Source organism: Crinia signifera, chromosome 2 (genome assembly GCF_055691185.1).
Source record: "Crinia signifera chromosome 2, ASM5569118v1, whole genome shotgun sequence".
Lineage (NCBI taxonomy): Eukaryota > Metazoa > Chordata > Amphibia > Anura > Myobatrachidae > Crinia > Crinia signifera.
Window position 1 is genome coordinate 399,975,746 of NC_139218.1, and position 134,024 is coordinate 400,109,769.

The window sequence follows — 134,024 nt, forward strand, 5'->3', positions numbered from 1 at the left end:
TATTAGGAGCTGATTGGCTGGATGTTTATCTCTCCTTATCACCCTTGCATTTATCTCTTGTTAAGGTTTAATACATCTGCCCCATTGAGCCAGTGCAGCAATGCCATCCACATGCACTGGCATCATAGTGGGTGCGGGCAGTGGTGCGGACAGGGGGCGTCAGCTACTGGTCTGAGTTCTCCCCCCCCCCCCAGGTCCAGTAGCCACTGCGTCTTCTACATAAGTCATAGGAGAAAAAAACAACACTGTTTGGGGTTAACCCCTTGTGATAGACGCTAATTAAAGGAAAAAAGGTTGTTTTGAATTAATGGTACTTGTTTCCTAGCACGGCGCCCAACGTATGCCATCGCATACCACTAATTAAGGGATGAGATGGGACCCGATTTTCGGGTGTTAAGAGCCGCACTGTACAATTTTAATATCGGGTCGCATCGCATGCCATTACAATGGCATGCGATGCCACGAGATCAGACCCGATTTTTAATTGTACAGGCACCCTGATGGGTGATTACTATGTTAAATGCACCCCCATTGTTACCGCCACCCCCACGATCAACGCCAACCCGAAGCGTAGGGCCCTGATTCTGGTTGACTCTGTAAGCTACGAAGATTGCAGCTTACCAAGCGCCAGATAGCCCGCCCCGCCTCCCCGCCGCCACCCATTCCCCCTGCTACCATATGAGGGGATGTGTAATGAAGACACCCCCCCCCCCCCCCCCCCTGCATGTCTCCGCTGTAGCAGAAATCATTCGATGTCACCATCGGCTTCACAAATAAATGTCAGCGGAAACTGATTTTTATTTGCGTGTGCCCGTCCTGTGATGTCCGCTGCCCGCCGCCGGAACACATCGGAGCGCCCGCGTAGCCATGGGAACTGCCCAGCGGTTTCATGGGACACCCAGAAAACGATGGGCGTTCCCGCGTCCGACCACGGTCCCCACCACCTTCCGACCCCTGTTCCCTGCATGGAAGGAAGAATATGGGGGAAGTGATGTGAATTTGGGGGGATGATTGGCATAGAGGGTACACACAGTGAGATTTCCACTATCTTCCTATTGGATTTTTCTTAAAGAAGCAAAATTGAATCGGAATCGTTAGAAAATCAGATGAACATCGAATGGTTTTTCCTTATTCGATGCAGATTCGATCCAGATGCGCGCTCCAGCGTAGTGTAAATCTAATGGCGGACAGCGCAGATCGAACGTGTTCTCTGCCGCACGCGATGCCATCACTATTACGCCGAGTACACAACCATCCATTTACTTTCCAGTCGATTTTGATTCAATTCCACCCCCGTTCCACTTGGCCTCTGCTTTCTATTAATATCACATTCCAGCTGTACTTTTGCATTCAATATAGATTTCGATTTACATTCAAGGGATATGGATCATTGTGTCACCAGCATTATGGTCGACAAGCATTTAGGTTGACATGCATTTAGGTCGACATGCAAGACGGTCGACAGGGTCATTAGGTCGACATTGATCAGGTCGACAGGTAATTGGGTTGACATGGGTAAGGTCAACATTGAAAAAGTCGACATAAACGCTAAAAGATAGCACCGCTGCGTTCACCGTGCTTCGGGCACGGTGCCTCGCTGCACTTGCCACACTATTTTATTCTCTTGTCGCACCCGAGTGGATGGGAGGGCATGAATTACCGCCTGTCGGCATATGTCAGCTCAAAAAACAGGAAAAAACCCATGTCGACCTAATGACCCATGTCAACCTAAACCATGTCGAGTCACATCGACCTTCCTGCATGTCAACCTTAAGTCATGTCGACCTAAATGCATGTGGACCATCATGCTGGTTACCCAATGACCGTATCCCACATTCAAGGCACAGTATACATATTCACTGGATCGAATTCGATATTTCCTCGCCTGCAAAGTCTATTTTTCTTCAAATGTGGATCGTAAGCGTCTTAAAAACCTTTCGATTGGATTTGTGCACCCATTAGGATTCAGATCTCCTTCCTAAACTCTAGAATCAAAACCATAACAAAATCTCACGGTGAGTACCCATGAGAGCCAGGATTTGTAGGAGACATGTAGGGGTTGGGGGACTCATGGTGAAGGTCACTGGTCTTTTCTAGCTGGTGGTACCGTTGTTTCTGCTACAGAAGAGATAATTTGCCTGTATTCTGTATACAGCGGAACGCGCTATACCCCAGGGGAGCGACTGCGGTTATTCACCTTTCTGCGGCCCGATGTTGCGCAGGAATTCACAGTGGTAACAGTATTGGTCGAAGGTGTTGAGGACATGCTGGGGATCTCCTGGGATGGAGTGGGTGAGGACGTACTGAAAGGCCCTCTCCTCCCGTGGGATACCGGTCAGGTAGTCCTGGAACCGCCGCACTATCACCGCCCGGTAGAACAGCAGGAAATAATGGCGGTAACGGATGATCACTGTGATTACAAACGGAATGAAGGCCAAGGCGATCGCTGGAGAGACCATTATCCAACCTTCAGGGCGGGAGAGAGAGAGATACAGTCACAGGAGGCATGTGACACATTCTATAGACCGCAGGTTCTCAAAGCCGGTCTCATCACGGAAGCACAAGTGAAGTAATTAGCTCCACCTGTGGATCTTTTAAAATGTATCAGTCAGTAGGAGTGCACCTGTGCACCTGCCGGGTGACCTGGAAAACGTGAACTGTGTGGGGTCCTGAGGACCGAGGTTGAGAACCACTGCTATAGGCCAAATCTACACCCCATAACCTGGGGTCTAATATCCTGAGCCTGGGAGAGAGATAAAGCGAAGAGCCAATCAGCTCCTACCTGCCATGTTACAGACTATGCGTGAAGAATAAGAGCTACATGCTGATTGGTTGGTACTTTATCTCTCTCTAGGTCTTAGTACATAGACCCCACAGGGTGAAAGCTCACAATGCAGAGTATTGGGAACCTTGTACCTCTGCTGATAGCACTGGACACGAGGAAGCACCTGGCTCATCCAAATGTGCCACATATGTAATAAAGTCCAGATAAAGCTCATTAATAACTTATCATTATTCTGATTACCATAACTCAGGAGACCCAGGCTAAGGGCAGCACAGACCCGGGCTAAGGGCAGCACAGACCCCGGCTAAGGGCAGCACAGACCCGGGCTAAGGGCAGCACGGACCCGGGCTAAGGGCAGCACGGACCCGGGCTAAGGGCAGCACGGACCCGGGCTAAGGGCAGCACGGACCCGGGCTAAGGGCAGCACGGACCCCGGCTAAGGGCAGCACGGACCCCGGCTAAGGGCAGCACGGACCCCGGCTAAGGGCAGCACGGACCCGGGCTAAGGGCAGCACGGACCCCGGCTAAGGGCAGCACGGACCCGGGCTAAGGGCAGCACGGACCCCGGCTAAGGGCAGCACGGACCCCGGCTAAGGGCAGCACGGACCCGGACCAAGGGCAGCACGGACCCGGGCCAAGGGCAGCACGGACCCCGGCTAAGGGTAGCACGGACCCGGGCTAAGGGCAGCACGGACCCGGGCTAAGGGCAGCACGGACCCCGGCTAAGGGCAGCACGGACCCGGGCTAAGGGCAGCAGACCCGGGCTAAGGGCAGCACGGACTCGGGCTAAGGGCAGCACTGACCCGGGCTAAGGGCAGCACAGACCCGGGCTAAGGGCAGCACAGACCTGGACTAAGTGCAGCACGGACCCGGACTAAGTGCAGCACGGACCCGGACTAAGTGCAGCACATGGCATAGGACAGTAATTTCCAACCTCGAGCCTCAAGGCACTCTATAGCTGCAGTCCCCGGAGACTGGTACAGGTATATGTGCCCAATAGTGAGAATTATCCAAGTATAAAGCCCTGTGTATAAGGGGTCTTACCGTCCCACAGGCTCCGGCATATACTACCCCCCCCCCCCCCCCTCCTATATACCCTCCGGAGACTGGTAGGTATATGTGCCCAATAATGAGAATGATCCGTGTATAAAGCCCTGTGTATATGGGGTCTTACCATCCCACAGGCTCCGGCATATACTACCCTCCCCCTCCTATATACCCTCCGGAGACTGGTAGGTATATGTGCCCAATAATGAGAATGATCCGTGTATAAGGGGTCTTACCGTGATGCCGCTCGCTCGCTCCTCTCTCCTCTCAGGTATGTGCCACGCAGACATAGAACAGGTTACATTATTAATGAGGGCATCCGGGCCGTCAGAGGATGTTACCTGAGAAGCAGATATTGGGTTACCTGGATGACAGGTGTCGCTGGAGGGGGGGTTCCGGTCAGTGCCTGATCCCACACTCACGTATTCTGAATGATTAATACCCGAGGGGCTTATTGTCTGCAGCGCTGTAAGGCTCTCTCTTCCCTCATTATAATGGTGCTGGGAATCTCCTGTGGGAGGACTGTGAGTCTCTGGCGTGTGCCATAGGTGAGTCAGAGGGGGTGGGGTGATGTGGCGGAAGGGGCTGATCCCGGTGTCTACTCCAATACCTGCGCAGCTGCGATTCTCCAGGCCACTGACACGCGGAACCAAGTCGGAGGGGGTGGGGTGATGTGGCGGAAGGGGCTGATCCCGGTGTCTACTCCAGTACCTGCGCAGCTGCGATTCTCCACGCCACTGACGCGGAACCAGGTCGGAGGGGGCGGGGTGATGTGGCGGAAGGGGCTGATCCCGGGGTGTCTACGCTAATGCCTGCGCAGCTGCGATTCTCCGGGCCACTGACACGCGGAAACAGGTCGGAGGGGGCGGGGTGATGTGGCGGAAGGGGCTGATCCCGGGGTGTCTACGCTAATGCCTGCGCAGCTGCGATTCTCCGGGCCACTGACACGCGGAACCAGGTCGGAGGGGGTGGGGTGATGTGGCGGAAGGGGCTGATCCCGGGGTGTCTACGCTAATGCCTGCGCAGCTGCGATTCTCCGGGCCACTGACACGCGGAACCAGGTCGGAGGGGGCGGGGTGATGTGGCGGAAGGGGCTGATCCCGGTGTCTACTCCAATACCTGCGCAGCTGCGATTCTCCACGCCACTGACGCGGAACCAGGTCGGAGGGGGCGGGGTGATGTAGCGGAAGGGGCTGATCCCGGGGTGTCTACGCTAATGCCTGCGCAGCTGCGATTCTCCGGGCCACTGACACGCGGAAACAGGTCGGAGGGGGCGGGGTGATGTGGCGGAAGGGGCTGATCCCGGGGTGTCTACGCTAATGCCTGCGCAGCTGCGATTCTCCGGGCCACTGACACGCGGAACCAGGTCGGAGGGGGTGGGGTGATGTGGCGGAAGGGGCTGATCCCGGGGTGTCTACGCTAATGCCTGCGCAGCTGCGATTCTCCGGGCCACTGACACGCGGAACCAGGTCGGAGGGGGTGGGGTGATGTGGCGGAAGGGGCTGATCCCGGGGTGTCTACGCTAATGCCTGCGCAGCTGCGATTCTCCAGGCCACTGACACGCGGAACCAGGTCAGAGGGGGTGGGGTGATGTGGCGGAAGGGGCTGATCCCGGTGTCTACTCCAATACCTGCACAGCTGCGATTCTCCAGGCCACTGACACGCGGAACCAGGTCGGAGGGGGTGGGGTGATGTGGCGGAAGGGGCTGATCCCGGTGTCTACTCTAATGCCTGCGCAGCTGCGATTCTCCAGGCCACTGACACGCGGAACCAGGTCGGAGGGGGCGGGGTGATGTGTCGGAAGGGGCTGATCCCGGGGTGTCTAAGCTAATGCCTGCGCAGCTGCGATTCTCCGGGCCACTGACACGCGGAACCAGGTCGGAGGGCGTGGGGTGATGTGGCGGAAGGGGCTGATCCCGGTGTCTACTCCAATACCTGCGCAGCTGCGATTCTCCAGGCCACTGACACGCGGAACCAGGTCGGAGGGGGTGGGGTGATGTGGCGGAAGGGGCTGATCCCGGATGTCTACGCTAATGCCTGCGCAGCTGCGATTCTCCGGGCCACTGACACGCGGAACCAGGGTTATGCTGAGCGGAGGGAGGTTTATGCCCTATACAGACTAGAAGTTACACACAGAATGGTCCTTCTGAGCGATATGTTTAACAAAATTAGAGTGTACGCTCAATGGCATTAATGTAAAACAGTCCCACACATCATTAACGACCCCCCTATATAACCGATATATGAGATGTATCACCAGCGGCACCACCGATAAAGTGTCTACAAGACGTTAGGATTAGGCACTTAGGGATAAATTTATCATTTCATATTTTTTGGCTAAATCCCTGAAAACACCGCAAATATTAAGTATCACCCCAATCTATGTAGGAGGGACCGCAGCAGGAATCTCCGGTCCCTGCTGGGATCCCTCCCGCACCCCCGCCGGCCGCGTCCCCCATAGGTTACTACATGCTTGCTGTCTGATGGATCAACATGGGGCAGCATGGGGTCCCGGGACTACCGCCATTTTGAGATGGTGCATTGTAGCCTATGGTGTCTGCACACGCATGGACAGCGCTGTCCGCACTGCCTAGTTGGCAGACTCCCTGGCACCTGGCTAAGGGCATCGCAGGAACGGGCTCCTTCTGGAACCCTGTCCCTGTGCGCGGGGGATAATCGATCCCCACGATAGGATCGCAGATTACAATATTACAATGTGATCCTGGGTGGTAAATACATTGTACATTAACCCCTTCTGTGGTATGGCCAAACATTTCTCAGGCTGATCTGCGCTGCAGGAGCGGGCTCTCCCAATACACTTTTGGTCATGCCACTGATTGGTAGGTGTGTGCCAGTGATGCCTCCAGCTGTGCACCCCTGGCATACAAACACATCCCTCGCATCGCTCCCCCCAGTGACAGTTGGTGAACTCTCCCTGTGCACCCGTTATGTGACCTGGAACATGTGGCTTGCTGGGTAGTCTGGAAACTGTGACAGTTATGTGCAGCCACCCACTAAGCAGGGATATTATTTTGTCACGAATGTCGACATAGTCGACATGGACATCATCAAAGTGTACCGTTCACGCATCAGACCATTCCTCTCCACTGACGCGACCAAACTTCTCATTCACTCTCTTCCTCTCCCGCCGCTCTACCTCCGCCTCCCCCCTCTGTCTATCTCTTCACTGGCTCCCCATTCCTTTCTGAGTTCTCTTTAAACTCCTCACCACCACCTACAAGGCTCTCTCCTCCTCCACCGCTCCTTACCTCTCTTCACTGATCTCTATCCACACTCCCTCCCGTCCTCTTCGCTCCGCCGCCGACCGCCTCCTGACCTCTCACCTAATCACCTCCTCCCACTCCCGTGTCCAAGACTTCTCTCGCGCTGCCCCCCTGCACTGGAACAACCTCCCGCCACCCATCAGGTTTTCTGATTCCCTTACCTCCTTCAAGCGCTCCCTCAAAACCCACTTCTTTCGACTAGCCTATCCCTCCTCCTAACCTCTTTTGATCCTCCTATCCTGCCTCCGTTCCCCTCCGTTCCTACTTATCCTGTTGTATTTCGTTCGTCCACCCACCTCCTGTTAGTATGATAACTCTTATGAGTAGGGTCCTCCTGCCTCACGTACTCACCCTACCTCTTTACCTTACCTGTGCTCCTGTCCTGTTCTTCCCTTCCTCTACTTCATCTTCAGTCTCCTCGACAATTTCCACACCTACTTCTGAACTGATGCTCATTTTAGTTATACCAGCTATACCCCTATTTATACTGTATTTTATCACCACACCCTGTACGTTACCTTGTCATTTGTTTTTTGTTTGCTATGTACGGCGCTGCGGACACTTTGTGGCGCCTTACAAAATAAAGAACTACTACTACTACTACCGTTACACTCGCCATGCTTTGGGCATGGTGCCTCATTACACTCGGCAACCTATTCTATTCTCCCTCCACACCCTAGTAAATGGTAGGGCATGAAATAACACACAGAAAACATAATTCTGGACTTATACTGGTTTATATACAGCTCTATCCTACACATATTACCTCTACACATTGTTATCAGTGGCGCACAATCCCGATGGCCCACCCCAGATACCCATGGCCCACACCATATACCCCCCGCTCCGGTTGTAGACCTCCCAACGTCTTGGCTGCACACCTGTATCCTGACAATAGGAAATCCGTTGCAAGATGAGAACATTCTCCGTAATGCTGATTTCCAGATAAATGCAGTTAAAGCAAACATATATTCTCACAGCGAATACGCAGCACTGAGATCCCCAATTATATAACACAGAGAAAGCAAAAGGGAAAATAAGAGACAATAATCAGATGTAGTGTCCGCTGGCTCCTCCCTCAATGGGCGGGGCAGCCCTAGCTGCGCGTGAGAGGACAACGGCGGCTGGCGGGAGCCATTTTATCGCGTTTTGTGAATCCCAAACTCTTTCCAGTTCCAGAAGTAAATATAAAAATATTCCGATTGTGAACACAGTTTATCTGCGAATTATCCTTTGTTTTATATTCAACTTTCCATAAACATGGCTCCAGCAAATGTGTCGTCCTATATTTACCCAACGTGGCCGATTGCTTTGTGAGGTTTTGCCAGTTTTATCCACGTCCGGCACATAAATGTTTTTATGCATCAAAATTTTTGTTACAAATATTATCGTGGACATTTAAATTGTGGCAGAAGAAGCCTTGAAATCTATCCCACCCCACATCTATACCTATCTGCCTTGTGACGGTTACAGGCGCCATTTACAAAGATGCCGCTGGAAATGGGGTAGCATATCTCCGGATTTACTAACATACAAGCCAGTGGAGACGTCTTGGACACAAGAGGTCCACTCCAGGCTCCAGAAGCATCAGCACAGTATATCCAGCGAGGAGACTGTATAGGAGGATGATAAATTACAGGCCAAAGTCTCTGTCTTCTTATATGAGATCTGCCATCTATGTAATCACTTCCATTGGACCAGTAGTGGAGTCTGTCCCCTCGTCTGATGTAGACATTATAATACTTAGTCTAGTTTAGAAGGCCACCAATGGGGACTGTTGAGCAAGACTGAGAAGGACCTTGGTTCCGGCAAGGTTATAACCCACCCTAACGTCCACCTGGCTCCAGGATGAAGGTCTCCTCTAGCACTGAAGCTTCCGTACAGTCCTGGAGAACTTTTTCATTTCCTTGTCGCTCTTCTGCCACTTCCTGACCCATGAGATCACCAGTCTGTCATCGGCCCGGTGACCCAACACCAGCACGGTGGCCCCCGGTTCTTGGAGGTCTAGGCAGATGCAGCTGTCGCCGTCCGTCAGCCAGAGAACGGTCTTCTTCAGCTCCTCTTCCATCCATCCCTTAGCCTTGTACACCGTCCTGCTCCTGGTTTCTGGGATCACCATGACATCACCATCCATGGTGGAGACGGAACGGATGTTTATTTTCAGGGCTGAGAAGGAAGAGGAGACACAATGAGTAACCACAGGACAGTGGCGCCTATTCCGCATAAAGGGCCTGATTGGGCATTGCACTTATCGACCCCGTACGGACACTTGCTTACTAGTCTATGATAATGCCGGGACCATCCCGTGCGGCTGTATATGGTCCCCTGTCCGGCCCACAGCTCCCACGTTCCACAGCCGCTACCATTAGTATTTGGGCCTATGCCAGCGCGGGATCCGATAGATAGATTGACAACGTCTAGCTTGATAGTCTACAAGTCAACAGTAAAATATCGACACAGGCAAAATGTCAACGTAGCAATGGACAACATATATAAAAGGTTGGCATGGGTGGTTTACAATTTCTTTCTTTTTTGGTGGGGGGGGGGGCACTCTTTCATGCGAGAGAACAGGGTATAATAATTTGGGATTCACCTGCTCAGCCGGCCATGTCATTATGATGGAGAAGCTTCTATACTATAGATTGTAAGCTTGCAGCAGGGCCCTCCTACCTCCAAGTCTGTCTGTTGTTGCCCAGTTTGTTTTATCACTGTCTACTATTGTAAAGCGCAACGGAATCTGCTGCACTATATAAGATGCTGTAACGGAATCTGATGCGCTATATAAGATGCTGTAACAGAATCTGCTGCGCTATATAAGAAACTAACAGAATCTGCTGCGCTATAAAAGACGCTGTAACGGAATCTGCTGCGCTATATAAGACACTGTAACGGAACCTGCTGCGCTATATAAGACACTGTAACGGAATCTGATGCGCTATATAAGACACTGTAACGGAATCTGCTGCGCTATATAGGACACTGTAACGGAATCTGCTGCGCTATATAAGACATTGTAACGGAATCTGCTGCGCTATATAAGACGCTGTAACGGAGTCTGCTGCGCTATATAAGACGCTGTAACGGAATCTGCTGCGCTATATAAGACACTGTAACGGAATCTGCTGCGCTATATAAGAAACTGTAACAGAATCTGCTGCGCTATAAAAGACGCTGTAACGAAATCTGCTGCGCTATATAAGACACTGTAACAGAATCTGCTGCGCTATATAAGACACTGTAAAGGAATCTGCTGCGCTATATAAGATGCTGTAACGGAATCTGCTGCGCTATATAAGACGCTGTAACAGAATCTGCTGCGCTATATAAGACAATGTAACGGAATCTGCTGCGCTATATAAGACACTGTAACAGAATCTGCTGCGCTATATAAGACACTGTAACGGAATCTGCTGCGCTATATAAGACACTGTAACGGAATCTGCTGCGCTATATAAGACACTGTAATGGAATCTGCTGCGCTATATAAGACACTGTAACGGAATCTGCTGCGCTATATAAGACACTGTAACGGAATCTACTGCGCTATATAAGACACTGTAACGGAATCTGCTACGCTATATATAAAACACTGTAACGGAATCTGCTGCGCTATATAAGACACTGTAACGGAATCTGCTGCGCTATATAAGACACTGTAACGGGATCTGCTGCGCTATATAAGACACTGTAACGGGATCTGCTGCGCTATATAAGACGCTGTAACGGAATCTGCTGCACTATATAAGACACTGTAACGGAATCTGCTGCACTATATAAGACACTGTAACGGAATCTGCCGCGCTATATAAGACACTGTAACAGAATCTGCTGCGCTATATAAGACGCTGTAACGGAATCTGCTGCACTATATAAGACGCTGTAACGGAATCTGCTGCGCTATATAAGGCATTGTAACGGAATCTGATGCGCCATATAAGTCACTGTAACGGAATCTGCTGCGCTATAGAAGACACTGTAACGGAATCTGCTGCACTATATAAGATGCTGTAACGGAATCCGCTGCGCTATATAAGACACTGTAACGGAATCTCCTGCGCTATATAAGACACTGTAACGGAATCTGCTGCACTATATAAGACACTGTAACGGGATCTGCTGCGCTATATAAGACACTGTAACGGAATCTGCTGCGCTATATAAGACACTGTAATGGGATAGGCTGCGCTATATAAGACGCTGTAACGGGATCGGCTGCGCTATATAAGACACTGTAACGGAATCTGCTGCGCTATATAAGACACTGTAAATAAATAAATAATAAATATACTGTGCATCTACCGAAACGCTTGGGATTTGCGCATTCACGAACAGGCCTGGCAGCCGGTAAATGGCGCGTCACGCACAGTTTTACGAATGACTTACCGAAATCCCGGTAGCAGAAGTCCTGCAGGAATTCCTTCTCTGCGTCCCCGGCGCTGTGGCAGGCGGCACACGGGAGCTCTGAGGAGACATTGGTGGAATAGTCATGTATTCAATCAAATCTGTTATTATTTAATGTATCAGAGACAGCCAAGCGATACATGGCCACCGCGGGGATACCGGCCTGCTTCTGCATTTTATATCACTGCGTCCAATGATGTCGGACAACAATGGCGACAATCTATGGCCTAGGAAATCCACCACTTAGCAAATATTACCCTTTATTTCTAATAGTCTCAGGGCTGGTAAACGCCACCTCCCCCAGATCAGGTTCTAGAACCGTCCAGCGCCAGTTATGACACCGGCAACAAGTAGTATTCTATTCTAAGGGCAGATGGATGCAGGCGGTGATGTACCTGGTGTGTTTGGTGGCTAACGTTCATCTTCAGACCGGTGGCCTTGGCCGTGGAGATTCTCTACCCGTACACTGCCCATTGCCCATTCCCCAGTGCCTGTAGAGGTCACTTACCTTCTTTTACCACTTGAGGCTTCTCTTCCTGGCCAGCAGGGGGCACACACAGCTCATTCCCTTCTGGAAACTGGCTGCAGTTAAACATCTCCGGCCAAGGAAAGCCGAAGGCGGCCATGACAGGGGTGCAGCCATCCCGAACCGCCTCGCAGAGGGACCGGCAGGGGTGTATAGCTTCCTCCAGGTCGCTCAGGCACACGGGGGCAAACAGCGAGCAGAGGAACTTCTTGGTGTCTGTGTGGCACTGCTTGGTGAGGAGAGGGACCCAGGACCCAGCCTGCTGCAGCACCTCTTTCATGGTGTCGTGACCCAGCAAGTTTGGCAGACGCATCTCGCCGTAGCCCACGGCGTGGCACAGGGTCATGCTGCTGGGGATAGCCTTGCAGCTGCTCTTACGTGTGCTCAGCTGGGTGAGGATGAAGGGGGAGGCGTACGCCGGCTGTAAGATGCCCACAAGGCCCAGGAGGACGGCCACAGACAGAAGGGCGATCATGGCTTCCGCAGGGGAGATTATGGCGCCAGGGGATTCTAGATGGGGGGGGGGGGGATAAAACACAACGCAGTTATTTACATAGACTGCCAGCGGCTATGGGTCATCGGATTCACACTATGACGTCAACATATGTTAAGTCGACCACTAAAGTTCGACACATAAAATAGGTCAACAGGGTCAGAAGTTTTTTTCCCAAATTTCGGCGTACGTTGACATGGACACCATATTAATGTACCGCATACTCGCTGCGCTCGACACACTATGTAAAAAACAAAACACTTTATTTTAAAAGTTCACATTCCACTTCTCCATAAAAAGATAGCGATTGCTACTCGGTGAATCATGGCGAAAAAAACCTTCAAATGTATTCGCCATGTGGTCATTGAATAGGGTGATTCACCGTTTTAGTCAAAAATTCGCCAAACAGCACAAATTCGCCATAAAAACATGGCGAATCAGGCTCATTGAATACCGCCCTATGTATTCTCCCTCCACACCATAGTGGATGTCGGCATAAGGTGGCAAAAAAAAACAGGGAAAAAACACATGTTGACCATTTGACCTTCCAACCCTGTCGACCTTTCATGTGCAATTGATTATGCGTATTGTGCAATTGATTAACCTACCAGAGGAAAGTCACACACACACGCAGGAGAGAACATACAAACTGCATGCCGATTGTACCTTGATGGAGGTGACTTCCTTTCTTATGAACAAGATTCTTGTCACTGTTATTGGGGCCGCACAATACGTTCTTCCCAAAAATGGCATTTTCTTTGCGTAAGACACTGATAAGAACGCTGCCAACCCCCAACATATACTCATTTAAGAATTAGCCCTGCACTCTAACCGCACCCAATGCAGAGCGGCACTCCGAGCGCAACAGATGCAGAGCAGCACTCTAACCGCACCCAACGCAGGGCGGCACTCCAAGCGCACCCAATGCAGAGCGGCACTCAAAGTGCAACAGATGCAGAGCGGCACTCCAAGCGCAACAGATGCAGAGCGGCACTCTAACTGCACCTAACGCAGGGCGGCACTCCAAGCGCACCCAACGCAGGGCGGCACTCCAAGCGCACCCAACGCAGGGCGGCACTCCAAGCGCACCCAACGCAGGGCGGCACTCCAAGCGCACCCAACGCAGGGCGGCACTCCAAGCGCACCCAACGCAGGGCGGCACTCCAAGCGCACCCAACGCAGGGCGGCACTCTCCAAGCGCACACAACGCAGGGCGGCACTCTCCAAGCGCACACAACGCAGGGCGGCACTCTCCAAGGCGCACACAACGCAGGGCGGCACTCCCAGCGCAAACTAATGCCAGAGTAAAGGGGTGCACAACATATAATAAACACCTCTGCTCCATGTGTACTAAACCCAGATTTAAAGTGACAGTGACTTTATTAGTAAATGCGCCACTTTGCAAGATAACCATTACTGCACAACCGCCACATTTATGGTCCACTGTTCGACAAGATAACAGTCACTGCCCCTCACCAGCATCTCCCGGCCCCTCACCAGCATCTCCCAGCTGTGCTGATATATATACGGCTGCAATAAGACCCGGATAGAACACAAACAAATGAGGTGGATTTGGCAACTTCCGGCAATTCCCAGGGACAGACTCAGGCTGAGATCGCACATAGGCAGGTGCACGTGAGCATAAAGACCGATCCCTCGTGTGAACGCACTGGGGGGGGACCAAATGAATCAGAATTACCCCCCAGGTCTCCCAAGCATTAGGTTGACATGAACTAAAGGTCGACATGGGTTAGGTTGATAGGTCATTAGCTCGCCACAAGCATTAAGTTGACATGGGGAAGGTTGACAGTCAAATAGTTGACATGGGTTTTTCCCTTTTTTTTGTCCCGAATGTGGCGTGGCTTCAGGCACGGTCCCTCGCTTGCGATCGGCACACTATTATATTCTCCACCCCGCCCTAGTGGATGGTAGGGAATGATATACCGCCTGTCGGCACATGTCGGCTCAAACAACAGTGAAGCAAGGCATGTCCGCGGGGGTCCCACGTGTGCAGGAGATCACCAGGTGTCCTGTAATGACGTCCACCCCGCAGCTGTTGTGACATTCTATAAAACGTAATAGCGTCCCCCGTCCCCACAACACACATTGTACAGTCTGTATGGTGTATGTGGAGGGGATGGGGGGACGCTGATACAGACAGGGGGACGGAGGGGGCAGAACCCACAGAGATAGGAAGAGATCATACCTGCGGCTCCACCAACGGCATTAGTGTGGTGGAGCCGCATGCAAGTAGATGTATAAGCGTACACATCCACTCGAATGCTAGTGCAGGGATTTTTCACGGTGGGGGGGGGGGGGGGGGTATGTTTGGCATTTACCTGAACAGGTCTCTGAATCAGCGGGACATTAATAAAATGAGACGTCATTGGAAAACTTCTTGCACCATTGTGGGGGACATTACTCAGGGTGTCCAGGGGTGTCCTCTACATCCAGGGTAACCTGTCAGCTACCTACCCACCCGCAATGCATTTACATATAAGTGTGAGCCATACAAATAACGAATGTTATGTCGGCCAGGTAACCGCTTAACCTGTCGCAGAAGCAGGCCAGCAGGATGACGAGCCGAGCCCAGTCTGTGAATGTGATGAACTTTCAGTCAGCGTAGACGATCCTTCTCCAGAACCTGGGGATTAGAGTTGCATAGAGGACATTACAGATCATTGTAGGGTGCATGGGATACAACCAGGGGCAGAGGGTAAACGCTCTGGAGCACCTATACCCCCAGACCACCCGGTGATAGGACCTTACCTCTGCTTCCCGCAGACGATGTGGTAACCCAGGGAGGGAACCGGCTCTGGCAGGGGTGGCTGAGGCACAGGGATGTGTTGTATCTTGAATCTCCCAGCTGCTGGAAGGACTGGTTTACATAAGGGGGGGAAGTAATTACTGCAGGACTCCCAGCTCGCTGCTGGCTGGTCTGGGGCTGTGTTCTGCTGCAGGCGGTCTACATAAACCCCCCCTGGATTACCGTCATAAATTTCCAGGCGGGGTGAGAATGAAATAAAAACACAATGAGCAGAAATGCGAGTCCCTGAGAGGTCTCTTGTGCAATCACACCCAGAAAAGAGCTGAGCGGGGCCTTTATATCCCAAATAAAGTCTGGAAAATTTCTGGTCACTCAGCGGCGGAGCGGTTTGCGTGCGCAGAGCAAGACTCTGCAGGTAAGCAGCGTAACACAGAGACGGAGCATTTACACAGCTGGTGACTGACACCTTTGTGCGAGGACGAAGCGATCTGCTGTACCGCCCGGGGGCCTGGATGTGGCCCATAACACTTTCCTTTGTACCAGGACCCCGGCCATGGATTGGCTCTCGCTGCATCACACTGTGCGGTTGTTTGTCAGCGGCTGGCGGGGATAAGGACCGCTCTGTCCTGGAGTCCCACTATGGCCGCCAGGTCCCAGATGTGGCAGCTGAGAAAGTCACATTCGTTTCTGGTGGTTGTATTACTTTTACAGGGAAAAACAACAGAATAAACACCTTAAACAAACCAGGTCCCTGCATGCAGGGTAAATACTGGCTGTTTCTGGGCATCTTTATTGTAACATTGCAGTTCTCCCAGACATTGTGGGGGATTCCCGACTCTTCGCGTGGTCCTCCAGACGCCCGACTCCTGACTCTTCGGGTGGTCCTCCAGACGCCGGGAAGAGTAGGCGGATCTCCTGCATCCCCGCCCACATGCTAATGAAGTGGGCAGGATGGGGTAATTCAGAGTTGCTTGCTAAACTGTGTATATTCGCTGCCTAGGGAGCAGGAAAATGCCGAACGCACCTCCCAGGACCGAATCCCCGCGGCACGATGCAATCGGATGTGTACATTTCACTGCTCACATGCGGCTGCACGGAGGAAGAATCCATTCCATGGTCGCTCACCACTGACAGGTTTCTCCTCCCGTCACATATAAAAGTCTGTACTTACATCTATACTGCACGGATCTGGGGGCGAGTGCTGACGTCATGTGGGCACACACCGCTCACTTGGACGACAGCCGCCTGGTGCACACACACCGCTCACTTGGACGACAGCCGCCTGGTGCACACACACCGCTCACTTGTACGACAGCCGCCTGGTGCACACACACCGCTCACTTGGACGACAGCTGCCTGGTGCACACACACCGCTCACTTGGACGACAGCCGCCTGGTGCACACACACCGCTCACTTGGACGACAGCCGCCTGGTGCACACACACCGCTCACTTGGACGACAGCCGCCTGGTGCACACACACCGCTCACTTGGACGACAGCCGCCTGGTGCACACACACCGCTCACTTGTACGACAGCCGCCTGGTGCACACACACCGCTCACTTGGACGACAGCTGCCTGGTGCACACACACCGCTCACTTGTACGACAGCCGCCTGGTGCACACACACCGCTCACTTGTACGACAGCCGCCTGGTGCACACACACCGCTCACTTGTACGACAGCCGCCTGGTGCACACACACCGCTCACTTGGACGACAGCTGCCTGGTGCACACACACCGGTCACTTGTACGACAGCCGCCTGGTGCACACACACCGCTCACTTGTACGACAGCCGCCTGGTGCACACACACCGCTCACTTGTACAGCAGCCGCCTGGTGCACACACACCGCACACTTGTACAGCAGCCGCCTGGTGCACACACACCGCACACTTGTACAGCAGCTGCCTGGTGCACACACACCGGTCACTTGGACGACAGCCGCCTGGTGCACACACACCGCACACTTGTACAGCAGCCGCCTGGTGCACACACACACCGCTCACTTGTACGACAGCCACCTGGTGCACACACACACACCGCAGACTTGTACGACAGTCACCTGGTGCACACACACCGCTCACTTGTACGACAGCTGCCTGGTGCGCACACACCGCACACTTGTACGACAGCCGCCTGGTGTGCACACACCACACACTTGTACGACAGCCGCCTGGCACACACCGCACACTTGTACGACAGCCGCCTGGCACACACCACACACTAGTACGACAGCCGCCTGGTGCACACACACTGCACACTTGTACGACAGCCGCCTGGAGCACACCACACTCTTGTACGACAGCCGCCTGGTGCACACACACCACACACTTGTACGACAGCCGCCTGACACACACCACACACTAGTACGACAGCCGCCTGGCACACACCACACACTTGTACGACAGCCGCCTGGTGCACACACACCGCGCACACTTGTACAACAGCCACCTAGTGCACACAAACACCGCACACTTGTACGACAGCCGCCTGGTGCACATACACCACGCACTTGTACGACAGCTGCCTGGTGCACACACACACACACCGCACACTTGTACGACAGCTGCCTGGTGCACACACACACACCGCACACTTGTACGACAGCCGCCTGGTGCACACACCCACACCGCACACTTGTACGACAGCTGCCTGGTGCACACACACCACATAAATTTGTACGACAGCTTCCTGGCGCACTCACACACTTGTATGTAACAGAAAATGAAGAGAACTGGACTATGGGAGGCCGGAGGGACCGTCTGCTTTCTGAGGGGAGATGTATATTTTGCAGAGAGGAACATCTGGGTCTCAGTCTAAACATTCCTGTAAAGCGTCATTGGAGACAGACGCAGAACATGTGTAGAGGGGACACGGATCACATAACGCACATATCACATAACACACATGGCCGACAGCTGGCGCATTCATCATTTGTGTTTCCACATTGTATTCCCCAGACAACAATTCCCAGGCAATCCCGAGTGATAATATAGGATGGCCCCAGAGTCCCCCACCAGTGGGTGGGACAGAGGGGATATATCTGGCCAGCCATTAACGCTGCCCATCGGGCGAGCGAACGCTCCCGCTGCCATTGGAACACGATACGTCAGGGATGCCAGGTAAGTGGGGTACACTCAGGTTTACAGTGAATAATACCCTGCACCAGGTGCCAGGAGGGCACAGGAGGTACCCACAATCCCAGCTGCTGACCTCCAGACCTGCGATTGGTGGAGGGGTCACCGCTCGCAGTCAGGAAATCCTCCCAGGTCACCAGGGAAACGTTAGAGATGTCTGCACTGGTCGGGTTACCGCTCGCTGCAGCAGTGACACGGCCGGGCTGCCATCTGCTGCCAGCTGATTATCACCTTACCAGGCCGACCCCACGCAACTAACACAGCTTTCACCAGCCTTATAATCCATCTGATGCCAACTGAGAAACTACAAGTATCAGCATGCCCATCAACAAATACCAAGACGCATCCTTTGGTGTCATCCTTCGTGGACTGCAGCAACAAAGCCCCTCCCTGGGGAACAGCGATGCGCCTGACTGCGCACGGACTGAGACGCCCTCTGCCCGCACCCACCGTTATATCCCCGGCTGCGTCTTCACACACCGCCATCAGTCGCACCATGGAAACATACACCATGTCAATGGCAGACACAGCTTCTCCGACTGACACTGGCCTCCGATACTGTACACAGCCGCTACCGGCGACACACCCATGACCCTTCCACAACACGCCGCCGCCCTGCAGGCACGCCAGCCACTTTTCCAGGACATTTGCCTCCTGGTCAGGCTGTTATACTGGGGGTAATTCAGACCTAATCACACGGCTGTGAATTCACACGGTGGCTGATTAACGATAGACTGTGCATCTTGCAATGAAGTCTTGCAACTTTTTCTATACGCACCTCAGCCGGGACACGGCGCTCTGCTCCCATCATATCCGGGACACGGCGCTCTGCTCCCATCATATCCGGGACAGGGTGTTCTGCTCCCATCATATCCGGGACAGGGTGTTCTGCTCCCATCATGTTCTGCTCCCATCATATCCGAGACAGGGTGTTCTGCTCCCATAATATCCGGGACACGGTGTTCTGCTCCCATCATATTCGGACACAGTGTTCTGCTCCCATCATATCCGGGACAGGGTGTTCTGCTCCCATCATATCCGATACAGGGTGTTCTGCTCCCATCATATCCGGGACAGGATGTTCTGCTCCCATCATATCCGGGACAGGGTGTTCTGCTCCCATCATATCCGGGACAGGATGTTCTGCTCCCATCATATCCGGGACACGGTGTTCTGCTCCCATCATATTCGGACACAGTGTTCTGCTCCCATCATATCCGGGACATGGTGTTCTGCTCCCATCATATCTGATACAGGGTGTTCTGCTCCCATCATATCCGGGACAGGGTGTTCTGCTCCCATCATATCCGGGACACAGTGTTCTGCTCCATCATATGTGGGACACGGTGTTCTGCTCCCATCATATCCGGGACAGTGTTCTGCTCCCATCATATCCGGGACACGGTGTTCTGCCCCCATCATATCCGGGACACGGTGTTCTGCTCCCATCATATAGGGACACAGTGTTCTGCTCCCATCATATCCGGGACAGTGTTCTGCTCCCATCATATCCGGGACAGGGTGTTCTGCTCCCATCATATCCGGGACATAGTGTTCTGCTCCCATCATATCCGAGACACAGTGTTCTGCGCCCATCATATCCGAGACACAGTGTTCTGCTCCCATCATATCCGGGACACGGTGTTCTGCTCCCATCATATCCGAGACAGGGTGTTCTGCCCCCATCATATCCGGGATACAGTGTTCTGCCCCCATCATATCCGGGATACAGTGTTCTGCCCCCATCATATACGGACACAGTGTTCTGCCCCCATCATATAGGGACACAGTGTTCTGCCCCCATCATATCCGGGATACAGTGTTCTGCTCCCATCATATCCGGGACACAGTGTTCTGCCCCAATCATATACGGACACAGTGTTCTGCTCCCATCATATCCGGGATACATCACTCTGCCCCCATCATATCCGGGACACAGTGTTCTGCCCCCATCATATCCGGGATACATCACTCTGCCCCCATCATATCTGGGACACAGTGTTCTGCTACCATCATATCCGGGACAGGGTGTTCTGCCCCCATCATATCCGGGATACATCACTCTGCCCCCATCATATCCGGGACACAGTGTTTTGCCCCCATCATATCCGGGACACAGTGTTTTGCCCCCATCATATCCGGGACACGGTGTTCTGCCCCCATCATATCCGGGACACGGCGTTCTGCTCCCATCATATAGGGACACAATGTTCTGCCCCCATCATATCCGGGATACAGTGTTCTGCCCCCATCATATAGGGACACAGTGTTCTGCCCCCATCATATAGGGACACAGTGTTCTGCCCCCATCATATCCGGGATACAGTGTTCTGCTCCCATCATATAGGGACACAGTGTTCTGCCCCCATCATATCCGGGATACAGTGTTCTGCTCCCATCATATCCGGGACACGGCGTTCTGCCCCCATCATATCCGGGATACAGTGTTCTGCTCCCATCATATAGGGACACAGTGTTCTGCCCCCATCATATCCGGGATACAGTGTTCTGCCCCCATCATATACGGACACAGTGTTCTGCCCCCATCATATTCGGGATACAGTGTTCTGCTCCCATCATATTCGGACACAGTGTTCTGCCCCCATCATATCCGGGATACAGTGTTCTGCCCCCATCATATACGGACACAGTGTTCTGCCCCCATCATATAGGGACACAGTGTTCTGCCCCCATCATATCCGGGACACAGTGTTCTGCTACCATCATATCCGGGATACAGTGTTCTGACTGCCCCCATCATATACGGACACAGTGTTCTGCTCCCATCATATCCGGGATACATCACTTTGCCCCCATCATATCCGGGACACAGTGTTTTGCCCCCATCATATCCGGGACACGGTGTTCTGCCCCCATCATATCCGGGACACGGCGTTCTGCTCCCATCATATAGGGACACAATGTTCTGCCCCCATCATATCCGGGATACAGTGTTCTGCCCCCATCATATAGGGACACAGTGTTCTGCCCCCATCATATAGGGACACAGTGTTCTGCCCCCATCATATCCGGGATACAGTGTTCTGCTCCCATCATATAGGGACACAGCGTTCTGCCCCCATCATATCCGGGACAGGGTGTTCTGCTCCCATCATATTCGGACACAGTGTTCTGCCCCATCATATCCGGGACACGGTGTTCTGCTCCCATCATATTCGGACACAGTGTTCTGCCCCCATCATATCCGGGATACAGTGTTCTGCCCCCATCATATACGGATACAGTGTTCTGCCCCCATCATATCCGGGACACAGTGTTCTGCCCCCATCATATAGGGACACAGTGTTCTGCTCCCATCATATCCGGGACACAGTGTTCTGCTCCCATCATATCCGGGACACAGTGTTCTGCTCCCATCATATCCGGGACACAGTGTTCTGCTCCCATCATATCCGGGACACAGTGTTCTGCTCCCATCATATCCGGGACACAGTGTTCTGCCCCCATCATATCCGGGACACGGCGCTCTGCTCCCATCATATCCGGTACACAGTGTTCTGCTCCCATCATATCCGGGACACAGTGTTCTGCTCCCATCATATCCGGGATACATCACTCTGCCCCCATCATATACTGTAGGGACACAGTGTTCTGCTCCCATCATATCCGGGACACAGTGTTCTGCTCCCATCATATCCGGGACACAGTGTTCTGCCCCCATCATATCCGGGACACGGCGCTCTGCTCCCATCATATCCGGGACACAGTGTTCTGCTCCCATCATATCCGGGACACAGTGTTCTGCTCCCATCATATCCGGGATACATTACTCTGCCCCCATCATATACTGTAGGGACACAGTGTTCTGCCCCCATGATATTCGGGACACAGTGTTCTGCTCCCATCATATCCGGGACACAGTGTTCTGCCCCCATCATATAGGGACACAGTGTTCTGCTCCCATCATATCCGGGACACAGTGTTCTGCTCCCATCATATCCGGGACACAGTGTTCTGCTCCCATCATATCCGGGACACAGTGTTCTGCTCCCATCATATCCGGGACACAGTGTTCTGCTCCCATCATATCCGGGACACAGTGTTCTGCCCCCATCATATCCGGGACACGGCGCTCTGCTCCCATCATATCCGGTACACAGTGTTCTGCTCCCATCATATCCGGGACACAGTGTTCTGCTACCATCATATCCGGGATACATCACTCTGCCCCCATCATATACTGTAGGGAACAGTGTTCTGCTCCCATCATATCCGGGACACAGTGTTCTGCTCCCATCATATCCGGGACACAGTGTTCTGCCCCCATCATATCCGGGACACGGCGCTCTGCTCCCATCATATCCGGGACACAGTGTTCTGCTCCCATCATATCCGGGACACAGTGTTCTGCTCCCATCATATCCGGGATACATTACTCTGCCCCCATCATATACTGTAGGGACACAGTGTTCTGCCCCCATGATATTCGGGACACAGTGTTCTGCTCCCATCATAGCCAGGACTCAGTGTTCTGCCCCCATCATATAGGGACAAGGCCCATAAAGACATATAACAAAACAAATCCAGACAAAGGACAGAGGAGGTTAGAGAAGGAGTAAAAGGACAGCGAGCTGACAATCTAGGGGGAAGGTGTCGGCAGATCGCTGTGCATTGTGCTGAATGAGTTGTGTGCAGGTCACTGCCGGTGATTGGTAAGTAATGTACAGCCGCCTGTTTATCACTGTGGTTGTTGTGTCCTTGTTTGTCCTGTCTGCTGACCGCTGTGTCAGGCCCTGGAAACATCGCACCACAATATGCTGGGAATAGGGAACACTCCTGTTCTCAGCTCACACCATGGAACAGACACAGTGTCATCACCCATGGAAGCAGCTGTCATGCTGTGTCTGGCCTGTACAGTAGGAGAGGTCAGCAACTCCGTATGCTTGTGTTATCATGGCACACATGTGTCGGTTATTATACAGCAGTCCTGGATGTCATGTGATGGTACCCAGCATGCAGTGCGCTGCAACAAACGTGATACTTCCGATTCTGACTTGGACGCAAAACCGCCGCAAGTGAGGACGTCCAGCCAGAATGACTACCTTGTGTTAATGTATTTCCATGCGAATGGTCGTACTGCCCACTGTGGTCACCATCAGTATCGCTGGGGGGGGGGCAAAGATCCCCCAGTGAAACAGGCATCCCATCTGTCCGCACACCTCAGTCATGCCCATGGCATGCCATAATGCTCCTCTCAGATGCTTTTGTTCTGTGCGACCGCAGTAACCGCCCATCTACCACCCACAAATGCCCATTTCACAGGTGCCTAAAGCTGGCCATACTAGGGATGGACATGTTTTTGTATATTGATGGTCATCCATTTTGTGTGATTGAGTGGCCTGTCGGCCACTCAAAATGCGGGGGCGGAGCTAAGCTCCGTGTCCCGGCACTTTAGGGAAAAAGCAAAAACGAAACTATTCGTTTAAGCTTTACATCGATGGTGGGAAACCATCTGGTTCTCCCCCATCGATGGCAAAACTATTCGACATCGGCCATAAACCATCAATGATTTCTAATCATCGATGGTCGATGGCCATCACTAGGCCATACACCATGACGACCTGCATATCACCTGATCGTGGAGCGGTTGATCATATGTACTTAAAAAAACACATATGAACTGCTTGCGGCCGCAAGAAAGCCAACGGATCGGACGTGCAGACCTCATTACCCGCGGCAACTCACATTATAATGAGAATACGCACAATGTACACACAATCCTTTGATGGCGAGCGCAGTGAGCCACCGAGCCTGAAGCGTGGCGAGCGCAGTGAGCGCATGTATTCCGCGTCCGCTCGCCACACTATATAAAATTAACTTCACGCGTTCCGCCACCGCCGCTCGCCACGCTTCGGGGTGGCTTGCATAGTGTGGGGGGGGTACCTAAATCTCATTGCATCTCATACAAATGTGTAGCAAAGTCAATGGCATCGCACTCTATAAAATCGCATGCGATCACATGCGATTTTGTGGTGCGGTGCGATCGCGTGCAATGCAATCCGATGTGATCGCATTGCACCCAGAATAAAGTGAATAAATTACATAGGGATAGTGCATCGCATGCGATCGCATCGTGCGCAAAAAAACATATGTGATGCGAATGCGATGCAATTTTCTTACCCAGAATCGCCCAATAAGCAATTTGCTTAGTGGGCGCCCTAATAATACACAAGTACCACCTAATTTTCTGACGACACGCGGACAGTCTGCAGATTATAGCAACACATGCCTGCTTCTGCACCTCTGACTCAGGCTCAATATATCCCAACCTCCACCCCACAATAACCATCAGGGGAGACTCCCTGGGACTCTTACCACTGCCTGATGTCAGCCCAAAAATGCTGCAGGAGACGGAGGACGCTGTATTCAGGGGTGTGGATGGAAAGGTTGATAAAATATCAACATGTTAAAGGTCGACACTGACAAACATGGAAAAGGTTGACTCATAAAAAGGTTTACATGATTTTTTAAAGTTTGTGGCAAGGTTGACACCTGTCAACATGGACCCAAAATTATTGTAGCACCTACCGATCAATTGACTGAGGACACAGTAGACCTATCAGCCTGATACTGGCTCTCAGTGTCCACCAGCAGGTACAGAGCGCACAATATAGTGTAACACCGCCGCTATACGGGGTGTTACGGGGGTCCCTGCCCCAGAGCGCACAATATAGTGTAACACCGCTGCTATACGGGCTGGTGCGGGGGTCCCTGCCCCAGAGGGCACAATATAGTGTGATACCCCTACTATACGGGGTGATGCGGGGGTCCCTGCCCCCCTCTGGGGCAGGGACCCAGTGTCCCAGTAATACCGCTGCTATACGGGGTGGTGCGGGGGTCCCTGCCCCAGAGCGCACAATATAGTGTAATATCGCTGCTATACGGGGTGCTGCAGGGTCCCTGCCCCAGAGCGCACAATATAGTGTAACACCGCCGCTATACGGGGTGGTGCAGGGGTCCCTGCCCCAGAGCGCACAATATAGTGTAATACCGCTGCTATACGGGGCGGTGCGGGGGTCCCTGCCCCAGAGCGCACAATATAGTGTAATACCGCTGCTATACGGGGCGGTGCGGGGGTCCCTGCCCCAGAGCGCACAATATAGTGTGATACCGCCGCTATACGGGGCGGTGCGGGGGTCCCTGCCCCAGAGCGCACAATATAGTGTAATACCGCCGCTATACGGGGTGATGTGGGGGTCCCTGCCCCAGAGCGCACAATATAGTGTAATACCGCTGCTATACGGGGCGGTGCGGGGGTCCCTGCCCCAGAGCGCACAATATAGTGTAATACCGCTGCTATACGGGCTGGTGCGGGGGTCCCTGCCCCAGAGGGCACAATATAGTGTGATACCCCTACTATACGGGGTGATGCGGGGGTCCCTGCCCCCCTCTGGGGCAGGGACCCAGTGTCCCAGTAATACCGCTGCTATACGGGGTGGTGCGGGGGTCCCTGCCCCAGAGCGCACAATATAGTGTAATATCGCTGCTATACGGGGTGCTGCGGGGTCCCTGCCCCAGAGCGCACAATATAGTGTAACACCGCCGCTATACGGGGTGGTGCGGGGGTCCCTGCCCCAGAGGGCACAATATAGTGTAATACCGCTGCTATACGGGGTGGTGCGGGGGTCCCTGCCGCAGAGGGCACAATATAGTGTAATACCGCTGCTATACGGGGTGGTGCGGGGGTCCCTGCCCCAGAGCGCACAATATAGTGTAACACCGCCGCTATACGGGGCGGTGCGGGGGTCCCTGCCCCAGAGGGCACAATATAGTGTGATACCCCTGCTATACGGGGTGATGCGGGGGTCCCTGCCGCAGAGGGCACAATATAGTGTAATACCGCTGCTATACGGGGTGGTGCGGGGGTCCCTGCCCCAGAGCGCACAATATAGTGTGATACCCCTGCTATACGGGGTGATGCGGGGGTCCCTGCCGCAGAGGGCACAATATAGTGTAATACCGCTGCTATACAGGGTGGTGCGGGGGTCCCTGCCCCAGAGCGCACAATATAGTGTAATACCGCTGCTATACAGGGTGGTGCGGGGGTCCCTGCCCCAGAGCGCACAATATAGTGTAACACCGCCGCTATACGGGCTAGTGCAGGGGTCCCTGCAAAAGCCAGCAAGGACGTCATCTCCAGTGTTGGGAATTTACCAGTCTACAGCATGGGGGACCAAACACATACCTCCCAACATGACCCTCTCCAGGAGGACACAATGCTCTGCTCTGCTCCTGGACTTCCCTGGTAATGTATGATTGCCAGCACCTGTGGTGACACCTTTCTTATCAGTTACCTAGCTCCCCACAGGTGATGGCAATCATACATTACCAGGGAAGTCCAGGAATAGAGCATTGTCTCCCTGAAGGAGAGGGTCAGGTAGGCAACCATGCTAAATACAGATTGTCATCTGCACCCACATATTACCAGAAAGATTGGACAGATAAATGTGTGTGTGTACCTGCATACTCTCCAACATGACGCATTCCATTAGGTACAAAATGCTCTACTTCTGGACTTCTTCCTTCATTTAGGGTTGCCATCACCTGTGCTGGAACACCATTATCATCACTGAACTAGTTCAACGCAGGTGACTGCAATTATCAGATAAGAGGGAAGTCCAGAAACAGAGCATACAGTAGTGTACTTATTGGAATGGGTCATGTTTGTGGGTATGCAGACGCTGCTTATCATTTATCAGAGGTTCCCAAACTTGCTCCTCAGCACCCTAACGATTTGTAAGTATATCCGTGCTTGGCCACAGGTGAATTAATTAATACGAGTCAGTATAATGAAATCATCTGCACATGTAGGACTTCAGCCCTGTGCTGAGCTATGTAGTTCAGTACTGATACACATGCTATGCGCCAGCGATGTGTGCTGACTGTGCTTTCCCTACCTTTATATTGCACCTTACCTACCCCTGTATTGTGCCTACCCTTGAAAGAGATGTGGTGTATACAGGAGCATGGGGTATATAGGGTGATATATATGGGTATGGCATACCTCCCAACATGACCCTCTCCAGGAGAGACACATTGCTCTGCTCCTGCACTTCTCTCTTGATGTATGATTACCATCACCTGTGTTGAAGCACCTATCTCATCAATTAACCTGTTCAACACAGGTGATGGTAATCATACATGAGAGAGAAGTCCAGGAGTAGAGCATTGTGTCTCTCCTGGAGAGGACAATGTTGGGAGGTATGGTATGGGGGTGATGTATGGGATAATGTACAGGCATGTAGGGTGATATACAGAGGAATGGGGTGATGTACAGGGGTATGTGGTGTATACACTGGTATGTGGTGTATACAGGAGCATAGGGTGATGTACAGGGGTATGGGGTGTATACAGGAGGAGCATGTATAGGGTATGGGGTGATATTCAGAGATAAGGGGGTGATATAGATGAGCATGGGGTGATATACAGAGATATGTGGTGTATACAGGAGCATGGGGTATAGGGTGATATATATGGGTATGGGGGTGATGTATGGGATAATGTACAGGCGTGTAGGGTGATATACAGGAGCATGGGGTGATGTACAGAGATATGTGGTGTATACAGGAGCATGGGGTATAGGGTGATATATATAGTTATGGGGGTGATGTATGGGATAATGTACAGGCATGTAGGGTGATATACAGAGATATGTGGTGTATACAGGAGCATGGGGTGATGTACAGGGGTATGTGGTGTATACAGGAGGAGCATGTATAGGGTATGGGGTGATGTACAGAGATATGTGGTGTATACAGTGGTATGTGGTGTATACAGGAGGAGCATGTATAGGGTATGGGGTGATATACAGAGATATGTGGTGTATACAGGAGCATGGGGTATAGGGTGATATATCCACATATATGGGGCGGTGATCTATGGGATAATGTACAGGCGTGTAGGGTGATGTACATAGGCATGTGGCGTATACAGAGATATGGGGGGTGATATACAGGGTAGAAGGGGCGGGGCTAGGACTAGAGTGACACTGCCCAGTGGAGAGTATTACAGGAGGCAGCAGCTGTTGGTCTCCATAGTAACCAGCCCCGTGACTTGGACTATCCCGGAAGCGGAAGTGGTGTCCGTGCTTCCTCTGGTCATGTGACGGAGAGGAGTTCTGTGCTGGTTTCTCCGTGCTAGTCCCGACCGGACATGGGCTGCTGCTACAGCGGGGAGGCGGAGACCGGCAAGGGGGTGAGCGGCCTGGTGACACCGGGGAGGGGGACGTGGGGACGGGGGGGGGGGGTCAGGTGGGCAGGAGAGTGCATATTTGGTGGGTGTCAGGTGGGCAGGAGAGTGCATTTTGGGGGGGGGGGGGGGGCTGGAGAGTGTGTACCTAGGTGGTAGGAAGGTTGTGGGCAGGAGAATGCGTGTTTGGGGGTGTGCTGGAGAGTGTGTACCTGGGTGGTAGGAAGGAGAGTGCATGTTTGGGTGTTGGGCAGAAGAGTTTGGGCTGTGAGCAGGAGAGTGTGGGTGGAGGGCTTAAGAGTGTGCATCTAGGTAGTGGGAGGAGGGTGTGCATTTTTGGGGGGTGGGCGCATTTGGGAAGGTGGGCAGGGGAGTGCGCGCATTTGGGAAAGTGGGCAGGGGAGTGCGCGCATTTGGGAAAGTGGGCAGGGGAGTGTGCGCATTTGGTAAAGTGGGCAGGGGAGTGTGCGCATTTGGGAAAGTGGGCAGGGGAGTGTGCGCATTTGGGAAAGTGGGCAGGGGAGTGTGCGCATTTGGGAAAGTGGGCAGGGGAGTGTGCGCATTTGGGAAAGTGGGCAGGGGAGTGTGCGCATTTGGGAAAGTGGGCAGGGGAGTGCGCGCATTTGGGAAAGTGGGCAGGGGAGTGCGCGCATTTGGGAAAGTGGGCAGGGGAGTGTGCCCTTTTTGGGTGTGGTTAAGTGGGCAGGAGAATAGCCTTTGTCATCTGCATTACGCAGCGAGTTTTATCTCCTCCTCTTCCCTCTAGGACCAGGGTGAGAGAGAACATCTGCTACCCCCTAACCAGAACCTTCCTAACAGGACGCCAAATGGATCGGAACCCAATTGTACAAGTAACCCAGCGGCTCGGACAGATGAGCAGGCACTGCTGTCCCGTATCCTGGCCAGGACAGCACAGTAAGTTCTCCTACAGATCCCCTGCCTATGGCACTAAATATCCAGTTCCTGGCGTTTGCAATTAGTAATCATTTTTCCTCTATCTCCATAGGAATATTATTGATGTATCAGCTGTAGAATCCCAGGGCATGGAGCAGCATGAATGTATGGACAGGGCAAAGCAGTACAGGTGAGGGCTGGAACACATTCTGTTCAGGTCACTGGTGGTGTCTCCGGTGATGGTATCCCAGCAGCATTGTGCGCTATGTAGATGTTGGGCCCAATGTCAGAACATACAGGGAGGCATGGCTGCCGTGAGCTCTGTATATGGAGATCCGGAGGTCTGTGATGGCGTTATTAGGTTCAGGTCACTGGTGGTGTCTCCAGTGCTGGTATCACAGCAGCATTGTGCGCTATGTAGAGGTTGGGCCCAATGTCAGAACATACAGGGAGGCATGGCTGCCGTGAGCTCTGTATATGGAGATCCGGAGGTCTGTGATGGCGTTATTAGGTTCAGGTCACTGGTGGTGTCTCCAGTGCTGGTATCCCAGCAGCATTGTGCGCTATGTAGATGTTGGGCCCAATGTCAGAACACAGGGAGGCATGGCTGCCGTGAGCTCTGTATATAGAGATCCGGAGGTCTGAGATGCCGTTATTAGGGTTACATTTGCAGTGTCTACTATGTTGAGGGAGATGAGGTCAGGATCATGCGCTTGGGGTTGCATTTAGGTGTCTATACACGGACAATATATCGTTAACAATAAAATGTGACTATTTTAGTGTGTAAACATTTTATCATTAATGATGCATGCTCCTGTGGGTCGTTAAAAATATGCTGTGTCGACTGAACATGCAGTCAAATGTTGTTATTGTCGGCATGTTCAGCGGGTGCCCAGTATTGTAGCTGAACAATATCATTAATGATATATCTTTGTATGTATGTGTAATATCCATCGCCTGGGAGCTCTGCTGATCTCATTAACTGAATCATTTGGTAACAAATCTTAGTGTGTATGCACCTTCAGGGTTAGGCTGCGGGAAAGGAGGTTTAGGCACTAGCATGTGTGTTAGGGATGGGCACTAGGGGAAAGGTTAGGGTTGGAGGGTACCAAATTATTTCTCTATGGGTGGGGTCTCTAAACTCCTCCAGCGCTACCAATAGTTCATGTTTTCCAGGTCTCATCACTAAATCACCAGATAAGTTATTAGCTCCACCTGTGTGTTTATTTTTGTGTGTCAGTGTATAATTAATACACCTGTGCACCAGCTAGGAGGTCTGGAGAATGTGAGCTGTTGCTAGCTTTTGAGGACTGTAGTTTGATGTCCTCTGTTCTAGGTGAAGGAGTGTTAGGCTGTGTCAGGGGAGTTTGGGTATAGTCACTCGTGGAGGATTAATTCATTAGGAGGAAGTGTTAGGGTCAGGATGCCGGAGAGATGGGTTGGGTTTGGGGTGATGCCACTAAAGGGAGGGTTCAGGTTAGGCTGCAGGAGTGGGGGTTGGAGTTCTCACTAGGGGGATGAGTAGGGTTGGGCAATAGAGGAACTGCAGCCAGATGAGCCTGAATTCATTATGATGTCACTGCTGAGCTCAGAAAACACAGCAAGAGCCGCTGTACCAGGTAAGTCAGACCGACCGGAACATTTTTCCAAAATCTAATGTTGACGTTTTATCAGTGTCGATAGCATGATACCGAGCAAAGGACCTGCGTCTTGGTATGTGTTTGCCTTCAATGAGCGGTAGCAAACACAGAACGAATGAGAAGAAGCTTCTTCCCACAGGCCTTTAGAGCCCTCAACCAGACCTCCTAGTACCGGGACTTTCCTTCCTTCTACTAGACCTACCCCACACTATCTCTATCTACTCTTCCTCAGCTGATCTACTTATCCTAACGTAATATAGGAAAGTTGTATAAGAATTTCACTACATATTGTACTATGTATGACTTTGTATGTGACAAATACATTTGATTTGTGCATTGTATAGCGATGGGGTTAGGTATTATGTGTACACTCGCTGATCCTGAATGATAGTCTGTTATCTCTGCACAGCACAAGACTAGCCAAGCTCAGCAGCAATCTGACACACTGGAAGAAGGTGCCACCTCTACCCTCCCTAACGGCACAGCCACACCAAATACTCGCCAGCGAGCCTGTGTCCTTCAATGATATACAGCAGGTAACGTCACTACATGGGCCGGTTAATCTCTGGATCTGGGGTTAAAGTTCTCCTATGAAACTAGAGGCAGATGGCCAAATGGTTTATGTAATATTATAACTGAATATTGCAGCGAATTGTGCAAGTTAACTGTTAATAGACAGCAGTAATTGTGCCACCTGCCGGTCATAAAACGCATTGCCTAATATTCTAAGGTGGCGTTTCACATGCACCCATACAAATGTGCAATGTCATTAATAATACATGCGGCGCGGTGGTGTCCTGTACAGGATGTAATGTTATGTAAGAACATTTACTCATATAAGGAGTAATGCTAATTATCTGGGCTTTCCAGGTGTGTAGAGGAGGGCACTACTTGGTATCGCTCTCCTATCTGGCACCCGCTAGTTCTGGCGGCCTCTGGGGTCTGGGCTTTCCAGGTGTGTAGAGGAGGGCACTACTTGCCCCGGAGTATCGCTCTCCTATCTGGCACCCGCTAGTTCTGGCGGCCTCCAGGAGCTGCAGTTTGGGGCCTGGGGTTTTGACGTTGCTGAGCCGATTGGGCCTTCTAATCTGTACCTCCAATCTCTTTCAGGTTTCAAAGATAGCAGCTTACGCCTTCAGTGCACTTTCACAGATCCGCGTGGATGCCAAGGAGGATCTCGTTGTACAGTTTGGGATTCCATAAGCCCTAGCACTCCTTCCTCTCCTCTCTTGCGTCCTTCTGGTTCCCTGGGAAGCACTTATCTGCCCATACGTGCCCCGCACAGTCTCTCCGCAGACCCCTCCGGTTACATCCGGGATTTCAGACTTTCCTCTCGCACTGGTTAATGTGTGTCTGCCTCTGCAGGGATCTCGTACAGATAATCAGATTTCTCGCTGGTCCGCCGTTCAGCAACGCGTTCAGTTAACCCTTTCCTGTTGGCCTCTCGCCCCTTGATACAGCAGACGGTTTTGGTTCGAATAGCCGGGTGACAGTGCTACAAACGCTGTCATAATTCATGTCTCTGCACAGCAATGTATATGGCCACAGACCCCTTCTAGAGAATGAGACCCAGGGATGTTGGGATAGTCCTCTGTGACGTGTCATGTGATCAGTATAGCGCATTCTCCTCTGTCACCTGATGCTGTTCTGCCCAGCCTTCCCTATGCACTAATGTGGGTACTGCACAAACCTCTTGATTCTAGTTCTAACCAGCAAAGCCCCCCCAACACCCCACCCTCTTCCCCGGCTTTACCCATAGCGTGGGTAGATCTGCTTTATAAACGCGGGCACTTCACCAGTTGCAGGTTTGTCAGTGCACACATCGAAGGCAGCCGTTCTGTGGTTCACTACCAGCGAGTCACCTCTCGGAGGTAGGAGCCTTTAGTTCCTGGCTGCCTTACCTGTGTGTATAGAATAGGTTCCCGTTGCGCCATAACATCATTGTGCGTGTACGGTGGGTTCCTGTTTCAGAGCAGCGAGCCTGGGAAGTGCCGGTTCCCATAGCAACAAACCACACATAAGCGTTCACATGGTTTAATCGCCAACTGCCAACATAATAACCTAGAGCCGAACGGTATGTTTCCTTTTACAAAAAACGGACAGAACTCTGTGAGATCACTGTGGGGTGATTGGTTTGCGGCTCGACGTTGGCGCCCTGTTTTACCTTAATTTTTTTTTATTATTGTTTCCTGGCACTGTAGATTAAATTTGTTCCTCAATGATCTGTCCTTGTGCTGTTTGTTCTGTCTGAGTACCAGTTACTGAGCGTGGAAGCATTACGCACCGTACAGAGACCCCCGTTCAGCTTACACAGACCCCTCCTTATTACACTGTACAGCTATGGGTTATGTATGTGATGCCCTGGGGTGGTGTTTCTGGACTGGTTTGTGGGTGCCCAATTCAGGACTGCGTTAGCGATTCAACTATCAGTTTTCTGATCATTGTGAAATTGCGCACATGCAGAACTCTCTCTGCAATCACAGCGCAGTATTGAGACTGTCTGACTGACAGACCGAGGCGTTTGTGTGTGTTTCGAAAAACGCAGTTTTATCAAATGCAGGAGGAAGGCGGTGGACAAGATAAGGGAGGCATGCAGATGGGGTGGCGTGTAATTCCTCCTGCATCTGCGCTGATTCTCATAGGCGGAATCTGGCATAAACCAATTAAACACAATGCGGGCCAGAGCCCCCATATCCCGATTCTACAGCCTGCTAGTGGCGCTATGTCAGGGTAGAATAGTTAAAAGAAAAGTGCATTTAGTTGTAATAAATTGCTTTGCGTGTTCCATCGTCTCTGCAAGCCCCCGACGATCTCTCCTGTAAGGGCTCGTGCAGGTGCGATGGCAGTTAGGGGGTCCTTCTGATTGGAGAGACTCGCAGCTCACCGAGCATCGATGGTGCCATCTGTACGAGTGCCCGATGACGATAATTCCCCTCTTTAACACCCTCGCATGTCTCCGCAGCAGGATAAATCATTCCATGGTCCTCAAGCATCGAATGATTTTTCCTGCCTTCGCAAATAATAAGTCAGTGAAAACTGTCCTGTGACATCAGTCGCCCGCCCACATACCCATGGGGATGCCCGTAAAATGCTTGGTGATCTTGTCCGTCCCTCCCCGATTCTTGCGAATGGCTCAGCGTCGATGCAGTTCGCAAAGGGGAGCTGCACATGCGCATAATATACTGAGTGCACACGGAGGGGTAAATTTATTATAGCGGCGCCTATCGCGCTGCTAGAACAGTTCCTGCTTCGCCTTATTAGCGAGGCGAAGCAGGAGGGGACACCGACAAGATCTATTAAGATCTTGCCGCCGGAGTGGGGGAGCGCTAACTCCCCCCTCCGGCGATGTCCCTCCTGGAGACAGCGCATCAGTTAATACTGATGCGCCGTCTCCTTCCCCCCCGGCCGGCTGACTGCGCATGCGCGGGATCTCGCTAGTCTCGCGAGATCCCAGCTCAGCGCCAGCGCTGTCTCTGCTGTAGGTATAGGGCATCGCCACCTGCACCTGGCGAAGTCGACAGCTGCAGGCGGCGGAACGGTCAGCGATGCTGACCGTTCATAAATCTGGCAGGAGGCAGGGGCGCAGTGCAAAATATTGCCCCTGCGCTATGCCTCCTGCCCCACACCGCCTGCGTTCGAGTAAACGCTCGGCGGGTGTGATAGATCAGGGGAAGCGCTATCCCCTGCTATAACGCACGGGGATAGCGCTGATTCCCCTGATCGCCATATAATAAATCTACCCCGGAGTCCCCCAGCCATCAGAGCAGGGCCAAATTCGCCCCGTTCTGAGCCAACCAGAATGACCCCCTTAGTGTGGTGTGGATGCTGCGTGTGGTGGAGTTTTTGCCATTTTCCGCCCTTGTCTGGCACACACGACTGTTCTATCTGAGTGAGCTCTTATGGGAAGAGGGAACCAGTATCAGCTGTGACACATTGCACAGTTTGGTGTAAGAACCAGGAGGCGTTCTCTCAGGACAGAGGTACTGAATGACTATTGTATTTTTTTTTGCTGTTTATTTATGGCTGAAATATGACATTTAAGGATATTAGCGTCACCTTTCTTTGTGTAATAGGGAAGACTTGTTTGAGATGTGTCCACCTAAATCTGTCCCCCATGCGTTACACGTAACATGCGAGCGCTGTGCGACTAGCGTTAAGTGTCTTTCCACCGTCTTTTTCCTTTAAACCGTGTCTTCTCAAAACCATACGTGTAGGGCGCACAAGCAGATTCTGATAAGTAAAATATGTGGCATGCCTTTTAGGGTCCCCTTTGTCTATCTGGGGGATACTAGTGGATTAAGGAGCTAGCACTTTATAGGTCATGGTGAGGAGGTTGCAGTATCCGGGAGAGAGCACAGCTAGATGCATCTGCAAAGGTGCAGGTCTCAGAAGCTGTGGTGCAGCAGGATAAGCTGCGGCTGAGTCAGAACCACTGCCAATCAGAGGCACAGGCAGTGGGGAGGGTGGTGCTTGTGTGCCGATCTGGTGGCAGTTCTGTGTAATGGAGCCCATGGGGGTGTGCACCTGAAGAAGACCTGCGAAGCGTACGCCGGCTTCACTAGCCGTACGGTCTCTGCCTTATGCCATCCGATTCTTGTCTGTGTCTTATATTAGTCCTTTTTAAGTTTGTTATTAAAATCTGCACGCAGACCAAATTGTTCTGTCTGAAGGATTTATTTATATCCACATTCACAGACTTGACCATTTGATAATAATAATTTGTGATTACATTTTGTCTCCCATTTTACTCATGAGCAGAATATGGGCCCCATTTATCATTGATCGCATTTACAATGCGATCTGGGCGGAATATTACTGCATAATTGCAAAGAAAGGAAGAGTTTGTCGTGGTGTGGTGCATCTCAAAAATATTTGATGGATAAAATGTAGCCTTTATTAGAATTTATTTAAAACTCTGAAATATAAAAAAAAAAACCACCACATACAATCATAGACAAACAAGTGAAGATGGTGCGTGTTTAAAAACAGCACGTGCAGGGCTTCCGTGTGTGACTAGAAAGTCTCTAAATATTGTCTTATCTTACTGCAGCGTTTCAAAGAGCCTCTGTTATGCACACAAGTTCCCCAAAGTTGACTATCTGTTACAATATAGCAACAGTATGTGTTTAACGAATAAACAATGTTTCAATTTATACAAAGATTAGTATTTGACTGCCAGTCTCCGAGTAAATACTAGCTAGGACTGTATATATTGCCCTAGACATTTATTACTTAAGGAATTGATGATAGCTGATCTAATTCCATAGGTATTTTATATGAGATGTTAGTATTCCTCCTCAGATAAATGTATAATTCATGATGTATCGAGGGTAAAGACACAGCAAATGAGTATCCTGTAACCTTTGTCTGGCAGGCCGAAATACAGACGTTAACACTCCGCGTCCGGCCCCTGAAATTTTATATATCGAGGTGACGTCGTGCAGACTGAAATGCTGCAACAGATAGATCACATTCGGGCAGTTAATTATGACTAATTATGAATTAATTAATTCGGGTGCAATTCATCTCTATATTAAGTGTTCAGCCCGCTCTGTGTCTGATAGATGCAGCGTTCATGGAACCACTAGATTAAATACAGCGTGACAGTTACAAATTAAGTATAGACGCTGTCAACGCAAATTAGAGCCCTTATAAAGGCTAGATATAGGAAGCGCTAAGCAGTTTTAGTGCAAGGGAGGGAGACGCATCACACGGGAGCACACCCACATGGCTGTAACTGCCGGCGCGTGTTTCGTTTCCCGCTTTTTCAAGGCAAAAGGAATATTACCGCCCAGGATCGCATTGTGAAATGCGATAATTTCGCCCCAATGTATCGTGTCTAAATTTTAGCGTGTGCAGGGAGTCTGGATTTAGACGCTTTAGCGTCTAAATTTTTAGCGTGTGCTGGGGTGTCTAGTTTAGGAGCCCCGTACGTTAGCGGTGTGCCGGGGTGTCCAGTTTACATGCCCCCGTTGTCAGCGGTGTGCAGAACTGTATATTTCACTGTGGAACTACAAGTACCACAGTGACCTGTCAGTGCTGGGCAGCGCGCGCTGCTGCTGCCCAGCGCTATGCTGATAACGTAGATTACATATATAAAGCAGGCACGCGCCGCGCTGAGAACAGCTAGAGCGGCACGCGCACAGTAAACACAGAGTCTGGCAAGCTGCCAAGTTTCAAACACAGACTGTGCGCGCGGTGGCGCCGTGAAACTACACAAGTTTCCTTCAGCATGAGGTTTGTGTTGTGGAAAGTGACCAGCTCCGGATCAGATGATGCTGCGTGTACGCAGGTGGTGACATATTCACACCAGCTTCATGGGCTGGTGCTCTGTGGGGCAGTGTGACATCACTGTGACCTGCAGGTCAGAGACACTGCACAACTCATGTCGGCAGTAGGGAGAGCTGACATCACTGTGACCTGCAGGTCAGAGACACTGCACAACTCATGTCGGCAGAAGGGAGAGCTGACATCACTGTGACCTGCAGGCCAGAGACACTGCACAACTCATGTCGGCAGTAGGGAGAGCTGTCATCACTGTGACCTGCAGGCCAGAGACACTGCACAACTCATGTCGGCAGTAGGGAAAGCTGACATCACTGTGACCTGCAGGCCAGAGACACTGCACAACTCATGTCGGCAGTAGGGAGAGCTGACATCACTGTGACCTGCAGGCCGAGACACTGCACAACTCATGTCGGCAGTAGGGAGAGCTGACATCACTGTGACCTGCAGGCCAGAGACACTGCACAACTCATGTCGGCAGTAGGGAGAGCTGACATCACTGTGACCTGCAGGCCAGAGACACTGCACAACTCATGTCGGCAGTAGGGAGAGCTGACATCACTGTGACCTGCAGGCCAGAGACACTGCACAACTCATGTAGGCAGTAGGTAGAGCTGACCTCACTGTGACCTGCAGGCCAGAGACACTGCACAACTCATGTCGGCAGTAGGGAGAGCTGACCTCACTGTGACCTGCAGGCCAGAGACACTGCACAACTCATGTCGGCAGTAGGGAGAGCTGACCTCACTGTGACCTGCAGGCCAGAGACACTGCACAACTCATGTCGGCAGTAGGGCGACCTGACCTCACTGTGACCTGCAGGCCAGAGACACTGCACAACTCATGTCGGCAGTAGGGAGAGCTGACCTCACTGTGACCTGCAGGCCAGAGACACTGCACAACTCATGTCGGCAGTAGGGAGAGCTGACATCACTGAGACCTGCAGGCCAGAGACACTGCACAACTCATGTCGGCAGTAGGGAGAGCTGACATCACTGAGACCTGCAGGCCAGAGACATTGCACAACTCATGTTGGCAGTAGGGAGAGCTGACATCACTGTGACCTGCAGGCTCGAGACATTGCACAACTCATGTCGGCAGTAGGGAGAGCTGACATCATTGAGACCTGCAGGCCAGGACATTGCACAACTCCTATGTCGGCAGTAGGGAGAGCTGACATCACTGTGACCTGCAGGCCAGAGACACTGCACAACTCATGTCGGCAGTAGGGAGAGCTGACATCACTGTGACCTGCAGGCCAGAGACACTGCACAACTCACGTCGGCAGTAGGGACAGCTGACATCACTGTGACCTGCAGGCCAGAGACACTGCACAACTCATGTCGGCAGTAGGGACAGCTGACATCACTGTGACCTGCAGGCCAGAGACACTGCACAACTCATGTCGGCAGTAGGGAGAGCTGACATCACTGTGACCTGCGCCTGGCCAGAGGCATTGTATAACTCCTGTGTCGGCAGTAGGGAGAGCTGACATCACTGTGACTTGCACCTGTCCAGAGGCATTGTATAACTCTCCTGTGTCGGCAGCAGGGAGAGCTGACATCACTGTGACCTGCGCCTGTCCAGAGGCATTGTATAACTCTCCTGTGTCGGCAGCAGGGAGAGCTGACATCACTGTGACCTGCGCCTGTCCAGAGGCATTGTATAACTCTCCTGTGTCGGCAGCAGGGAGAGCTGACATCACTGTGACCTGCGCCTGGCCAGAGACATTGTATAACTCTCCTGTGTTGGCAGCAGGGAGAGCTGACATCACTGTGACCTGCGCCTGGCCAGAGACATTGTATAACTCTCCTGTGTTGGCAGCAGGGAGAGTTGACATCACTGTGACCTGCGCCTGTCCAGAGGCATTGTATAACTCTCCTGTGTTGGCAGCAGGTAGAGCTGACATCACTGTGACCTGCGCCTGCCAGAGACATTGTATAACTCTCCTGTGTTGGCAGCAGGGAGAGCTGACATCACTGTGACCTGCGCCTGGCCAGAGGCATTGTATAAGTCTCCTATGTTGGCAGCAGGGAGAGCTGACATCACTGTGACCTGCGCCTGGCCAGAGGCATTGTATAACTCTTCTGTGTAGGCAGCAGGGAGAGCTGACATCACTGTGACCTGCGCCTGTCCAGAGGCATTGTATAACTCTCCTGTGTTGGCAGCAGGGAGAGCTGACATCACTGTGACCTGCGCCTGGACAGAGGCATTGTATAACTCCTGTGTTGGCAGTAGGGAGAGCTGACATCACTGTGACCTGCGCCTGTCCAGAGGCATTGTATAACTCCTGTGTCGAGGCAGATGCAGTGCTGATGTAAAGTGGGGTAACTACAGAGAAATAAGTCCATGTTATACCCCTTTCACACTGCAGCTCTAAACCGTTATATTGCCGTTTTTTTGCGTTTTAAAACGTTTAGAGCCGCAGTGTGAAAGCACCAGTTTTAAATGACCAGTTCAAAAAAAAACGGTAATTCAAAACGGGTAAAAAGAAGGCCAGGTACCTGGGAATGGGTGGTATACTGCTGGATTTAGGATTACCGTGTTTGTACCTTCAATGTGAAAGGTACAAAAACGGTAATTAACCAGTAATATAACGTTTAAAACATGCAGTGTGAAAGGGGTAAAACTTTCTCTGACCCGGTTAAAGAAACATTTCAAAAACCGTGTCAGAGCAGGTTTGCAGTGTGAAAGCAGTATAAGTACAACCAGCATATCAATCCCCTATATAATATATAATAAGGAATATAAATATCTTGCTAAAACTGTGACTGCAGGACTCTATAAAACGCAGGGCAGATGCATTTGTGCCTGTTGAAGTGATAAAGTTGTGAAAAATTGGAAGTTGATAACACATCAGCCAATCAGCTCTTTTCTATTATTTTCCAAACCCAGCCCATAAACTTGACAGTTATGAGCGGATTTGCTGATGTGTTATTAACTTCCACGTTATCACAATTTCATCACTAAACTATCACATTCCACTTTATCACTTCACCAGGACTTAATACATCTGTCCCGCAATCTCCACTGTGCAGTAGCGTGAGAGATTTTATATCATCTGCATGATTATATATATATATATATATATATATATATATATATACACACACACACACACACACACACACACACACACACACACACACACACACTGCTCAAAAAAAAAAAAAGGGAACACTAACATAACACATCTTAGATCTAAATAATGAAATATTCTTATTAAATAGTGGAAAAACACACTACAGGCTGATCCAACTTTGATGTAATGTCCTTAAAACAAGTGAAAATGAGGCTCAGTGGTGTGTGTGGCCTCCACGTGCCTGTACGACCTCCCTACAACACCTGGGCATGCTCCTGATGAGGTGGCGCATGGTGTCCTGAGGGATCTCCTCCCAGACCTGGACTAAAGCATCCGCCAACTCCTGGACAGTCTGTGGTGCAACGTGGCGTTAATGGATGGAGCGAGACATGAAGTCCCAGATGTGCTCAGTTGGATTCAGGGCTGGGGAACGGGCGGCCAGTCCATAGCATCAATGCCTTCATCTTGCAGGAACTGCCGACACAATCCAGCCAAATGAAGTATAGCATTGTCTTGCATTAGCAGGAACCCAGGGCCAACCGTGCCAGCATATGGTCTCACAAGGGGACATCTCGGTACCTAATACAGTCAGGCTACCTCTTGCAAGCACATGGAGGGCTGACCCACTGCCAAACTGGTCATGCTGGAGGATGTTGCAGGCAGCAGAATGTTCTCCTTGGCTTCTCCAGACTCTGTCATGTGCTCAGTGTGAACCTGCTTTCATCTGTGAAGAGCACAGGGCGCCAGTAGCGAATTTGCCAATCTTGGCGTTCTCTGGCAAATGCCAAACGTCCTGCACGGTGTTGGGCTGTAAGCACAACCCCCACCTGTGGACGTCGGGCCCTCATACCACCCTCATGGAGTCTGGTTCTGACTGTTTGAGTAGACACATGCACATTTGTGGCCTGCTGGAGGTCATTTTGCAGGGCTCTGGCAGTGCTCCTCCTGTTCCTCCTTGCACAAAGGCAGAGGTAGCGGTCCTGCTGCTGGGTTGTTGCCCTCCTCCGGCCTCCTCCATGTCTCCTGATGTACTGGCCTGTCTCCCGGTAGTGCCTCCATGCTCTAGACACTACGCTGACAGACACAGCAAACCTTCTTGCCACAGCTCGCATTGATGTGCCATCCTGGATGAGCTGCACTACCTGAGCCACTTGTGTGGGTTGTAGACTCCGTCTCATGCTACCACTACAGTGACCGCACCGCCAGCTTTCACATGTGACCAAAACATCAGCCAGAAAGCATAGGAGCTGAGAAGTGGTCTGTGGTCGCCACCTGCAGAACATCTCCTTTATTGGGGGGTCTTGCTAATTGCCTATAATTTCCACCTGTTGTCTATTCCATTTACACAACAGCATGTGATATTGATTGTCTATCAGTGTTGCTTCCTAAGTCAGGCATGTCCAAACTGTGGCCCTCCATCTGTTGTGAAACTACACATCCCAGCATGCCTTGCAATAGTTTCAGCATTAACTAATAGCAAAACTGTGGCAAGGCATGATGGGACTTGTAGTTTCACAACAGCTGGAGGGCCATAGTTTGGACAGGCCTGTCCTAAGTGGACAGTTTGATTTCACAGAAGTGTGATTGACTTGGAGTTACATTGTGTTGTTTAAGTGTTCCCTTTATTTTTTTGAGCAGTATATACATACCTCTCAACAGTCCCGATTTTAGCGGGACAGTCCCGATTATCAGGGCCTCTCCCGCTGTCCCTCCCGCGGCCGGCAGTGTCCCGCGGTGAGGGGGGGCTGTTGGGAGTCCCCCCTGTCGGCTGCTAAACAGCGGGGAATAAACTCTCCCGCGTGGCCTCGCGGGAGAGTCGCGAGTATAGGCCACGCCCCCGAAATTAGGCCACGTCCCCAAAATTTTCGGCGCCCCTGCGGCGCGCAGCAAGTCGTCCCACCTCCACCTCCTCCAAAGTCGGGAGGTATGGTGTGTGTATATATATATATATATATATATATATATATATATATATATAATCATTTTTCCTTATAAATTCAGTATGTAACATGTGACAGATGTCCTGGACACGATACAATAGTAGTGGTCACGAGTTGCAGGGGAGGAGTCAGTTTTATCCTCTGAGATACAAACACCAGCAGCAACGTCCACTGACTCGATACAGGAACAAGAACTGGAGAGGTCAGAACTAGCTGGGGGGAGCTGGAACCGTGTTGTCTGTACAGAGGGCACTACTGAATGTGACAGCAGACAACTGCTCAGCGGATCACACATCAGACACACACAGGACCTTAATATAGATCTATAAACCTGGCACATGTCCACGAGACAGTGCAAGTGCCACACCTGTTTATTTCCTCAGAGACAAGGGCTGTCTATGGGGCCAAAAGCATGTGTTATATACTGGGGTGTAGCTACCATAGGTGCAGGGGGTGCAGCTGCAATGGGGCCCAGAGCTGAGAGGGGCCACCTTCCCTGTCACAGTTACATGTGTTATATACAGGGGTGTAGCTACCATAGGTGCAGGGAGTACAGCTGCTATGGGGCCCAGAGCTGAGAGGGGCCACCTTCCCTGTCACAGTTACATGTGTTATATACAGGGGTGTAGCTACCATAGGTGCAGGGTGTGCAGCTGCTATGGGGCCCAGAGCTGAGAGGGGCCACCTTCCCTGTCACAGTTACATGTGTTATATACAAGGGTGTAGCTACCATAGGTGCAGGGAGTACAGCTGCTATGGGGCCCAGAGCTGAGAGGGGCCACCTTCCCTGTCACAGTTACATGTGTTATATACAGGGGTGTAACTACCATAGGTGCAGAGGGTGCAGCTGCTATGGGGCCCAGAGCTGAGAGGGGCCACCTTCCCTGTCACAGTTACATGTGTTATATACAGGGTGTAGCTACCATAGGTGCAGGGTGTGCAGCTGCTATGGGGCCCAGAGCTGAGAGGGGCCACCTTCCCTGTCACAGTTACATGTGTTATATACAGGGTGTAGCTACCATAGGTGCAGGGAGTGCAGCTGCTATGGGGCCCAGAGCTGAGAGGGGCCACCTTCCCTGCCACAGTTACATGTGTTATATACAGGGGTGTAACTACCATAGGTGCAGGGGGTGCAGCTGTTATGGGGCCAGAGCTGAGAGGGGCCACCTTCCCTGTCACAGTTACATGTGTTATATATAGTTGTGTAGTTACCATAGGTGCAGGGGGTGCAGCTGCTATGGGGCCCAGAGCTGAGAGGGGCCACCTTCCCTGTCACAGTTACATGTGTTATATACAGGGGTGTAGCTACCATAGATGCAGGGGGTGCAGCTGCTATGGGGCCCAGAGCTGAAAGGGGCCACCTTCCCTGTCACAGTTACATGTGTTATATACAGGGGTGTAGCTACCATAGGTGCAGGGAGTGCAGCTGCTATGGGGCCAGAGCTGAGAGGGGCCACCTTCCCTGTCACAGTTACATGTGTTATATACAGGGGTGTAGCTACCATAGGTGCAGGGAGTGCAGCTGCTATGGGGCCCATAGCTGAGAGGGGCCACCTTCCCTGTCACAGTTACATGTGTTATATACAGGGTGTAGCTACCATAGGTGCAGCTGCTATGGGGCCCAGAGCTGAGAGGGGCCGCCTTCCCTGTCACAGTTACATGTGTTATATACAGGGTGTAACTACCATAGGTGCAGGGGATGCAGCTACTATGGGGCCCAGAGCTGAGAGGGGCCACCTTCCATGTCACAGTTACATGTGTTATATACAGGGGTGTAGCTACCATAGGTGCAGGGAGTGCAGGTGCTATGGGGTCAGAGCTGAGAGGGGCCACCTTCCCTGTCACAGTTACATGAGTTATATACAGGGTGTAGCTACCATAGGTGCAGGGAGTGCAGCTGCTATGGGGCCAGAGCTGAGAGGGGCCACCTTCCCTGTCACAGTTACATGTGTTATATACAGGGGTGTAGCTACCATAGGTGCAGGGGGTGCAGCTGCTATGGGGCCTGAGCTGAGAGGGGCCACCTTCCCTGTCACAGTTACATTTGTTATATACAGGGGTAAAGCTACCATAGGTGCAGGGAGTGCAGCTGTTATGGGGCCAGAGCTGAGAGGGGCCACCTTCCCTGTCACAGTTACATGTGTTATATACAGGGGTGTAGCTACCATAGGTGCAGGGAGTGCAGCTGCTATGGGGCCCATAGCTGAGAGGGGCCACCTTCCCTGTCACAGTTACATGTGTTATATACAGGGGTGTAGCTACCATAGGTGCAGGGGGTGCAGCTGCTATGGAGCCCAGAGCTGAGAGGGGCCACCTTCCCTGTCACAGTTACATGTGTTATATACAGGGTGTAGCTACCATAGGTGCAGCTGCTATGGGGCCCAGAGCTGAGAGGGGCCGCCTTCCCTGTCACAGTTACATGTGTTATATACAGGGTGTAACTACCATAGGTGCAGGGGATGCAGCTACTATGGGGCCCAGAGCTGAGAGGGGCCACCTTCCCTGTCACAGTTACATGTGTTATATACAGGGGTGTAGCTACCATAGGTGCAGGGGGTGCAGCTGCTATGGGGCCCAGAGCTGAGAGGGGCCACCTTCCCTGTCAGTTACATGTGTTATATACAGGGGTGTAGCTACCATAGGTGCAGGGGTGTAGCTGCTATGGGGCCCAGAGCTGAGAGGGGCCACCTTCCCTGTCACAGTTACATGTGTTATATACAGGGTGTAACTACCATAGGTGCAGGGGGTGCAGCTGCTATGGGGCCCAGAGCTGAGAGAGGCCACCTTCCCTGTCACAGATACATGTGTTATATACAGGGGTGTAGCTACCATAGGTGCAGGGGTGTAGCTGCTATGGGGCCCAGAGATGAGAGGGGCCACCTTCCCTGTCACAGTTACATGTGTTATATACAGGGGTGTAGCTACCATAGGTGCAGGGGGTGCAGCTGCGATGGGGCCCAGAGCTGAGAAATGAGAAGATAATATTACCTATACATGGATTACTATAAATAGAAGTTCATTTATTATTGAATACTCCCCACTATAGGACAGTTTCCGGCCTCCCATCACTAAGGCCGTATTTAATGGTAAAATGTCAGTGATGCCATAGGGCAGTGAATAAGCCCTCCTGACACATCCAATCGCTGGGACTCTGAGCGTCATGTGACTGCAGGAAGATCTCTGGGCCTCATTCTTTCTTAGAGCTGACGCGTTTCGGCTTCACGTTCATCCGTTTCCACACCTCGGCGTTAACTCTGTCCTGCTTGGTGACGGCGCTGAAATCCAGAGACTTGAGCTGCGTCAGGACGGACAGGATGTAGGACCTATGGCGATACAGGAGGTATAACAAGGCACTGCCGCTTACACCGGGTACAACATACATGTACACTATAGCGAGAGCAGCGGACCGTGACCACAACATACATGTACACTACAGCGAGAGCAGCGGGCCGTGACCACAACATACATGTACACTATAGCGAGAGCAGCGGACCGTGACCACAACATACATGTACACTACAGCGAGAGCAGCGGGCCGTGACCACAACATACATGTACACTATAGCGAGAGCAGCGGGCCGTGACCACAACATACATGTACACTATAGCGAGAGCAGCGGGCCGTGACCACAACATACATGTACACTATAGCGAGAGCAGCGGACCGTGACCACAACATACATGTACACTACAGCGAGAGCAGCGGGCCGTGACCACAACATACATGTACACTATAGCGAGAGCAGCGGGCCGTGACCACAACATACATGTACACTATAGCGAGAGCAGCGGGCCGTGACCACAACATACATGTACACTACAGCGAGAGCAGCGGGCCGTGACCACAACATACATGTACACTACAGCGAGAGCAGCGGACCGTGACCACATCATACATGTACACTACAGCGAGAGCAGCGGGCCGTGACCACAACATACATGTACACTATAGCGAGAGCAGCGGACCGTGACCACAACATACATGTACACTATAGCGAGAGCAGCGGACCGTGACCACATCATACATGTACACTACAGCAAGAGCAGCGGGCCGTGACCACAACATACATGGACACTACAGCGAGAGCAGCGGACCGTGACCACAACATACATGTACACTACAGCAAAAGCAGCGGACCGTGACCACAACATACATGTACACTATAGCGAGAGCAGCGGACCGTGAACACAACATATATGTACACTACAGCGAGAGCAGCAGGCCGTGACCACAACATACATGTACACTATAGCGAGAGCAGCGGCCCGTGACCACAACATACATGTACACTACAGCGAGAGCAGCGGACTGTGACCACATCATACATGTACACTATAGTGAGAGCAGTGGACCGTGACCACAACATACATGTACACTACAGCGAGAGCAGCGGACCGTGACCACAACATACATGTACACTATAGCGAGAGCAGCGGACCGTGAACACAACATACATGTACACTACAGCGAGAGCAGCGGACCGTGACCACAACATACATGTACACTATAGCGAGAGCAGCGGACCGTGACCACAACATACATGTACACTATAGCGAGAGCAGCGGACCGTGAACACAACATACATGTACACTACAGCGAGAGCAGCGGACCGTGACCACAACATACATGTACACTACAGCGAGAGCAGCGGACCGTGACCACAACATACATGTACACTACAGCAGCGGACCGTGACCACAACATACATGTACACTATAGCGAGAGCAGCGGACCGTGAACACAACATACATGTACACTATAGCGAGAGCAGCGGGCCGTGACCACAACATACATGTACACTATAGCGAGCGCAGCGGGCCGTGACCACATCATACATGTACACTACAGCGAGAGCAGCGGACCGTGAACACAACATACATGTACACTATAGCGAGAGCAGCGGGCCGTGACCACAACATACATGTCTGCTATGTGCTCCCGATACACATCTAAGGTCATGGGACAATGCACACGGAAATGACAGTTAGATTATAGATGATGACATATGATGATGTCACTACTGTGAGTAAGTATAACTGATGGGAGACTATCACCACATGCATGCAGGAATATGAGGCGCTCACCTGTACCCCTTCTCCGACTCAATGGGGTTGCCATGCAGGGTGAGGCTCTTGAGGTTGGGCAGCGCCGCCAGTTTATCCACCTCGTCCAGGTGACCGATGCTGTTACCATGGAGGTTGAGTACGGAGAGGTGACGGTACGTAGTCAGCACCTGCCCAGCAAGAACCCAAATTTCATCAGCACAGGTCAGTTACCATGGTGATAAGATAAGTCTGCTAAAGTGAGTCCATTTGCCTATACGTAGTGGAGGCAGCCATGTTGTGGGTGGAGCCAAGATGCCCAAAGTGTAAAAGTCTCAGTGTTGTCCCGTTACCCAATAAATGCCGGCTTACCCTGACAACACTATAATGTACTGATTTATCATCGACAAACTATTCTCGCAGAAATGATGCCATAAATCACTCTCATTTCATCGGCCAATGAGAAGCCGCCAGTGAGATATCACCTGAATCACCCTATTGGACAGTAGAGGGGTCCCACTAAATAAACACTGTGGCATGGTCTGACTCACGGGGTCTACGTTGGGAAGGTCATTGAAGGACAGGTCTATCCAGCAGAGATGCGTGGGGTCACTGATCAGCTTGTCCACCACCTCGCTGAAGCCGTGGAGGTCCGTCAGGGTGTTATTGTTCAGTCGCAGCGCCCGGCTCAGCAGCTTCCCCTTCTCACAGCGCTTTAAGGGTTTGGGTCCCACGCGGGGATCTTCCTGCAGGACATCTGGGAGGGACGGCAGAGAACGTCATCATCGGCTGAGGACACATCACCGGTCCCAGCCAGACCGGGGTCGTATGTGCCAGTATAGGGTTCATCTAATGTTTAGTGACACTGGGGAGGATGTATCCAAGCTTCTACCCACCAATCAGATTCGAGCTGACATGCTACAGGCTGGGTATGAAAAATGACAGGAGCGGATTGGCTGCTAATTTATCACTCTCCGTTTTATCACTCTCCAAGCTGCTTTATCGTGGAGATACTATTGGCAGCCAGAGGATCTTGTTGGCTGGCCCACATAAGAACGCGGTCTAACATGACAGCGCTAAGTACAATACCGACGCCGGCATGCAGACTACCACCGGGGGGACCGGCTCCGTAATCCCGACAGCTGGGATACCGAACGTATGCATGCCGTCATGTTCAGCATCCCGGCTTATCAGGGTTAGGCCAGGAAGGGATGGGGGGGGGGTTAGGCACTATGGGGGGATTTAGGGTTAGGCTGCCGGCGAAAGAGGGAGGGTTAGGCTGCGGGGGGGGGGGGGGGGAGGGTTAAGATTAGGCTGCAGGAGGAGGGCATGGTAATTATACTTACAGATGGAGGGCCTCTCAGCCAGCGCCAGGGTTCGCCAGAATGCCCCTGCTGGAGATCGGCGGTGGAGAGGCGCTCCATCCGACTCACACACACACGTGCGTCCCAGTTTTTGGGTGGCGGTGGAGGGGATCGCTTCAGGGAGACGGGCAGAGTTAGGGGGGGTTGCGGGGAGGCGGTAGGGACAGGTGGACAACGGTGGGGACGCGCAAGCATCTCATGTGTGTGCTCGTCCCCTTCCGGTAGCTGGCGGTTGGCGATCCGGCCCCCAGACCCCACTGAATGATGCCAGCTCCATCTGTACCTGACCCCTGTTGGGATTATTTACTGGCTCATCTGTATGTGTCCCATAGCAACAGCCTGCAGTGGGGGTCCGTAATACTCCGGCACAATCACATGACCACACATTATCACCCTCTTCCCCATGCACACGTCACTGGCATGTACACGTACACATAGCTGTTATACACGCCATAACCAGCGCACACGTTACTTGTAGTCACATATATGCAGCTGATCTACTGCGTGTGCTACATTTCCTGTCTCAGGAGAATCCCCGGGCAACGCTCTCCATACATCCCACCACCGGTCTGTGCTGCTTTGTTACAGGTGCCCCCACACGCGCGCACACACACACACACACACACACACACACGGGTGCAGCATGGGGGAACACAGACACATTGCCAGAATACATCCATTACCTTCCATGGAATTGATGCATTTGAATGCCAGGTCCACAGGGGGCCCCAGCTGGGCGTTAATGTCGGGGTGCTTACTCATCTTGGGATAACCTGAGAGAGAGATGAGATTCCAGACATCAAACACATGACATGTAGAGAATAATGTATCTGTGAGTGGTGTAATGCCTCTGTATTATACCTCTATATTACACCACGCACAGCACCAAGCCCTGCTATATACCTCTGTATTACACCATGCACAGGACACACCCCTATATACCTCTGTATTACACCATGCACAGGACACACCCCTATATACCTCTGTATTACACCATGCACAGGACACACCCCTATGTACCTCTGTATTACAGCACGCACAGGACACACCCATATATACCTCTGTATTACACCCCGCACAAGACACACCCCTATATACCTCTTTATTACACAGTCATGCACTGGACACATCCCTATATACCTCTGTATTACACCATGCACAGGACACATCCCTATATACCTCTGTATTACACCATGCACAGGACACACCCCTATATACCTCTGTATTACACAGTCATGCACAGGAAACACCCCTATATACCTCTGTATTACAGCACGCACAGGACACACCCCTATATACCTCTGTATTACAGCACGCACAAGACACACCCCTATATACCTCTGTATTACACAGTCATTCACAGGAAACACCCCTATATACCTCAGTATTACACAGTCATGCACAGGACACACCCCTATATACCTCTGTATTACAGCACGCACAGGACACACCCCTATATACCACTGTATTACAGCACGCACAGGAAACACCCCTATATACCTCTGTATTACACCAGGCACAGGACACATCCCTATATACCTCTGTATTACACCAGGCACAGGACACACCCCAATATACCTCTGTATTACACCAGGCACAGGACACACCCCTATATACCTCTGTATTACAGCACGCACAGGAAACACCCCTATATACCTCTGTATTACACCAGGCACAGGACACACCCCTATATACCTCTGTATTACACCACGCACAGGACACACCCCCTATATACCTCTGTATTACACCATGCACAGGACACATCCCTATATACCTCTGTATTACACCATGCACAGGACACACCCCTATATACCTCTGTATTACACAGTCATGCACAGGAAACACCCCTATATACCTCTGTATTACAGCACGCACAGGACACACCCCTATATACCTCTGTATTACAGCACGCACAAGACACACCCCTATATACCTCTGTATTACACAGTCATTCACAGGAAACACCCCTATATACCTCAGTATTACACAGTCATGCACAGGACACACCCCTATATACCTCTGTATTACAGCACGCACAGGACACACCCCTATATACCACTGTATTACAGCACGCACAGGAAACACCCCTATATACCTCTGTATTACACCAGGCACAGGACACATCCCTATATACCTCTGTATTACACCACACACACCTATATACCTCTGTATTACACCAGGCACAGGACACACCCCTATATACCTCTGTATTACAGCACGCACAGGAAACACCCCTATATACCTCTGTATTACACCAGGCACAGGACACACCCCTATATACCTCTGTATTACACCACGCACAGGACACACCCCCTATATACCTCTGTATTACACCACGCACAGGACACACCCCTATATACCTCTGTATTATACCACGCACAAGACACACCCCTATATACCTCTGTATTACACCACACACACAGGACCCCGCCCTATATACCTCTGTATTACACCACACACACCTATATACCTCTGTATTACACACACACACACACACACACACACACACACACACACACACACACACACACAGAACACACCTATATACCTCTGTATTACACCACGCACAGGACCAAGCCCTATATACCTCTGTATTACACCACCATGCACAGGACCAAGCCCTATATACCTCTGTATTACACCACGCAAAGTATATAAAGCGCACACACTTACTTTTCTATGTTGGGCAAGGACTCCATCTCTATGGTAACCAGACAAACGGCGCAGGCGGAAGTGACGTCATCCATATCCGCCACCTGACATACTCCGGCTCCCCCGCTGCCTCCCCTCTGCCCCCTGACATATACCCCGCTGCCTGCCTCCTCTTTGCCCCCTGACATATACCCCGGCTCCCCCGCTGCCTGCCTCCTCTCTGCCCCCTGACATATACCCCGGCTCCCCCGCTGCCTGCCTCCCCTCTGCCCCCTGACATATACCCCGGCTCCCCCGCTGCCTGCCTCCTCTTTGCCCCCTGACATATACCCCGGCTCCCCCGCTGCCTGCCTCCTCTCTGCCCCCTGACATATACCCCGGCTCCCCCGCTGCCTGCCTCCTCTCTGCCCCCTGACATATACCCCGGCTCCCCCGCTGCCTGCCTCCTCTCTGCCCCCTGACATATACCCCGGCTCCCCCGCTGCCTGCCTCCTCTCTGCCCCCTGACATATACCCCGGCTCCCCCGCTGCCTGCCTCCTCTCTGCCCCCCGACATATACCCCGGCTCCCCCGCTGCCTGTCTCCTCTCTGCCCCCCGACATATACCCCGCTCCCCCGCTGCCTGCCTCCCCTCTGCCCCCCTGACATATCCCCGCTCCCCCGCTGCCTGCCTCCTCTCTGCCCCCCGACATATACCCCGCTCCCCCGCTGCCTGCCTCCCCTCTGCCCCCTGACATATCCCCGCTCCCCCGCTGCCTGCCTCCTCTCTGCCCCCTGACATATACCCCGGCTCCCCCGCTGCCTGCCTCCTCTCTGCCCCCCGACATATACCCCGCTCCCCCGCTGCCTGCCTCCCCTCTGCCCCCTGACATATCCCCGCTCCCCCGCTGCCTGCCTCCTCTCTGCCCCCTGACATATACCCCGGCTCCCCCGCTGCCTGTCTCCTCTCTGCCCCCCGACATATACCCCGCTCCCCCGCTGCCTGCCTCCCCTCTGCCCCCCTGACATATCCCCGCTCCCCCGCTGCCTGCCTCCTCTCTGCCCCCTGACATATACCCCGGCTCCCCCGCTGCCTGCCTCCTCTCTGCCCCCCGACATATACCCCGGCTCCCCCGCTGCCTGCCTCCTCTCTGCCCTCTGACATATACCCCGGCTCCCCCGCTGCCTGCCTCCTCTCTGCCCCCTGACATATACCCCGCAGCCTGCCTCCTCTCTGCCCCCTGACATATACCCCGGCTCCCCCGCTGCCTGCCTCCTCTCTGCCCTCTGACATATACCCCGGCTCCCCCGCTGCCTGCCTCCTCTCTGCCCTCTGACATATACCCCGGCTCCCCCGCTGCCTGCCTCCTCGCTGCCCCCTGACATATACCCCGGCTCCCCGCTGCCTGCCTCCTCGCTGCCCCCTGACATATACCCCGGGTCCCCCGCTGCCTGCCTCCTCTCTGCTCTCTGACATATACCCCGGCTCCCCCGCTGCCTGCCTCCTCTCTGCCCTCTGACATATACCCCGGCTCCCCCGCTGCCTGCCTCCTCTCTGCCCTCTGACATATACCCCGGCTCCCCCGCTGCCTGCCTCCTCTCTGCCCTCTGACATATACCCCGGCTCCCCCGCTGCCTGCCTCCTCGCTGCCCCCTGACATATACCCCGGCTCCCCGCTGCCTGCCTCCTCGCTGCCCCCTGACATATACCCCGGGTCCCCCGCTGCCTGCCTCCTCTCTGCTCTCTGACATATACCCCGGCTCCCCCGCTGCCTGCCTCCTCTCTGCCCTCTGACATATACCCCGGCTCCCCCGCTGCCTGCCTCCTCTCTGCCCACTGACATATCCCCGCTCCCCCACTGCCTGCCTGCGGCGGATTTATCCCATATAAAAAAAACCCGGGGAGCTGCAGGGCGGTGAGGAGTAGTGGGGGCAGGCAGCGGCAGTAGTGGGGGTGGACAGCGGCGGCGGTGGTGGAGGCGGGCAGCGGTGATGGGCGGCGGGTGCGGTGAGCGCTGCTGACCTGGCCGGGCAGTGTACTTACACATAGCAGCAGTGGGGACGGGACGCGTAGTGGCGGCTATTAGATTTTTAAAATGCTTGTCAAATGACTGGCCGCTCTCTGATTGGCCGGAGAGCTCTCAGCCAATCAGAGAGCGGCCGGTCATTTGACAAGTATTTTAAAAATATAATAGCCGCCACTGCGCTGCCTGTCCCCGCTGCTGCTATGTGTAAGTACACTGCCCGGCCAGGTCAGTCAGCAGCACTCGCCGGCGCTCAGGGACCCGCTGCCCGCCCCACTGCTCCCCCAGTGTCTGCATGCATATGCCTGTCAGGTGGCAGGCATATGCATACAGGGAGGTCGGACGTGATCGTATGTACAGACCGTCTGACCTCCCTGATCCGGTCCGATGCGCACGGGACCGCGCATCGGATCAGATATCACACACCTACGATTTTGGGCCGATTTCACCCGATTATCGGCACAAAGTGCCGAAATCGGATGAAATCGTCCCAAAATCGCATAGTGTATGGGGGCCTTTACAGTAGGCAAGCCGTGAGATGACCAGTGAGTGGATGATCAGCTTAGTTGCACTCTGTGAGAGAAAGGGCCTGATGTGAGCAATGTTGCGTAACTGGAACCGGCAAGAATGGGTCAGGGCTTGGATGTGGGGTGCAAAGGAGATGGAGGAGTCGAGAGTGACACCCAGGCAGCTGAGTTGGGGAACGGGGGAGATGATGGTGTTGTTAACAGTGATAGAGATATTAGTAGAGGGTGTGGCTCTGGGTGGGGGAAAGATAATAAGTTCGGTTTTGTCCATATTCAGCTTCAGAAATTGCTCAGACATCGAGGTGGAGATGGCAGAGAGGCAGTTGGAAACCTGAGAGAAAACAGTGGGGGACAGATCAGGAGAGGAGAGGTAGATTTGGGTGTCATCTGCATAGAGGTGATATTGGAAGCCAAAGGAGTTAATGAGTGCACCCAGAGAGGAGGTGTACAGAGAGAACAGAAGGGGGGCAAGGACGGAACCCTGAGGGACCCCGACAGGAAGGATGGAAGGTGGTGAGGTGGAGCCATATAAGACACGGTAACGGAATCTGCTGCTCTATATAAGATGCTGTAACGGAATCTGCTGCGCTATATAAGACGCTGTAACCAGTGGCGTAAGTTCGTCCCAGTTGCCCGGAGGCAAGATGTGTATTGCGCCCCCCCCCCCATGCACACACAAAACCTTATATAAAGTTTATACTGTATTGTCTGTTATGAAATATAACAGGCATATATACAGTATGTATACAGTAATACAGTATAACTGGTACTTATGTAGTATCTGGGCTGCCGATTTTTTGATTGTATGCCTTAAGTTAAGGCATACAATCAGATGCGATGCGATGCGATATCGCATCGCATCGCATGCGACCATCGGATGCGATGACCCGATTTTTCCATAGGAATCAATGTTAAAATGGACTGAGTCCATTTTAACATGGAATTCAATGGGAAAAAGGGGTCCTTTTCATACCCCTACTATCCAAGTGGGCATGGAGTTGGATATAAACCTGTGGCGAGCGTAGCGAGCCACCGAGCCCGAAGCGTGGCGAGCGAAGCGAGCCCCGCGAGGGGACGGTATTCTGTGTCCCCTCGCGGGGCTCGCTACGCTCGCCACGCTTCGGGCTCGGTGGCTCGCTACGCTCGCCACAGGTTTATATCCAACTCCATGCCCACTTGGATAGTAGGGGTAAGAAAAGGACCCCTTTTTCCCATTGAATTCCATGTTAAAATGGACTCAGTCCATTTTAACATTGATTCCTATGGAAAAATCGGGTCATCGCATCGCATCGCATCCGATGGTCGCATGCGATGCGATGTACCCGATTTAGAAATCGGCAGCCCAGATACTACATAAGTACCGTATAACTATATCTAGAGAGAAAGAGAGAGAGAGAGAGAGAGATAGAACACATATTTCAGAACTCCAGAAGTGATATTAATGGCCTTCAATTAATGGATTTAAAATTGCAGGGGAGGAGAGGTGCCCCCTTGAGAGCAGGAGCCCGGCGGCAGATGACTCCATTGCCTCCCAGAGTTCTGCCTCTGGCTGTAACGGAATCTGCTGCGCTATATAAGACGCTGTAACGGAATCTGCTGTGCTATATAATACACTGTACCGGAAGCTGCTGCGCTATATAAGACACTGTAACGGAATCTGCTGCGCTATATAAGACACTAACGGAATCTGCTGCGCTATATAAGACACTGTAACGGAATCTGATGCGCTATATAAGACGCTGTAACGGAATCTGCTGCGCTATATAAGAACCTGTAACAGAATATGCTGCTATATAAGACACTGTAACGGAATCTGCTGTGCTATATAAGACGCTGTAACGGAATCTGCTGCGCTATATAAGACGCTGTAACGGAGTCTGCTGCGCTATATAAGACGCTGTATCGGAATCTGCTGCGATATATAAGACGCTGTAACGGAATCTGCTGCGCTATATAAGACACTGTAACGAAATCTGCTGCACTATATAAGACGCTGTAACGGAATCTGCTGCGCTATATAAGACACTGTAACGGAATCTGTTGCGCTATATAAGACACTGTAACTGAATCTGCTGCACTATATAAGTGTATGGGGGCCTTTACAGTAGGCAAGCCGTGAGATGACCAGTGAGTGGATGATCAGCTTAGTTGCACTCTGTGAGAGAAAGGGCCTGATGCGAGCAATGTTGCGTAACTGGAACCGGCACGAATGGGTCAGGGCTTGGATGTGGGGTGCAAAGGAGATGGAGGAGTCGAGAGTGACACCCAGGCAGCGGAGTTGGGGAACGGGGGAGATGATGGTGTTGTTAACAGTGATAGAGATATTAGTAGGGGGTTTGGCTCTGGGTGGGGGAAAGATAATAAGTTCGGTTTTGTCCATATTCAGCTTCAGAAATCGCTCAGACATCCAGGTGGAGATGGCAGAGAGGCAGTTGGAAACCTGAGAGAAAACAGTGGGGGACAGATCAGGAGAGGAGAGATAGATTTGGGTGTCATCGGCATAGAGGTGATATTGGAAGCCAAAGGAGTTAATGAGTGCACCCAGAGAGGAGGTGTACAGGGAGAACAGTAGGGGGCCAAGGACGGAACCCTGAGGGACCCCGACAGGAAGGATGGAAGGTGGTGAGGTGGAGCCATATAAGACACGGTAACGGAATCTGCTGCTCTATATAAGATGCTGTAACGGAATCTGCTGCGCTATATAAGACGCTGTAACGGAATCTGCTGCGCTATATAATACACTGTACCGGAAGCTGCTGCGCTATATAAGACACTGTAACGGAATCTGCTGCGCTATATAAGACGCTGTAACGGAATCTGCTGTGCTATATAAGACACTGTAACGGAATCTGCTGCGCTATATAAGACACTGTAACGGAATCTGATGCGCTATATAAGATGCTGTAACGGAATCTGCTGCGCTATATAAGAACCTGTAACGGAATATGCTGCTATATAAGACACTGTAACGGAATCTGCTGCGCTATATAAGACACTGTAACGGAATCTGCTGCGCTATATAAGACACTGTAACGGAATATGCTGCGCTATATAAGACACTAACGGAATCTGCTGCGCTATATAAGACGCTGTAACGGAATCTGCTGCGCTATATAAGACGCTGTAACGGAATCTGCTGCGCTATATAAGACGCTGTAACGGAATCTGCTGCGCTATATAAGACGCTGTACCGGAATCTGCTGCGTTATATAAGACGCTGTACCGGAATCTGCTGCGCTATATAAGACGCTGTACCGGAATCTGCTGCGCTATATAAGACGCTGTAGCGGAATCTGCTGCTCTATATAAGACGCTGTAACGGAATCTGCTGCTCTATATAAGACGCTGTAACGGAATCTGCTGCGCTATATAAGACGCTGTACCGGAATCTGCTGCGCTATATAAGACGCTGTACCGGAATCTGCTGCGCTATATAAGACGCTGTACCGGAATCTGCTGAGCTATATAAGACGCTGTACCGGAATCTGCTGCGCTATATAAGACGCTGTAACGGAATCTGCTGCACTATATAAGATGCTGTAACGGAATCAGCTGCGCTAAATAAGACGCTGTAACGGAATCTGCTGCGCTATATAAGACACTAACGGAATCTGCTGCGCTATATAAGACGCTGTGCCGGAATCTGCTGCGCTATATAAGATGCTGTAACGGAATCTGCTGCGCTATATAACAACCTGTAACGGAATCTGCGTTATATAAGATGCTGTAACGGAATCTGCTGCGCTATATAAGACACTGTAACTGAATCTGCTGCACTATATAAGACACTGTAACGGAATCTGCTGCGCTATATAAGACACTGTAACGGAATCTGCTGCGCTATATGAGACACTGTAACGGAATCTGTTGCGCTATATAAGACACTGTAACGGAATCTGCTGCACTATATAAGACACTGTAACGGAATCTGCTGCGCTATATAAGACGCTGTAACGGAATCTGCTGCGCTATATAAGACGCTGTAACAGAATCTGCTGCGCTATATAAGACACTGTAACGGAATCTGTTGCGCTATATAAGACAATGTAACGGAATCTGCTGCGCTATATAGGACACTGTAACGGAATCTGCTGCGCTATATAAGACACTAACGGAATCTGCTGCGCTATATAAGACACTGTAACGGAATCTGCTGCGCTATATAAGACACTGTAACGGAATCTGCTGCGCTATATAAGACACTGTAATGGAATCTGCTGCGCTATATAAGACACTGTAACGGAATCTGCTGCGCTATATAAGACACTGTAAATACATGTCTCCATCAATCCAGACGGCTAGGGTCTCCTCCACATTATTAAGGGTCCATGATTCTATACCTGTAGTTTATATATGTGCACCCACTAGTCTTAGCATCATTTTGGCTAAAGATATGGGCATCTACCACAGACCAGGTGACCTCAGCAGATGGGTCCCTAACATTCCTCAGGTTTAAGTCCACAGTGTGGGACCCCCTGGGCCAGCGTGACTCAATCACTTCAAGGCATCAAACTACTAAGTAGTAAAACTACATCATGGACCGATCAAAATTGGATCTACCTCCTGGCCAAGTACCCAGCATTTACCTCGGAGCCGCCATCCTGCACCCCAGAGATTAAAGCAGGGCATTTTTCAATGTAGTCCGGAGAGGAGGCTGGGCTAGAATGATGCAGACGATGTAGTTTTAGCCTTGCTCCCTCCTCCAACTGCCTCAATTCATAGCGTTTGGCTGCATTGGGGGTGGGGCTTGTTGAGGTCAGCTTCAGCTCCACCCCCCGATTGGCAGTTCAGTGTCTCCTCACCAGGCTTCTCCTGGAGAGGAGCTCATAAAAGGGGGCAAGTATGCATCTATAAGCTACATGCAAAATCAGCCCGTGTGTACCCTTCACAGAAACAATATAACTGTATTTGCTTTGCTTGCATTACAGTATGGTGAGTTCCAGACACAAAATGTATTATTGTTTTACTGAATCTAGCCCCATGTTCTCTATATCTAGTCCCTGTGTATAGCTCCATGTCCTCTATATCCAGTTCCTGTGTATAGCCCTATGTCCTCTATATCCAGTCCCTGTGTATAGCTCCGTGTCCTCTATATCCAGTCCCTGTGTATAGCTCCATGTCCTCTATATCCAGTCCCTGTGTATAGCTCCATGTCCTCTATATCCAGTCCCTGAGTATAGCTCCATGTCCTCTATATCAAGTCCCTGTGTATAGCTCCATGTCCTCTATATCTAGTCCCTGTGTATAGCTCCATGTCCTCTATATCTAGTTCCTGCGTATAGCTCCATGTCCTCTATATCCAGTCCCTGTGTATAGCTCCATGTCCTCTATATCCAGTCCCTGTGTATAGCTCCATGTCCTCTATATCCAGTCCCTGAGTATAGCTCCATGTCCTCTATATCTAGTCCCTGTGTATAGCTCCATGTCCTCTATATCCAGTCCCTGCGTATAGCTCCATGTCCTCTATATCCAGTCCCTGTGTATAGCTCCATGTCCTCTATATCCAGTTCCTGTATATAGCTCCATGTCCTCTATATCCAGTTCCTGTATATAGCTCCATGTCCTCTATATCCAGTCCCTGTGTATAGCTCCATGTCCTCTATATCTAGTCCCTGCGTATAGCTCCATGTCCTCTATATCCAGTCCCTGCGTATAGCTCCATGTCCTCTATATCCAGTTCCTGCGTATAGCTCCATGTCCTCTATATCCAGTCCCTGTGTATAGCTCCATGTCCTCTATATCCAGTCCCTGTGTATAGCTCCATGTCCTCTATATCCAGTTCCTGTGTATAGCTCTATGTCCTCTATATCCAGTCCCTGCGAATAGCTCCATGTCCTCTATGTCCAGTCCCTGTGTATAGCTCCATGTCCTCTATATCCAGTCCCTGTGTATAGCTCCATGTCCTCTATATCCAGTCCCTGCGAATAGCTCCATGTCCTCTATGTCCAGTCCCTGTGTATAGCTCCATGTCCTCTATATCCAGTTCCTGTGTATAGCTCCATGTCCTCTATATCCAGTCCCTGCGAATAGCTCCATGTCCTCTATGTCCAGTCCCTGTGTATAGCTCCATGTCCTCTATATCCAGTTCCTGTGTATAGCTCCATGTCCTCTATATCCAGTCCCTGTGTATAGCTACATGTCCTCTATATCCAGTTCCTGTGTATAGCTCCATGTCCTCTATATCCAGTCCCTGCGAATAGCTCCATGTCCTCTATGTCCAGTCCCTGTGTATAGCTCCATGTCCTCTATATCCAGTCCCTGTGTATAGCTCCATGTCCTCTATATCCAGTCCCTGTGTATAGCTCCATGTCCTCTATATCCAGTCCCTGTGTATAGCTCCATGTCCTCTATAATACACTGTACCGGAAGCTGCTGCGCTATATAAGACACTGTAACGGAATCTGCTGCGCTATATAAGACGCTGTAACGGAATCTGATGCGCTATATAAGACACTAACGGAATCTGCTGCGCTATATAAGTCACTGTAACGGAATCTGCTGCGCTATATAAGACGCTGTAACGGAATCTGCTGCGCTATATAAGATGCTGTAACGGAATCTGATGCGCTATATAAGACACTGTAACGGAATCTGCTGCGCTATATAAGACACTAACGGAATCTGCTGCGCTATATAAGACACTGTAACGGAATCTGATGCGCTATATAAGACGCTGTAACGGAATCTGATGCGCTATATAAGACACTGTAACGGAATCTGCTGCGCTATATAAGAACCTGTAACAGAATATGCTGCTATATAAGACACTGTAACGGAATCTGCTGTGCTATATAAGACGCTGTAACGGAATCTGCTGCGCTATATAAGACGCTGTAACGGAATCTGCTGCGCTATATAAGACGCTGTAACGGAATCTGCTGCGCTATATAAGACGCTGTAACGGAATCTGCTGCGCTATATAAGACACTGTAACGAAATCTGCTGCACTATATAAGACGCTGTAACGGAATCTGCTGCGCTATATAAGACACTGTAACGGAATCTGTTGCGCTATATAAGACACTGTAACTGAATCTGCTGCACTATATAAGTGTATGGGGGCCTTTACAGTAGGCAAGCCGTGAGATGACCAGTGAGTGGATGATCAGCTTAGTTGCACTTTGTGAGAGAAAGGGCCTGATGTGAGCAATGTTGCGTAACTGGAACCGGCACGAATGGGTCAGGGCTTGGATGTGGGGTGCAAAGGAGATGGAGGAGTCGAGAGTGACACCCAGGCAGCGGAGTTGGGGAACGGGGGAGATGATGGTGTTGTTAACAGTGATAGAGATATTAGTAGGGGGTTTGGCTCTGGGTGGGGGAAAGATAATAAGTTCGGTTTTGTCCATATTCAGCTTCAGAAATCGCACCGACATCGAGGTGGAGATGGCAGAGAGGCAGTTGGAAACCTGAGAGAAAACAGTGGGGGACAGATCAGGAGAGGAGAGATAGATTTGGGTGTCATCGGCATAGAGGTGATATTGGAAGCCAAAGGAGTTAATGAGTGCACCCAGAGAGGAGGTGTACAGGGAGAACAGTAGGGGGCCAAGGACGGAACCCTGAGGGACCCCGACAGGAAGGATGGAAGGTGGTGAGGTGGAGCCATATAAGACACGGTAACGGAATCTGCTGCTCTATATAAGATGCTGTAACGGAATCTGCTGCGCTATATAAGACGCTGTAACGGAATCTGCTGCGCTATATAATACACTGTACCGGAAGCTGCTGCGCTATATAAGACACTGTAACGGAATCTGCTGCGCTATATAAGACGCTGTAACGGAATCTGCTGTGCTATATAAGACACTGTAACGGAATCTGCTGCGCTATATAAGACACTGTAACGGAATCTGATGCGCTATATAAGATGCTGTAACGGAATCTGCTGCGCTATATAAGAACCTGTAACGGAATATGCTGCTATATAAGACACTGTAACGGAATCTGCTGCGCTATATAAGACACTGTAACGGAATCTGCTGCGCTATATAAGACACTGTAACGGAATATGCTGCGCTATATAAGACACTAACGGAATCTGCTGCGCTATATAAGACGCTGTAACGGAATCTGCTGCGCTATATAAGACGCTGTAACGGAATCTGCTGCGCTATATAAGACGCTGTAACGGAATCTGCTGCGCTATATAAGACGCTGTACCGGAATCTGCTGCGTTATATAAGACGCTGTACCGGAATCTGCTGCGCTATATAAGACGCTGTACCGGAATCTGCTGCGCTATATAAGACGCTGTAGCGGAATCTGCTGCTCTATATAAGACGCTGTAACGGAATCTGCTGCGCTATATAAGACGCTGTACCGGAATCTGCTGCGCTATATAAGACGCTGTACCGGAATCTGCTGCGCTATATAAGACGCTGTACCGGAATCTCCTGAGCTATATAAGACGCTGTACCGGAATCTGCTGCGCTATATAAGACGCTGTAACGGAATCTGCTGCACTATATAAGATGCTGTAACGGAATCAGCTGCGCTAAATAAGACGCTGTAACGGAATCTGCTGCGCTATATAAGACACTAACGGAATCTGCTGCGCTATATAAGACGCTGTGCCGGAATCTGCTGCGCTATATAAGATGCTGTAACGGAATCTGCTGCGCTATATAACAACCTGTAACGGAATCTGCGTTATATAAGATGCTGTAACGGAATCTGCTGCGCTATATAAGACACTGTAACTGAATCTGCTGCACTATATAAGACACTGTAACGGAATCTGCTGCGCTATATAAGACACTGTAACGGAATCTGCTGCGCTATATGAGACACTGTAACGGAATCTGTTGCGCTATATAAGACACTGTAACGGAATCTGCTGCACTATATAAGACACTGTAACGGAATCTGCTGCGCTATATAAGACGCTGTAACAGAATCTGCTGCGCTATATAAGACACTGTAACGGAATCTGTTGCGCTATATAAGACAATGTAACAGAATCTGCTGCGCTATATAGGACACTGTAACGGAATCTGCTGCGCTATATAAGACACTAACGGAATCTGCTGCGCTATATAAGACACTGTAACGGAATCTGCTGCGCTATATAAGACACTGTAACGGAATCTGCTGCGCTATATAAGACACTGTAATGGAATCTGCTGCGCTATATAAGACACTGTAACGGAATCTGCTGCGCTATATAAGACACTGTAAATACATGTCTCCATCAATCCAGACGGCTAGGGTCTCCTCCACATTATTAAGGGTCCATGATTCTATACCTGTAGTTTATATATGTGCACCCACTAGTCTTAGCATCATTTTGGCTAAAGATATGGGCATCTACCACAGACCAGGTGACCTCAGCAGATGGGTCCCTAACATTCCTCAGGTTTAAGTCCACAGTGTGGGACCCCCTGGGCCAGCGTGACTCAATCACTTCAAGGCATCAAACTACTAAGTAGTAAAACTACATCATGGACCGATCAAAATTGGATCTACCTCCTGGCCAAGTACCCAGCATTTACCTCGGAGCCGCCATCCTGCACCCCAGAGATTAAAGCAGGGCATTTTTCAATGTAGTCCGGAGAGGAGGCTGGGCTAGAATGATGCAGACGATGTAGTTTTAGCCTTGCTCCCTCCTCGAACTGCCTCAATTCATAGCGTTTGGCTGCATTGGGGGTGGGGCTTGTTGAGGTCAGCTTCAGCTCCACCCCCCGATTGGCAGTTCAGTGTCTCCTCACCAGGCTTCTCCAGGAGAGGAGCTCATAAAAGGGGGCAAGTATGCATCTATAAGCTACATGCAAAATCAGCCCTATATACCCTGCACAGAAACAATATAACTGTATTTGCTTTGCTTGCATTACAGTATGAGTTCCAGACACAAAATGTATTATTGTTTTACTGAATCTAGCCCTATGTCCTCTATATCCAGTCCCTGTGTATAGCTCCATGTCCTCTATATCCAGTCCCTGTGTATAGCTCCATGTCCTCTATATCCAGTCCCTTTGTATAGCTCCATGTCCTCTATATCTAGTCCCTGTGTATAGCTCCATGTCCTCAATATCTAGTCCCTGTGTATAGCTCCATGTCCTCTATATCCAGTCCCTGCGTATAGCTCCATGTCCTCTATATCCAGTCCCTGTGTATAGCTTCATGTCCTCTATATCTAGTCCCTGTGTATAGCTCCATGTCCTCTATATCCAGTCCCTGTGTATAGCTCCATGTCCTCTATATCCAGTCCCTGAGTATAGCTCCATGTCCTCTATATCCAGTCCCTGTGTATAGCTCCATGTCCTCTATATCCAGTCCCTGCGTATAGCTCCATGTCCTCTATATCCAGTCCCTGTGTATAGCTCCATGTCCTCTATATCCAGTCCCTGTGTATAGCTCCATGTCCTCTATATCCAGTCCCTGTGTATAGCTCCATGTCCTTTATATCCAGTCCCTGAGTATAGCTCCATGTCCTCTATATCCAGTCCCTGTGTATAGCTCCATGTCCTCTATATCCAGTCCCTGCGTATAGCTCCATGTCCTCTATATCCAGTCCCTGTGTATAGCTCCATGTCCTCTATATCCAGTTCCTGTATATAGCTCCATGTCCTCTATATCCAGTTCCTGTGTATAGCTACATGTCCTCTATATCCAGTCCCTGTGTATAGCACCATGTCCTCTATATCCAGTTCCTGCGTATAGCTTCATGTCCTCTATATCCAGTCCCTGTGTATAGCTCCATGTCCTCTATATCCAGTCCCTGTGTATAGCTCCATGTCCTCTATATCCAGTCCCTGTGTATAGCTCCATGTCCTCTATATCCAGTCCCTGTGTATAGCTCCATGTCCCCTATATCCAGTCCCTGCGTATAGCTCCATGTCCTCTATATCCAGTTCCTGCGTATAGCTCCATGTCCTCTATATCCAGTCTCTGCGTATAGCTCCATGTCCTCTATATCCAGTCTCTGCGTATAGCTCCATGTCCTCTATATCCAGTCCCTGTGTATAGCTCCATGTCCTATATATCCAGTCCGTGTATAGCTCCATGTCCCCTATATCCAGTCCCTGTGAATAGCTCCATGTCCTCTATATCTAGTCCCTGTGTATAGCTCCATGTCCTCTATATCCAGTCCCTGTGTATAGCTCCATGTCCTCTATATCCAGTCCCTGTGTATAACTCCATGTCCTCTATATCCAGTCCCTGTGTATAACTCCATGTCCTCTATATCCAGTCCCTGTGTATAGCTCCATGTCCTCTATATCCAGTCCCTGTGTATAACTCCATGTCCTCTATATCCAGTCCCTGTGTATAACTCCATGTCCTCTATATCCAGTCCGTGTATAGCTCCATGTCCTCTATATCCAGTTCCTGTGTTTAGCTCCATGTCCTCTATATCCAGTCCCTGTGAATAGTTCCATGTCCACTATATCCAGTCCCTGTGAATAGCTCCATGTCCTCTATATCCAGTCCCTGTGTATAGCTCCATGTCCTCTATATCCAGTCCCTGTGTATAACTCCATGTCCTCTATATCCAGTCCCTGTGTATAACTCCATGTCCTCTATATCCAGTTCCTGTGTTTAGCTCCATGATTTATATATATCCAGTCCCTGTGTATAACTCCATGTCCTCTATATCCAGTCCCTGTGTATAACTCCATGTCCTCTATATCCAGTCCCTGTGTATAACTCCATGTCCTCTATATCCAGTCCCTGTGTATAGCTCCATGTCCTCTATATCCAGTCCCTGTGTATAACTCCATGTCCTCTATATCCAGTCCCTGTGTATAACTCCATGTCCTCTATATCCAGTCCGTGTATAGCTCCATGTCCTCTATATCCAGTTCCTGTGTTTAGCTCCATGTCCTCTATATCCAGTCCCTGTGAATAGCTCCATGTCCTCTATATCCAGTCCCTGTGTATAGCTCCATGTCCTCTATATCCAGTCCCTGTGTATAACTCCATGTCCTCTATATCCAGTCCCTGTGTATAACTCCATGTCCTCTATATCCAGTTCCTGTGTTTAGCTCCATGTCCTCTATATCCAGTCCCTGTGAATAGTTCCATGTCCACTATATCCAGTCCCTGTGTATAGCTCCATGCCCTCAATAGCCAGTCCCTGTGTATAGCTCCATGCCCTCAATAGCCAGTCCCTGTGTATAGCTCCATGCCCTCAATAGCCAGTACCTGTGTATAGCTCCATGATTTATATATATCCAGTCCCTGTGTATAGCTCCATGATTTCTATATAGCCAGTTCCTGTGTATAGCTCCATGATTTCTATATAGCCAGTTCCTGTGTATAGCTCCATGATTTCTATATAGCCAGTCCCTGTGTATAGCTCCATGATTTCTATATAGCCAGTTCCTGTGTATAGCTCCGTATCCTCTATATAGCCAGTTCCCGTGTATAGCTCCATATCCTCTATATAGCCAGGTCCGACAGTTCCAGGAGAGTTGGCAATGTCCCCTTATTCTAGTCTCTGTTTATAGCTCCATATCCTCTATATCCAGTCCCTGCGTATAGCTCCATGAGTCCTCTTGTCTCTGTGTATAGCTCCATGTCCTTCTACAGTCCCTGTGTATAGCTCCATGCCCTTCTTTTCTAGTCTTTGTATAGCTCCATGTCCTTCTATAGTCCCTGTGCAAAGTTCCATGTCTTTTTCTCCTGTCCCAGGGTATAGCTCCATGTAATCGTCTCCTATCATCTATATATCATCTCTATGTGTCTCCGAAACACTGCCATCTGTTGGCAGCGAGTAAAACTACGTCTCTTTCTCTCTCACGCATGTACCAACACAGTGGCAATCACAAGGCAGTAAACTAGCTTTCAAAGCATTTGCTTAGAGTGGGTTTTCTAGTCCCTGTATATAGTTCAGTTAAACTCTAATCTCTGTGTATAGCCCCATGTCCTTCTAAAGTCCCAGTGTATAGCTCCATGTCCTTAGTCTCTAGTCCCTATGTATAGCTCCATGTCCTTTAGTCTCTAGTCCCTATGTATAGCTCCATGTCTTCTCCAGTCCCTGTGCGTAACTCCATGTCCTATCTGTGGCCCTCCAGCTTGTTGTGAAACTACAAATCCCATCATGCCTTGCCACAGTTTTGCTATTAGGGAATGCTAAAACTATTGCAAAGCATGCTGGTATGTGTAGTTTCAAAACAGCTGGAGGGCCATAGTTTGGACATGCCTGGTCTATAGGGCTAATAGGAGGGATACATGAGGATAGAATTCCATAGCATGGCAGTCCCACCAGATTACTAGACGTCCCGGTGGGGTGCAATTAGGAATAAATGCTACTGAGGTTGTATGGGGGTCCTGAATAAGATTACCCTTCTCCAGTGCTTGTGTATAGCTCCATATCTTCTCCAGTGCCTGTGTGTAACTCCATGTCCTCTGTCTGTGTCTACTCCATGTCGTTTCCAGTAACTGTGTATAGCTCCATGTCCGTGTATCTCCAGTCACTGTGTATAGCTCCATATCCTCTGTCTTCTGTGTATAGCTCCATGATATCCCACGTGATCGAGTCCTTGTGCATCTGGGCGTGTCCTGCAGCACGAATAGGAGGAGGGGGAGTGGAGTCCTCAGCGTAGCGGCTGTATGATAAGGGGGCGTGGCGATATAGACAAGGGGTGGTGACAGTAGGGGGCGGTAGTGAAAAGAGGAGACCGGATCGAGGCGGAGCGATGCAGTGGGGGCAGGGATAGGGGCGTGGCGGTACTGTTTAGGAGCAGGAGAAGGCGTGACCGTACGGACTGGGGGAGAGGGGCGTGGCGGCTCGGTTAGGGGGAAAGGGGCGTAGCGGTATAGGCTGGGGGCGTGGCGTCACAGCGGAGGCGCGCAGGCAGAGTGTGTAGCCAATGGCGGTCAGGCCCGCGGGCGGCTCCGGCTTTGAATAGGTCCTGAGCCCGGTGTGTGAGGCCGCCAGTGACCGGACAGAGGACGGGAGGCCCCGGAGCAGGTGAGCAGCCACCAGCGTACGTATAGTCCGTCATTGTGATTCCTCAGGCAGCGTCCGAGTGTTCTGCGTCACATCCCGGCCTGCGCCGCGCCCGGGGGGTGTGAGGGAAAGAGTGGTGCTGGGGGAGGAGAGAGGAAGAGGGGGTGACCCTATAGTATGAGGGAAGAGGGTGTCCCTACAGTGTATGGGGGAGCGAGGAAGAGGGGGTGACCTTACAGTATATAGGGTATCGAGAAGGGGGAGTGTGTACAGTATGAGGGGGAGGGAGGGGGGTGACCTTACAGTATATGGGGGGGGGTGTACAGTATGAGGGGGAGAGAGACAGGAGGAGGTGACACTATGGTATGGGGGGAGGGAAAGAGGGGGTGACCCTACAGTATATGGGGGAGAGAGAAGGGGGAGTGTACAGTATGAGGGGGATAGAGGGGGGTGACCTTACAGTATATGGGGGGTGTGTACAGTATGAGGGGGAGAGAGACAGGAGGCGGTGACACTATGGTATGGGGGGAGGGGGGAGAAAAAGGGGGTGACCCTACAGTATATGGGGAAGAGAGGAAGAGGGGGGGAGCGTGTACAGTATGAGGGGTGACCTTACAGTATATGGGGAAGAGAGGAAGAGGGGGGGAGCGTGTACAGTATGAGGGGTGACCTTACAGTATATGGGGAAGAGAGAAGGGGGAGTGTGTACAGTATGAGGGGAGACAGAGAAAGAGGGGGTGACCTTACAGTATATTGGGAAATGTGTACAGTATGAGGGGTGACCCTATAGTATGAGGGGCGGGAGGGGGGGAGACAGAGAAAGAGGGTGTGACCCTACAGTATATGGGGGGCGTGTGCGAGAATGGGGGTGACTAAAGTATAAGGCTGTTTTCACACACTCCGGCTCCTGCCGGACGGTGAAATCCCGCACGGCCAGGGAGCCGTGCCGCACACATTAGTTGTGAATGGACACTATTGTGTCCATTCACACGGGACGGCCACGGCCCGGCCGCACGGCTGCAGCCGCATCCCACCACTGGAAGGGACGGCTGCCGGGCAGTGGCCATCTCCTCCATGATAAACTAGTGTATGCTGCACGGCTCCCTGGCCGTACGGGTTTTAGCCGTCCGGCAGGAGCCGGAGTGTGTGAAACCGGCCTAAGGGGGAGAGAGGAGGAGGGGAGACCCTACAGCAGGGGCAGCCAAATCCATTCCTTGAGAGCTACCAACAGTTGATGATTTCCAGATCTCACAGAATCACAAGTGATATAATTAGCTCCACCTGCGGATCATTTATAATGTGTCAGTGAGTAATGAGTGCACCTGCTGAGTGACCTGAAAACCGTGACCTCTCGAGGAGTGGAGTTGGCTACCCCTGACCTACGGTATGGGGTGACTACAGTAATAGTGTGTACACACGGTTCGATATGGCTTCCGATGTTGACGATATCGTCAACATCGGAAGCCATATCGCATACTGATTGAAGGCATTGTAAGGGCTTCCTAGCCAGATGCGCGCTCCCGTTTAAGGAGAGATCGGAGGGGAGATAGAGTGTGCTGCCCACTCTATCTAGCACAAATCGCAAGCATATCGCATGCATCGTATGTGCCTTGCGATATGCTTAAGATGCGATGTGCTATACGATTTCCAGGGCCCTGTCAGTCATCCTGTTGTTAAGTCAAAATCGCTTAGTCCAAATCTTAAGGCACATAGGAAATCGCATAGTAAATCAAATAGGAAATCGCATAGCAAATTGTATGGTAAAAAGTCAAAATCTTAAGCATATCTTAAGGAGTAGAGAAAAAAAAAATGGAAAAGTAAAAATCGGACAAAACATCGAATCGTACATCGGATCGCACAGAACATCGAACCGTGTGTACACACTCTAAGGCCCATACACACTAGAAGATTTTCATTTCAAAAGACTTTGCCAAAATCTTTGATAGATATATCAAATGATATAACTTTTATGCTCAAAGTGATGGGCAAACCCAGTGCTTGTGGCTGCCAACCATAAAATGTATGGACAGTTAGAACCACAGCAATGTTCCCCACCACAGAACTGAACCTGGGGGTGACAATTAAGCACAATTTACTTTATTTCTTATGGATAAATAAAAAAATATATATTTTGACTAGCGTGCCTTGAACAAATGCTGATCTGGGGTGCCCTGGTCAAGAATGTTTGGGAACCATTGGCATACACACTTTCTTGGGGTCGGACGTCTTTTGATAGGACATTATGGAAAGCCGTCCACCTCGTCCCTCATCTGCCGGGCCAGTGATGATGCGGGAGCTCGCATTACTGCTCAGTACACACTGGGTGTCTTTCAGCTGAGAGCAGCTCAAATGAGTAAACTGCGCGTCTTTTAGCTCAGTCGCCCAGTGTGTATGGGTATTTAGAGGCACAGCTGGGCATTTTCACAGCTGACAGTGCAAATACAAGCATTAACAGTAATAGTGAAAGTTATTACAGCTGAGTATCCGGATTAAGCAGCCAGGAGAGTTGTATGTTGTGAAGTGAAATCACTCAAAGTTGTCTTTTGTTTGTCAGAGCTGTGGTTATTTGTCAGAGTTGTGGTTGTTTTCTGTCCTTCTGTGTCACTTCGGTGTAATGCTGCAGTTCGGAAATAATATGCAGACAAATCTATGCACACAACGTATACTGCCACAGACTATGTAATGGTACTTACTCGCAGAAACAATACTTGTGCTCTACCCACCCAATCCATCCATCCCCCCCCCCCTTTACTACAATGGTTAGTAATGAAAGTGGCTGACAGAAACACCCATCACCCATGGCATTCCAAGATACCGGTTTAAGATGTGCATTAAGAATAAGATGTTGCTCTCTTCACAAGAGGGATTTGCTCGTTTAACTTGCAAAATGCAGATTGTCAACAACACATGTCTGATCTCTAAACAACAAAATAATCAGTCCAGCACATGGGGGGGGGGGGGGGGGGGGGGGGGTACTCTGCCGCCCAGATCATTGTATAGAATATTGGGGATCACCTGATGGATGAGAAGACCTCTCCCCCCTCAGTCCAGCACATGGGGGGGGGGGTACTCTGCCGCCCAGATCAGTATATAGAATATTGGGTATCACCTGATAATAAGACCTCTCTCCCCCTCATACTGTAGGGTCAATCACTTTCTTGGATACATAAAGGTCCATACACACTAGAAGATTCGGTACTTGTGAGTTATCTGGGCGTCCGATTTTTTGATTGTATGCCTTAAGTTAAGGCATACAATCAGATGCGATGCGATGCGATATCGCATCGCATCGCATGCGACCATCGGATGCGATGACCCGATTTTTCCGTAGGAATCAATGTTAAAATGGACTGAGTCCATTTTAACATGGAATTCAATGGGAAAAAGGGGTCCTTTTCATACCCCTACTATCCAAGTGGGCATGGAGTTGGATATAAACCTGTGGCGAGCGTAGCGAGCCACCGAGCCCGAAGCGTGGCGAGCGAAGCGAGGGGACGGTATTCCGTGTCCCCTCGCGGGGCTCGCTACGCTCGCCACGCTTCGGGCTCGGTGGCTCGCTACGCTCGCCACAGGTTTATATCCAACTCCATGCCCACTTGGATAGTAGGGGTATGAAAAGGACCCCTTTTTCCCATTGAATTCCATGTTAAAATGGACTCAGTCCATTTTAACATTGATTCCTATGGAAAAATCGGGTCATCGCATCGCATTCGATGGTCGCATGCGATGCGATGCGATGTCCCGATCCGACCCGATTTAAAAATCGGACGCCCGGATAACTCACAAGTACCGAAGATTCTTTCCAATCTGGTTGGTTGGAATGAAAATCTGGATATATTTGGGAGCAAATGACAATTGACCATTATCTCCTACACATGGGAACCAGTCACAGATTGGTTACATACATTTCTGCAGATGACGGCTTTTCTCCATTTCCCAGCTCTTGGGAGCAAATAGTTGACTCCAGTCAGCCAGATTGGAAAGATCGTCTTATAGTGTGTATGGGCTTTTAGAGGAATGATAAACAGGATTTAAGTGGTTGCTATGGGCAACATCACTTTTCATTTTTGAAAGGGCATAGGCACACCCGGGGCATAGACACACCCCTATGCCCAGTACTCACGCTTCGATCTAGGGTCAATTTTGCTTTATCTGCATCCTCTGCTGCTGCCTGTCATGCCAGTCTGACGGGCAGTAGTGTCGGCAGTGCTATCCACCTTGGAGACTACCCCCATCCTCCACCGCCGCTGGCAGTTGGAGAGAGAGGCCGCTGTAGTGGCGGGCAGATGTCAAAATACCCTTTCAAATGAATGGGGGGCTGCTGATTTGGATGAGGGCTCTCTCAGCCAATAAACGGGCACGCATTCATATGAATGTGAGTTCTGACATCTGCCCATCCGCTGTTACTGCGGCCTGTTCTCCAGCGGCAGCTCCCCAGGACTTACGGATTGTATAACGTGGCACATCAAGCGCCAAATCGGATATAGCTTTCCCGGGAAGGACTTGTGCCTCGGACCTGTGTATGGGGCCTTTATTCCTGTCTGAGTACTTCTAAAATATCAATAACCTCTCTGCAATGTAAGAAATCCCGATATATAGAATGTAGACAGGTGAAAAAGTCAACATGACGACAGGTCGCTAGGTCGACATGGGTTTTTCACAGTTTTTTTTTTTTACCCTAATGTCGACAGACACAGTTGGAAGTCAACCGCAGCCCCTCGCCATGCTTCGGGCTCGGTGCTACGCTCGGCACACTATTTTATTCTCCCACCAGGCCCTAGTGGATGGTAGGGCATGAAATACCGCCTGTCGGCACATGTCGGGTCAAAACTGTGAAAAAACCCATGTCGACCTCGCGACCTGTCGACCGAAAGTCATGTTGACTTTCTCACATTCTATATGTCGGTATTTTTACCTTGTCGCGATTTTGACTGTATCCCGTAAATCCTCATTTCTAGCTGTGCCTATCTAGGCCCTGTGTGACTCCTGGTATGTGAGATATTAATGATTGGGTATATAGGTAGGCGGTAACCATCAGTCACTGGCGCTGATTTCCAGATTGGCGTACTGTATATGGGTAACTGCCCGGTGTAGCTGTGACATCAGTAATGTCCGTACTGGGGCAGTGATGCCCATTAATAATCTAACAATAGTTTCATTTCCGTAGCGTTCTTTCTCCAGCAGGACTCCATATGCCACACACTGTGGGGGGTATTCAATGCTGTGGGCGAGCGGTGACAGCGAGCAGAGCTTCCCTGTCAGTATTCTCCGCAGCCCCCCTCATACACCAATTCCCCCTCGCTCCATTTTTTGAGTGAGGGGGGAATTGGAGTATGCGGCTCCAGAAGCAGCGAGACACGCGGCTAAATACAGCGAGTTTCCTGCATTAGCCGCGGGTCTCGCTGTTTTGGGGAATTCTCGCCGTCCTGTGACTGCGAGGATTTCCCCAGAACATGAATAGAGCGAGCGGCCGGCGCGGGGGTTAAACAGCGAGGATCGCTGGTTTTCTGCAATCCTCGCTGTTTAACCCCCTCGCCGGCCGCATTGAATATCTGCCAATTATTATACCAGCAGTAACGTCGCCTGCACGGTAATGACACCGTGGTTAGAGCAGAGATCTAACAGAGGAACAATCCCTATGGGAACCTTCGACCTTCCAGCTGTTGTTAAACTACGCTAAAACAGTTGCAGGGCATTCTGGGATGTGCAGTTCAGCACTAGCAAACAAAGATTCCCCATCCCAGGAATGGATAAGCCAATGGCTCCTGTGCAGCCACTGACCGGCTAATGCACCGCTGTAAAGCCCCCCATACACGGTCCATTCATCGGATCCGTTCTGCGCTTAAACAGCACACATCGTATCGGATCGCATCCCTTGTGCATGCACTGCGATCCGATACGATGTGTACCTTCTACAAAAAGTATGTGCAGCACATACCGTACTATGTGATGCGCGGGAGCTCGCATCGCATAGTACAGAACGGAGCCGGTCCACAATGGACCGTGTATGGGCTCCTTTATAGTGATCACCTGTGACTCCCGGGATTTATGCAGCGCTGCAGGGGGCAGATGTACAATGTGCTCAGTTTTATTGCTATGCTTCATGGGAAAATAGGAAAAATTTGGACTGACGAAAAAAAAAACAGAGTCTGTGGTTCCTGTGCTAGTATTGGAAGCGTCACAGTGTCATTGCTGTGCGCCTGTCCATGCAGGGGTTAATCCCTGGTGTGTGAGGACTCCCCTCCCCTCAGTGATTACCTCCCAGGCCCGACCAGAGCTGCATCTGCTCAGGCTCATTGTATTGTATCCTGCTGCTGCTGTGCAACCAAACTCTAATCCCCCTCCTCCCAGCCACATAACAGCGGTGTCACAGCCCCGGAGCATGCTGGGAATTGGCATGCAAATACAAGCTGGCCTGCTATGGCAGCCGTCCTCTCCTCCCCGGGCTGCAGCTCTTTGCTTTGAAGTGGATTGAACTTTGTAAAGTTCTTCTCCGCCCCGGTGATCAGTGGGGGCCGCAGAAGCTGGAGGCCGCTGCCCCGGTGCATGGGTGGAGTGGGCCCTGATGTGAGTAGCTGTGGTTGTGTTACATAGAATTGGCTGCTGGGGTTTGGGGGAGGGGGGGGGTACAGTTGGCACTCAGGGCAGCGATCCATGCTGGGTAACACATTGTGTACAGGTGCAGCCCCTCTTGGCGGCGGGTACTGCTGGCATCTCCTGGCTGGGTACAGTGGGTGAGCTGTACTTACTGTGTGCTGGGCCGGCTGCCCCCTGTGTAGGTAATGTGTAAACCTGATACTCTGTGTGCATCGTTCTATTGGATGTTGGTACCATACCGGACGCTGGCACAGGTGTAGCCGCACACGGGGCACATTTATTAAGCTCAGAAGTGTCTGGTTTTTATCACCGGCCAATCAGCTCCTTCCTGTAAAGTTACAGGCTTTGTTTAAAAATGACAGGTAGGAGGTGATTGGCCGGTGATAAAAACCAGACACTTTATCACTTCTCCCAGCTGAATAAACCTGCCCCACAGGGACCTACGGGGTTAATGCTGCTTATCGGTGCGTTAGATGAACTTTGTTTAAAGGGTTCCTGGACCTCTGCCAGCTGCATGGCTGCTACTTGTGGAACATGATTACAGGCCGCCTGCAGAGAGGGGAACCCTGCGCTACATGAGGGGTGTATAGGACCCCCCCCCCCTTGTTGTGGCACAGCCCTTACATAAGACTTGGCCTCTGGAGCTCTGTGACAGGGGTGGGACAGGGGGGTGTTTGTTTACCTCTGAGTAATGAAATCCATTGTCACATGGCTTTAATTGTAAAGGTAACTTGTAACACCTGATGTGCTCACTGCGTGATGTTTTACATGCTACATGTGACCTAAGTAAATCTCTTACCCTGGCACTATGGAAGCCGATTTGCAGTCAGTCTTCTACAAATGCCCATGTTGGTAGGATCGCTGCATTATTGTGGCATAGGGGTTATATATTATGGGGGTACCCCCGCAGATAGCAGCAATGGGCTGCAGTCCCCACAGCGTTCTACGGCCCCTGGGCTGCATGTGACGGGGGCAGTGACATGATGTAAGGAGGGGAATGGAGGCAGCAGGAAGCCACAGACTGAGAGTTATATAGTGGGAGGAGCAGGGTCCCCAGCAGCACAGAGTATATCAGGAGATATGTGATGTGTCGGTGAGGACAGGGCTGCATGTGACAGGGGCAGTGACATGATGTGAGGAGGGGAATGGAGGCAGCAGGAAGCCACAGACTGAGAGTTATATAGTGGGAGGAGCAAGGCCCCCCAGCAGCACAGAGTATATCAGGAGATGAGGGATGTGTCAGTGAGGACAGGGGCAGTGACATGATGTGAGGAGAGGAATGGAGGCAGCAGGAAGCCACAGACTGAGAGTTATATAGTGGGCGGAGCAGGGTCCCCAGCAGCACAGAGTATATTAGGAGATGAGTGATGTGTCAGTGAGGACAGGGCTGCATGTGACAGGGGCAGTGACATTATGTGAGGAGAGGAATGGAGGCAGCAGGAAGCCACAGACTGACAGTTATATAGTGGGAGGAGCAGGGTCCCCAGCAGCACAGAGTATATCAGGAGATATGTGATGTGTCGGTGAGGACAGGGCTGCATGTGACAGGGGCAGTGACATGATGTGAGGAGGGGAATGGGGGCAGCAGTAAGCCACAGACTGACAGTTATATAGTGGGAGGAGCAAGGCCCCCCAGCAGCACAGAGTATATCAGGAGATGAGGGATGTGTCAGTGAGGACAGGGGCAGTGACATGATGTGAGGAGAGGAATGGAGGCAGCAGGAAGCCACAGACTGAGAGTTATATAGTGGGCGGAGCAGGGTCCCCAGCTGCACAGAGTATATTAGGAGATGAGTGATGTGTCAGTGAGGACAGGGCTGCATGTGACAGGGGCAGTGACATGATGTGAGGAGGGGAATGGGGGCAGCAGGGAGCCACAGACTGAGAGTTATATAGTGGGAGGAGCAGGGTCCCCAGCAGCACAGAGTATATCAGGAGATGAGTGATGTATCAGTGAGGACAGGGCTGCATGTGACAGGGGCAGAGACATGATGTGAGGAGGGGAATGGGGGCAGCAGTAAGCCACAGACTGAGAGTTATATAGTGGTAGGAGCGTGGTCCCCCAGCAGCACAGAGTATATCAGGAGTCATGATATATCATGAGTGAGGACAGGGCTGAGCTGGAATAGCTGTGTACAGAAGACACAATGTCCTGCTCTCCCCTAATGATACCCTATTAGATCTCCCCTGTCTGTAGAAGGCAGCCACTGATTATTAGTTACTGTATGGGGGTGGTGGGGGGGGGGTTACTGGGATAACTGCGGCAGTGATTATAGTATCAGATTAGAACCTGCTGTATTACAGAGGAGATCGCCGCCGGCGGTACCCGCGCTGCTCCTGTAACCGTGTATTATAGAGGAGATCGCTGCCGGCGGTACCCGCGCTGCTCCTGTAACTGTATTACAGAGGAGATCGCCGCCGGCGGTACCCGCGCTGCTCCTGTAACTGTGTATTATAGAGGAGATCGCTGCCGGCGGTACCCGCGCTGCTCCTGTAACCGCGCTGCTCCTGTAACCGTGTATTGTAGAGGAGATCGCTGCCGGCGGTACCCGCGCTGCTCCTGTAACTGTGTATTATAGACGAGATCGCTGCCGGCGGTACCCGCGCTGCTCCTGTAACTGTGTATTATAGAGGAGATCGCTGCCGGCGGTACCCCCGCTGCTCCTGTAACCGTGTATTATAGAGGAGATCGCTGCCGGCGGTACCCGCGCTGCTCCTGTAACTGTGTATTATAGAGGAGATCGCTGCCGGCGGTACCCGCGCTGCTCCTGTAACCGTGTATTATAGAGGAGATCGCTGCCGGCGGTACCCGCGCTGCTCCTGTAACCGTGTATTATAGAGGAGATCGCTGCCGGCGGTACCCGCGCTGCTCCTGTAACCGTGTATTATAGAGGAGATCGCTGCCGGCGGTACCCGCGCTGCTCCTGTAACCGTGTATTACAGAGGAGATCGCTGCCGGCGGTACCCGCGCTGCTCCTGTAACCGTGTATTATAGAGGAGATCGCTGCCGGCGGTACCCGCGCTGCTCCTGTAACCGTGTATTATAGAGGAGATCGCTGCCGGCGGTACCCGCGCTGCTCCTGTAACCGTGGATTATAGAGGAGATCGCTGCCGGCGGTACCCGCGCTGCTCCTGTAACCGTGGATTATAGAGGAGATCGCTGCCGGCGGTACCCGCGCTGCTCCTGTAACCGTGGATTATAGAGGAGATCGCTGCCGGCGGTACCCGCGCTGCTCCTGTAACCGTGGATTATAGAGGAGATCGCTGCCGGCGGTACCCGCGCTGCTCCTGTAACCGTGGATTATAGAGGAGATCGCTGCCGGCGGTACCCGCGCTGCTCCTGTAACCGTGGATTATAGAGGAGATCGCTGCCGGCGGTACCCGCGCTGCTCCTGTAACCGTGGATTATAGAGGAGATCGCTGCCGGCGGTACCCGCGCTGCTCCTGTAACCGTGGATTATAGAGGAGATCGCTGCCGGCGGTACCCGTGCTGCTCCTGTAACCGTGGATTATAGAGGAGATCGCTGCCGGCGGTACCCGCGCTGCTCCTGTAACCGTGGATTATAGAGGAGATCGCTGCCGGCGGTACCCGCGCTGCTCCTGTAACCGTGGATTAGTAGTAGTAGTAGTACGTTTATTTATAAGGCGCCGCAAAGTGTCCGCAGCGCCGTACATAGCAAACAAAAAAACAAATTACAAGGTAACGTACAGGGTGTGTTGAAAGATACAGTATAAATAGGGGTATAGCTGGTAGAACTAAAATCAGCATCAGTTCAGAAGTAGGTGTCAAAATTGTCAAGGAGACTGAAGATGAAGTAGAGGAAGGGAAGAACAGGACAGGAGCACAGGTGAGGTAATGAGGTAGGGTGAGTACGTGAGGAAGGAGGGCCCTGCTCATAAGAGTTAACATACTAAAAATAGGTGGGTGGACGAACGAAATACAATAGGATAAGTAGGAACGGAGGGGAACGGAGGCAGGATAGGAGGATCAAAAGAGGTTAGGAGGAGGGATAGGCTAGTCGAAAAAAGTGGGTTTTGAGGGAGCGCTTGAAGGAGGTAAGGGAATCAGATAGCCTGATGGGTGGCGGGAGGTTGTTCCAGTGCAGGGGGGCAGCGCGAGAGAAATCTTGGACACGGGAGTGGGAGGAGGTGATTAGGTGAGAGGTCAGTCGGCGGTCAGCGATGGAGCGAAGAGGACGGGAGGGAGTGTGGATAGAGATCAGTGAAGAGAGGTAGGGAGCTGTGGAGGAGGAGAGAGCCTTGTAGGTGGTGGTGAGGAGTTTAAAGAGAACTCGGAAAGGAATGGGGAGCCAGTGAAGAGATAAACAGAGGGGGGAGGCGGAGGTAGAGCGGCGGGAGAGGAAGATGAGCCTAGCAGCAGCGTTAAGAATGGATTGGAGAGGTGCGAGGCGGGTGAGAGGTAGCCCAGAGAGAAGGATGTTGCAGTAGTCAAGGCGGGAGATGACAAGAGAGTGAATGAGAATTTTGGTCGCGTCAGTGGAGAGGAATGGTCTGATGCGTGAGATGTTGCGTAGGTGAAAGCGGCAAGACTGTGAGAGAGCACGAATGTGGGGGGTGAAAGAGAGGGAGGAGTCAATGATGACACCGAGGCAGCGCGTTTGGTCGGTGGACGTGATCTCGGTTTCACCAATGCTGATGGAGATAGTGGGAGAAGAGGGGATGTTCGGGGGATGGAAGATTAGAAGTTCAGTTTTAGCCATGTTTAGTTTCAGGAAGCGTTGGGTCATCCAGGCTGAGATGGCCGTGAGGCATTCGGAGACCTTGGACAGGAGTGATGGGGATAAGTCGGGGGAGGAGAGATAGATTAGGGTATCATCAGCATAAAGGTGGTAATGAAAACCATAGGAGCTGATGAGGGTGCCCAGAGAGGTGGTGTAGAGGGAGAAGAGGAGAGGGCCAAGGACTGACCCTTGGGGAACACCGACTGGCTGGGGGGTAGTAGGAGAGGAGGAGCTCGGAGTGGAGACGGAGAAGGAGCGATCGGAGAGGTATGAGGTGAACCAGGAGAAGACCGTGCCAGTGATGCCAAAGGAGCGGAGGGTGTTGAGCAGGAGAGGGTGGTCAACAGTGTCAAAGGCAGCCGACAGATCAAGCTGGATGAGGATAGAGAAGAGGCCTTTGGATTTAGCCGATAGTAGATCGTTAGTGACTTTGGTCAGGGCAGTTTCAGTGGAATGTAAAGGGCGGAACCCGGATTGGAGGGGGTCTAGAATGGAGTTAGCAGTAAGGTGGCTTAGGAGACGATTATAGGTCAGACGTTCTAGGAGTTTGGAGGCAAAAGGGAGGAGGGAGATGGGCCTGTAGTTGGATGGAGAGTTGGGGTCCAGATTTGTTTTTTTGAGAATTGGGGAGACAAGAGCGTGTTTGAAGGAGGAAGGGAAGATCCCAGAGGATAGGGAAAGATTAAAGAGGTGAGCCAGGTGAGAGCAGACTGATGGACTGAGACGACGGATAATATTGGAGGGGACAGGATCGAGCGGGGAGGTGGAGGGAGAAGCGGATTGGAGGATAGAGTGGACTTCAGCAGCAGTGGTGGGGTAAAATGAGGACAGGGGTTGAAAGGAGGGGAGTGGAGATGTAGGAGGGGAGGAGGGAGAGGGTGAGGTGATGGCAGTCCTGAGAGAGGAGATTTTGGTTGAAAAGTAGGTAGCAAAATCAGCGGCTACGATGGAGGACGGAAGAGCTGGAGGAGGGGGGGAGAGCAAGGAGTTGAAGGTGGCGAAGAGCCTGCGGGGATTGGATGATTGGGAAAGGATGAGGGACTTAAAGTAGGATTCCTTGGCCATATAGAGGAGATCGCTGCCGGCGGTACCCGCGCTGCTCCTGTAACCGTGTATTATAGAGGAGATCGCTGCCGGCGGTACCCGCGCTGCTCCTGTAACCGTGTATTATAGAGGAGATCGCTGCCGGCGGTACCCGCGCTGCTCCTGTAACCGTGTATTATAGAGGAGATCGCTGCCGGCGGTACCCGCGCTGCTCCTGTACCCGTGTATTATAGAGGAGATCGCTGCCGGCGGTACCCGCGCTGCTCCTGTAACCGTGTATTATAGAGGAGATCGCTGCCGGCGGTACCCGCGCTGCTCCTGTACCCGTGTATTATAGAGGAGATCGCTGCCGGCGGTACCCGCGCTGCTCCTGTAACCGTGTATTATAGAGGAGATCGCTGCCGGCGGTACCCGCGCTGCTCCTGTAACCGTGTATTATAGAGGAGATCGCTGCCGGCGGTACCCGCGCTGCTCCTGTAACCGTGTATTATAGAGGAGATCGCTGCCGGCGGTACCCGCGCTGCTCCTGTAACCGTGTATTATAGAGGAGATCGCTGCTGGCGGTACCCGCGCTGCTCCTGTAACCGTGTATTATAGAGGAGATCGCTGCTGGCGGTACCCGCGCTGCTCCTGTAACCGTGTATTCTGTATGTGTCTCTGTCAGGTACTTACATGCTGTGTGACTGCTACACGCTTTGAGGATGGCGCAACAGGGGACTTTAATGGAGGCTCTGCTCACATGGGTACGTATGAAGCTGATATTCTGGTATGATGCTATTCCATGTACATGCTGCCGATCAGGCCTACACACTGATGAGCAGATCCTTCTATAGTAATTAGGGAACAGTCTTCCCAAACCCCATTATAGTGTATACAGTATAACCTATCTCTACCGGATCCCAACAGTGCACAGATTATATACGTTATTTACTGTATAAGCACTTATTTTCACCAGCCGTAATTTTCACGAAAATTAAGATATCGGTGATTTTGCGAGCTGAGAATTTTGCGAATTTTATATGAACCTAAATAGAACCCCTTTTGCAAGGCTTAAATTTTTGCGATTACGGCGGGCTTGCGAAAATTAAAGCCTCGCGAAAATAAGTGCTTATGCAGTACCCGCTACACTGTTGTGGGCAGAGGTCGGCCAGCTCGTATCATGAAACATGTATCCTGTATAAGCTGATGCTGCTCCTCAACCCTGTGGGGGGATTTCAAGTGCTGTACTTGCTGGAACAATTTAATGGTCGCCCCCTTCAGGAGGGCAACGTAACTTCTGCTGTCCCATCATTTTCATGGGCTGGTAACTAGTTACTTCATGTCAGCCAGCCCAAGTAACCGGCATATCCTACACAGCATGGGCCCAGTGCATGACCAGTCGCTGGTCTGCAGGTGATCATGTGACCGATATCCCCCGTGGCCCCCACAAGTGTTTGCACACCAGCCCCCGTGGCCCCCACCCACCTACAAAACTGCTTGTGTATCAGCCTGCTCCTGGCCAGATGCACTTAGGGGCCGATTCAGTCCTTTTCACACTGGTTCAGAATTTGGCCCGCCCCGATTGTGGCGGTCTGCGCATGTGCGCTCTGGGGCATTGGCAAAATGATTGGCAGCCAGGGGGTGGTTGTAGGGCTCTGCCCAGCGTTTCATGGACATGCCCACAAATACGGCGGGCACGCGGCCATGGAAACGCTGGGCAGACACCTGCGAATGCCCCTGCCTGCTTGGGGTGGGCAGATGACATCAATGCTCGCCCCAAATTGGTTGGAAAGGGTCCATCAGGTAATTGAAGGACAGACTTTGCTTTTCTTTAGGAACAGGGGAGAAATAATTTGATGGGGAGGAACCTCGTGAGCTGATGTGTAAGCGTATACGTCGTATCGTAGCGCGGGGAGGTGTGCGTTCCGTGGGGGGCACTTACCTGCTCGCTAATAAACGCAGCCTAGCGAGCAGGTTGGAATTCCCCCCTTACCCCCCACCCAGTGCCGATGCTCTCTCAGGGAACCCTTGTGTCTCTCTGACATACGGGATAAGAATCGTCCTGTTCTTTAAGGGTCCGTGATCCGTAACCAAGCAGGATAATAACACAGGACTGTGCATGTGACATTGTTATACAAAGGGTGTGGATGTGTCCTGAGTGATTCTCCTCTGTACAGGTCAACAGCCTGAAGGTGGATGAGCCCATTGAGCGTCTGTCTCAGCTGCACGATCTGAACCTGCTCATCAAAATAGTCACCAAACTGTGAGTAGTGGGTGCAGCAGGGTATATACCGGGGGGATGCTCTGCGTGGGTGACGCGGACTGTGGGGGTCTTACGGTTCCCTATTTCTATATGTTGATGGCAATATCCACATCACTCCATCCCCCACATGAAGGGGATGGCGGAGGGTAGAGCTTAGTGACCGTGCACAGGCTGGAAGTTACACTTTCCCCTCAGTCTCTGCTTTAATTCATCTTTACTTGGACTTGTCCGAGAGGCGTAGAAGTGGTCTTCGGCCTGGTCACATGTTTTCCAGAAACTCTTGGTGTAATATTCCCAAAGATGATGACAAATCTTCGCTGATCATAATTTCTTGTTTTCCTACAGAAACGGGAATACTGCGGAAACGTCCCAGATCCTGAAACAGCCTCTAGAAGAGCGACTGAAGTTCCTGCAGAGTAAGAGCTACGTGGCTGGGACAATTCGTGGCTTCTCTGTGCCACTCTGGGGACGGGCAAAATAATGTGCAATACAAATCCTAGGAGCCAGTGAAGTTCCAGCCGCCGGGGGGGCAGAGCTGCCCAGTGTGCTGCACTGGCTCCAGAGATTTGCTCAGATCGTGGCCATGGGGTGGGGGCGCAGCGGTGGGTGGGATTTGTGGTGGCATGTGCCCCGTTTTACCATGTGGTGTCTGCTTTCCACAGGGCACTGCAGATGCGGCTCCAAAGCAGAAGACTTGGTGCAGTGGGAGAAGATCTTGCACGGGGATAACAGTGAGCTGGAGATCAGCAAGGTAATGTCCCGTCCCCATAGCTGTAATGGCCCTCATCTCCTTCCCACGGTCTACACGTCTGCTGGATAACTGACCCCCATAAATCAGCACCCACCTGCTCAGTCCAAGTCTATCATGGATCATCCAGGACTCTACTGTACCCATGTACTGCCCACCTGGAAGCTTATAGCCCACCCCTTGTGCCTACGTAGCCCCCTCTAGTCTAGCTTCAGTGTATGATGCCAGGCTGGTATGCGCTCTGGAATCTCATGGTTCTCTCTTCTGCAGGTCATCGTTCTGCTCTTCTACCTGTCAAACATTAAGTGTAAGAACGCCCAGGAGTGGGAGTCCTTTGACCACAAGACACAGGTGAGCCCCTCTCTCCAGGGACACTGGTCTGTTACATTGCATGGTCGGCCTATGGGGAGATAACCGCCTTGTTCCTCCACAGACGGAGCTCGCCACCATTCTCCGCTTCATCCTGGATAACGAGGACGACTTATCGCTAGATGACAAACTGATCCGCTTCCTGCAGAGGAAAGGTACAGAGCTCCGACAGGGCAGTCGCTTTCCGCGACATTACACCGTACATCGGCCACCTGTACCTGGGTGATCCAGGGGGGTCTGTATGTTCCAGGTTCTCCATGTACTAAATCCTGCTCTGGTTTTGTTACTCTGCTGTGCGCCAGCTGTTCCCTCTCTGTGACACCTGTCCGTTAATGCTAACCAGGCCTCATCACTGAAATGACCGATGTCCAACGTAAAGCACTCGGCCTTTCATACACATGTGAGAGACCAGCACTGTACCGCTGATGTAATATCTCCTACATCTCTCCCTTGTGCAGCCCGAGTGGTGTCCTCCAGCGACAGCGCCTCCAGCTCAGATGAGACAATCTCCCCCTTACCTGTCCGCCATACGCAGGTGCGCTTTTTGGAACTGCACCGGGTTGCTTCATCTTCTTCCATGAAAAGGTACGGACCAATGAGGTGTACTGCCAGTCAGGTGCTTGGTAGTAGGATTAGGGGGTGTTTGTGATTACTGGCGTCTTCCTAAGGAGAGATGCGAACTGTGTTCTAATATAGTCCCAATGAGGTCCGTCTGGTTCCAGCGTTTGCTTCCCTTATCCTCGCGTTGTGATAAATCAGGAACCAGACCCAGCCCCCATTCTGTTTCTCCATGTGACTTGGTCTCTCTTTCCTCTGCAGCCTGGCGTTAGACTCTCCATCCTCCCCTATGATTGAGGTACATCACATGCCCCAATTCCAGATAAGAAGGCTCCGGAAACAGCTTACAGAAGGCAGAGAGCTGCGTGATGAGCTGGAACTAGAGCTCTCCGAGACCAAGAAAAGACTGGCGGAAAAAGGTAGCCGCGTCACACAGCCGCGTGGGCGTCCTGGGAGAGCGAGGTCGCAAGGGGTGGAGCTTTGTCTTGCATCATTTACATGAATCCTGAGTGAGGTCACAGCCAGTGTAATGGTGCCCATACACGCACCAATCCCGGCGGTGCGATGCTTTGCGATGAGATGCGCGCTCCCGCGGCACCTCATCGCACAGTACACAAAGTATGTGCTGCACATACTTTTTGTACTAGCTTTTTATCGCATCGCATGCACAAGGCATACAATGCGATGTGTGCTAGTTAAGCACAGAACGCACGCCGGGATCGATGCGTCTGTGGGCACCTTTAGACCTTGCACATTATGAATATGAAGTGTCAGCTTTGTGCACTTAGTGCTCATTGAATCATTTGGAAACCTCTGTAGAACAGACGCAGAATACAGTGAGCTGGATGTGTGAATGTATTCCCCATACTGACCTTCAGTCTGAGGCTTCATTCTGGTGCAAGTTCTGCAGTCATGCTGCTGTGCTGACAGACTGCAGGGTGTATGTGTGTGCAGGTTACCCTCACCCAGCCCGCGGCGTGTGCGTGATACCCCCATCCAGCCTGCAGGGTGTGTGCCGCTTACCCCATCCACGAATTGTTCTGCAACTAGTGTTTATGCTTAAAATGCTGGGCAGATCTGACCCATTCTTCTGTACGTTAGTATTAATGATGGGTGAGGGGCGGGATGGGGTATGGGGCATTAATGATTGGTGAGGGGTGGGTTTAGGGTTGGACTGGATAAGGCTGTGTCTGTGTCTCACTGTCTGTCTTGCTCACAGATGCCCAGATCTTCCTCATGCAGCAGCGCATTGAGCGGCTTGTGGTGCTGAATGAAAGGCAGGCCGACCAGCAGGAGCCCAGGGAGCTGGAGGAGCTGCGCGAGAAGAACGAGAGGTAACCACTCCCTCTGCGCCATAGTGGCCAGTCTAGGATACCCCGTATCAGAGACCAGCAGTCAGTAATGGTGCACATGGGGTCATAGCTGTGACTGTAGCCCCATATCAGACACCAGCAGTCAGTACTGGTACACATGGGGTCATAGCTGTGACTGTAGCCCCATATCAGACACCAGCAGTCAGTACTGGTACACATGGGGTCATATCTGTGACTGTAGCCCCATATCAGACACCAGCAGTCAGTAATGGTGCACATGGGGTCATAGCTGAGACTGTAGCCCCCGTATCAGACACCAGCAGTCAGTAATGGTGCACATGGGGTCATAACTGTGACTGTAGCTCCATATCAGACACCAGCAGTCAGTAATGGTGCACATGGGGTCATAGCTGTGACTGTAGCCCCATATCAGACACCAGCAGTCAGTAATGGTGCACATGGGGTCATAGCTGTGACTGTAGCCCCATATCAGACACCAGCAGTCAGTAATGGTGCACATGGGGTCATAGCTGTGACTGTAGCCCCCATATCAGACACCAGCAGTCAGTAATGGTGCACATGGGGTCATAGCTGAGACTGTAGCCCCGTATCAGACACCAGCAGTCAGTAATGGTGCACATGGGGTCATAGCTGTGACTGTAGCCCCCATATCAGTCACCAGCAGTCAGTAATGGTGCACATGGGGTCATAGCTGTGACTGTAGCCCCCATATCAGACACCAGCAGTCAGTAATGGTGCACATGGGGTCATAGCTGTGACTGAAGCCCCCATATCAGACACCAGCAGTCAGTAATGGTGCACATGGGGTCATAGCTGTGACTGAAGCCCCCATATCAGACACCAGCAGTCAGTAATGGTGCACATGGGGTCATAGCTGAGACTGTAGCCCCCGTATCAGACACCAGCAGTCAGTAATGGTGCACATGGGGTCATAGCTGTGACTGTAGCCCCCATATCAGTCACCAGCAGTCAGTAATGGTGCACATGGGGTCATAGCTGTGACTGTAGCCCCCATATCAGACACCAGCAGTCAGTAATGGTGCACATGGGGTCATAACTGTGACTGTAGCTCCATATCAGACACCAGCAGTCAGTAATGGTGCACATGGGGTCATAGCTGTGACTGTAGCCCCATATCAGACACCAGCAGTCAGTAATGGTGCACATGGGGTCATAGCTGTGACTGTAGCCCCATATCAGACACCAGCAGTCAGTAATGGTGCACATGGGGTTATAGCTGTGACTGTAGCCCCCATATCAGACACCAGCAGTCAGTAATGGTGCACATGGGGTCATAGCTGTGACTGTAGCCCCCGTATCAGACACCAGCAGTCAGTAATGGTGCACATGGGGTCATAGCTGAGACTGTAGCCCCATATCAGACACCAGCAGTCAGTAATGGTGCACATGGGGTCATAGCTGTGACTGTAGCCCCCATATCAGAGACCAGCAGTCAGTAATGGTGCACATGGGGTCATAGCTGTTACTGTAGCCCCCATATCAGACGCAGCAGTCAGTAATGGTGCACATGGGGTCATAGCTGTGACTGTAGCCCCCATATCAGAGACCAGCAGTCAGTAATGGTGCACATGGGGTCATAGCTGTGACTGTAGCCCCCATATCAGACACCAGCAGTCAGTAATGGTGTACATGGGGTCATAGCTGTGACTGTAGCCCCATATCAGACACCAGCAGTCAGTAATGGTGCACATGGGGTCATAGCTGTGACAGTAGCCCCCATATCAGACAACAGCAGTCAGTAATGGTGCACATGGGGTCATAGCTGTGACTGTAGCCCCATATCAGTCACCAGCAGTCAGTAATGGTGCACATGGGGTCATAGCTGTGACTGTAGCCCCCATATCAGACACCAGCAGTCAGTAATGGTGCACATGGGGTCATAACTGTGACTGTAGCCCCATATCAGACACCAGCAGTCAGTAAGGGTGCACATGGGGTCATAGCTGTGACTGTAGCCCCCATATCAGACACCAGCAGTCAGTAATGGTGCACATGGGGTTATAGCTGTGACTGTAGCCCCCATATCAGACACCAGCAGTCAGTAATGGTGCACATGGGGTCATAGCTGTGACTGTAGCCCCCGTATCAGACACCAGCAGTCAGTAATGGTGCACATGGGGTCATAGCTGAGACTGTAGCCCCATATCAGACACCAGCAGTCAGTAATGGTGCACATGGGGTCATAGCTGTGACTGTAGCCCCCATATCAGAGACCAGCAGTCAGTAATGGTGCACATGGGGTCATAGCTGTTACTGAAGCCCCCATATCAGACACCAGCAGTCAGTAATGGTGCACATGGGGTCATAGCTGTGACTGTAGCTCCATATCAGACACCAGCAGTCAGTAATGGTGCACATGGGGTCATAGCTGTGACTGTAGCCCCCATATCAGACACCAGCAGTCAGTAATGGTGCACATGGGGTCATAGCTGTGACTGTAGCTCCATATCAGACACCAGCAGTCAGTAATGGTGCACATGGGGTCATAGCTGTGACTGTAGCCCCCATATCAGACACCAGCAGTCAGTAATGGTGCACATGGGGTCATAGCTGTGACTGTAGCCCCCATATCAGACGCAGCAGTCAGTAATGGTGCACATGGGGTCATAGCTGTGACTGTAGCCCCCATATCAGACACCAGCAGTCAGTAATGGTGCACATGGGGTCATAGCTGTGACTGTAGCCCCCATATCAGACACCAGCAGTCAGTAATGGTGCACATGGGGTCATAGCTGTGACTGTAGCCCCCATATCAGAGACCAGCAGTCAGTAATGGTGCACATGGGGTCATAGCTGTGACTGTAGCCCCCATTTCAGACATCAGCAGTCAGTCAGTAAGGGTGCACATGGGGTCATAGCTGGGGGACTGTAACCCCCATATCAGACACCAGCAGTCAGTAATGGTGCACATGGGGTCATAGCTGTGACTGTAGCCCCCATATCAGACACCAGCAGTCAGTAATGGTGCACATGGGGTCATAGCTGTGACTATAACCCCCATATCAGACACCAGCAGTCAGTAATGGTGCACATGGGGTCATAACTGTGACTGTAGCCCCATATCAGACTCCAGCAGTCAGTAATGGTGCACATGGTGTCATAGCTGTGACTGTAGCCCCATATCAGACTCCAGCAGTCAGTAATGGTGCACATGGGGTCATAGCTGTGACTGTAGCTCCATATCAGACACCAGCAGTCAGTAATGGTGCACATGGGGTCATAGCTGTGACTAGCCCCCATGTCAGAGACCGGCAGTCAGTAATGGTGCACATGGGGTCATAGCTGTGACTGTAGCCCCATATCAGACACCAGCAGTCAGTAATGGTGCACATGGGGTCATAGCTGTGACTGTAGCCCCATATCAGACACCAGCAGTCAGTAATGGTGCACATGGGGTCATAGCTGTGGCTTGAGCCCCCATATCAGACACCAGCAGTCAGTAATGGTGCACATGGGGTCATAGCTGTGACTGTAGCCCCATATCAGACACCGGCAGTCAGTAATGGTGCACATGGTGTCATAGCTGTGACTGTAGCCCCATGTCAGAGACCAGCAGTCAGTAATGGTGCAGATGGGGTCATAGCTGTGACTGTAGCCCCCATATCAGACACCAGCAGTCAGTAATGGTGCACATGGGGTCATAGATGTGACTGTAGCCCCCATATCAGACACCAGCAGTCAGTAATGGTGCACATGGGGTCATAGCTGTGACTGCAGCCCCATATCAGACACCAGCAGTCAGTAATGGTGCACATGGGGTCATAGCTGTGACTGTAGCCCCATATCAGAGACCAGCAGTCAGTAATGGTGCACATGGGGTCATAGCTGTGACTGTAGCCCCCATATCAGACACCAGCAGTCAGTAATGGTTCACATGGGGTCATAGCTGTGACTGTAGCCCCATATCAGACACCAGCAGTCAGTAATGGTGCACATGGGGTCATAGCTGTGACTGTAGCCCCCATATCAGACACCAGCAGTCAGTAATGGTGCACATGGGGGTCATAGCTGTGACTGTAGCCCCATATCAGAGACCAGCAGTCAGTAATGGTGCACATGGGGTCATAGCTGTGACTGTAGCCCCATATCAGAGACCAGCAGTCAGTAATGGTTCACATGGGGTCATAGCTGTGACTGTAGCCCCATATCAGACACCAGCAGTCAGTAATGGTGCACATGGGGTCATAGCTGTGACTGTAGCCCCCATATCAGACACCAGCAGTCAGTAATGGTGCACATGGGGGTCATAGCTGTGACTGTAGCCCCATATCAGAGACCAGCAGTCAGTAATGGTTCACATGGGGTCATAGCTGTGACTGTAGCCCCATAATGGTGTACATGGGGTCATAGCTGTGACTGTAGCCCCATATCAGACACCAGCAGTCAGTAATGGTGCACATGGGGTCATAGCTGTGACTGTAGCCCCCATATCAGACACCAGCAGTCAGTAATGGTGCACATGGGGTCATAGCTGTGACTGTAGCCCCATATCAGACACCGGCAGTCAGTAATGGTGCACATGGTGTCATAGCTGTGACTGTAGCCCCATGTCAGAGACCAGCAGTCAGTAATGGTGCACATGGGGTCATAGCTGTGACTGTAGCCCCCATATCAGACACCAGCAGTCAGTAATGGTGCACATGGGGTCATAGATGTGACTGTAGCCCCCATATCAGACACCAGCAGTCAGTAATGGTGCACATGGGGTCATAGCTGTGACTGCAGCCCCATATCAGACACCAGCAGTCAGTAATGGTGCACATGGGGTCATAGCTGTGACTGTAGCCCCATATCAGAGACCAGCAGTCAGTAATGGTGCACATGGGGTCATAGCTGTGACTGTAGCCCCATATCAGACACCAGCAGTCAGTAATGGTGCACATGGGGTCATAGCTGTGACTGTAGCCCCCATATCAGACACCAGCAGTCAGTAATGGTTCACATGGGGTCATAGCTGTGACTGTAGCCCCATATCAGACACCAGCAGTCAGTAATGGTGCACATGGGGTCATAGCTGTGACTGTAGCCCCCATATCAGACACCAGCAGTCAGTAATGGTGCACATGGGGGTCATAGCTGTGACTGTAGCCCCATATCAGAGACCAGCAGTCAGTAATGGTGCACATGGGGTCATAGCTGTGACTGTAGCCCCCATATCAGACACCAGCAGTCAGTAATGGTGCACATGGGGTCATAGCTGTGACTGTAGTCCCCCATATCAGAGACCAGCAGTCAGTAATGGTTCACATGGGGTCATAGCTGTGACTGTAGCCCCATATCAGACACCAGCAGTCAGTAATGGTGCACATGGGGTCATAGCTGTGACTGTAGCCCCCATATCAGACACCAGCAGTCAGTAATGGTGCACATGGGGGTCATAGCTGTGACTGTAGCCCCATATCAGAGACCAGCAGTCAGTAATGGTGCACATGGGGTCATAGCTGTGACTGTAGCCCCATATCAGACACCAGCAGTCAGTAATGGTGCACATGGGGTCATAGCTGTTACTGTAGCCCCATATCAGACACCAGCAGTCAGTAATGGTGCACATTGGGTCATAGCTGTGACTGTAGCCCCCATATCAGAGACCAGCAGTCAGTAATGGTGCACATGGGGTCATAGCTGTGACTGTAGCCCCCATATCAGACACCAGCAGTCAGTAATGGTGCACATGGGGTCATAGCTGGGGACTGTAACCCCCAGCTATGACTGAGACCAGCGGACAGTCAGTAATGGTGCATATCAGTCTCTAATCATATACATCTTTGTGACCGACTTAATGGCTGCTTTGTACTTCACCCAGTATTTCTGTCCATTCCCCAGCCTGTCTCAGTTCATTGAGCTCATTGTAATTGCCCCCTTAGAAATCCACCTCCCCTCGTTAGCGCTGTTTACTTCCCGTGGCTTCCCCACGCGGTCATTGAGCATGGTTTTTGATTTGAGTGTGTGGTGTAGGTAAATGGAAATCTCTCCTTGCTGTTTGTTCCCTTTCTCATAGGCCTGTACTGTCCGTGCAGTTACTCCTACCCTTAATTTGTAGGGTCATGGACTGAATTGCTCTTAATCACCCTCCTCTCCTTTTGTCTCCTTTTACGTTCTATCTCTCTCCACCTCTGCTTGCTAAAGGGGAGAAGTGGTTCTTTGTACGGCGGAGGAGGAGCTTCAGTCCCCGCCTCCGCTAGCGCCATCTTTATGCCCGTCCACCCTTTGCACTGACAGTACGAGCCTGTGAGAAACGCATCTAATGTAAGAACACGTTTCCGTCACCTACCTCTGTATGGATCCTACAGGGGCTTAGAAACATATGCTGATTTCTCCTTTGTTCTAGTCTCATGATACGTCTGCGAGACACCCTCAAGCAATGCCAGGACATGAAGACCGACCGAAGCCAGCTGGAGCGTAAGAATGACCAGCTGTCCGAGGAGAACGGAAACCTCTCGTACAAGGTACCTACTTACGTAACTCCTACTTCTGCGGCGCTCTTGGTATAAGGGAAGGCAGTTACAAGTGTGGCGGTCTCTGCGAGTCAGCGTGATAGGTTTAGGCTCTGTTGGACTACTTGGGGTGCGGGGAGGGTTAAAAACTTACAAGGGGGGTGGTTTAAAATCAGGCTGCGTGGTACTGGGGGGGGTTTTAGGCAGCTAAAAAAAAGGTTCGGTACCTCAGAGCCTCTGTCGGGATTCTTTGTATTGGGATTCTGGGGTCGGTCATTTGACCGCTGACCTCATGGTCACAGGGATATCCCGTTACTCTAATTAGTGCCTAATTAGCATCCTCAAATTGGATTCTGAAAAAGGCTATTAAGGTAGGTACAAAATTCTGTCCTGTTCCTAAGCTGTGATAGGCATTTGTCATGTACGAAGGGGTTGGCGCTCTAGCCTGCGGGGAATACTGTTGCCTGTATTAGATTCACAGACGCTCATTACTTTGCCCAGGTGCGGGAATTGTCCAGTCATTTGGCGCAGCTGACCGAAGCCCTCAATGAAACCACAGAGGAGCACGATGTGTCCGCGGCAAGCTGGAAGCAGCAGAAGAGTCAGCTGGAAAATGAGTTTGGCATTCTGGTGGCACAAAAGGTAGGTAGTGATGTGTTGTGTTACTATAGTACCAATGTGTTCATAGACCGGACACCTTATCTCCCATTGCACAGTGCACTGTTCTACCTTTTACAGAGCCTTGAATTCCTCAGTGACATATGGTATCTTAGTCTCAGAACTTGTCCTTTCCCCAAACATGACATTGTATTTCCTGTATCTGCAGAACAGTGTATGTTATCGCCACTTGTCTCTCCTTGTTCTGTACCATGGCAGTGTCAGCCGCTACGCTCTCTGCAATAGATCTTCTATTTCACCTTTTTCTAGACAATCTGAAAATGATGATTAGAATGCGCTGATTATTCACCGCAGCGGGCATTCAGCGTTTCCATGTATAACGTAAACGCTTTTGCCCTTCTGCTCCACGGGAGGTTTCTGTTCTCCCTGAGCTCGTCTTCAGCGTTTCCATGTATAATGTAGTTGAGCTGTGCATTATAATCACGGAAAATACAAGACACTTATGACAAGGCGCAAAACAATAGTTCATTAAATAACGAGCTGCTATTTATTTCCTTGGAGACCGTCAATCTCCTAAATATGCTGAACGTAAATACAAAGAAAGGGTTAGGAAAACACCAGCGCTGTAAGTGAACTACCTTCAATATAGCAGTCCCCGGACAGGATTCCCGTAGTCTCCAACACCTCCTTATATATCCATACACACATGTAGATGTGGATGAATATCAGGAGCCAATGGGAAAAGTTGGGGTCTCTGTCGCCGTGTATTGGCAGACACTTACTTTACGTGAACACGAGGCATCATTTTAAAGTAAGTGTCCTACCACTGTGTTGAGTGCACGCCTGTGTGATAACAGCTGTTTTAAAGATTAAGAAAACACTACGTGTATGCGAGGCGGAATTGTAAAGTAAGTGTCTGCCAATACACAGCGACAGGGACCCTGATTTGCCCGATTGGCTACTGATATTCATCCACATCTACATATGTGTATGGATATAGAAGTAGGTTTTGGAGACGACGGGAATCCTGTCCGGGGACTGCTATATTGAAGCTTACAGCGCTGGTTTTTTCTAACCTTTTTTTGTATTTACATTGTGCATTATAACGCCTGGCCTTATTTTTGGGTGGTCGCACATCTGTGACTTTATGCAGCGGTCTGTATAAAGCTTGGTAATATCGCTTAGTACCTCAGCCCTTTGGCAGAGCTGTCTGTATGTAGCCTCCAATATGACGTCTGCTAACTCTTCAGTGACCTGTAACTCGCCTGTAAGGCTGACTATCTTCATGCGTCTGTTTAGCCACCTCCCACCGCTCCGGAGAGCACAATGCTTTAGCAGGGCACATCCAATATAGTCCATCCTGATTGCAGCTGTGCCCTCCATTGTAGGCCAGTTCTTGCCCCTGTGTCATTGTTTTAGTACATCTCATATTGACCAAGGATTACCCTCCTTGTATGTAACAGAAAGACCTGGAAGAACGCAACCAGATTCTACAGGGAAAGATTTCTACGTTGGAGGATCAGCTGAAGATGGCAGGGGACCGTGGCTTGCCGTCGTCAGGGGAGAGTCTGGGAGATGTTCTGAAGGTACTTGGTTTAGAATTTTGTACATAAAACAGTGGGCACGCAGAACTACAATGAAACCTGTATTAACTCCTCTTAATATTTTTGACTGCCTTTTAGCTGGAACACCTGCAACAAGAGGTTCTGGAGCTGAATACTAAATCAGTGGCCCTTCAGGCTCAGATTGCAGATATGGAAGCGGAGAAGAGTGCGGCATCAGCAAGCTTCGAGTCACAGAGTGCCCGCTTTGAGTCAGAGAAAATGCAGCTGCAGGACATTGTCACCAACCTGCAGACCTCCCTATCGGAGATCACCTTCCAGAAGGAGAGGCAAGACCAGGAGGCCAGGCTGCAAGAGGAAAAGCTGACGTGCCAGATCACCACCCTCAAGCTGGAGATCTCCAAGCTGAAGTCCTCCTTGGCACAGAAGGACCAGGAGCTTTCTGGTCTCCACAGAGACGTGGAAGAGGAGCGAAAACAGAGGGGACAGTTGGAGGATGCGCTGCGCAAACAAGATGAGTCCTCCAAGAAGAGCATTGAAGAACTCAACAGCCAAGTGGACAATCTCACGGGGACTTTAAAACTTACCGACTGCAAATTGCAGGAGCTAACCGTCAAATTGAGCGCCAGCGACCAGCAGATAACGAATCTGCAGCAAGAGTGCAATAAACTGGTTGCCGACAGAGACGCTAGTGTCGCACAGTTCAGCGATTATAGGCAAGCTAAGGAGGAAGAATTGAGTGTCCTTGGTAGAACATTACAGACCTTGCAAAAAGAAAATTCTGCCACTTTGGCAGCACTGGAAGAGCTGAAAAGGGAGAAGGCTGAGCTGGTACTGAAGGTGCAAGAGCTTGATGCCACTATTCTAGACCTGATTGCCAAATGCCAGAACCTGGACTTGGAGAATGTCACACAGACGAAGACCCATAACGCTACCCTGGAGTCCATGAGCTCGCAGCTTGCGGAGAAAGAAGCTCAGTTGAAAATCTACCAGCAGAAAGAGTCCAGCATGGTGCAGGCTACTGAGGAGCACAGCAGAGTTAAAGAGCACTTGGCGTCACTCGAAGACTCGGTAAAAAACCTGAATGAATTGTTGGAAAAGGAGAGAAGATATTCTGCTTCTCTGGAAGGCGAACGGGAGAGGAATTCGGTGCTGCAAGGGGATCTGAAGAAGCTGAACGAAAGCGGCGAACAGGCCCTTGCAGATCTCGCTGAAGAGAGAGCAGTTAGTAAAAAGCTGGAAACTCAGCTCAGTCAGCTAGAGGAGGAACTCCGAGCAAGAACGGAGGACCTGCAGCAGAAGCTGTCTCAGGCATCATCTCAGTTCAGGCAGCGGGAAGATGAGATTAAGACCCTTACAAAGGAACTGGGCAAATGGAAAGAACAAGCCCAGAGCTCCAGCCTAGTGGAAGAAAATTTGGCAAATTTGCAGAAAGAGCACCAGCAAGTCTGCCAGCAGTTGGAAAAAGAGAGGCTAAAAGTGTCCGATATAGAAGCCCAGACAAAGGTGGCCGCGTCTACCCAGCAGGATCAGGTGTCCGAGCTGGAGTCTGCCCTCTGCGCGGCCAGAACTCAACTTGAGGAGAAGGAGGCTCAGGAGCAGAAGTTACTTCATACAATCCAGTCAACAGAAGACAAGCTTAGGTTGGCACAACAGGAGAAAGCAGAGCGCGTTTCACAGCTGGAGACCAGCTGCAGCACCACGGCACAAGAGCTGAAGCTGCTTTCTAAAGAGCTCTCTGAAGAGAAAATGAGGAAGGCCGAGTTGGAAGCCAGCGTAAAGCGGCTTGAAGAGCAGAAGTCAAAAAGAATGTTGGCTTTGGAATCTGAAATTGACTCCATGCAGGCGACCATTAAGGAACGGGAACATGATGCAGAGGAACGTTCTACAGAATTGGAGCGATCTAGAAAGCAACTAGAAGAGTCTATTCGGAGGCACCAACAGGAAGTTACCCAGAAAGACTCTGAGATTTCTCGTCTGGCAGAGGAGAAAGAAAAAGCTGTTTCAGAACTCAAAACTGCGCAGTCCGTTAAAATGGAAGTGAAGGGTCAGCTGCAGAAGTCTATGGACAGCCATAAGAATGAGTGTTCGGCCCTTCAGAATGAGCTGTCCCGTTCTCTTGACCTCATCACGGTGAAAGAGTGCGAGGTGGAGAGACTTGCCAAAGAGCTAGCTGCCAGAGAAGAGGAGTTACAGCAAGTGAAGCAAACTGTGTCCAAGCTTTCAGAAGAAGTGGCATCGTTACAATCCTTAAAAGAACAGGTGGTTGCCCAGGAAGAAAAAATTCAACGCTATGTTCACACCGTTAAAACGACAGAGTCGGAGATCATTCTTTTGAAAGCCACGGTCTGTGAAAAGGAGGAGACGATCCAACATTTGCAGTGCGACGTCCAGTCTAAAATTACGGACCATTCCTCCATCCATGAGCAGTACAAAGCTGCAGTTGGGGATGTGACTGTGCTGAAATCTAAAATCGCAGAGCTGGAGGAAAGGTGCAGAGAGAGTGAAAATGCCCTGAGCAGCGCTCGCAAAGAGGCAGCTGACGCAAAAACTGCCACAATTGAAACTACTTCTGCATCGGAAGAGCAGCAAAGCAGAATCCAGGACTTGTTGTCCAAGTTCCAGCAAGAGCAGCAGAAGACTAGTGAGCTGGCGAAGCAGCTGGAGGAGGCCCGTTCCTTACAGACCGAGAGAGAATCCTCTTTAGAAGCTTTAAAAAAGGAGCTGATCCATAAGGTACAGGAGCTAGAGCAGAGCCAGAAGACTCTAAGCGAGTCGAGCGGAGAGTTGTCTCGTGTTGAATCTGCTTCTCGGGAACTGGAGAAATCCATGGCTGAAGCCAAAAATCAAATTGCCCAATATCAGAAGGACAAGGAAAAGGCATCCGGACAGAGTAACGACTTGCAAGAGAAATTAAAGACAGTGACTGCAACGCTGGCCACAAATGAGCAACGTTACTCTGAGGTCCAGAAGCTTCTGGAGAAGGAGACCGCTAGAAGCATTGGGTTAGAAAAACAGCTGAAGGTTGTCCAGGAAAAACTGGAGACGTCCACTAAAGAACTGTCTGATAAGCAAGGGGCCGTCCAGAACCTGAGCACTGAAGCCTCAAGCTACAGGGAGGAGGCCGAAAAACAGCGGATGTCTGTTGACGGACTGCAGAAGAAGATGTCTTCTCAAGAGGCATCCATAGCAAAGCTGGAGCAGGACGTTAGGACCTGGAAGGAGAAATGCTCCCAGAAGGAAGAGCAGATATCTAGTATCCAGCAGCAACTTAACAACTCACAAAGTCTTCTCCGAGAAGTAGAATCCCTCCGAAGCAGCTACACCGAGCTCAATGCGGAGCAAGCTCAAAGGGAAAGCAAATACAAGGAGGAACTTCTGATGAACCAGAAGACTGCTGAGAGTTTGAAGATCGAGCTAGAAAAGACCAAGGCCGAAGTGTCTTCATTGATGTCCCTTAAAGCTGGATTGTGCCAGAAAGAGGGGGAAGTGGAGACTCTTAAAAAGGAGAAGAATGACTACATTAAGCAGGTCTCTGTGCTTCAGGAGGACATCCAGAAACTACTGGTAGACAATAAGTCTTTGTCCCAATCCTCTAATCAGGAGTCTGAGATGATACAGAGCAAGTTGTCCAAGATCTCCGAGAAGCACCAGCAGGAACTTCAGACTGTCCGGCAGCAGTATGAAAAAATGGTCTCGGAGGGTAAAGTACAAGTGGAAGACCTTAGCCAAAAGCTGGAAGCAGTGACCAGCAAGTATGATCAGGCCAAGACTAGGGTTCTGGATGAAAGGCAGAAGTTCCAGGAGGAGAATCAGAAGCTGTTGGCCCAGGTACCATAATCCTTTATATGGGATAGTATGGGGGGGACGGGACCTGGGTGTGATACGTGTAATCACATGAAACATTCTCAGTGATTTGGGGGACCAGAGAAATAGTGATACTCCTGAAATAAAGAAAAATGTATTAGATGATCCTGCAAATGTTGAAGTTTAGACTCTAGTATTGGCATGTGGTAGTAAATCTGGCTTCGCCAGCATTGACTCCGTATCGGGAAGATGACTGGTTTGTGGTGCATGGGACTCGTGTTAACATTTCCTGTCATGCCCCCTAACAGATGGAGCAGTTGAAGGGCGCTAAGAAGATCGACTCTGAGCAGGTAACGAGTGTAGCCAACCCTCAGCTCCAGCTGCTTAAACGGTGATGGTGCATGCCGCTAACATACCCACTTTGCACAGCGCCATCTCTGGGCTCTCGTTCCACCGCAGTTTTCCTTGGGAACTGTTTGCCAAAAGGCCGCAGCAGGACATGGGATCTCGTGCTGGTGTGCACTTGTAGTTGAGCAGCTTCTGCTCCACCCCGACCAAAAAAATAAGTCCTCTTTAAGTCGTCCGTGCTGCCAAACAGGTTAGAAAACTTCCGTTCCTTTTGGCTTCTTCTGCATTCAAACTCCCGAAATGATTATCCCTATGATTCCCTGTAATTTCTGCCAGCGGAGTGCCGCCTTGGCATCTGGAATATTCCTTTGTAATGACGCCCATGGTCCTGCAAGCTTTATGATAGACCCTCTTAATTCACCCTTATCCGAGCTTTTCCTGTGCATCGGGGGAGACTCTCTTATGCACTGTTCCTCGGCCCTTTCCCGTTTCCCCTGTGTACTGTGAGTTGGTGGACACATGGGGTGTGGAAGCCTACAACAGCCTGCAAACAGTTTTCAATGAAGATCACAGCATTGTATCGTTGCCTATCAGTTAAGGTGCCCATACTATAGGGGAACTTCTCCAAGGGGAGAAGTTACCTGCGATCCCCACTTGGACCTCCCGGATGGCCGGGCTGCATATGATACACTGTATGTTTATGCTGTACCGTATGCAAGCCCAGCCTGCTGAAAGGCTTGGCGATGTGATAAATCTATAGTGCGATCTACAGGCGCTCACAGGAGCACCCAACGCATCGGACCTGATGTCACAACGTGCGACTTGGTCACTTTTCATCCCATTTCTCACCTGATTTTGGATTTACAAATCGCCCTAGGGTAGGGCACCTTTAGTGTATGTCGCGGGGTGAGCACAGGGGCTACTAGTGGTTCTGTGGTGGCTTCATCTGACTCCTTATACTAAACCCGCTCTCCCATTACTAACATCCGTACCATCCTTCTCTCATGGCTTTGGGCTCCCTTCATCCATGTTGTCTTCCACTCTTCAGGTACAGTCTACTCCTGCCAGCTCTCTGACCACGATGAGCCCCACCGATTGGCTCTGTACTGGCTGAGTGGTGCTACTCATCCTACCAGTAGAGGTGGACCACCGCCGTGTCTGGCTGAAAGGCTCGGTCTGCCTCTTTGGTGCATGTGACGATGAGGGACGCTTTGGCAGGACTACACTTACCTGCTAGGAGTATCTGCCTGCCCCCTGTCTGTCATGTAATGATGTCTTCTCGCCTGCTCCGGGGTTGTTCTAGATGTTACCTGGCTTGTTGTTGTGTTCCAGGTGCAGGAGCTGAACAAGCAGCTGAGTGAGAAGGAGAAGACCATCCAGAGTCAGCAGGAGAAGCTGAAGGTACAGACAGTGGAGTGCTCATGGAGTGTCTGGACCTGTTCTGGGATATAGGCTCGACCATACCATGATGGACCACTAGTGGTCGAAGGAGTGTAGTTAGATGCCTATACTTGGTCCACCGCGTTTAGTCTCCCTACGCTCGCCATACTTCGGGCGCACTATTATATTCTAGCTCTATGTCCGCTTGGATAGTAAAGTATGATACAAGTGGTCCTGTATCAAAAAACTCATGTCCACCTTGCTACTCTCAACCACGTTCCTATCGATCATACACCGGTGGCAATCTCCCATCACTGTCTTATCTAGACGCCGTCGACAAAGTTTATGCATCTAACTAGACGCCTTCAACTTCTAGTGGTTAATCATGGTATCGTCCACCTAAACGTGATTGATCCACCATCCACATAAGGTGGAACATCCTGAATTACCCCCTTCACTTTATACCGTTTCTGAAGCCCTTATTGTAATCTCCCATCTGGTCGCTAATGGGGGCATTAAAACCCTGCGTCAGAAGTTCTACCCAGACATTGGCATCCATTGTGCTTTTTAACAAGTGTCTTCTTTTCCTCCCTCTCGTCTGTTCTGTCCCATCCCGTTCCCTGTCCCCTGGTTCTGTCCACGAAGCAGCGGGACAGTGAAGGACATAAAGACTTGGAGAAGCTGCAGAAGAGAGTGGCTGAGCTGGAGGCACAGCGTGAACAGCAGGTGCAGACGGTGGAGCACTACAAAGTCCAGGTAGGCGTCTCATGGGTTCTCCTCTCTCCTGGCAGTTGCTGGTACACACCTTCCTTTGCTGCGGACTGTAGGGCCACATGCGTTAGGCTTCCTGAACTCTGTCTCTATGAATGTGTAGTGTACAGGGAGTTCTGGTTATTGGGGTCAGGAGAGACCTCTAGCTGTGCCTAGTATCATGTCCTGTGCATCTTCTCAGATGGAGAAGGCCAAGCTGCACTATGACGCCAAGAAGCAACAGAACCAGGAGCTGAGCAACGAGCTGCAGAACATCACCCGGGAACAGGAACAGCTGCGCAAGGAGAACTCGGAGAGCAAATCTGAGTCCGAGCGCCTTGCCAAGGAACTCCAGCTCTCACTGATGCAAACCAAGGAGGCCGAGCAGAGCTGCAAGACCCTGACCAACCAAGTGAGGAGCCTGGAGGCGCAGGTAAGCGCTGAGCCCTTCACTGCGTTACCGATGACCGCACGATGCAATACCCAACACCGTTGTCTCTGCCGGTATAGTGCTCTGCTGCTGATATGTAATAGAACGCAAAGGGTTAATATAACAAGGCCTCCTAAAGAAGGGAGAGGCCGCTGTTAAGGTGGCCATACACACGCAGATTTATCTTCAGATCTGGCTGGTTGGAACAAAAACATGGTTATGGATGAGAGCAAATGACAGTTGACCATTTGCTTGGAAATGCTGGAAAACTGACAAACTGTCACTCATCCATAACCATGTTTTTGTTCCAACCACCCAGATCTGAAAATAAATCTTACTAGTGTATGGGCACCTTTAGTAAGCAGTCAGCCTCCAGTACGCCTCCAGTACATTTTATAAAATCATTAGGACCGGATTGGTTGCTATATGATACATATCCCCGTCTCCTCTCTTTCCCCATCGGCCTATCAGTCTTGTTGGTGTAAATATCCGGCGTCAGATGGCCCTAACATAATGGTGCCCAGGATCACTGCCAGTCACCGATCGCCCACGTTGTTGCTCTTTTCCGTTCTCCAGGTGGAGTTCGCTGACCGGCAGCTTCGCGAGTTAGGCAAGTCTCAGGTGGCCACTGATTCGATGAAGAGTCGGGAGACGCTAGGCCCGCCGCGGGTTACCCGAAGCCACGCTGACGTCAGCATTGACAGTCTGGATATGAGCGACGAGGACGACAACCCGATGAACTCTACAAGGTAATGGCTTCTGCCCCACAGACTGGAGGGGGGGTGTCACGATTATCTCTGTCTTACGGAATTACCAGGCGTATATTTGACATGTTGTAACAAATGTTCTGCGCTGAATGTTGCGAATGCGCTTATCTGCGTGTAAGTGGTCCTCGCTGTGACCAATAGCACGCTGTTCTCTTGTGCCCATTCTGTGGTGTTCTAAATGGCGCCTTTCCATACAGGAGGAACGGCCGCTCCAATCAGGAGCCCTCCACCTCTGGCCATTCTGTCAGCCCGGAGGCCCCACCGTCCAGCCGTCTCCCCAGAAAGGTGGAGTCGCTAGAAAGCCTCTACTTCACCCCCATCCCCAACCGTGTCCAGTCCAAGCACGATGCCAGTCTTGGGTCCATTGGTGATCTTTCTCTAGATTCCAGCAAGAAGACCCGTTCGGCCCGGAGGAGGACCACCCAGGTCATCAACATAACCATGACAAAGGTAGTGATCAGCTTCTGTTCTATGGTCCAATAGTTCATATTGTGGGTTCTCCGAGTCTGTAGCCGTACGGCCAAGATGGATATAGATTCAGGCAGAGGAGCGGAGGTCAGGATCCCTGTTTGCTTGGTAATGGGGCCCTATAGCCCTGCAGCTATAATGTAATGCTCGTACATCAGTACCCAGCCACACACCCCTTTCCTTCTACTAATACAGGAGCCTTACCCCCGGGGTGGGGGGTGACCATTAGCCTCCATATGTGTCTGCTTTCATCCTTGCTGCGGTCACATTAAACAGCCCATGAGCGCGTTTACCAACTTTTTGCGCCTGTGTTTACCCCAAAAAATGCTTCTTATTTGCGTTCCTTTGCTGATAAAACACACAAGCAGACATTGCTGATTAAAACTATATCTGGCCGCTGTCACATCCACAGTACAGGATCACTGGATATAATTTTAATCAGCAAGGTCTGCTTGTGTGTCTTATTTGCATAGCGGTCCAAATAAAAATGCATTTTTTGGTAAAAATAGATACAAATCACAGTCCGTGTTCCAGTCTCCTCTCACTCCTGCGCCTGCTGGTAGTCGCCCCGTGGGAAGAGACTGGTTGAGTTGATACATATTTTTCCCTTTTGTGGTTTAGAAAATGAAGGAAGAGGCGGAGCCAGAGAGCGCTAATACCTCCTTCTACAGCCTCCGCTCTGCCCCATCTCAGCAGAACTTACACCAGCAGCCGAGCGGGCGGCGTGGGAGGAAACCCCGGTCGGCCATCTCGGCCCCAGCTATTACCAGCCTCCCGTCCCAGGAGTCTCTGGTGAAATCGGAGCACACCTCGTCTGACGACAGCCTCAATAACTCTGTGCTAATGGCCTTACCCGGCTACCGGCCCCCCACCCGCAGCTCTACGCGGCTGTCCCAGACCGGCAGTGAGTATTCCAACAGCAGCCTCCGGGCAGCGACTGTAGTAAGGGGTGAAGTCCTGAGATGTGATCTCTGTAATGTGTTTCAGGCCGGAGCAGTTTCTACATGAGCACCTGCCAGGATGAACCAGACCCCCAGGAGGACTGGAGTAGGATAGCAGAGCTGCAGCAGCGGAACCGGACCTGCCCCCCTCACCTGAAGACCTCCTACCCCTTAGAGTCCAGGGTATGTGGTCTGTGCATTTCCTGATTGCTGTCAGAGTAGTATTAACCATTTCATGCAGTGCAGTATGTAAGCTGGACAATGAGCACCCCAAGTCATCCGAAACAACATTGCAGAACTTTCCCTGTGCTTGGCTGTTCCCCCAGCTTCTTCCCCAGCCAGGAGAGGGTATCGGTGGTCCGTGTCTGAGAATGGCCAAGATTTCCCCCCATCTCTACAGGGTGGAACCTGCCTCCTTCATTGTTCATTTATAGTCCCCGCCCCATACAGTGCGATAATTATGCTACTGTCAGCAAAGGGGCTTGTGGACGGATCCACCTGCTTCCGATCCCTGTCATTGGCCGGGAGAAGAGAAACGGCTACACAGTGACTGCAGGACTGGGGAGATCAGATGTAATCCATGAACCGTATTTATATATAGCACCAGAACATCAGTGGTTGCTCACATCGGCCGCTGGAGCTTACACTCTGAAGTCACCTGTCCATTTTATGTATATCTTTAGAGTATAGTGGACAAAACACTTAAACATAGTGAGAACATACAAACTCCACACAGATAGCCATTGTCTCCTGATTGTTTCCAAAACTTGGTCTCTAGTAGCATAATAGTGCCAGTGATGAGGATATCCCTGCTTGACCACAGGTGGGTAAAGCAGAATAGTTGTGGTATTAAGTAATCTGTACTTAAGCAAAGGATCCTCTTATAACATGGGCAGGGCATGCCTGCTGTTATAACCACACTGTGACCCTGCTGTCGATTGGTCAGATATCCTGTATGCCAGTGGTTGCCGAGGAACCATTGGGACATGCAGAGGATGTTGTTGAGAGTTATAAAAGGGATCTTTTGTGTATAAGGAGCCCATAATACAGAGTTGCCTCCTTATTGCAGCCGTCCCTCTTCACTTCCATCATAACGGACGAGGAGGTAAAAACTGGAGACCCCAAGGAGACCCTGCGGCGTGCCACCCTCTTACCCAATCAGATCAGAGAGTCCCTGGCAGGCACACGGAGGAAGACCCTGGCACCCGGTGGATTCGAGGAGGCAGAAGGTGGCGTAACGACGAGGCGGCAGAAGCGGGTGACTGAGGAGTCTCACTATGGTCCTGACACCCCCGAGGTGAGAAACGAGTCGGTAGAGGTGGTTCCGTCTCTGACCAGCACACTGTAGGGTTGAGCCAGGGTCTCTGCGATGAATGTTCCTGTGTACTGGGGTGGGGGGCGTTCCATGGTCTCTGACCAGCACACCGTTGGGTTGAGGCAGGGTCTCTGCGATGAATATTCCTGTGTACTGAGGTGGGAGGCGTTTCTTGGTTTCTGACCAGCACACCGTTAGGTTGAGCCAGGGTCTCTGCAATGAATGTTCCTGTGTACTGGGGGTGTGGGAGGAGTTTCATGGTCTCTGACCAGCACACCGTTGGGTTGAGGCAGGGTCTCTGCGATGAATGTTCCTGTGTACTGGGGTGGGAGGTGTTTCATGGTCTCTGACCAGCACACTGTTGGGTTGAGGCAGGGTCTCTGCAATGAATGTTCCTGTGTACTGGGGGGGGGGGGGTAGTTCATGGTCTCTGACCAGCACACCGTTGGGTTGAGGCAGGGTCTCTGCGATGAATGTCCCTGGGGGGGTGGGGGTGGGTGGGAGTCTTTCTTGGTCTCAGAATTGGACGACTTATCCTTTTCTTCCAATAGTCCAAGAAGTCTGCCAGTTGCTTTCCACGGCCAATGACCCCCAAAGACAGACCAGAGACCCGCAGAATGTCCACGGCAGAAAGCAAAGCCAGTACCAGCCAGCAGGTGAGTCGTGCAGCGCGGCTGCAGATACCGGCCACTGACCAGTTACTCCGGATGGAGCTCTGGGCTTCATAGAGCTCATGCTAGAATATCCGCAATCTTCATGTTGTAAGGAAGTTACATGGACTAAGAGTCCAATCCTGCAGGTGGTTCTCCTCTGTGTCTGTACGGTGCAGCTGCATCTGTAATACAGGGTAAGGCTGCTGTGTGTGTGTGTGTGTGTGTGTGTGTGTGTCATGCATCTAATGCGTGGTATGGCTGCAGTGTATGGCGGGCATCTGTACTACGTGGTATGGCTGCAGTGTATGGCGTGCATCTGTGCTACGTGGTATGGCTGCAGTGTATGGCGTGCATCTGTGCTACGTGGTATGGCTGCAGGGTATGGCGTGCATCTGTGCTACGTGGTATGGCTGCAGTGTATGGCGTGCATCTGTACTACGTGGTATGGCTGCAGTGTATGGCGTGCATCTGTACTACGTGGTATGGCTGCAGTGTATGGCGTGCATCTGTACTACGTGGTATGGCTGCAGTGTATGGCATGCATCTGTACTACGTGGTATGGCTGCAGTGTATGGCGTGCATCTGTACTACGTGGTATGGCTGCAGTGTATGGCGTGCATCTGTACTACGTGGTATGGCTGCAGTGTATGGCGTGCATCTGTACTACGTGGTATGGCTGCAGTGTATGGCATGCATCTGTACTACGTGGTATGGCGTGCATCTGTACTACGTGGTATGGCGTGCATCTGTGCTACGTTGTATGGCTGCAGTGTATGGCGTGCATCTGTACTATGTGGTATGGCTGCAGTGTATGGCGTGCATCTGTACTACGTGGTATGGCGTGCATCTGTGCTATGTGGTATGGCGTGCATCTGTGCTACGTGGTATGGCTGCAGTGTATGGCGTGCATCTGTGCTACGTGGTATGACTGCAGTGTATGGCGTGCATCTGCTACGTGGTATGACTGCAGTGTATGGCGTGCATCTGTGCTGCGTGGTATGACTGCAGTGTATGGCGTGCATCTGTGCTACGTGGTATGGCTGCAGTGTATGGCGTGCATCTGTGCTACGTGGTATGGCTGCAGTGCATCTGTGCTACGTGGTATGGCGTGCATCTGTGCTACGTGGTATGGCTGCAGTGTATGGCGTGCATCTGTGCTACGTGGTATGGCTGCAGTGTATGGCGTGCATCTGTACTACGTGGTATGGCTGCAGTGTATGGCGTGCATCTGTACTACGTGGTATGGCTGCAGTGTATGGCGTGCATCTGTGCTACGTGGTATGGCTGCAGTGTATGGCGTGCATCTGTGCTACGTGGTATGACGTGCATCTAATGCATGGTATCGCTTTGTGCGACCGTCTCCTCCATCGGAGGACTAATGTTCTGTTCCTATGCAATGCGTTGTTTGTTCTGTACATTCTTTGGTTGACCTGAAGGGTGCACATGGGGCAGCTGCCATGTTACAGGCTGACCACTGTGGCAGCAGGCGTTTTTGCCTCGCACATCAGTGGTATCAGGCTGCTGCGCCTGTGTGTGTGTTTCTGAACTCCAGCCGTGTATTCGGGGTGGGATTAATACCCAGCATCCCCCGAGCTCTTCCTGCTAGCGGTACCTGGGGACTGGCATTGGGCAGCTCTGGTCTAGATCACGGGTTCATTGTTATAAGTGCATAACCCGCTCTCCTCACTCCAACAGGCAAGCACCAGCCGGCGCCAGTCCATGGCCTTCACCATTCTCAGCACCCCTAAGAAGCTGGGGAGCAGTCTGCTCAAAAGGGGTCTTAACAAAAAGACCACTCCAAAAAATGCTCCCCAGGGAAGGAAACCAGGTGGCAGCGCTGCCAATTCCCCGCACCTCTCAGGACGCAAGTCGTCCGGCAAGAAGTCCCCGAGAGGGCCCGCGGCAAAGTCCCCTAAGATGAGCAAGGTGAGTACTTCCAGCGGTATATATGTTGTATATGCCGTGCCCCTGTGCATGATTATTGGGGTGTAACAGATTTGGGTTTTCTCTTGTACAGGTATTAGAGGAACCACATGTACAGGTAAAGGCGGGGGGCTCATTTGTGGTAGGTGACGGTGCACGAGGTGGCTTGTGAATGGTTTGGGGTTCATCTGTAACTTATTCAGAGAGCACCTGGCTTCTAGTGGACAAGCAGCGTGACCCGGTACCCCAGTACAATAATCACCCCCGCCGCGATATGAAGAGACTGCTGTGTCAGGGGGCCCAGGAGACCCCAGATACACCTGCTTGTCCAGGAAGTGCCTCTTGCCCCTTTCACATCACCAAAATAAATTGTGTAATTGCAGGTTGATGATGTATCGACCCGGGTCAAAGTGCAGTGTGAAAGCACTCAATAACCCAGGTCGACCAACCTGGCAATTGGACCCGCGTTATAAGGGGGGTTAAATCCCAGTCACCCTCTGTATAATGCAAGACCCGGGTTTAATGTGAAAGCACTGGAGTCAGGTTGGACCCAGGATCTCAATCCCGGCATAGCAATGTGAAAGGGGGAATCTCTGATGTCACCGCCTCATTGTGACAGGACGGGCTCAATAACAGATTCAGGCTGCAAGTTGTCTTCATCCACTGTGCGTCGGTAATAGGATGACTGCTGTTACTGGTTACTGGGTGTCTGATAACGACTGTTACTGGTTACTGGGTGTCGGATCACTGCTGTTATTGGTTACTGGGTGTCTGATAACGACTGTTACTGGTTACTGGGTGTCTGATAACTGCTGTTACTGGTTACTGGGTGTCGGATCACTGCTGTTACTGGTTACTGGGTGTCTGATAACTGCTGTTACTGGTTACTGGGTGTCTGATAACTGCTGTTATTGGTTACTGGGTGTCTGATGACTGCTGTTACTGGGTGTCTGATGACTGCTGTTATTGGTTACTGGGTGTCTGATAACTGCTGTTATTGGTTACTGGGTGTCTGATAACTGCTGTTATTGGTTACTGGGTGTCTGATAACTGCTGTTATTGGTTACTGGGTGTCTGAGAACTGCTGTTATTGGTTACTGGGTGTCTGAGAACTGCTGTTATTGGTTACTGGGTGTCTGATAACTGCGGTTATTGGTTACTGGGTGTCTGATAACTGCTGTTACTGGGTGTCTGATAACTGCTGTTACTGATTACTGGGTGTCTGATAACTGCTGTTACTGGTTACTGGGTGTCTGATCACTGCTGTTACTGGGTGTCTGATCACTGCTGTTATTGGTTACTGGGTGTCTGATAACTGCTGTTACTGGTTACTGGGTGTCTGATAACTGCTGTTATTGGTTACTGGGTGTCTGATAACTGCTGTTACTGGGTGTCTGATAACTGCTGTTACTGGTTACTGGGTGTCTGATAACTGCTGTTACTGGTTACTGGGTGTCTGATAACTGCTGTTACTGGGTATCTGATGACTGCTGTTACCGGTTACTGGGTGTCTGATAACTGCGGTTACTGGGTGTCTGATAACTGCGGTTACTGGGTGTCTGATAACTGCGGTTACTGGGTGTCTGATAACTGCGGTTACTGGGTGTCTGATAACTGCGGTTACTGGGTGTCTGATAACTGCTGTTACTGGGTGTCTGATAAATGTTGTTATTGGGCGTCTGATAACTGCTGTTACTGGTTACTGGGTGTCTGATAACTGCTGTTACTGGTTACTGGGTGTCTGATAACTGCTGTTACTGGTTACTGGGTGTCGGATGACTGCTGTTACTGGGTGTCTGATAACTGGTTACTGGGTGTCTGATAACTGCTGTTACTGGTTACTGGGTGTCTGATAACTGCTGTTACTGGGTGTCTGATAACTGCTGCTATTGGTTACTGGGTGTCTGATAACTGCTGTTACTGGGTGTCTGATAACTGCTGTTACTGGTTACTGGGTGTCGGATGACTGCTGTTACTGGGTGTCTGATAACTGCTGTTACTGGGTGTCTGATAACTGCTGTTATTGGTTACTGGGTGTCTGATAACTGCTGTTATTGGTTACTGGGTGTCTGATAACTGCTGTTACTGGTTACTGGGTGTCTGATAACTGCTGTTATTGGTTACTGGGTGTCTGATAACTGCTGTTACTGGGTGTCTGATAACTGCTGTTACTGGTTACTGGGTGTCTGATAACTGCTGTTACTGGTTACTGGGTGTCTGATAACTGCTGTTATTGGTTACTGGGTGTCTGATAACTGCTGTTACTGGGTGTCTGATAACTGCTGTTATTGGTTACTGGGTGTCTGATAACTGCTGTTATTGGGTGTCTGATGACTGCTGTTATTGGTTACTGGGTGTCTGATGACTGCTGTTATTGGTTACTGGGTGTCTGATAACTGCTGTTACTGGGTGTCTGATAACTGCTGCTATTGGTTACTGGGTGTCTGATAACTGCTGTTACTGGGTGTCTGATAACTGCTGTTACTGGTTACTGGGTGTCGGATGACTGCTGTTACTGGGTGTCTGATAACTGCTGTTACTGGTTACTGGGTGTCTGATAACTGCTGTTATTGGTTACTGGGTGTCTGATAACTGCTGTTATTGGTTACTGGGTGTCTGATAACTGCTGTTATTGGTTACTGGGTGTCTGATAACTGCTGTTACTGGTTACTGGGTGTCTGATAACTGCTGTTATTGGTTACTGGGTGTCTGATAACTGCTGTTACTGGTTACTGGGTGTCTGATAACTGCTGCTATTGGTTACTGGGTGTCTGATAACTGCTGCTATTGGTTACTGGGTGTCTGATGACTGCTGTTATTGGGTGTCTGATGACTGCTGTTATTGGGTGTCTGATGACTGCTGTTATTGGTTACTGGGTGTCTGATGACTGCTGTTATTGGTTACTGGGTGTCTGATGACTGCTGTTATTGGTTACTGGGTGTCTGATGACTGCTGTTATTGGGTGTCTGATGACTGCTGTTATTGGGTGTCTGATGACTGCTGTTATTGGTTACTGGGTGTCTGATGACTGCTGTTATTGGTTACTGGGTGTCTGATGACTGCTGTTATTGGTTACTGGGTGTCTGATGACTGCTGTTATTGGTTACTGGGTGTCTGATGACTGCTGTTACTGGGTGTCTGATAACTGCTGCTATTGGTTACTGGGTGTCTGATAACTGCTGTTACTGGGTGTCTGATAACTGCTGTTACTGGTTACTGGGTGTCGGATGACTGCTGTTACTGGGTGTCTGATAACTGCTGTTACTGGTTACTGGGTGTCTGATAACTGCTGTTATTGGTTACTGGGTGTCTGATAACTGCTGTTATTGGTTACTGGGTGTCTGATAACTGCTGTTATTGGTTACTGGGTGTCTGATAACTGCTGTTACTGGTTACTGGGTGTCTGATAACTGCTGCTATTGGTTACTGGGTGTCTGATGACTGCTGTTATTGGTTACTGGGTGTCTGATGACTGCTGTTATTGGTTACTGGGTGTCTGATGACTGCTGTTATTGGTTACTGGGTGTCTGATGACTGCTGTTATTGGTTACTGGGTGTCTGATGACTGCTGTTATTGGTTACTGGGTGTCTGATGACTGCTGTTATTGGTTACTGGGTGTCTGATGACTGCTGTTATTGGTTACTGGGTGTCTGATGACTGCTGTTATTGGTTACTGGGTGTCTGATGACTGCTGTTACTGGGTGTCTGATAAATGTTGTTATTGGGCGTCTGATAACTGCTGTTACTGGTTACTGGGTGTCTGATAACTGCTGTTACTGGTTACTGGGTGTCTGATAACTGCTGTTACTGGGTGTCGGATGACTGCTGTTACTGGGTGTCTGATAACTGGTTACTGGGTGTCTGATAACTGCTGTTACTGGGTGTCTGATAAATGTTGTTATTGGGCGTCTGATAACTGCTGTTACTGGTTACTGGGTGTCTGATAACTGCTGTTACTGGTTACTGGGTGTCTGATAACTGCTGTTACTGGTTACTGGGTGTCGGATGACTGCTGTTACTGGGTGTCTGATAACTGGTTACTGGGTGTCTGATAACTGCTGTTACTGGTTACTGGGTGTCTGATAACTGCTGTTACTGGGTGTCTGATAACTGCTGCTATTGGTTACTGGGTGTCTGATAACTGCTGTTACTGGGTGTCTGATAACTGCTGTTACTGGGTGTCGGATGACTGCTGTTACTGGGTGTCTGATAACTGCTGTTACTGGTTACTGGGTGTCTGATAACTGCTGTTATTGGTTACTGGGTGTCTGATAACTGCTGTTATTGGTTACTGGGTGTCTGATAACTGCTGTTACTGGGTGTCTGATAACTGCTGTTACTGGTTACTGGGTGTCTGATAACTGCTGTTACTGGTTACTGGGTGTCTGATAACTGCTGTTATTGGTTACTGGGTGTCTGATAACTGCTGTTATTGGTTACTGGGTGTCTGATAACTGCTGTTACTGGGTGTCTGATAACTGCTGTTATTGGTTACTGGGTGTCTGATAACTGCTGTTATTGGTTACTGGGTGTCTGATGACTGCTGTTATTGGTTACTGGGTGTCTGATAACTGCTGTTACTGGGTGTCTGATAACTGCTGCTATTGGTTACTGGGTGTCTGATAACTGCTGTTACTGGGTGTCTGATAACTGCTGTTACTGGTTACTGGGTGTCGGATGACTGCTGTTACTGGGTGTCTGATAACTGCTGTTACTGGTTACTGGGTGTCTGATAACTGCTGTTATTGGTTACTGGGTGTCTGATAACTGCTGTTATTGGTTACTGGGTGTCTGATAACTGCTGTTATTGGTTACTGGGTGTCTGATAACTGCGGTTACTGGGTGTCTGATAACTGCTGCTATTGGTTACTGGGTGTCTGATAACTGCTGCTATTGGTTACTGGGTGTCTGATGACTGCTGTTATTGGGTGTCTGATGACTGCTGTTATTGGGTGTCTGATGACTGCTGTTATTGGTTACTGGGTGTCTGATGACTGCTGTTATTGGTTACTGGGTGTCTGATGACTGCTGTTATTGGGTGTCTGATGACTGCTGTTATTGGTTACTGGGTGTCTGATGACTGCTGTTATTGGTTACTGGGTGTCTGATAACTGCTGTTACTGGGTGTCTGATAACTGCTGCTATTGGTTACTGGGTGTCTGATAACTGCTGTTACTGGGTGTCTGATAACTGCTGTTACTGGTTACTGGGTGTCGGATGACTGCTGTTACTGGGTGTCTGATAACTGCTGTTACTGGTTACTGGGTGTCTGATAACTGCTGTTATTGGTTACTGGGTGTCTGATAACTGCTGTTATTGGTTACTGGGTGTCTGATAACTGCTGTTATTGGTTACTGGGTGTCTGATAACTGCTGTTACTGGGTGTCTGATAACTGCTGCTATTGGTTACTGGGTGTCTGATGACTGCTGTTATTGGTTACTGGGTGTCTGACTGCTGTTATTGGTTACTGGGTGTCTGATGACTGCTGTTATTGGTTACTGGGTGTCTGATGACTGCTGTTATTGGTTACTGGGTGTCTGATGACTGCTGTTATTGGTTACTGGGTGTCTGATGACTGCTGCTATTGGTTACTATTTTGTTTTGTGGGGGGTTTTTTATGTGTTTTTGACCTAATCTATTTTTTTCCCTTTTCATATTTCAGTTTTTTGAGCGCAAGCAGAGCCGGAACAAATAACAACAGGACATCGCTTGGAAGGGTGCAGCTTTAATCTATGGACATCCCAGGGGCGGACGTGGTTTTGTATTGCTTTGCTATAACCATGTTAGCAAATTCCAATATTTAATTGCTTTTTGCATGTAGACTTCTGCCTAGCTGCCCCGATATCCCGGGAGAAGCCCCTGTAAATGCTGCTTCTGGTCTGTGCAGCCACAATGGGACGATGTTAATGGTGGGAGGGCCAGAGGAGGATCTCCCGCTGCCTGTGACGTGCTACCAGCCAGGCAATGCTGTTCTGTTTGCCAGATACTAAGCTAACTCTTCTCAGTGCCTTAATGCTGTGGCTCTGTAATTTAGCAATTTTTTTTTTATTTATTAAACCTATATCCTCTGCCTGGCAGGTTCTTCCCTGTGTCCTTCTGTAACGGAGCGGCATCTCTTACTGCCTCTGTGTCAGTGTCGCGTTCCCCAGGAGTGTTGTCAGTGATTGCACCACTCGGTTCTAGGCTGGTGGGCCAGTGAGGGGCATTGCTCTGAAGCGGGACCTCACTCCCCGGAGCCTGGCCTGCTCTATTTCCACCATACTTTGTTTACCCGCTTGTGTTCTAACAAGCCCATGGAACGATGGACTTTGATGACCTCACGGCGCGCTCCTTTGCGTCCATCGGCTCCCACCCCTTCTTATCCTTGGTAGCCGCAGTACTTAAAGTTGAAACACCAAATTAAGACATTTGCCGTCATGAAACCCAGACGTTCCTCCGCGCTACGTCACCTAGGTTTACATCATGCGCGGCGGTATATTGCTAGCCATGTTTAGCCGTTCCTGCTCACTTCCCAGTATTGGCCCTGTAAGCGCCGACCCTTCCAATCCAAGCCCACACGGACGCCGGGATGTAGTGCGTTGGACACCTTCATTGGATTATAGGTTTTGATGCCTTTTTTTAAAAGTTATTTTAAATCAAAGGAAATATTTTCTATCACTGTATATATCGTCATACGTCTCAAGGTTGCCTTTTTCACTTTCACGTATGTTTTCACAATGTACATAGAGAGAATGCCTGTCACCCAGTATGATATTTAATGTATGAATCCGTCCTCCTGTATACCTTCTGCTCCCTGCGGTTAGAGCGGCACCTTTTTTTTTTCCTAGCTCGTCTTGTTTTCAAGAGAGTCTCTGGGAGTTTTAGGCGGCCCCTCGCCTGTGTAAGGACACAGAGGTCCAATACCCTGTTTTCTTCTTAAGAGATTTCCTTTAGGGTGAGGTCAGATCCTTCTGGGACATTGCGATGTCCTCTGAGATCTGCCGATCAGATCACGTGTAGCAGGAGATATATCCTCACAGATTGCACTAAGACCGATGTGATAATGAAGAAGAGATATAAGATTAGTTGCACACCTTAAGCCGATATCACCCATAGACTTTTGTGTCTGCAAGACCGCATTTCCGTTGGCCGGGAATACCCCGTTTAGTGAGGCAGGACACTAGAGGTGGGGATGAAGGATAATGTGTTTTTGTTTTTTAAATTATTATTTGTGTTTCTCTTGGGGGTGATTTTTCAACCTTTCCATCGGGAAACATCTGAAAATTACATTTCATCTGTTCCCTGTCAATTTGCATGATGATGGCGCTGGGGTGGTGCCCTATAATTTTCTGACCTCACTCGCCGTCTTTTTTTAAATTTTATTTAAACCCATATAAACAAATGCCGTTACAAGAGCAGGCTGGGCGCGCTGAGGTCCGGATCCCTTCCTAGTGGTATACCGCATCTTGTGGATGCTGAGCAGGCTCTATGTGTGCAGCGGGGTGGTCTGTCCTCCCCCGGAGACCCTGCGGTTCCGTTGTATGATGACGTCTCACGTGTGTCTGTTATCCCTTATTGCCTAAAGTGTAGATTTACACATTTTTATTTTCCTCCTTTTTTTTTTTTATACTCTTTTTAAACCTCGTCCTCATTGCTTTGTACCATTGTTGAAGTAAAAGTGACATAATCCAGACGGACATACAGTGGAATGTAATAGAGATTCGTCCTCTCTCTGCTGCCGCTATGCTGGGAGTTGTTGTCCATCTTGTTGTAATCTCTGGGATTAGTCGTGTGTCTTCTTCTCATTCTGTAAATAAAGTTATTTACTCATTTACTCTGGTGTGTGTTTATTGCGAGGGTCTACGTGTGATCCGCCTCCGCAGTTATAGGGGTACGGGCCATCGACTTGATCCCCACGGAAGCTGGATGCAGACATCCACCCTGGCTACAGGTTCGGACTGAGCAAGAGTAACAAATCCCGGTCTATGGAGATCTAATTACTGTGAACCATTGATGTCCAACTCGTGGCCCTCTAGGTATTGTGGAACTACACATCCCAGCTTACCCGGCTAGATCTACACTACCTAATAGAATACAGGGCATGCTGGGATGTGTTAACAACAACTAGAGGACCATGAGTTCGGCATCACTAGTGTAAACCAAGGCCGGGGTAGTGGGGTGATTACTGATATGTTACTTGCTGTTCTAAATAAGGCAGAAGGGAAGGAGTCCCTGCAGTCGGGGTGATGACTGTCGGTGTGTTATACCTCCCCCGCTGAGTCGTAGCAGAGTGTAAGGGGGACGGGGTATTATCTGGAGGGGTATGGGGGTGTATTGTGACTGTAGGGTCTATAACCTGAATAGAACTGACTTGTCCACCGGTGGTGGCACCATAGGTGAGGAGAGAGGGAGGAGGACCCAACATAACGTATGCTTCTGTGTAGGTGTGTTTCCATGGATGATTAGTTTCCCTTAGGGAGACCACAACAAGGTTCAGTATTACGTGTGTGTGTGTGTGAGCGCGCGTGTGTGTGTGTGTTATAGCTGGGGTAAAGGTTCTCTTGGTGGAACATTTAACCTTTTCACCATTTTAGGATTAAAAAAAACCCTGCTGGATGGGTGGCTGCAAATAACTGTCACAGTTTCCAGATCACCCAGCAGGTCACATGTTCCAGGTCACTCAGAATATGCACAGGGAGAGTTCACAACTCACATTTCCAGAGCACAATGGTGATGCATTGTAAATGGCAGGCAGATGTTTTTCTACGTAATTCTCTAGCAAACCAGTTACAACGCCATCGTATAATTCTGCAAATCTCCGGCCAGAAGAGCTTACACACCGGCATCACATAAAGAGCTCACTCAGAAAAGTCTTCTTATTAATATAGAGGTGTGGAGAGCGGGCTGCAGGAGTCCGGCTTGTTGGCGTCTGATGCCGGATCTCTTCCCAGGGCTGTACAGTTCACGGGCTGGACCCCCACCAGGAGAATAACCCTGGCTGTCAGAATGTCACCCAGTACCCGCTGTAATACTGGAAGGAGTGTGGGTAGCACAGTGCCCCCTAGTGGCTGGTCCATACAGCAGAGTTTGTGCATAGTAAACACAATGATGAGAACACAGTGTAGCACCAGCCTCACCTGTGACGTCTATGTGAGACCTGTCACATTCTCTGAGCAGTTATACGATATAATATAAGAGCTGGGTGTGTACAGCTACATGTACAAGATAAAGACGGTACACTGGGGCAGTAAAAGGAGATAAAGCAGCAGCCAATCACCTATTTAAAATGACAGTTGGGAGTTGATTGGCGGGTGATTTATCTCTTCTCCAGGCCTCATCCGTCTGTCCCAGTGTCAGATATACTTTGAGAGTCTCCTATAAGCTGCTGGTGAATCAGGGTTTAGACACATTCATATTCTGAGTTTTTTATTTCTTAGGCGCCACAAAGGGTAGGCAGCGCCGGACATGGAGTAAACATAGAAACAAGTCACAGCAAGTATAATACACAGCAGGTAGCCACAGCATGACCATGGTCATTACAGGGTAGAGCAGCTGGCTGTGGCTTGTACGGGTTTGCAGGAGTGAGACGGGGGGACTCTATAGGTTGAGGACAGACCTACACCTGGCGGCAGGAGGGATGGTCAACACTGAACATTTTACTGACCTTGTGACATCACAGCACTTTTATAGATTCATTTCACACACGTTATTGAGGTTCGCTACATGTATACAGGTTTATCAGTGACCTGGTGCCTCAGCACACTATAGTGCCTCGCACCTCAGTGATAGGCTGCGTTCTAATGACTATTGGTTGATGTAAACTAAGACGTTGCCACACACTGAATCATGTCTCTTATTTGGCAACCGGATGCCACGTCATGGCGGTGTCTCTGTTAGCCTAACAGCGCCGCCGGTACGCGGCAGTCCATTGTCATTTGTTTCACACTAGCGCTATGAAGTTAGTGTTGAGTTACACGCATGTTCAGTGGCGTTGCTTTGCTCGTGCATGTCACTCCTGTTTGCTGATTGGAAGCCGCTCTCAGGACCAGCTGACGCCATAAGACTGAAGTGCTTGACGTCCGCACCTGACGGGTCCTGGATCACGCAGGTGAAGGTCCTTGTGAAGTCTTCCGGCTCTGTGGAGGTGAACTCCAGAGACTTCTCCACGTAAAAGGGCTTCTTGTGTTTGTGTAGGCTGCGAGAAAACAGAAGCGGTAGGTCAATGGTATTGACTAGTGTAGATGGGCATGTTATTGATACCCAATGAAGCTCCTAACTGCCATCCCAAAATGTTTTACCAACCTAACATTCATAAACATATTGCTGCACAATGGCCCTTATTCAGATCTGATCGCAGTGCAAATTTGTTCTCAAAATGGGCAAAACCATGTGCACTGCAGGTGGGGCAGATGTAACATGTGCAGGGAGACCTACATTTGGGTGGGGTGTGTTGAAACGGAAATCTAAATTGCAGTGTAAAAATAAAGCAGCCAGTATTTACCCTGCACAGAAACAAAATAACTCACCCAAATCTAACTCTCTCTGCACCGGTTACATCTGCCCCACCTGCAGTGCACATGGTTTTGCCCATTTTGAGAACAAATTTGTACAGCGATCAGATCTGAATAAGGGCCATTGTCAGGGTGGCACTGCACAGCATATTTTCATCGTCCCGATTAATGTCTGGAATTTTCAACTGGAGTGGGTGAAATCTGGAACTGGACCGGACCTTCAGAACACCAGACTGGAACAGCTCCTGTCATCAGCAATCTAGAGCTTGTAGTGTCCGGTACGGGGGAAGAGTCCCATCCGGTGGGGCTGCCTGTGACACCTGTCACCTGGGAGAAGGAAATGCCTCCCTGTATGGTATTTACATAGTCCCACGTTCATCTAACACTACAAGATCTTCATCTGACCTAGTACATAGAGCAGGGCCTCACCTCTCAGCCTTCTCCCTCACTCGCCCGTCCGGGTACACGTCCTCAATGAAACTGTTATTTACCAACCAGTAGACCAGGTGGAACCTCGGCCATATTGTCTCAGCTGTGCACAGTATGGTGCAGTTCTCACCTGGAGAGAGGGCAGAATATACATCTCAGTGACAAGTAATCAGAGTACACCTGCAGCCACAGCTACCAACCAGAATGCAGCAGTACACCTACAGCCACAGCAACCAATCAGAACGCAGCAGTACACCTGCAGCCCCAGTAACCAATCAGAGTGCAGCAGTACACCTGCAGCCGCAGCAACCAACCAGAATGCAGCAGTACACCTACAGCAACCAACCAGAACGCAGCAGTACACCTGCAGCCACAGCAACCAATCAGATTGCAGCAGTACACCTGCAGCCACAGCAACCAATCAGATTGCAGCAGTACACCTGCAGCCCCAGTAACCAATCAGAGTGCAGCAGTACACCTGCAGCCACAGCAACCAACCAGAATGCAGCAGTACACCTGCAGCCACAGCAACCAAACAGATTGCAGCAGTACACCTGCAGCCCCAGTAACCAATCAGAGTGCAGAAGTACACCTGCAGCCCCAGTAACCAACCAGAATGCAGCAGGACACCTACAGCCACAGCAACCAATCAGAACGCAGCAGTACACCTGCAGCCACAGCAACCAACCAGAATGCAGCAGTACACCTACAGCCACAGCAACCAATCAGAACGCAGCAGTACACCTGCAGCCCCAGTAACCAATCAGAACGCAGCAGTACACCTGCAGCCCCAGTAACCAGAGTGCAGCAGTACACCTGCAGCCACAGCAACCAACCAGAATGCAGCAGTACACCTACAGCCACAGCAACCAACCAGAACGCAGCAGTACACCTACAGCCACAGCAACCAATCAGAGTGCAGAAGTACACCTGCAGCCCCAGTAACCAACCAGAATGCAGCAGGACACCAACAGCCACAGCAACCAATCAGAACGCAGCAGTACACCTGCAGCCCCAGTAACCAATCAGAGTGCAGCAGTACACCTGCAGCCACAGAAACCAACCATAATGCAGCAGTACACCTACAGCCACAGCAACCAATCAGAATGCAGCAGGCACTCAGGAGACGTCAGCAGAGTAACAGTCAGGTTTATTCCGGAATAACCAGGTCTCCTGAGCCCCACTTCTTTCTGTTGATGTACGGGGTCTTTGTGCCCCCTGATATGGTAATACTAAGTGATTCATCGTGCCCTACGGACGCTCTTCACACCGTTGTAAGGGGTTCTGCCCCCTTAACCTGTGAACGCCGTTATTGCAGGAAATATGGTTTGGGCAGGTGTAGTGTTTCCACAGGTGGATGTGGGGGTGGTGCAGTGGTGGTGTGGGTGAGTGCATGTTGTGCAGGGGTGTAGCGTGACGGCCGCTGTGTGGGGAGGAGGGCTCCGACGACTGGCCACTCCGCAGGTGCCCGCTGTGCGCGGAGGGGGGAGACACCGGACATTCTGCAATTATTACCCCTGTGACGCCCTAGAGACCCTTGGGGAAATTTACTAAGACGTGTATTCTACTTCACATGTGATGTCCAGGCATCAGCACAGATGGTTTAATCACAATCCCTCAGATACTAATTAAGTCATCTGTGCTCAAACCTGGATATCTACAAAACCTGCACTGTTGGTGTGCCTTGAGGACCGTGGTTGGGAATGCCTGCTCTAGAAGATAGTAGGCAGGATCTGATTGGTTGTACATAGCAACATCACATGGATGTAAAGTATAATATTCATCTTAGTAAATTCCCCCCTCTGTGTTTCTGGGGTGATTATCTCTTATATAATAGCCCAGAACTGTCAGTCGGTGACACTCACAGTTCTGGCCTCACAGATTGACAGCCCTTGGCTATTATATAGGGAATATATAAATGTTTGTATGTGAGTGTGTGTATACTGTGCCCAGCAGGGGGAGCCTGTGCCTGCTCTGTAAGAGATATATATAAATGTTTGTGTGTGAGTGTGTACTGTGCCCAGCAGGGGGAGCCTGTGCCTGCTCTGTAAGAGATATCTAAATGTTTGTGTGTGAGTGTGTGTATATACTGTGCCCAGCAGGGGGAGCCTATGCCTGCTCTGTAAGAGATATATAAATGTTTGTGTGTGAGTGTGTGTATACTGCGCCCAGCAGGGAGAGACTGTGCCTGCTCTGTAAGAGATATATAAATGTTTGTGTGTGAGTGTGTGTATACTGTGCCCAGCAGGGAGAGACTGTGCCTGCTCTGTAAGAGATATATAAATGTTTGTGTGTGAGTGTGTGTATACTGTGCCCAGCAGGGGGAGCCTGTGCCTGCTGTGTAAGAGATATATAAATGTTTGTGTGTGAGTGTGTGTATACTGTGCCCAGCAGGGGGAGCCTGTGCCTGCTCTGTAAGAGATATATAAATGTTTGTGTGTGAGTGTGCGTATACTGTGCCCAGCAGGGGGAGCCTGTGCCTGCTCTGTAAGAGATATCTAAATGTTTGTGTGTGAGTGTGTATACTGTGCCCAGCAGGGGGAGCCTGTGCCTGCTCTGTAAGAGATATCTAAATGTTTGTATGTGAGTGTGTGTATACTGTGCCCAGCAGGGGGGGCCTGTGCCTGCTCTGTAAGAGATATCTAAATGTTTGTGTGTGAGTGTGCGTATACTGTGCCCAGCAGGGGGAGCCTGTGCCTGCTCTGTAAGAGATATCTAAATGTTTGTGTGTGAGTGTGCGTATACTGTGCCCAGCAGGGGGAGCCTGTGCCTGCTCTGTAAGAGATATCTAAATGTTTGTGTGTGCGTATACGGTGCCCAGCAGGGGGAGCCTGCGCCTGCTCTGTAAGAGATATATACATGTTTGTATGTGAGTGTGTGTGTATACTGTGCCCAGCAGGGGGAGCCTGTGCCTGCTCTGTAAGAGATATATAAATGTTTGTGTGTGAGTGTGTGTATACTGTGCCCAGCAGGGGGAGCCTGCGCCTGCTGTGTAAGAGATATATAAATGTTTGTATGTGAGTGTGTGTATACTGTGCCCAGCAGGGGGAGCCTGCGCCTGCTCTGTAAGAGATATATAAATGTTTGTGTGTGAGTGTGTGTATACTGTGCCCAGCAGGGGGAGCCTGTGCCTGCTCTGTAAGAGATATATAAATGTTTGTGTGTGAGTGTGTGTATACTGTGCCCAGCAGGGGGAGCCTGTGCCTGCTCTGTAAAAGATATATAAATGTTTGTATGTGAGTGTGTGTATACTGTGCCCAGCAGGGGGAGCCTGTGCCTGCTCTGTAAGAGATATATACATGTTTGTATGTGAGTGTGTATACTGTGCCCAGCAGGGGGAGCCTGTGCCTGCTCTGTAAGAGATTTATAAATGTTTGTGTGTGAGTGTGTGTATACTGCGCCCAGCAGGGGGAGCCTGCACCTGCTCTATAAGAGATATATAAATGTTTGTATGTGAGTGTGTATATACTGTGCCCAGCAGGGGGAGCCTGCGCCTGCTCTGTAAGAGATATATAAATGTTTGTGTGTGAGTGTGCGTATACTGTGCCCAGCAGGGGGAGCCTGTGCCTGCTCTGTAAGAGATATATAAATGTTTGTGTGTGAGTGTGCGTATACTGTGCCCAGCAGGGGGAGCCTGTGCCTGCTCTGTAAGAGATATATACATGTTTGTATGTGAGTGTGTATACTGTGCCCAGCAGGGGGAGCCTGTGCCTGCTCTGTAAGAGATTTATAAATGTTTGTGTGTGAGTGTGTGTATACTGTGCCCAGCAGGGGGGGCCTGTGCCTGCTCTGTAAGCGATATATAAATGTTTGTATGTGAGTGTATATACTGTGCCCAGCAGGGGGAGCCTGCGCCTGCTCTGTAAGAGATTTATAAATGTTTGTGTGTGAGTGTGTGTATACTGTGCCCAGCAGGGGGGGCCTGTGCCTGCTCTGTAAGCGATATATAAATGTTTGTGTGTGAGTGTGTGTATACTGTGCCCAGCAGGGGGAGCCTGTGCCTGCTCTGTAAGAGATATCTAAATGTTTGTGTGTGAGTGTGTGTATACTGTGCCCAGCAGGGGGAGCCTGTGCCTGCTCTGTAAAAGATATCTAAATGTTTGTGTGAGAGTGTGTGTATACTGTGCCCAGCAGGGGGAGCCTGTGCCTGCTCTGTAAGAGATATATAAATGTTTGTGTGTGAGTGTGTGTATACTGTGCCCAGCAGGGGGGGCCTGTGCCTGCTCTGTAAGCGATATATAAATGTTTGTGTGTGAGTGTGTGTATACTGTGCCCAGCAGGGGGAGCCTGCGCCTGCTCTGTAAGAGATATATAAATGTTTGTATGTGAATGTGTGTATACTGTGCCCAGCAGGGGGAGCCTGTGCCTGCTCTGTAAGAGATATCTAAATGTTTGTATGTGAGTGTGTGTATACTGTGCCCAGCAGGGGGAGCCTGTGCCTGCTCTGTAAGAGATATATAAATGTTTGTATGTGAGTGTGTGTATACTGTGCCCAGCAGGGGGAGCCTGCGCCTGCTCTGTAAGAGATATCTAAATGTTTGTATGTGAGTGTGTGTATACTGTGCCCAGCAGGGGGAGCCTGTGCCTGCTCTGTAAGCGATATATAAATGTTTGTATGTGAGTGTATATACTGTGCCCAGCAGGGGGAGCCTGCGCCTGCTCTGTAAGAGATTTATAAATGTTTGTGTGTGAGTGTGTGTATACTGTGCCCAGCAGGGGGGGCCTGTGCCTGCTCTGTAAGCGATATATAAATGTTTGTGTGTGAGTGTGTGTATACTGTGCCCAGCAGGGGGAGCCTGTGCCTGCTCTGTAAGAGATATCTAAATGTTTGTGTGTGAGTGTGTGTATACTGTGCCCAGCAGGGGGAGCCTGTGCCTGCTCTGTAAAAGATATCTAAATGTTTGTGTGAGAGTGTGTGTATACTGTGCCCAGCAGGGAGAGACTGTGCCTGCTCTGTAAGAGATATATAAATGTTTGTGTGTGAGTGTGTGTATACTGTGCCCAGCAGGGGGGGCCTGTGCCTGCTCTGTAAGCGATATATAAATGTTTGTGTGTGAGTGTGTGTATACTGTGCCCAGCAGGGGGAGCCTGCGCCTGCTCTGTAAGAGATATATAAATGTTTGTATGTGAGTGTGTGTATACTGTGCCCAGCAGGGGGAGCCTGTGCCTGCTCTGTAAGAGATATCTAAATGTTTGTATGTGAGTGTGTGTATACTGTGCCCAGCAGGGGGAGCCTGTGCCTGCTCTGTAAGAGATATATAAATGTTTGTATGTGAGTGTGTGTATACTGTGCCCAGCAGGGGGAGCCTGTGCCTGCTCTGTAAGAGATATCTAAATGTTTGTATGTGAGTGTGTGTATACTGTGCCCAGCAGGGGGAGCCTGTGCCTGCTCTGTAAGAGATATATAAATGTTTGTATGTGAGTGTGTGTATACTGTGCCCAGCAGGGGGAGCCTGCGCCTGCTCTGTAAGAGATATCTAAATGTTTGTATGTGAGTGTGTGTATACTGTGCCCAGCAGGGGGAGCCTGTGCCTGCTCTGTAAGAGATATCTAAATGTTTGTATGTGAGTGTGTGTATACTGTGCCCAGCAGGGGGAGCCTGCGCCTGCTCTGTAAGAGATATCTAAATGTTTGTATGTGAGTGTGTGTATACTGTGCCCAGCAGGGGGAGCCTGTGCCTGCTCTGTAAGAGATATATAAATGTTTGTATGTGAGTGTGTGTATACTGTGCCCAGCAGGGGGAGCCTATGCCTGCTCTTTCTGTGCAGCTGTATTTAAAATTAACTGTACTACTCCTGTGTGTTACTCCCGCACTCACCTGTCTGTGTGACAACCGTTCTGTCTTCTGGGTGCAGAATCTTCGGCAGATGTGAGGCTGGAATGAGAGACCCACACATGTCATACCCATACATGTCATATCCACACGTGTCATACCCATACATGTCATACCCGCACATGTCATACCCATACATGTCATATCCACACGTGTCATACCCATATATGTCATATCCAAACGTGTTATATCCACACATGTCATATCCACACATGTCATATCCACACGTGTCCTACCCATACATGTCATCTCCAAATGTGTCATATCCACACGTGTCATACCCATACATGTCATATCCAAACGTGTCATACCCATACGTGTCATACCCATACGTGTCATACCCATACATGTCATACCCACACGTGTCATATCCATACGTGTCATATCCATACGTGTCATATCCAAACGTGTCATACCCATACATGTCATACCCTCACGTGTCATATTCATACATGTCATACCCTCACGTGTCATACCCATACATGTCATATCCAATCGTGTCATACCCACACATGTCATATCCAAACGTGTCATATCCACACGTGTCATATCCTCACGTGTCATACCCACACATGTCATATCCACCGATATATCCACACGTGTCAAACCCAAACATGTCATATCCACACGTGTCATATCCTCACGTGTCATACCCACACATGTCATAGCCACCGATATATCCATACGTGTCATATCCACACGTGTCATATCCTCACGTGTCATACCCATACATGTCATATCCTCACGTATCATATCCATACATGTCATGTCCACACGTGTCATACCCACACATGTCATATCCACACATGTCATACCCACACGTGTCATACCCATACATGTCATATCCACACGTGTCATACCCATACATGTCATATCCAAACGTGTCATACCCATACATGTCATATCCACACGTGTCATCATACCCATACATGTCATATCCAAATGTGTCATACCCATACATGTCATACCCTCACGTGTCATATCCATACATGTCATATCCAAACGTGTCATACCCTCACGTGTCATATCCATACATGTCATATCCAAACGTGTCATACCCAAACTTGTCATACCCACACGTGTCATACCCACACGCGTCATACCCACACGCGTCATACCCACACGTGTCATACCCACACGTGTCATACCCACACGTGTCATACCCATACGTGTCATACCCTCATGTGTACTATCCATACATGTCATATCCAAACGTGTCATACCCATACGTGTCATACCCATACGTGTCATACCCATACGTGTCATACCCATACGTGTCATACCCATACGTGTCATATCCAAACGTGTCATATCCACACGTGTCATACCCATACATGTCATCTCCAAATGTGTCATACCCATACATGTCATATCCACACGTGTCATACCCTCACGTGTCATACCCACACGTGTCATATCCACCGATATATCCACACGTGTCATACCCATACATGTCATATCCAAATGTGTCATACCCACACATGTCATATCCACACGTGTCATACCCACACATGTCATATCCACCAATATATCCACACGTGTCATACCCATACGTGTCATATCCTCACGTGTCATACCCACACATGTCATATCCACCGATATATCCACACGTGTCATACCCATACATGTCATATCCACACGTGTCATATCCTCACGTGTCATACCCACACATGTCATATCCACCGATATATCCACACGTGTCATACCCATACATGTCATATCCACACGTGTCATGTCCACACGTGTCATACCCGCATATGTCATACCCATACGTGTCATATCCACACGTGTCATACCCGCATATGTCATAACGATACATGTCATATCCACATGTGTAATATCTATCTGCACATGTCATATCTGCACGCATCATACCTGCATGTGTCATATGTGCACATGTCATACCCATACATGTCATATCCGCACATGTGTCAAATACATACATATCATATCCACACATATCCTACCCATATATGTCATAGGTGTCATACCCATACATGTCAAATCCGCACGTGTCATACCCATACATGTAATATCTGCACGTGTTACTCATACATGTCATATCTGCACGTGTAATATCTATCTGCACATGTCATACCAGCACGTCATAATCATATGTATCATATCTGCACGTGTCATACCCGTACATGTCATATCTGCTCGTGACATACCCGTACATGTCATATCTGCACATGTCCACAACTACAGTTCCACAAAAGACTTCAAGCTGTCATTGATGTTAAAGGGGGCGATACACGGTATTAGGAACTGGGGTATGTCAACTTTTGATCAGGGTCATTGGGTAGTTTCTGTTGTCATTGTGATTTAAAAAGAGCAGACACAGTTGTTTGACAATAAATGGCTTCACCCAACCACTAACCATGAGTGACAGAAAAGTGTGTGAGTTATCATTCATATGCTCTGACATACAGTATGGCCAGAAAATCACAAATTCCGCTATGTATATAATGTATATATGCTGGGGTCACTGTAGGCTGTGTATATATGCCGGGGTCACTGTATGCTATGTATATATGCCGTGGTCACTGTACGCTGTGTATATAATGTATATATGCCGGGGTCACTGTATGCTGTGTATATAATGTATATATGCCGGGGTCACTGTACGCTGTGTATATAATGTATATATGCCGGGGTCACTGTACGCTGTGTATATAATGTATACATGCCGGGGTCACTGTACTCTGTGTATATAATGTACAGTATATATGCCGGGGTCACTGTATGCTGTGTATATAATGTATATATGCCGGGGTCACTGTACACTGTGTATATAATGTATATATGCCGGGGTCACTGTACGCTGTGTATATAATGTATACATGCCGGGGTCACTGTACTCTGTGTATATAATGTATATATGCCGGGGTCACTGTATGCTGTGTATATAATGTATTTATGCCGGGGTTACTGTAGGCTGTGCATATAATGTATATATGCCGGGGTTACTGTAGGCTGTGCATATAATGTATATATGCCGGGGTTACTGTAGGCTGTGCATATAATGTATATATGCTGGGGTCACTGTACGCTGTGTATGTAATGTATATATGCTGGGGTCACTGTACGCTGTGTATGTAATGTATATATGCCGGGGTCACTGTACGCTGTGTATGTAATGTATATATGCTGGGGTCACTGTACGCTGTGTATGTAATGTATATATGCCGGGGTCACTGTACGCTGTGTATACAATGTATACATGCCGGGGTCACTGTACGCTGTGTATATAATGTACAGTATATATGCCGGGGTCACTGTACGCTGTGTATATAATGTATATATGCCGGGGTCACTGTACGCTGTGTATATAATGTATACATGCCGGGGTCACTGTACGCTGTGTATATAATGTATACATGCCGGGGTCACTGTACGCTGTGTATATAATGTACAGTATATATGCCGGGGTCACTGTACGCTGTGTATATAATGTATATATGCTGGGGTTACTGTAGGCTGTGCATATAATGTATATATGCTGGGGTCACTGTAGGCTGTGCATATAATGTATATATGCCGGGGTTACTGTAGGCTGTGCATATAATGTATATATGCCGGGGTTACTATAGGCTGTGCATATAATGTATATATGCTGGGGTCACTGTACGCTGTGTATGTAATGTGTATAAATGCTGGGGTCACTGTACGCTGTGTATGTAATGTATATATGCCGGGTTCACTGTACGCTGTGTATGTAATGTATATATGCCGGGGTCACTGTACGCTGTGTATGTAATGTATATATGCCGGGGTCACTGTACGCTGTGTATGTAATGTATATATGCCGGGGTCACTGTACGCTGTGTATGTAATGTATATATGCTGGGGTCACTGAACGCTGTGTATGTAATGTATATATGCTGGGGTCACTGAACGCTGTGTATGTAATGTATACATGCCGGGGTCACTGTACGCTGTGTATGTAATGTATACATGCCGGGGTCACTGTACGCTGTGTATGTAATGTATACATGCCGGGGTCACTGTACGCTGTGTATGTAATGTATACATGCCGGGGTCACTGTACGCTGTGTATGTAATGTATATATGCCGGAGTCACTGTACGCTGTGTGTGTAATGTGTTTATATGCCGGGGTCACTGTACGCTGTGTATGTAATGTATATATGCCGGGGTCACTGTACGCTGTGTGTGTAATGTATATATGCCGGGGTCACTGTACGCTGTGTATGTAATGTATACATGCCGGGGTCACTGTACGCTGTGTATGTAATGTATACATGCCGGGGTCACTGTACGCTGTGTATGTAATGTATATATGCCGGAGTCACTGTACGCTGTGTGTGTAATGTGTTTATATGCCGGGGTCACTGTACGCTGTGTATGTAATGTATATATGCCGGAGTCACTGTACGCTGTGTATGTAATGTATATATGCCGGGGTCACTGTACGCTGTGTATGTAATGTATACATGCCGGGGTCACTGTACGCTGTGTATGTAATGTATATATGCCGGAGTCACTGTACGCTGTGTGTGTAATGTGTTTATATGCCGGGGTCACTGTACGCTGTGTATGTAATGTATACATGCCGGGGTCACTGTACGCTGTGTATGTAATGTGTATATGCCGGAGTCACTGTACGCTGTGTGTGTAATGTATATATGCCGGGGTCACTGTACAATGTGTGTGTAATGTGTTTATATGCCGGGGTCACTGTACGCTGTGTGTGTAATGTATATATGCCGGAGTCACTGTACGCTGTGTGTGTAATGTATATATGCTGGGGTCACTGTACGCTGTGTATGTAATGTGTGTATATATGCCGGGGTCACTGTACGCTGTGTATGTAATGTATATATGCCGGGGTCACTGTACGCTGTGTGTGTAATGTATATATGCCGGGGTCACTGTACGCTGTGTGTGTAATGTATATATGCCGGGGTTACTGTAGGCTGTGCATATAATGTATATATGCCGGGGTTACTGTAGGCTGTGCATATAATGTATATATGCCGGGGTTACTGTAGGCTGTGTGTGTAATGTATATATGCTGGGGTCACTGTACGCTGTGTATGTAATGTGTATATATGCCGGGGTCACTGTACGCTGTGTATGTAATGTATATATGCCGGGGTCACTGTACGCTGTGTGTGTAATGTATATATGCCGGGGTCACTGTACGCTGTGTGTATAATGTATACATGCCGGGGTCACTGTATGCTATGTATATATGCCGGGGTCACTGTACGCTGTGTGTATAATGTATATATGCCGGGGTCACAGTACAATGTGTGTATAATGTATATATGCCGGGGTCACTGTACGCTGTGTATGTAATGTGTATATATGCCGGGGTCACTGTATGTTGTGTATGTAATGTATATGTGCTGGGGGGAACCGAATGTATGTGATAGGGGTTGGTATATATACTGGGGGAGAGGGTTATGGTAAACGCTGTATAATTGGGGTATATATAATTTTGAGGCGCCTTACCTGCTGTTATGCTGATGACGCTGTTCATAACTAGTAGTGATAATAGATAAATTCCATCTGCCCTCTTCTTACCTGAATCTGCAGGGGGCAGCAATGAGCAATATATGGTTATATCAGACTCCGCCTCCCCTGACCCCTGCTGCCCCATATAATGGGTGACCCTAGTGAGAGATTATACACAGGGTCCATACATGTGACAAGGAGGGTACTCCCATCCCTGAGAGCTGCCCTAGGCTGGAGAACTTACTGTGTTATCTCTATAAGCAGAACATTCCCCAGTTACACTGCAGTTTATAACCTGCATTGGGATGTCTCAATAGCCGGGCTCAGTAAGGGAACCGGTATGACCAGGGCTGCCCATTCCATGCTGCGCTGCAGGGTGACGGCAGTGACTGTGCATAGTGCCGGGTGCAGCGAGGCACGGCTCCGGCATCTTCTATCTGTGTCAGGGGGGAAAGCGGCCAAAGCCGGGAATTGGCCCGGTTTCCCGGTGGCCCAATCCGCCCCTGTCTGACCTTGTCTCTCTTTACACTCCCACCCAACCTCTTCGCTCCACAAATGCACGTCGCCTCTCCCGCCAACCGGTTACTTCCTCCCATTCCCCCTTCCAAGATTTTGGCCGTTGCGTTCCTTAGCTCTGGAAATCTCTACCCCTCCCTTTCAGACTCTTCACCTCCCTACAAAACTATACACAGACTCTCAAGACCCCACTTCTTCATTACACCCAATCATCTCTCACCCTAAACTTCAGCCTATTCTCACTTCTACCCCAACTGTGTCACTCCTGTCTGTCTGTCCCTCCCCTTTACAATGTAAGCTCTCACGAGCAGGGCCCTCTCTCCTCATGTACTTTTCTTACAATATATATCTGTCACCCTGATAATTGTGTCAGTGTCGTGTCCCCTGATGCAACTATCCTTATATACCATGTTCTTGTCCTACATTGCCTTGTACTGTAATTCATTATGTTCTTGTTTTTCACACATCTATGTACTGTCAGGTGCTGTGGAACCCTTGTGGCACCATATAAATACACAATAGTAATAATAATAATGGCCCTGTAAGAGATAGTACACCATTATCCCTGTTCTACACCCCAGAATGAGATGTTGAGAAATACAATTAAATAGACATCTGGGTGGTGCTCTAAGAAATTCGGTATCTTATTATATATATCTTTATATTATGCTGTAAGGTTCCTTACCTGGTGCTGAGCTTTGTGTCATTGTGTCTCTGTGACATCCCCGACAGGGACATCTATATACTGCAGTCTGCGGTGTGTCATCACTTTCACTTTGTATATGATGATGCTGTGTGTGTGTGTGTGTGTGGTGTGATATTGCATGACTGTGCACATTCCTTGCTGACTCGCCTGCAGTGCACATGGTTTTTCTCATTTTGAGAACAAATTTGTATTGCAATCAGATCTGAATAAGGGCCAATGATAATGAGAGAGAGTGAGTGTGTGTGTGTGTGTGTGTGTGTGTGTGTGTGTGTGTGTAGGTATGTACGTACGTATGTATATAAATATATATATATACATGTGTATGTATATGTGTGTGTGTATATATATGTATGTATGTATATGTATATGTGTATAATATACATAATATATACGATAGAATGGGCAGCACACCTCCTATTCATGTAACCATGCTCTGGGGGTTTTGCAGACCTGATTGCACAGCTGTGAGATTGCAGACCAGGCGATTATCGATAAACTGTGCATGAGTACATAATCTGGTCTGAATAATCCCCTTTGTAACAATATGAATAGACTGTTACAAATGGAAAGTGATAGAAAATGTCGTCTATGTATCATATCACAAATATAAAACAGCATAGTCTTCTCTGGTTGGAATTTGGAATATTGGGTTATTTCCAGAGGGTAGTGAAATGCCCAGATGTTTTACTACCTTCTGGAAATAATGCCAGTTATAATATTCCACCCAGAGAAGACTTTCTGATCTGATATATCAGCGATATCACTTTCCATTTGCAACAGTCTACTCATACTTTACAAGGTGACAGCAGATAAGAACCACTTGGCTAATCTACAGTAGTCTGCCTCTTTATTAACCCTTTCTCAGAGCCTGTGTGCCAAGGAATCATCCATTCTGAAATTTCCCCCCAAGATGGGGCATTTATGTCATCATTAGGAAACTGAGAAAGTTGGTAAAACGTTTCAGCCAGATTCCTGAGTAAAGTGTCCCGCCGGTTCCTATGTCAGTAATACACAGATGGGTGGCCCGTACACCTGTCCTTCCCCGAGGTTCCCTGGAGCGTGTGCACAGGGAAATCCTCTTCAAGTCCTTGTCTCTCCATTATGTAAATACATCTAGAGGAATGCGCACAGCAAAGATATGCGCGGTCCCGCAGACCTACACAGAGGGGCTGGCTGCTACGTGCTAAATCTAACAGCCAAAATAAAAATGTGAACCAGGCATCCGGTGCCCGCAGACATTCTGTACCATCCCACAGGCATCCTCTGCCCTACATTCCATCCTGCAGGCATCCTGTGCCCTCCATACCATCCCACGCCCTCTGTACCACCTGCAGGCATCCTGTGCCCTACATACAATCTCAACAGGCATCCGGTGCCCGCAGACATTCTGTACCATCCCACAGGCATCCTCTGCCCTACATTCCATCCTGCAGGCATCCTGTGCCCTCCATACCATCCCACGCCCTCTGTACCACCTGCAGGCATCCTGTGCCCTACATACAATCTCACCAGGCATCCGGTGCCCGCAGACATTCTGTGCCCTCTGTATCATCCCTCAGGCATCCTGTGCCCTCTGTACCATCCTGAAGGCATCCTGTGCCCTCCGTATCATCCCACAGGCATCCTGTGCCATTTTACTATCCCACGCCTATGTACCACCCTGCAGGCATTCTGAGCCATCCGTAACATCCCGTAGGCATCATGTGCCCTCCATATCATCCCGCAGGTATCATGTGCCCTCCGTACCATCACACAGGCATCCTTTGCCCTGTGTACCATCCCGCAGGCATCCTGTGCCATCCTACACCCTGTGTACCACCTTGCAGGAATCCTGTGCCCTCCATATCTTCCTGCAGGTATCCTGTGGTCTCTGTACCATCCCACAAGCATCCTGGGCCCTCTGTACCATCACACAGGCATCCTTTGCCCTGTGTACCATCCCGCAGGCATCCTGTGCCATTCCACACCCTGTGTACCACCCTGCAGGCATCCTGTGCCATCCATATCATCCTTCAGGCATCCTGTGCCCTCCGTACCATCCCACAGGCATCCTGTGCCCCCTTTACCATCTTGCAGGCATCCTGTGCCCTCTTTACTATCCTGCAGGCATCCTGTGCCCTCCGCACTATCATATAGCCTCTCATATCATTACTCTCTTATATAGAAATTCTCATATGCTGTTATATAATATATATCTGTTATATATATATATATATGTGTGTGTGTGACAGCATAACAATGTATAAGTATGTGAGGGACACAGGATACAAAGTAACAGCACAAATGTAGCTGAGCTCAGGGACAGGCAGGCAGCAAGAAGATCCAGCAAGCAGATGGTCAGGGCAGGCAGCACACAGCAAGCAGAGGGTCAGGGCAGGCAGCATACAGCAAGCAGATGGTCAGGGCAGGCAGCATACAGCAAGCAGAGGGTCAGGGCAGGCATCATACAGCAAGCAGATGGTCAGGGCAGGCAGCATACAGCAAGCAGATGGTCAGGGCAGGCAGCATACATCAAGCAGATGGTCAGGGCAGGCAGCATACAGCAAGCAGATGGTCAGGGCAGGCAGCATACAGCAAGCAGATGGTCAGGGCAGGCAGCACACAGCAAGCAGAGGGTCAGGGCAGGCATCATACAGCAAGCAGAGGGTCAGGGCAGGCATCATACAGCAAGCAGATGGTCAGGGCAGGCAGCATACAGCAAGCAGATGGTCAGGGCAGGCAGCACACAGCAAGCAGAGGGTCAGGGCAGGCAGCACACAGCAATACAGTATATAGAGATAAAGAGACCTTTATTATTCCTATGATGAGGAGGTGTTAGCTCACATCCCTGAGCCTTATAGAGATGAATCATCAAATGTCAAACCTTTACCCCGTTGGTACCAAATCACTAGGATCATGTGGGCAGTGTCACACGCCTCCTGACATCACACATCTCCTGATGTCACATGCCTCCTGACATCACACAGCTCCTGACGTCACACGCCTCCTGACATCACCTGAGCTGTGGTCAGTGATCAGATCAGAATATTTCTGTTACTTGTTGATAAATGAGGTTGATGTTGTAGGTATTAATAATAATATCTGCAGTCCCCGTGGATTACACTCTGTCTACAGCACCGGTATCCACTTTGCTCCCAGATTTCTGGGTAATGGGAAAAATACATGTTCCCCCCCAACTGGCATTAGTAACCAGTTTTACCGATATATCGATGCACCATCGGCCAGTGTGAACAAGCAATATATCTGAATGAAATTAGTAACCAGTCTAGAACACTACATGATAATAGAATACAGAGATATCGGTTACATATACCTGCGCAGGTGTATGATATGCCCCCTAGCCCTCGTCATGGCTTCTCTGTATATCGGGGGTCCCTATTGCTATATCTAGGTGAGATATGCGGCACCCCAAAAAATCAGCATAAGCCAGAACGCACAGGGCAGCGTAGCAGTGAGAAAACGAATGAAAGTGTTAATAAGTGTAATGCTGTGTACACACGGTGAGATTTGACATTAGATTTTGACTATACAGTGCAGATTGTAT

General features: G+C 50.4%; 6 protein-coding genes across 13 annotated transcripts in view; 2 read left to right on the forward strand and 4 right to left on the reverse strand.

Annotated features, from left to right (window-relative positions):
- Positions 1-2,459, reverse strand: part of LOC146059269 (transmembrane O-methyltransferase homolog) — a 9,068-nt gene extending 6,609 nt beyond the window's left edge. The window contains exon 1 of the mRNA XM_083171372.1: positions 2,198-2,459. Coding sequence (XP_083027498.1) covers positions 2,198-2,459 — 262 coding nt within the window. The remainder of the gene's footprint in view (positions 1-2,197) is intronic.
- Positions 2,460-7,857: 5,398 nt separating this feature from the next.
- LOC146058304 (secreted frizzled-related protein 2-like) lies at positions 7,858-16,268 on the reverse strand. The gene is made up of 5 exons (XM_083170547.1): positions 15,306-16,268; positions 15,088-15,180; positions 12,026-12,553; positions 11,500-11,577; positions 7,858-9,282 (listed from the first exon to the last, which is right to left on the reverse strand). The coding sequence occupies exons 3-5, from the start codon at positions 12,516-12,518 to the stop codon at positions 8,978-8,980; spliced, it is 876 nt and encodes a 291-aa protein (XP_083026673.1). The 5' UTR covers positions 12,519-12,553; positions 15,088-15,180; positions 15,306-16,268; the 3' UTR covers positions 7,858-8,977.
- Positions 16,269-28,500: 12,232 nt separating this feature from the next.
- Positions 28,501-33,405, forward strand: LAMTOR1 (late endosomal/lysosomal adaptor, MAPK and MTOR activator 1). The gene is made up of 5 exons (XM_083170548.1): positions 28,501-28,658; positions 29,419-29,567; positions 29,659-29,736; positions 31,596-31,722; positions 32,297-33,405. The coding sequence occupies exons 1-5, from the start codon at positions 28,617-28,619 to the stop codon at positions 32,387-32,389; spliced, it is 489 nt and encodes a 162-aa protein (XP_083026674.1). The 5' UTR covers positions 28,501-28,616; the 3' UTR covers positions 32,390-33,405.
- Positions 33,406-45,492: 12,087 nt separating this feature from the next.
- On the reverse strand, positions 45,493-67,775 carry LRRC51 (leucine rich repeat containing 51). Of its 2 annotated transcripts, none has more exons than XM_083170555.1 (5): positions 67,363-67,775; positions 49,584-49,673; positions 48,088-48,293; positions 47,579-47,727; positions 45,493-45,816 (listed from the first exon to the last, which is right to left on the reverse strand). In XM_083170555.1, the coding sequence occupies exons 1-5, from the start codon at positions 67,508-67,510 to the stop codon at positions 45,681-45,683; spliced, it is 729 nt and encodes a 242-aa protein (XP_083026681.1). In that variant the 5' UTR covers positions 67,511-67,775; the 3' UTR covers positions 45,493-45,680. The 2 variants fall into 2 exon arrangements, with proteins under 2 accessions (XP_083026681.1, XP_083026682.1); XM_083170556.1 differs by lacking the exon at positions 67,363-67,775 and adding an exon at positions 51,574-51,690.
- A 59-nt stretch (positions 67,776-67,834) lies between these two features.
- On the forward strand, positions 67,835-114,837 carry NUMA1 (nuclear mitotic apparatus protein 1). Of its 5 annotated transcripts, none has more exons than XM_083170549.1 (27): positions 67,835-67,991; positions 81,018-81,096; positions 82,510-82,595; positions 82,941-83,011; positions 83,258-83,346; positions 83,614-83,694; positions 83,777-83,867; positions 84,171-84,297; positions 84,532-84,689; positions 85,490-85,604; positions 91,954-92,071; positions 92,561-92,701; positions 94,141-94,263; positions 94,360-98,070; positions 98,355-98,396; positions 99,727-99,795; positions 100,420-100,530; positions 100,727-100,957; positions 101,531-101,703; positions 101,919-102,171; positions 102,811-103,093; positions 103,177-103,313; positions 104,200-104,427; positions 104,997-105,101; positions 106,794-107,024; positions 107,116-107,139; positions 112,687-114,837. In XM_083170549.1, the coding sequence occupies exons 2-27, from the start codon at positions 81,055-81,057 to the stop codon at positions 112,717-112,719; spliced, it is 6,873 nt and encodes a 2,290-aa protein (XP_083026675.1). In that variant the 5' UTR covers positions 67,835-67,991; positions 81,018-81,054; the 3' UTR covers positions 112,720-114,837. The 5 variants fall into 5 exon arrangements, with proteins under 5 accessions (XP_083026675.1, XP_083026677.1, XP_083026679.1 ...); XM_083170551.1 differs by having other exon boundaries at positions 100,423-100,530; XM_083170550.1 differs by lacking the exon at positions 67,835-67,991 and adding an exon at positions 74,352-74,537.
- Positions 114,838-116,412: 1,575 nt separating this feature from the next.
- Positions 116,413-130,695, reverse strand: IL18BP (interleukin 18 binding protein). Of its 3 annotated transcripts, XM_083170557.1 has the most exons (5): positions 130,460-130,695; positions 129,256-129,333; positions 123,762-123,818; positions 117,944-118,073; positions 116,413-117,198 (listed from the first exon to the last, which is right to left on the reverse strand). In XM_083170557.1, exons 1-5 carry the CDS (start codon positions 130,650-130,652, stop codon positions 116,955-116,957), a joined length of 702 nt encoding a protein of 233 aa, XP_083026683.1. In that variant the 5' UTR covers positions 130,653-130,695; the 3' UTR covers positions 116,413-116,954. The 3 variants fall into 3 exon arrangements, with proteins under 3 accessions (XP_083026683.1, XP_083026684.1, XP_083026685.1); XM_083170558.1 differs by lacking the exon at positions 129,256-129,333 and having other exon boundaries at positions 130,460-130,693; XM_083170559.1 differs by lacking the exon at positions 130,460-130,695 and having other exon boundaries at positions 129,256-130,429.
- Positions 130,696-134,024: the final 3,329 nt, after the last annotated feature.

Bases quoted from the DNA above. Each gene is read 5' to 3' on its own strand.
- IL18BP (XM_083170557.1), bottom strand. From the start codon at position 130,652: ATGAGAAAAACCATGTGCACTGCAGGCGAGTCAGCAAGGAATGTGCAC. The intron at 129,334-130,459 runs GTAAGGAACCTT...TGCCCCCTGCAG, and splicing joins GACACAAAGCTCAGCACCAG to ATTCAGGTAAGAAGAGGGCA. The intron at 117,199-117,943 runs GTGAGGCCCTGC...GTTTTCTCGCAG, and splicing joins GTGAGGGAGAAGGCTGAGAG to CCTACACAAACACAAGAAGC.
- LRRC51 (XM_083170555.1), bottom strand. From the start codon at position 67,510: ATGGAGCTATACACAGTGACTGGAGATACACGGACATGGAGCTATACA. The intron at 49,674-67,362 runs GTAATCTTATTC...TCTCTCTCTCAG, and splicing joins TACACAAGCACTGGAGAAGG to GTTATCCCAAGATGAGTAAG. The intron at 47,728-48,087 runs GTGAGTCAGACC...CTTGCTGGGCAG, and splicing joins ACCTTCCCAACGTAGACCCC to GTGCTGACTACGTACCGTCA.
- LAMTOR1 (XM_083170548.1), top strand. From the start codon at position 28,617: ATGGGCTGCTGCTACAGCGGGGAGGCGGAGACCGGCAAGGGG. The intron at 28,659-29,418 runs GTGAGCGGCCTG...TCTTCCCTCTAG, and splicing joins AGGCGGAGACCGGCAAGGGG to GACCAGGGTGAGAGAGAACA. The intron at 29,568-29,658 runs GTAAGTTCTCCT...CTATCTCCATAG, and splicing joins ATCCTGGCCAGGACAGCACA to GAATATTATTGATGTATCAG.
- NUMA1 (XM_083170549.1), top strand. From the start codon at position 81,055: ATGGCGCAACAGGGGACTTTAATGGAGGCTCTGCTCACATGG. The intron at 104,428-104,996 runs GTGAGAAACGAG...TTCTTCCAATAG, and splicing joins ATGGTCCTGACACCCCCGAG to TCCAAGAAGTCTGCCAGTTG. The intron at 105,102-106,793 runs GTGAGTCGTGCA...TCACTCCAACAG, and splicing joins AAGCCAGTACCAGCCAGCAG to GCAAGCACCAGCCGGCGCCA.
- LOC146058304 (XM_083170547.1), bottom strand. From the start codon at position 12,518: ATGATCGCCCTTCTGTCTGTGGCCGTCCTCCTGGGCCTTGTGGGCATC. The intron at 11,578-12,025 runs GTAAGTGACCTC...ATGTCTCCTCAG, and splicing joins GCCTCAAGTGGTAAAAGAAG to AGCTCCCGTGTGCCGCCTGC. The intron at 9,283-11,499 runs GTAAGTCATTCG...CTTCCTTCTCAG, and splicing joins CTTCTGCTACCGGGATTTCG to CCCTGAAAATAAACATCCGT.